The sequence below is a fragment of the Pygocentrus nattereri genome, chromosome 3 (genome assembly GCF_015220715.1).
Source record: "Pygocentrus nattereri isolate fPygNat1 chromosome 3, fPygNat1.pri, whole genome shotgun sequence".
NCBI classification, from domain to species: domain Eukaryota; kingdom Metazoa; phylum Chordata; class Actinopteri; order Characiformes; family Serrasalmidae; genus Pygocentrus; species Pygocentrus nattereri.
In genome coordinates, this window is record NC_051213.1 from 42,588,698 (window position 1) to 42,732,876 (window position 144,179).

A 144,179-nucleotide genomic window follows, 5' to 3' on the forward strand; every position below is an offset into this window, starting at 1 on the left:
TCATTGGCTACTTCATTATAAGAAACACCTACCTTGTCCCTCCACTTTCTGGCCACTTTATTAGAAATTCCTTGTACTTCCCACTCACTGGCCACTTCATTAGAAACCCCTTGCCTTCCCATTTACTAGAAACTTCGTTAAAAACTCTTCGCTCTTTCCACTCATTGGCCACGTTATGAGCTTCAACCAACCACTGTGCATCAGTGTGCGCTACGAGTGTATCCGGCACAATGGTGTTTTTGGGGTTTTACACACATCAATGTCACTGCTAGGTTGCAAGTGGTCAGTCATCCAAAAATATCCAGAAACTGACCACACAGGAATGGCTAACAAAATGTTCATCTGCACATGGGATAAGTTTATGCCAACAGGGTGGAACTGCAAGGTAGGAGTTTCCAATGAAGTGGCCAAAGTGCATAAACATGCATATTTTACATAATATATTTGAAGTAGCTGCGATAAGGATTCATTTCACCTTTGTTGCTCTGCCAACTTCCAATAACCTACTTGCGGCAGTACTTTTTGCTTGCTTAATTTGTAGGTGGTTCTATTTGCCCTCCATTCTTGAGAATATGTGGATTATTATAATACTCTCTGGTCCTACATGCAGACACACCTAGCTTTACTGTGTGCATAAGTCTTAGTTGCTTTACAAAACCTGGCTAAACTTGCTCGTCCAGTGACTTGTGGGGTTGGTATTAACAGTAGGTCACAGGTTACACCTCCAGGCTGTCAACAGAAGATTCAGTTGGCTGTGGTTTGATTGTACCACCCTGGCCTCAGGAAAACTGAACTTTGCTATCTTAGAAGATTACAAAAAGCAAGCGAGATTACACCACAACTAATGCAAGAAACAAACAGAGTTTCTATGGTAGTTTGAAGGTGAAATTCAATGCTGCATCCTAGGCAGGACAAAAGGCTGGAGATGTTTTAGCATCTTCTGGTGGTAATTATAGTGCTATTGTAACCCTCCAACACTCACGGAGGCATAAAAGGCCATGGTGAGAGAAAGAAGAAGAGGCGGAGGGAGTTAACCATAAGCTAAGAGAGGCAGAACGGATATAGCCAGAGGGCGTGGCAGCTAGTGCATATAACAGCAGGTCCATCCCTCTTCCATCACTCCCTCCTTCTCTCTCCTTCTCGTTGCTTGTTGAGGTCTCTGTACAAACCTAAGGTGAGTGGGGAAAAAAGTTTGTCAGGCTTGTTGTTGGTGTGCTACAAGGAGCGGGTGCCAGCACTACAAAGCTTAGCAAAACTATTTTAAGTGTTGCTGCTGGGTCTTGAGCTGGTGGTGCTGACTTTGGGAGGATTTCTGGGGACCTACTTGACTGTTACTGCAGCAAACTGCTGGTGTTTTCTTGAGCGCATTCCTCTCCAGAATCATATGGTTATTCTCTCTGGCTCTACACCTTCTTTTAGTGCTTGTTCCATTCACTCTGCACGGTGAGCCAAGAAGCTACGTAGGTCTTGTAAACTCTCCCTCTCGCAAGCACACTCCTCCTTGTTTTTTTCCATTCTGCTGCTTCCTCATTTCCTCTCACCCTCACAGCTATGAGACCAGTGTTTGCCTCTGATATGTCTTTTCAAGAATGTAAGAAATTCATTGATCATTGATAACTGAAGTGCAGCTACATCCATCTTATCTGAATAAAAGCAATGCACTGACTTGTCTTTAACAGTTTAACAGTTATTAACAGTTTTGTCCACTTTTGGCCATAATCGTCTTGATGGAATGTATTTTGTTTATGTGTAAAAGCGTGTACACATATTTAGCTCTCCATCTAGGAGATCGTTCAGGTCAAACCTGGGGGTCTGCGAAGGTCAGCGAATGTGAGAAACGGGAGGTTTTGTCTACAAATGTGTTCTTCATTCGTTAACCCAATGACTTAATTACAGAGCAGAGCAAAGGGCGTTGGCCATAATCTGCTTGTGTGTAAACTGGTCATTTACTTCACCACTCCCCCCCTCAACTTTCTTCTCCTTCTCTCCTCCCCTCTCTTTCTTTCGCTCTCTCTCTCTTCCTTCCTTTTGTGTGATTCCTTCTATCACAGCACTCAGGGAAGAATGCTCTTAACTTCCTTTAGGCTAGAGCAGGGTGTGGCACACTATTAGTTAGTGTGGGGCGTCTAGGTTCATTTCCAAATTAAACGTGAGCTATGCAGAATGACCTCTCTCTATTAATGGATGCATTAATAGTTATGATCGATGAAGTTATTCTACGCACTCTGGTGTGCATTTACCACAAAGTGTTCAATAATCTTGCCTTGCACTGTGAAAATATTGTAAAATTTGCAATATCTAAAGCAAATGCATGCATAAAAGTGAAATGAACGTTTTTTTGACCTACAATGAAATGAAATGTACCGTTTCCTTTCTACTCCAGAAGCCACCATGTCCCAGCCGTCCCAGGTGCAGAGTGCCATGGCACTTCTGATTTCTGCCTTCCATAAGTACTCCGGAAAGGAGGGAGACAAGTACACCCTGAGCAAGGGGGAGCTGAAGGACCTGCTCAGCAATGAGCTTGGAGACATATTCGGGGTGAGAGTCACTCGACAATCCATATAAGCTGTATAGTAGCTACGTTTCACATCCAGAAAGCCAAACGTAGCATAGAATCAACATTTAATGTGTAGTTCAAAATCAAGTTTACCCCAAATGCTAATGATTGGTCAATTAACATATTAGGGCAATATAGCATACAAAGTACAGGGGAAAAAGAGCTATTGCCACTGTTTTTAGGGAAAACACACTTCTTTTTTCCATTTTTACAGACAACATATAGATAAGCAAGAAGGACTCAGTTTGCACAGTGCTAACTGGTGCTCATAAACTTCCGACATTCGTCTCTTTAGCCTCTTAGCTCAAGTGCAGAAGCTAACGCTGGGCATCAAACATGTTTTGACTACTATACTGAAGGCCTTAGAGACTGTACTGTTAAGCAGCACTTACATGAAGGAAGGTGGAATAAACTGGCGCTGCCTTTGGCTTGTGTTTTACCTGACAGAAAACCACAGACCAGAAAGCACTGGATAAGATCTTTAAGGACCTGGATGCCAATGCTGACGGAAGCGTGGACTTCCAGGAGTACGTCACACTGGTGGCCTGCCTCACCATGCTCTGCAACGACTTCTTCAAAGACGCAAAGAAAAAGTAGAAAGGACATATGTAAAATGTAAAAAGCATTTTTGCTTGATTGTAAACAAAAATGTTTTATCATTCTGTACAATGGAAAGGTTTGAAATAAACTATTTTAATATGTGTTAACAGAACCATTGTTTTCTGGTAATTCCGTGTGTGTGTGTGTGTGTGTATGTGGATCTGGGGGTGTGGGGGGTGTGGAGGGGGGGGTGACTGAATGCACCAATTATACACTGGCAGTCAAGATTAATCTTAACGGCAAACTTCAAAACATGAAAATAACACCAAATTTAAGGAGTTACAATTTGTAACGGTATAATTTTATGTAGTAAAAATGTAACAGATTCCACTAGTCTCCAAAATGTACTAAATTTCTGCATAATTGAATGGTTGCGACGTAAATGTAGCCATTTTATTTACTATCCAAAGCCACCAGTGAACCTACATGTATCTTTTCACCATTAATGGATTTTAAAAACGAATTTTGGGCCAAAATCCTTTTTCAAGACTTGTAAAACAATGTCTCAGGCATGGAGGAAGGTATTTGTTTACTTAAAAGAACTCCCACTTAAACAGGGCTTTACTGACAGATGTCATTTGGCAACTGAGAATGGACAAATATGGTTATATCGCTCATTTCAGTTATTTTACAGATGAATCAGTTAACTCGGCATCAGAGGTTTTTAATGGTTAAATGATATTAGTTGAGTTCTATATTTTATAGCTCTTTTCTTTATTCAACTAAATAGTTTCAACTGGACCTTGCGAACAAGACAGCATTTTGCCATTAGAGTATTACATGCTGTGTGTGTGTGTGAGAGAGAGAGAGAGAGAGAGAGAGAGAGAGAGAGAGAGAGAGAGAGAGAGAGAGAGAGAGGGAGAGAGAGAGAGAGAGAATGAGAATAAAGAAGGTTCTGTACTCAGGAGAACGCAATAAAAACCGTAGCTGTTTCGCAAAGTCAGGAGATTAACTTGTGTCGAAAAAGAAAGGCTGCCGGAAGTATTACACATGTGCGAGTTGATAGAAGCGTAGAAGAGACGTTAGCTTGGTTTATGAGGTGTCATGCTAGACTTTTTCAAATGATACTCTTACTTTTGATCAATTACTCTACTTTTTAATCTGTTCCCTTTTAGCCATTCATGTTGAGTCTGAGTTCCTTTTTTTAGGTTTAGGTTTTCAGTTCTGTGTTTTCAGGACCTGTTTTGCTTTCCAGCTGCTTACACCTCTCATTTTGGAGCTTTAGCATGTATTTTAAAACAGAAAAGAGAAGAAAATAGTCTAGCAAACTTCATTTCATATGCTGAGATATGCTGGATGTGTATTATATGGCCAAAGTGTCGGGACATCCAATTCCAAAACCATGGACTTTAACATGGAGTTGGCCCTCCTTTGCAGCTATAACACCCTCAACACTTCTAGGAAGGCTTTCCATAAGATTTTGTCGTGTATCTGTGGAAATTTGTGCCCATTCAGTCAAAAAAGTATTACGGAGGTCAGGCACTGATGTTGGATGAAAGGCCCTGGCTCGCAATAAATGGTGTTCAACAGCGTTGAAGGCAGGGTCCTGAGCAGGCCACTGGAGATTCTCCACTAAACTCACCAATATATTGAGCTTGCTTTGGCTCAGTCATCCTGTAGCAGGAAAGGGTCTTCCACAAACTGCTGCCAAAAAGTTGGGAGCAAATAATTGTCTTAAATGTGTTTGTATACTGTATCATTAACGTTAACCTTCTTTGGAAGAGCCTGTGCCCAAATCCTGGAACAGCCCCAGACTACTATCCCTCCTCCACTTAACTTTACTGTTGGCACCACTCATTCCGGTAGGTAGCATTTTCCTGGCATCCGGCCAACCCAGATAGTGAAGCGTCAATAGAGAGTCATTACTCCGGAGAACATGTTCTCACTGCTCCAGACTCCAGTGATGATATACCTTACACCATTCCATCCAATGATTGGCATTGCACATAGTTGTCTTAGGCTTGTGTGCAGCTGCTCAGCCATGAAAACCCATTTAAGCTCCAGAGGCACAGCTTTTGTGATGATGCTACTTCCAAGTAGTGAGTAAGGTAACAGAATGCAACAATAGATGGGTGTTTTTTATGCACTATGCACGTAAGCACTCAGCAGCCCTCCTGTGAGTTTAGGTGATCTACTGCTTCATGGCTAAGCTGCTGCTCCTAAATGTTTCCATATCACAATAATAGCACTTACAGTTGAATGGGGCAGATCTAGCAGAGCAGAATTTCATTAACTGACTTGTGTTGCATCCTCTGACAGTTCCACAATTGTATTCACTGACTTTTTTAGTATGACCCCATTCTACTACTCCATTCATCTATGGAGATGGCATGGCTATTTGCTTGCTTTTATGCATGAGTGGCAGAAACAGTGGAAGTCAATTAAGAGAGGTATCCACATAAATGCAAATCTATTCCGTGACAGATACCACTGAAATGTTTTATAAGCCCTTCACATCAACTTATGCTTTGTACCGTCCTTAACTTTATTCTGCTAACTTGTTATACTACTTAAGCGTTGTCTTCTACGCTATTAAAAAGGCAGTTTCCTGCATAAGTTGTTGTATTTCATTAAAGGCTTAAGTTGGCACCAGCCAGACCACAAAGGGGGTTTTTGTCCAACAGTTCGCTCTAGACCTACCTACGTTTTGCCTACACAGCCGCCAACTGACACACATACTTCCTGAACTAAGCAAAAAACACAGCCAAAGAAGGCTAGTTCCATCTTCATTATAAGATTCCTTGTTACCATAAACCAATGAATAAATGCTAGAGAACCACATGCGAAATCATTTTCAGAACACGCCTACAATATTTTCTGTTTTGGTTATTGGTATGCTGTTCAATCAGCATGAGGATGCTGAGTGACCAGCTAAACCAGCACCAAACCAGCACAAAACCAGTTTTTTCAGCAGAGTTTTAGTTAATAAGCTAAGGGCTACATAACCAACAACAACAAAAAGAAGTGTACCACGCTTAAAACAGTCAGTGGTGGACGAAGTACACAAATCATGTGCTTGAGTTAAAGTAGATATTACTCCAGTAAAAGTAGAAGTTCCTCCCTTTAGACCTCCACTTGAGTAAAAGTACAAAAGTATTCGGCTTCAAATGTACCTAAGTATCAAAACTAAAAGTACTACAAGATTATTTAACTTAATTTAACTTAGTTACAAGTTTAAATTTCATAAAACTTGCTTTAAGGTTCACAAATGAGCTTTCCTTTACTGTATTGCATCTGTATGTCTCTGTTCATAAACAAACTATCAGAAAAAAATTTCCTATAAAATGAAAGTGTTTGTATAAATTCAGAAAAAAGACACGTCAGTCACGACTGCATGTGTGTCCATATTTCTATGTTGTGGTCTATTTACACAAAGTTAGGTTAGTTCCATCATTTATGTTGAATAGACCATCCCAATATTTTACACTAATGCCGGTGCATTAGTGTAAAATATTGGGATGGTCTATTCAACAACGTTGAACTGTGTGCATGCATTGGGTCAGTATGTCCAACAGGTCAAAACAAGCTCAAAACAAAGTGCGCACTGTGCCCTGATTGGTGATCTAGCTTTGCGCTTCTTTCGTTTAGACATGTTACATTTTTATACACACATAAGCAAAAAGGAACGACAGATTTCACAAAATGTAGTTTAGTAAAAAGTAAGATATTGACTTTGAAATGTAGTGAGTGAAAGTAAAAAGTCCCCCAAAATGGAAAAACTTCAGTAAAGTACTTAAGTACAGCAACTAATTACATTTACTTTGGTACTGTCCACAACTTTAAACAGATATAGCAATTATTTTAAAAACTCTATATATTCTACAATGCAACTTCGCAAATAAGAGTTTAAATTACAAAGTTTGCTTAGCTAGCCTCACACTGTATTGCTATAGAAAAATCAGTTCCTTGTTGTTTCCTGTATGACCTTTTATGGTCAATAAAAGACATAACCTTATCAGCAAGTTACCTTATCAGCAAACTGCTGTGGTGCTTCATGTGTCTCAGAGGAAGCACATGCTATCCTTCACCCTCCCAGCTTGGTAGCATCGTGTGACAGGAGGACAGCTAGCTAATGGGAGAAACTGCACAATGACAAAACTAAATTTGAGGAAATTTTTGATTTCAGCCAGCTTTAATGCTTCTCTGGAGTTGTTATTCCCATTAGTAACTGTTAAATGCCTCATGTCCTACATTTTTTCTGCATTTCATTTTCCCTGAGGTACACTTATATTTGTATCATTTCATGTAAAAAAAAAAGCAGTCTTAAGTTATATTATTTAAGTTTTGGGAATTTGGAGACAGAAATATGTTACTGCCACAATTTGCAAAAGAATATTTTGTAACCTGGACCCCTTCCACCAAGTGGATGAATCTGATGATTGCGTATGAATTGAAAAATTCAAAGAGAACTCAGTCAAAACTTGGTGAAGGATTTGTCTTCCAAGGATGTGAGTGAATTATCTACTATTGTAATCTTCATCAGTACAGGTTCATTTTGTTTTTGAGACCTAAACATTGAGCTGGATCTTCTTTTTGAGCCTGTGCGTGAGGGTTAATATGAACATATGTACAACGTGGGCTGAAACACTCCTTAAAACTTTAGCAGCTATAGATCAGTTATAGCCACTTTTCTCACATCTCCAGCAGGAAATTTTTCAGCAAAACAGGAATAGTTTCTTGTAAAATGTCTCAGCATTTGACTGCTTAAGAGGCTTAAGTCAGCTTTTCGTTGCCAGCTTCTTGGTCAAATTTTCCCTTTTTACATTACATTACGCCTGAGCCACCAGAATGTAAATGCTGCACCATTTAATGTGGCTCTGGGAGATTCAAATAAGAAGCTGGTCAATGAGAAGCTGACTCCAGCTTCACATTTTAGCGTTTGACAGTTTCTCGCTGCAGATTAAACGTATCATGAAACCAGCTGGAGTGATTATAAACACAAATAAGTCCATTTGTCTTCAAATTATCGATGCTGATCTTAAATTTTTCCTTTGTCTTTTTGTTAGCTAGGTAAGATTGCAGTCTGTGTTGCTATGGAGACCAGCAGTCTGTGCGCCACTCTTTAGGTTTAAAGGGTGAATTAGCAGTTATAGACTACATTAACTCCAGCGTTTAAGAGCATTTGTTGTTAAAACTGTGTTAGAACGACTAGCAGAGCTTTATTTTACTGCAAAGGAGGATTATTTCATTTTGACATAAAATCTCATTTTGCTGTGTGACCAAACAGTGCAGTAAAAGAGCCCCATGTTGTCGACCCCTGCCATATATGGGTAGTATAGCCTGGGAAGTGAATGGTATGTTTTGTAACTTTAACATTGTTTCCATACAACATATCTGGCTACATCCCATACATTTTCTTCATAAAATGAATCTCTAGATTTGCCAAGACATAATATCAAGCACACTAACAGGACACACTGATTAAATCAGGCAGCCAGTGTCCAGGTCTCTCTCTTTCTCTCTCTCTGTTTCTGTAATTGAAGTAGGATGACCTTAGCCTGACGCCAGGCCATTTCCAGCACAATTCATTCAAGAGTAAAATGTACTGGCAGCCTTCTGGTACGTGGATGCGGATTCCTGTGCAAAACACGTGCACACTCAATTGTTTATTATGCTCAGCTCAGTGAATGCAGCATTCTGAACATTCATTAGTTTGTTAGCTCTAAACTGGGTCTTAAAGGAGGCTGTTTATGACTCTTTCATTGACTTAGGGCTTTTATTTTATGTACTACATGCTCAATTCGAGACCAGGCATCAATTTCCCAGAACATCTCGTTAAGATCATCTTACTGGTAGTGTTCATTGTAATGCCTGCGCTACCCTTTAAATACTAATCTGTTGACTAAGATGCTTTTAGGAAACATAGCCCAGACTTTTTTGTGTAAGCTATTTAGGTCAATGACTCCATCTTGTGGTTGTCTAAAGCGTTTCTGCGCAGTACACTGCATGGGAGACCAAATGATAGTATCTGTTTCTTTTCATCAGAACAAGGAATGTCCATTTTAACCATTTTTACAACTCAAATGACTGCATTTCTAAAAGAATTGGGAACGTTTCGGCATGTCTCAATGGGAAATCACTGAATTCTGTAAATCAAAAACTAAAACACTGACTGTTTAACCCCTTAAAATCCCAGCCTTATTACATACTAAGACTTGCCATTCAGTAACTACATAGAATTCACTGCAAATTAGTTGAGTTTTTTTAGGTTTTGGAAGTGTCTAAAATTCTGGCTTGTTAAGTGGTTAAAGCAGGGCTGCCCAATCCTGGTCTTGGAGATCAACCACCCTGTAGAGCTTGGCTCCAACCCTAATCTAATACCTGATCTGAACTCTTCAGTGTGATTAATCTCCAGGACCAGGAAAGGGCACCCCTAGTTTAAAGTGTTGGAAACTGGGAATTCCTTTTTCGCACTTGCAAATTGCCCTCAAACAGCCACAAAACATTGTGTTTACAACCAGTAAACTTGAGATTTTAGATGACACCTTAAACAGGAGTTGCAACGAGCCAGAGGATATCCGTGAATAAGTGCTTATCGAATGGGTGTGTATGGAGCTAAACAGCAAGAACAAAACGTTACAATATCTGCTAATCACTCACCCAGAACTTTTCTTCAGTTTTAGAAGTAGAAGGATGTATTTCAAAACTTACCTGTATATTTCCTTTTTTTCAACAGCAAACGATTTTTGGGCAGCAGGACGCTGGTCCTGCTACTGAGTGCTGATTGGCTGGTGAGTGGAGCAGCTCTTTAGCTGTTCACACTGACTGACATTATGGACATAGATAAAGATTAAGTGACCCTTATTAGTCCCACAATGGGGAAATTTCACTGCAGTCTAATCCACCTGTGCAGTGAGACACCACACACACACAAGTGAACACACACACTAGGGGGCAGTGAGCATTCTTGCCCGGAGCCATGGGCAGCCCTATCTGCATATATGCCCGGGAAGCCTCAAGTCACATACTGTTGGCTCAGGGGATCTAACCAGCAACATTCAAGGGTCCCTAACCTCCAACCCATAATGAGGCACTCTTATAACTGGACTTCAAAGCCGTTTAAAAGTATCACAGCAGTGTTAAAATATTTTATGTCGTTGTGTGTTCAAGAGTTAAAAATGTTTAAGAATTTATAAACTATGATTTTGCACAGATGCTCCATATCAACCCATTCATTTTGCTTGCTCAGAGGTGCCCTCTAGGGTTTCAGAAACCTGGAAGACATTACAGATGTGGGAATTCTCCTCTCTACAAGTTCTCTGATGTCAATCAACCCGATCCGGACTACGCATGTGCAGGAACATTGTTAAACGATATCAGGAATGACATACCTTTGCTGCGCAAGCGTAATCCAAATCAGGTTTCCGGTTCAAATCAAGTAGAGAGAAGCAGGATTGTATTCTCCGGATCTCCATGCTTCCTTTTCCAAGCGCAGCATAACTTCACTGCTTACGAGACTTCACTCCAATGTTATGATTCAGAGCTGTTTGTTAATGTTTGCTCACTTCAGCATTAAAATATGTCTACATTTAGAACTAGTCAAACAGCCGAATCTCACAGAGAAACAGAAAAGAGTAGATTAGCCTGCTGTAGAATCTGGCGGTGTGGCAGAGTTAAAAAGCTGGTTCAGATATCTTCAGGATAACGCTGCAGATCTCTGACAATAAACAAAATGAGTACTAAAAGTTCTGTTGACTTGCCATCATATTAGCCCACCTCCTCATCTAAAACTAATCCTTTAGACAACATAATGATACAGTAATAACCCAGAAGTTGTTAGGGGGTCCAGCGGTGGCTGTGGGGCAGCTGCTTATGTTGTTTATTAGTTACAGCCAGCACTGTTCACACAGGTTTGTTTTTGTTGTAGCTCCATTTTAAAAACTGCCTGCTTCTATGCAGCATGCTAAAACGATGGTCTGTGGTTGGTTATTCATTTTGCAAACGGCTTTTGACTTCCTCTCAAAGTAGGGGGCCTCTGGCCATGTTAAGCAACAAAATGCACTGTACCCTCTGGCGATAGGCAGAAGTCTGGCTTATGTGATCAGACAGAAACAGAAAAAATCAACAGGTAAAACATTGCATGTGCATCTCTGTGATTGTGTTGCACAGAAACCTGTTTATAGATACGTCCATCACATGGAAAAATCCCTGCTGTATTAAATAGTACACAGATCTTACAGAAGAGGATCAGTTGTATATTTTTCACCTTCACAACAAATTTAGCATTTCTCATTCCTGTAAATCATTACTAGAGGTTCATGGATAGGGGGACTAAGCCTGTACTAGGGGGTCTGGGGGTACAGTCCCCAATGAGAATTTTTTAATGGCCCCAAAATATTTATAATGCACTTTTAGAGTAGCAACAGCCAGAAAATGCCAAGTACAGTCAGTCGTGTTAAGTATATTAAAAACGGTTATTTGGTCAAATTGACACTCAGGAGATTTGTATCTTTACAGTTTGTATTGAGCACAGAGCTGGTATAATAAACACGATACTCATCCACTTACAACAGGCACAACTCAAAGGTACTAAAGTCAAGCAATGCTGTTTCTTCTCCCTTAGACAAGCTGCAAGGGTCTAAATATATTATTCAAACACACAGATTACAGATCCGTTCAGTCTTGGTTCAATCAGAAATAGTGCGATTTTGCTCTGCAGGCATGTTAATAAGCTAGGTAACAGAATTTTCATGGTCATGGTGACAAATATTACATTTTCTCCCATAAATTAAACCAAATTCAGTTTTAATTTAAACAGAAGCTTGAACAACTCTCCCTGGCTTTCTTCATCATCACTAACCTCCTTCAAAGCTGCTCCTTCAGTCCTGTCAGTCTCCTTCAGCTTCTCTCCCTCTCCTCCTGTGTTTAGTAATACGGTTTTTATTAACCTCAAATTTACAAGAACTCACAGACATAATGATCAATCGATGACGGGTTTTTTTGTTGTTGTTCTTGTTTTAACTGGTAAAAATCTCACCTGACTGGATTCAACTGAGCTGCTGCCTCTGAATTTCCATCTACAGGTTGAGGAATTGAGGGGCATAAAACAGGGTTATGATGACCTTTTAATAAAAAGCTGAACCCGCTTATTGTTTGAATTTTCCACCTTAAACGCCGCAGCAGCTTCATTCTGGCGCCTCGCAGCGAGAAAACTCGGAACAACAGCCTGACGAACAGGCAGCGACTCCAGCCTCGTCCTTCCCACCGACATGACCTAACTGTAAACAATATACGGTGAATAATGGTGTCACTGTTTCCAAATACTGAAGAGAAATTTAAAAACCAAGAATATAAAGAGCTCTCAATAACGCTGTTCCTGTCCTTGTTCCTTCACGCTCTCACACTCACTATAAAGTGAGGTTAAACTAGTTAACTTAGCTAATGTTAGCGTTAGCCTAGCCTCTTTTTACCTCACTTAACCCCTGAAGTTAGCTGCCCAAACAACCGAGTAAAAAAACAGAAAACCAGCTACACTGACCCTAATTCGCCACAAATCCATACTGTACGTGGATATATTCAGTCCGTTTAACACTGTTTCACTGTGTTTATTATAGGTTTTGAATGAACTGTAGTTTAATGTTTATTTTAGTGAGCTTTTCTCCAAAACGCTGTCTTCAGCTTGGTTGCCGTTTACCTTGCAGTGCATGAGCAGAGCCCCTCCCCCAGGGCTGATGTGATTGGCTTACAACGTGTGCGGTCTGATGTGATTGGCCGAACGCTACGTCAGTCAATCTCTAGTAGTACGGCCAGAGAACTGAACAGCTCTGGTACAGCAGAGGCAGCGCTGCATTACAGCAGCAGCGCCTCCTCCAGATCGCACCCTGCTATTACAGTACATTGCGAAGGAAAGTAAACTACAGAGGATTTGTACTGGAAATGGACATTTACTTACGAACTTTAAATGTATTAAAACTAGGGGAAATGTATTTCAGGGACAATCAGGGAGGGGTTTAGTTAAAGGTGCGCTATGATTGGTTAGCTTCATTTTGAAGGTGCATCATATTTTTCCTGATCTCCAGTTTTCTCCCAATTCAGAATAACGAGGATCGACACAGCTGTGCAGAATGTAATGGAGTGAAAGTAAAAGTTTACACATTATTATTAAATACAATTATTATAGAAGTCATTTTCTCACCATTAAAATTCGACATCATGCGCAAATTTAATTTAAAAACGACTATATTGGACCATTCTACCCAATTTATTCAGAGTGGAAAACACTTCTGTAGTCTTCAGACTTAAATCATTTCACCTTAATGTGTTTATTTTGTTAAAACAAACGATCATACATTACATTTTATCAATAATAAAACAATAATAACACCTCTGAAACTGTTTTGATGGTGTCAATTTTAGATCATTTTGAGAATTCAAAAATGCTAGCCAGACTAGCAAACACAGCTTTGAACAGCTGTACACACATAAAATCATAATATTTCTTATTAAAACTCAAGGACGTGTACTTAACTGCACAACATCTGTGTTTTGGTAGCAACAATTGATTTGCAACACTGATTTGCAGACTTTGGGACACATTCTGCTTCAAAACAATGACATCTAACTCCTCACCATGTGGCCATGAGGGACAGGGATGCAGTCATACTTACTACTCTAAAATGCAGGGGCGTGGCTAAAACAAGGCTCCGCCTGGGGGCTAAAAATCTGTGTAGTGGTAGTGAAATGAAAACATGGGACATAATATAAATTATTATTTTGTATATATTTAGCTTATTACTTTCTCAATTAATGCCTTGGGCATTAGTTCACTAGTTCATCTAGTTCACTGGTGAGGATTTTGAGGCTAAAGTGTTGCTGAAGTTTAATAAAGACTCTGAATGTCCTGTCTGTCCACACACCAATCAGACACAACATTATGACCACCTCCTTGTTTCTATGCTCATTGTCCATTTTATCAGCTCCACTTACTGTATAACTGCACTTTGTAGTTCTACATTTACAGACTGTAGTCCATCTGTTTCTCTGATACTTCGTTACCCTTTTACCCTGTTCTTCAGTGGTCAGGATCCACGTGGACCCTCACAGAGCAGGTACTATTTGGGTGGTGGATCATTCTCAGCACTGCAGTAAAACTGATGTGGTGGTGGTGTGTTAGTGTTGCGCTGGTATGAGTAGATCAGCTCTGAGTAGATCAGGTCTGAGTGTCCACTCACTGTCCACTCTAATAGACGCACCTGGGTTGTCAGTTCACCCTGTAGATGTAAAGTCAGAAATGACAGCTCATCTCATGCTGTACAGTATGAACAGCCTCTCATCCTTCATCAGTGGTCAAAGGACGCTGCCCACAGAACGACTATTCTCAGTCCAGCAGTGACACTGAGGTGTTTAAAAACTCCAGCAGGATATAACAAGTCATAATGTGATGCCTGATTGGTGTATCTTGCTGAAATGTTTAAATTTGAGCAGTTTTATTTCAACAGTTGACACTACATTACACAAAACTCTCTTTTTGTACTCTGTTTTGTATTCAGTTATTTTTGTTGATTTTTGTTAGGAAAAACCTGGAATGATTGACTTTGCATTTAGTCTCAGTTTCTGTTGGTTATCACGCTTCTGGGTGTGTAAGTTTTATTGCTGGTTACGCTTTTTGGTGATCTTTATTTATATTTGCAGCTTTTCAATTGTTTCTTTCTGACACATCATTAAATGCAGTGTCTTGTTCACACCATCAGTTGGGCTTGTTTGGTGTGTCAGGTGGAGATTCACAAACATTCTGACATTTGCGCTTTGAAAGTATCTAAAAAATAGCCACTACTCTTTCTGGAAAAAATAGGTAAAAAGTAGCCTCTGCTCTTTCTGGAAGAGTAGCTAAAAATAGCCACTACTCTTCCTGGAAAAGTAGCTAAAAATAGCCAATACTCTTTCTGGAAGAGTAGCTAAAAAGTAGCCTCTGCTCTTTCTGGAAAAGGAGCTAAAAAGTAGCCAATACTCTTTCTGGAAGAGTAGCTAAAAAGTAGCCTCTGCTCTTTCTGGAAAAGGAGCTAAAAAGTAGCCAATACACTTTCTGGAAGAGTAGCTAAAAAGTAGCCTCTGCTCTTTCTGGAAAAGGAGCTAAAAAGTAGCCACTACTCTTTCTGGAAAAGTAGCTAAAAAATAGCCAATTCTCTTTCTGGAAAAGGAGCTGAAAAGTAGCCTCTACTCTTTCTGGAAGAGTAGCTAAAAAGTAGCCTCTGCTCTTTCTGAAAAAGGAGCTAAAAAGTAGCCTCTGTTCTTTCTGGAAACGGAGCTAAAAAGTAGCCACTACTCTTTCTGGAAGAGTAGCTAAAAAGTAGCCTCTGCTCTTTCTGGAAAAGGAGCTAAAAAGTAGCCAATACTCTTTCTGGAAGAGTAGCTAAAAAGTAGCCTCTGCTCTTTCTGGAAAAGGAGCTAAAAAGTAGCCACTACTCTTTCTGGAAAAGGAGCTAACGAGTAGCCTCTGCTCTTTCTGGAAAAGTAGCTAAAATGTAGCCACTACTCTTTCTGGAAAAGGAGCTAAAAAGTAGCCTCTGTTCTTTCTGGAAACGGAGCTAAAAAGTAGCCACTACTCTTTCTGGAAAAGGAGCTAAAAAGTAGCCACTACTCTTTCTGGGAAAGGAGCTAAAAAGTAACCACTACTCTTTCTGGAAAAGGAGCTAACGAGTAGCCTCTGCTCTTTCTGGAAAAGTAGCTAAAATGTAGCCACTACTCTTTCTGGAAAAGGAGCTAAAAGTAGCCTCTGTTCTTTCTGGAAAAGGAGCTAAAAAGTAGCCACTGATCTTTCTGGAAAAGGAGCTAAAAAGAAGCCTCTGCTCTTATTGGAAAAGGAGCTTAAAAAGTAGCCACTACTCTTTCTGGAAGAGGAGCTAAAAAATAGCCTCTGCTCTTTCTGGAAAAGGAGCTAAAAATAGCCACTACTCTTTCTGGAAGAGGAGCTAAAAATAGCCTCTGCTCTTTCTGGAAAAGGAGCTAAAAAGAAGCCTCTGCTCTTATTGGAAAAGGAGCTTAAAAATTAGCCACTACTCTTTCTGGAAGAGGAGCTAAAAATAGCCTCTGTTCTTTCTGGAAAAGGAGCTAAAAATAGCCACTACTCTTTCTGGAAGAGGAGCTAAAAATAGCCTCTGTTCTTTCTGGAAAAGGAGCTAAAAATAGCCACTACTCTTTCTGGAAGAGGAGCTAAAAATAGCCTCTGCTCTTTCTGGAAAAGGAGCTTAAAAAGTAGCCACTACTCTTTCTGGAAGAGGAGCTAAAAAATAGCCTCTGCTCTTTCTGGAAAAGGAGCTAAAAATAGCCACTACTCTTTCTGGAAGAGGAGCTAAAAATAGCCTCTGCTCTTTCTGGAAAAGGAGCTAAAAAGAAGCCTCTGCTCTTATTGGAAAAGGAGCTTAAAAATTAGCCACTACTCTTTCTGGAAGAGGAGCTAAAAATAGCCTCTGTTCTTTCTGGAAAAGGAGCTAAAAATAGCCACTACTCTTTCTGGAAGAGGAGCTAAAAATAGCCTCTGTTCTTTCTGGAAAAGGAGCTAAAAATAGCCACTACTCTTTCTGGAAGAGGAGCTAAAAATAGCCTCTGCTCTTTCTGGAAAAGGAGCTTAAAAAGTAGCCACTACTCTTTCTGGAAAAGGAGCTAACGAGTAGCCTCTGCTCTTTCTGGAAAAGTAGCTGAACTGTAACTAGCTACAAATTTGGGAAAGTAGCTGCAAGGTAGCTAACTACTAATCTTTCAGTAGCTATCCCAGCCCTGGGTATAATTAAGACACATGCGCTGTTTTCCGTTGTGGTTTCGATTTTATTTAGCTTTAGGCTAAATCGCAGCGCCAGCTTGGACTACAAGTCCCGTCATGCAACTTTTATTTTGTTGTCGTTACGCAGGGAGGAAACGCTCTCAGGGCGAAAACAGAGCGAGCCGCTGCCTCGTGATGGGGGCGGTTTGGTTTCGTGCCGTCGGTTTCTCCCGTCTCAGACCTGGCGCTGGCGGACAGCCGATGTGTCACCACGGCGCTTAAAAAACGGAGGCGAACGGAGATACATCATTTTTTAAGTTATAACCTTTAAAATAAAATGGCAGATGTTGTGGATGGAGACGACATTCGTTCCGCCGCCCCGTCGGTGATCCACTCGTCCTCTCGCGGCGGCTGTGGCGGCTCCGGTTCCTCCTGTAACGACGCTCCTGTCACCGGCGGCCACGCACCGCCGCTGCCGGTCGCCACCGTCGCCTCTGGCCCGCGGCTCGTCCGCATCGTCAAGTCGGACTCCGGCTACGGCTTCAACGTTCGCGGGCAAGTGAGCGAAGGCGGGCAGCTGCGCAGCATCAACGGGGAGCTGTACGCGCCGCTGCAGCACGTCAGCGCCGTACTACCGGGCGGCGCGGCGGACAGAGCCGGGATCTCCAAGGGAGACAGGATCCTGGAAGTGTGAGTTAACGCTAGTTATCCTAGCGCGCTAACGGCTAATGCGCCGCTTCACACAGCACCGCTCTCATGTAGCGTTAATTAACCTAGCGTTAGCTGTGGATCCGAAGTCAGCTTCTTAGTCCAGTTTTCCCATCCCACCTTAAATCTTCCTGGCGACAGAATGTAAATGCTGAACCATTTAAGGTGGAACGGGGAAATTTTAACAAGAAGCGGGCGAATTGGAAGCTTATTTCAGCCTCGTAACCTAGCTAACTGCTCCCCTCACATACAACTGGGAAGAAACCGTCGAAATGAATTCTTACAACATAGAAATAAAGAAAACACTTTTAAAGTTTGTTTTAAACCGACTCACGCTGACCAGGTAGCTTCGGGGACAAATTAGCTTTGACCTGCAAACGAGAGTAGCTAATTAGCCTAGCTGGCTAGTAAGCTAACCTAACAGCCTTCATAACTACAGGGGCGACTGCGCTTGTTTTTTCTGGGTGGCTTCTCAGTAACTTTATTAGAAACATATGAGATTTATTTTACACACTTGTCAGTCTTTAATCTTTCATTTACAACCAAAGGGGAGAGCTAATTATATCATTTGACTCGCCGTCTAGTCACCTGTGCCGTAAGCAGGTCCCTCTGATATTTGTCGCCTATGGCTATTTGATTTTGAGCTGTGGTTGCGGTTGTGGTGGCCTGTCAGTGTTGGAAGCTCTTTGAGACGTTGAGGCTGTTATTGTGCCCGTTTTTAGTCACGAATTCCAGCAAATTTGTTGTCATTTCTCCTTCGCATTAGCTAGCCAGTCATATTCACTACCCTCTTAAAAAGAGGCATTCCTCAAGGGTTCCTCGGTAAAGGGAATTGCTCTGTGTTGAACCATTAGCTCTGTACACAACCATTTCATGCTTAAATAGTTCTTCAGATTGATGGAGAATGTGTTGCATATGGTATTTTTTTTGCTAACCACTTTATTGATTTTTGTTATAGACATGTAAAATAAGCATGGAGAAAAATCATTAGGGCCAGGTTTAGGAACAAGATTTAAGCTCCATTTCACTCTATAGGGAACCATTTAAGCTTTAAATGGTTCTATATAGCACTCATTCTGAATAGAACCATTGCTTTTATTAAAGAGTCCTTGACAAACTCTTTATTTATTATTTTTTTTTAAAGAGTGATGATAAATCCTTCTGAGCCTGGAAGTCGTGTAGTACAACATATTTCACTCTTTGGAGGCAGATTTCTCATTTGAAGTTCACTTATAAGGCTTTAAATGCAGAGTGCATTATACCAGAATGCTTAACATGCAAGAGTTTTCATTTGTATTGCTGGATAAATGCTGAAATTAGCTCATCTTTTCTAGTTTAGAGGAAAACTTGTTGTAGATGTCAGTTAATGCAACAGTACTTCATTCCAAGTCACCTTATCTTTTGGTCTGTTGTTCATGAAATTTGGACACACGATAAAAATCAACTGACATTTGATTTTTGGAGCTTTTGCTCTGATAGTGACAATGTGTTGTCACAAAATCCTTTCAGAAAGTTCTGCGTTATTTATAGGTCTATACCATTTTGACGGACCCATATCACAGAAAACCCCGTTTTCCTTGCTGTCTTGAAAATGTAACGTGTAAATATAAAATTTTTCAACATATTGTTTACTTGCAAGTCTATACACGCGAAAACAGCCCAATTCGAATTCATTGTTTTTGTGTTGTTGCAAAAGCCCATGCTTTTCTGTCTGTCCACCTGTTTAGCCTACAGCAGTTTAGCTCCGCCCACTTGCGTTGATGTTATAAGGAGTGTTTTTACCTGGACTCCTTTTTCAAGGAGGCATGATTCAGAGCAGCCAGTTAGAATGGAGCTCATTTACAAACATCAGTGTTAAAGGTGCAGGAACAAAAAGAGGCCTGTTTAATTCTAAGGGATAAAGAGAGGTCATGTCATGATATTTTTGGAGCGTAAGATTGCATAAACATCACAAGTGGATCCCAGGGGGGGGAAATAAAATGCAAGAAAAATGAAGGATCTGGACTCTTGTGTTGTCAAAGGAGGCTGAATATAACAACTAAGATATTAGACTTAGGTTTGCATTCCCTGCATAATACGAGCTATGTTTGCAAGTCAGAGACAGCTGTTTGAATAGTTGCCTCCTTTCGATGAAAAGGAGGTTTGTGCTCGAACGCCTGAGTTCATTGCAAATTCCGGTCACATACAGCAGCGCCGTAAGCAGACAACCTCTCTCTTTTTTATCATCTTTACTAGCTCATGCAGCTCTTGGCCTCTCATTTGAGGATGAGCTACAGGAATAAGTATTTTAGGAATGGTTACCAGAAATGTTGTGTTCAGACAGGTCTTGTAGCATCTATGAGAAGGTTAAGTCATGATTTATTGTTTTTACATCACACACATGGAGAAATGCACCATTAAAAACAGGTTTGCTGGAGATTTCGTAAGCCGAGACTTTCCGGTCCTTTAGTAATTGGCATTGCTGTGCATGTGATCACTGTGCATACCTGTTAATATTCACAGGGGCACCTCAGTGATGCTGGAGTTGGTTGCCATGGTGAGGGATGTGTTTCTGTGGCGTTGGAGGCAGTATGGCTCAGCATCAGCACCAGCTCAGGGCATACTGGAAGGAAAGGCAGAGAGAAGCCATGCAATGTCGTTAAGACTCTGTCTCTCTCTCTCTCTCTCTCTGTCTCTCTCTCTCTCTCTCTCTCTCTCTCTCTCTCTCTCTCTCTCTCTCTCTCTCTCTCTCTCTCTCTCCCTCTCCTCTGTTCATTATTTGAAAACCCTGAGCTTGCCATAGGATGTTTCAGAGGAGGCTTTGAATATAACTGAGCTAGCGTCAGCTTTTGCATTTGCCGAGCAGAAATCTTGTTTACATACATGCCACATCACAAGTACTAGATGCCTGTGTCCAGTGACACACCATGGAATTAACTAAGCACGTCTCTGTCACTCTGTTTTTTTCCAGAATGGAGCCTTTTTTGCGCCTCTGAGTGAAATATTTGTGCAAATAGCACCAGTGCTGGTTAGAAGGGAATATGCTGAAGTTGTCAGTTTTAGGGTGTTACATCAGCACTGTTGGTGTGAAGTTTTCCACATAGTGGAACTTATTTTCTGTTGAATAATTTCATTTTGGAATGACTGAATTCATAACTGTGCCTTATGAAAGCGAAAGGCTAGTGTGACCAGCCTGGTAGTGTCGGGGGAATAATAACTGTAGGCCCAGTTTTCTCAAACATGCAGGTTTCAGTGTAGGAACTGGACTCCTTGGCCTAGCATGATGTAGTACAGCTGCAAAGGCAGCATTTACACAGGCGGTTTCATAGCCTGTTTCATTATCCTGTACATAGCTGATCTGTTTCACAAGGAATTCCATCAGATTTTCAAACTTTCTGCATAATTCAGTCATTGTAATGTAAACAGTCATTCAGAGTGGTTTGATGTGAAGTGATTCGTTTTACTGACTCTTTACAGTGGCTAATAGAACCAGGGTCTATAACACAAATATTGCTATTATATTTATTAACCAAAATGACCAGTGACCCTGCACCTCAGTGATAAGAGAGGTAACATAGTGGTAAGTCTTCTTTAGGGTCTATTTTGACTCTCTCCCATGAATGGATCTTAAATAATATGCTTCGGATCAAAGCGTTCTCTCAGAACTATTGTACAACAGTTTGTCAAGCATCAGACAGCATGTTAATTGTTTTGTGGAATAACTTTGTGTAAGGGAGCTTTTAGATTCGTTAAACTCTCCAGATGTCTGGTTCCTTTCACAGCCACTCTGAGCAGATCTGGCTCAGTGAATGTTCATAGAACTGAGCTTTTCATCAAACCACTCTGGATGACTTTGTTTACATTTTAATCTTTTAACTTCATCACATGATTGATTATAGAGATAAAATGATAATGTTCTTTTCCAGAATTACACTGATACCATGAGCAATTTGTAATAATTTGAAATTTCTTTCCTTTAAAAGGTTTAAGCTGTATTAATTGAAGTATTTAACATTTATATATGTCTAAAACTATGCTAGAAGTACTCAAACACTTACTGTCATGTGGCATTACCTTGTGGTTTCTGATGTTATAGCATGACTTACTTTGCAGTTCTGTGCTATTTCTGTCTAGATTTTGTGACGCATCAGAGTAGATTCATTGTGTTTTATGTCCTCTAATATCCAATACCAGCCTGTTAGCAATATCCAATATCAGATCGGTGCCATCTCTGATCGATCGCTATCTACAATCATTTCGAGTCCTTGTGCTTTCAAAAGAGGAGCGAACCTGTTGAATCAGAACGCATGTATAATATAAGTCACTGAACACTTGTGTTGGCTTCAAAATGCTGGCATATTCCTTTAAATGAGGTGTAAACAGAGTAGTCAGAGATGGTCAGTTCTGATTTGTGTTGTCGTTTTGATTTAGTCCTGAATGTGATAATTCGGTCCCTGCTTATCCAACCTGTGCCTATACCAGTGGTTTCCAGTCCCAATTCTGTGTAGAACTGTCTTGTAGCACCCTTGATGTGGCTCACTTGTTAATTACTACGTATTTCCTGAGCAGAGTCAGGTTAGTTAGAGTAGGAATAACCTAAAAATATGCAGGGCCTGTAGGGTCCCCCTGAACTGGAATTGGGGAATTTGTTTAACTGAATACACAGGATTTTAATTAATGTTGATAAAGGAGTGAGGGTTGTCTATCCAAAATCCTAAATTGATTAGAGACTCTTGAGTTGGAGTTTCTGAACAAAAATAGGGCAACAGTTTAACCCAGGGGAACACTGGCAGTACAGTACTAAGTTAATGTGTTGTTTAATTTGAAATGTCTGCAGAACCCAAATGAGCCAGCAGGTTAACCCAGAGGAACACCGACAGTATAGTACAAAGTGAAGCTGGGGTTTCACTCTAAACAAATATGCTCTATAATGCTTTACACTGCTTTTGTATGATACTTGCTGCCATACTGGCAGATTGTAAAACAGAAAGTGTAGGGAGCGATATGATTTTGTTGTATTGTTGCACCATAAAAGAATACATTGCTTGTCATACCAAAGAAATTTTGGGTAAAGTGAGGGGAAACAGCAGCAGGAATTTGTTTTAATTAGTTGATTAGTCAAATAATAGTTGACAGATTAATGGATTATAGAAGTAACCAATGTTGTTGACTGTCATTGATAGTACATTTTGTATGTGCACAGAAGCAGTCTTTTAGCATTGGGTGACTTTTTTTTTTAAACCCGAGAAATATTGATTCTTTTTTTTTTTTTTTTTTTAATGTTTTTGCCCCGTATAAATGCAGTCATTCAGATGGGCCTGAATATGTGAGAGTGAGTCTGTGACCGAGTTTGGGACAGTGTAAAAGAAAGAGACTGTGCTTCACATGATTCTTTATCTGTGTTACTGTATTAAATAACATTGGTTAATGTTTTACACAGAGACAGTCTATAATGAACGCTAAATGAGGAGAGAGAGGGCATCTTGCTGTTTCAGCTTTTCTCAAACTGTGTGTGTGTGTGTGTGTGTGTGAGTGTGAGAGAGAGAGACTGGTGGCTGCTGATTGCTGTTGAGTAACTCCTAAGGACTCTGCTCTGATGATCTGGCTGCTGATGTTTGCGTATTATCTCATATCTTTTCACTTAGGAGAGTATGGCTCTTTGCCATGCCTTTACATCTGCCTGGAGGTGGCGGAGGCCAGTCTCCTGATATGTAAAGATATTTTCATAATACAAATAACAGTTTTTTGGTTATTCTGTCTTGCAAGTTTGCAGTCACAGTATAGAAGTTCTGCATTTAAAAATGCTGTTAAAAGTTATGAGTGTAATAATTTTTTGCTTAACATTTCATATTATATCCAGTTAAGCAGTTGTACCTGTTATGCTCTCTCAGACTACAGAACCAAAGCTAAATCCTAGAGGTGGTTTCACAACTCCAGTGATTTATTGGCAGTTAGATCTAATAGTATATACCATATCAGTATCAGATAGTGCTTAGGTACCATATCAGCACAAGTCTAGGCCGGTGAAAAAGTGGGTAGGCCAGCTTGGTAGATAACATTTCCAATCACGCTACTGTACGTGTACTCTGACATCCATGCAGTCATCACTCTGTTTAATCCAGCCTATGCTGATAAAAAAAACAATAGCAGTCAACTGGAACACTGGATTCACATAAACACCCTCAACCACAGGCATGGAGGCAATATAAATAAGTTAAAATCAGACAGCTGAGACGTATGTAGACAAGAAAAAACACAGCAAACTTAAAAACCTAAACCTGATCACCCAAGGCTAAAGCATACTGCCACGGCATGCAAACTGAAAGGAGACACAACAGAGATAAAATCAAACAGCTGAGATGTGCAAAGACAAGGGAAAACAACTTGAAAAAAACTGATTGCCCTAGGCTAAAGCATACTGCACACAGTGAGCATGTAAAATCTATATGGTCCTTTTATGTTTGTTGTTAATGACTGCATTGCAGGAACATTACATGTTTGCTTTGATATTTTCATAAAGCCCATTTCTGAGTGTTATAATTTTCCAAATTTGAAGAAAAGAAAAATTTTTCTTTGGATGGGTAGAAATGTCATGCTCTGCTGAATTCCACTTTTAAACGTCCCCAGTTACATATATGTTAAATGCAGCTGACATTTCAAATTCAGGCGCAGACACACAGATAGCAAATTGAAGGCTTGAGGCAATGGCAGATAGCAGCGGTTTCAAGCGGTCGTTTGAGGGCTGAGAAAATAGAAAAGAAAGTGTGGTGCTTTGTTTAAACCTGTTCATAATCAGTCTTTTCAAATCTGATTCTGAACCTTTTATTATTGGTATTTTGATGTCATGCCAGTTTTTAGGCTTGCTAGTTAACTGCAGACTAATGATGGTCAGTTATTGGTCAGGATAGTTTGCCAAAATTTGCACCCCTACTACGCACACTAATGCTGCACACTCTTTTGTTTGTGTTAATAAACATAATGCTGTTCATTATCTCCAGGAAATTGTTTGTTTTTAGGATGTTAGTGTTGCTTTATTTATATCTCTCTCTTCCTGTGTTTCTCCTCCTCCGCTGTAGGAATGGAGTGAATGTGGAGGGGGCCACTCATAAGCAGGTGGTGGATCTGATCCGAGCGGGGGAAAGGGAGCTGGTACTGGCTGTCCTGTCAGTGCCTCAGCCGGAGACAGATAGTCTCGACCCCGGAGATGACGGCTCTGCCCAGTCCTGCTACGACTATAGCGACAAACAGGCCGTGCCCATCTCTGTGCCCACCTACAAACATGTGGAGCAGAATGGCGAGAAATTTGTGGTAAACCTGGGCATCAGCATTAGAGATTTTAGCAATTTAAACCTTCTGTTCTCTTGTTCTCTTTCTCTCTCTCTCTCTCTCTCTCTCTATCTTTATATATATATATATATATATATATATATATATATATATATATATATATATATATATATATATATAACAAATAACATAGTCTGTTCAAATCTGTTTTGTTTTTATTTTCATATTGTCACTGTAGGGAGAAAACCTTGTATCTTTCATTTTGATTTCATATAATTTTGCATGATATGAACTCACCAGCCACCCTACACATTGTATTAAAATTTCATGGTAAATGGACCGATAGAAATGGTCCAACGTCCTAGATATAATTATTTATTATAGCTTCGTTCCAGACGTTAGCTTCTATTACAGTTTCGTTCTGGAAAATTATTCTGGGAATAATATGTAAAATCACAATATGTTGGATTTTGATTTTATTAATAGGCAAATCTTAGCATTTCTTCCTAACCTTGTATCTTTCATTTTTTGACATGGGATGAATTTACCAGCTGCCCTATACATTGTGTGGGCATTTCATGGTAAATGGACCTATAAAAATGGTCCAAAATGAATAATAATCGTAATAATAAAAATCATTTATTCATTAATTTCTTTGCTTCATGTTAAGAACAATTTTTATCTTTCTATTAAGTAGCTTATTTTTTTGGAGATATGTGTATTTGTTTTGGCAGTGAAAGTATACAGCTTTGCTTGTGTGGTGGCATTTTGCTCAATGAGTGGAATTAACCAAAGGTTAGGTTGCAAAAAAAAGGTGGTATAAGTTTGTTAAGTTATATTGAAACTTTTGTTATAAGATCATTGAAGCCAATCACAAACAAGCCTAGTCATAATTTAGCAAACTCTCTGGCATTCGAAAAACAGGATAAGTAAAAACAGTTCGTGTCTATTTTAATTTTATTCATCAAGACAAGACACCCTTGTACTCATCTACACTGCCATTCAAAAGTATGTAATCACTGTTTTCAGTGATATAAAACCTGTGATGCAGATTCATTTATGAATCGTACAATTCTAACATGATGGCTGTAACTTCACATCTTTCAAATAATTACTAAGAAGCTGTGAAGAAATGCTGGTGTTTGTGTACTAATAAAATAAAATCCAATATACAATCACCGGCCACTTTATTTAGGTACTTGCTAGTAAAAGGTTGGACCCCCTTTTGTCTTCAGAACTGCCTTAATTCTTCGTGGCATTCTTTCAACAAGGTGTTGGAAACGTTCCTCAGAGATTTTGGTTGGTTATTTGAGTTACTGTTGTCTTTCTATCATCTGGAACCAGTCTGCCCATTCTCCTCTGACCTCTCACATCAACCAGGCATTTTCGTCCACACAACTGACCGCTCACTGGATATTTTCTCTTTTTCTGACCGTTCTCTGTAAACCCTACAGATGGTTGTGCGTGAAAATCCCAGTAGATCAGCAGTTTCTGAAATACTCAGACCAGCCCGTCTGGCACCAACAACCACGCCACGTTCAAAGTCCCTTAAATCCCCTTTCTTCCCCGTTCTGATGCTCGGTCTGCACTGCAGCAAGTTGTCTTGACCACCTCTACATGCCTAAATGCATTGGGTTGCGGCCATGTGATTGGCTGATTAGCTGTTTGTGTTAACAAGCAATTGAACACCTAATAAAGTGGCCAGTAAGTGTATAGTGATATTATATGTAATCTCCAGAATTACATTCTGATAAAATTACAGTACAGAACAAAAAAAAAACAGAGCTAACGCCTTGAATGAAGCTAAAAATAAATATCAATATCTAGAGTTTCCACAATTCATTTATAAAAAATTAATCTAGAACTTCTGGATATTAATATTGAGAATGCTTCTAATTTGGTGGTCAAATCATGAGGCAAGAATAATTGCAAGGACATAGTGAGAGTGTATATTTTTTATAGAAAATACTAAATATACAATTAAAAGTAAATTAGATGTCTTAACAATAATCTTCATATTAAGTTTATAATATAAAATCTAAATTATGTCTGTTTTTGTTGTATAGAAAGTAAAAACATTTGTTCCAGGCTTTTGACCAGTGGTGTATTTGTTTTATTTTTATCTTGCTTGCACCCCCTCAGGCTCTGCATGTCTGTGCTTGTTCTAGGTGTATAATGTGTACATGGCTGGCAGGCAGCTGTGCTCCAAGCGCTATCGAGAGTTTGCCATCCTGCATCAAAACCTGAAAAGAGAGTTTGCCACCTTTACGTTCCCCAAGCTGCCAGGAAAATGGCCCTTCTCACTGTCTGAACAGCAGCTGGACGCTCGCAGGAGAGGCCTGGAGGAATACTTGGAGAGAGGTGAAACACACACACACACACACACACACAGAAATTATTGAAGTGTCTCTGACTCATTTTTTGAGCAGTTAATTTATTTCCTTATTGTATGAACGCACAAAGCTTTTTATTAGTTTATTGCACAGTTTAATGACTAACTAACAATATTTCGTACTGTGGGAAAGCAAATAAGGAAGACGAATCGGTATGTCAAATTTAAAATTTTGCACATAAACTTGCAGAAAAGTGTCTTCTGTGCACTCTCAGAAAGAAAAGTACAAAACTGTCCTTTTATTTATAAATTATAATAATACAAAGTTGTACTGACTCCATACACCTCGTCTCGTCTCCAGGCTTTTTATTTTATTATTCTGTTTTAAAACATTAGGTTATGAAAAGGTTCAAATATGTACTTTTCACCTGGAAAAATTCATATAAGGTGCACAATTGGAACTTAAAACCGCTGTTGAGGGAACATTTATGTTGTTTGAAAAAAGCACCTTTATTTGTAACTTTGTAGATAATTTGTCAACATGTTTTTGCTTAGAAAATCAACAAAATGTGCATTTTGGCTAGGGGTGTTCAAACTTTTGCATGCAACAGTTTTGCGTCATTCATTTCATTGTGCATCCCTAATTTTTAGATGACGGAAAGGAGAAATGAAATGCAGCAGTAAAAATCCATTGATAATCCTATACATCCACAGCCAGTCATACATCGTCAATGTTTTAAATGGGCTGATCACATTGCAGTTTGACATTGACATCTAATCCACCTGACCTCACCATCAGAGGTCACTTTCATCGCAGCTGCTTCTGCCAGATAGTGAGTGCTTTATATCAGATGCACTAAGACAAAAGGGAGACAGGGGTGTTTCTCTAAGGCATAAGCAAAGCATACAAATCCATGCTCCATTATAATTTGACTGTTGTCATGTGATGTGCCCTGTATGCAATGCTGTGCAAATCTCAGTGAGGGGGCCACCCTTGATTTATTTATTTTTCAGTCAAAATAACCTTTAAGTTATTCACTTTTCAGGAAAGATTTCTCAGAAGTCCTAACAACCACCTGTACGACTTTGTCCCTAAAATTAAATCTTTGAGCTATAGAGGAAATGAAGCCTCCACTCTTGCTTCATATCTGAAACAAGTCTTTGTTTCTGTTCATCCTTCCACTGTGCAAAGACAACTCAATACTAAGGCTCTCTGTAAAGACAAACAGTGCAATTTTAGGCTATTTTCACATTACAGGCCTCATTGCTGAAATTAGAATTTTGCCCGAATCTGATCTCTCTGACACGATGGTTCACACTCGTTTAGGTATGTGCTTTAAATCTCTCATTGTGAACAAACCGGTGTCCTGGAATGACCCGTCTGTGCACATCCTACTCAGTACCGTCACATGAATGAATCACGTACATCATCAGCACAAACTAACGAGTAGAACGAGCTTTGCTGAGAAAATAACTCTGATCAGCTCTCAGCTTCATTGTTAGAGTCAGACGAGGGCAGAAAAGGTGAGATGTGTTGCTTTTCCACTGTTTACAGGCTTTAACTTCTGCTGCCATGGTAACACTGAATGATGGCGCACGTGCAGGGGGGAATAAAAGCTCATGAATTCCGATGCAAGCATCACATTAAGGTCTCATGACCACAGATCGGATACGTATCCGATCTAAGACCACATATGAAAATGTCTTAGGTCAGATTTGGAAAGATCAGATTTGTGTCCACACAGCCCTGAAAACATCAGATCTGAGTCACATTAGGGCAAAAATCGGATTTGTGCCACTTTAACCTTGTAGTGTGAACGTAGCCCTAGAAATCTTGTTCTTGTTTCTGTTCAGTATGTTTTTTTGGTGGGTGGTTTCTGGTTTTTGCACAGTATTGTATATATTCATGTTCCACTTTTGATGTTATTTTTTGAAGTCCTGCTGGATAAGTGGGAGATATGATGCACCCTAGGTTCAGTGTTAAAAGGATCGGGATGATAAACGGGTGGTAAACTAATTTGATCTTTTTCATTCTTTCTCTCATCTCTCATTCTTTTGCAGTTTGTTCAGTGCGGGTGATTGGGGAGAGTGACATCATGCAGGAATTTTTGTCTGAATCAGATGAGGTAAGCTGTGAAAAGCAGGACACTGCGAAAAAAAAATCCATTTACAGTGAACAGGAAACCATAGCACATTTTTTCTTCCATACTGTGACATTGGGTACACGATATGGACAAACATGAAGAGAGCATGATGCTTAAAAATGTTCTCATGATACACAAGATGTATCTCAATATTTTTAGAGACCAAATGTGCTAGTGTCACGTTTAAACAAAAACTCTACATTCAACAATTTATTCAACATTTGTTATTGTATTATTGATAATATCCATGATATACTCGGAAAAGTGTACTGTACATCATGTTGGCAAAAAAGGTCACTGTAATGGTGACGTATCATGTTGACAACCTCTACTGTGACGTATTTGTGAATGAAACGCACTATGAGGGAGGGTCTCTCTGCTAGCTGAGCATTTTCCCTCGATTATAGGTGATGATGGTGTAGCATGGTATTATTGGTTAATATTATTTTTCTCACTCAGTGGTGGACAATTAAAAATTAGATTGTGTTTTTTAATAGAGGCAGCAAATGTCATGACATTTTGAAGGAAGGTTTAGAAAGGGACATGAACTATCAAGCTAAGAAAGGCTTTGAGTTCAGGATACATTTGATTCAAAGAGCTCCAAGTTCCACTTCATTTGAATAGTCTGTATAGATTATCTAAAGAGGTTCAATTTATGAAGAAAGTCAGCTAATTCTCAATGGTGTTAGAGTTTAGGACCAGCTTAGGACCAGGGAAAAGTTAAATTTAGGTTTTTCATAAGGTTTGAGATAAATGTTATATGTAATTCGTTGAAGTTAAATGCAAGTTTAAACATATATGAAGCATTTCCAAGAGTTATCCAAATAAAATGTTACAGAGCATATTCTCTTCAGTGGACTAGCATTTTGATTGTGTTTTAAGCCCAGCCAGCATGCTTTCTAATTAAGATGTAACACCATATCACATCAGCCGGATGGTGCTACAGCTTTAATTCACTGTTTTATTCTGGGTGTTAGTGTTCTTTTAGAAGCAGTAAGTGTCAAAGAGGCAAAGAGTTCTTGCTTCTGACTGAGAAATGTGATTGCTACTGCAGGGAATCTGTCCATTTTAAAAATGGAGCTGAGCACTAATCAGATCAGCATGTTTTTTTTTGTATCAGCAATGCTAGTAGTTTTATAGCAGTACTGGTAATGGGGCCAAACAATATGAGCCATGTTACAGTAAATAACTGTTACATTTTCTGAGACATAAAAGAAGGCAATAGTTAGATTTTCTTAATAATGTGACACTTTATTAATCCCAGAGTGCACGTAGTATTCCAGCTACATGCATACAAGACAAACATAGAATATAAATCAGGTAAAAAAGAATAAAATAAAAGTAAATAAAAATATAGAGTGAAACACAGTACTTTTAACTTAACTATATATACACAGATCAGGCATTACGTTATGACCACCTCCTTGTTTCTACACTCATTGTACGTTTTATCAGCTCCACTTACTATATAGGTGCACTGTGTAGTTCTACAGTTACAGACTGTAGTCCATCTGTTTCTCTGCGTACTTTGTGAGCCCCCTTTTACCCTGTTCTTCAGTGATCAGGCCCCCATGGTCCCTTACAGAGCAGGTACTGTTTGGGTGGTGGATCATTCTCGGAACTCCAGTAACACTGACGTGGTGGTGGTGGTGTGTTAGTGTGTGTTGCGCTGGTCTGAGTGGATCAGCCACCACAGTGCCCATTCACTGTCCACTCTATTAGACACTCCTACCTTGTAGATGTAAAGTCAGAGACGATAGCTGTGTTGGTCATCCTCTAGTCCTTCATCATTGGTCAGAGGACGCTACCCACAGGACACTCTTGGCTGGATATTTTTGGTTGGTGGACTATTCTCAGTTTTAAAAAATCCAGCAGCGCTGCTGTGTCTGATCCACTCAGACCAGAGCAACAAACACTAACACACCACCAATGACTTTGTGCCACGGGCCACAGAACAATGCTATTCAGCCTGAAATGATTTGAATTTTTTATTATTAGCCAGTTGCACCCAGAACTGCACTACAGTCCCCAGCATGCACTGCAATATAATGTTTCTCCATCCCTCCCTCCAACTTCAGTCTCTGGGTAGCAGTTCTACAAGAAGAAAAGATGTCTGGTGTCTAGTCAAAGCATCTAGGCAGTTTAAAAATCCTACCTCCTGGGGTTTAACAGTTATCTGTAGCTAATGTAGGCTATTGGTTTATATTTTGCTGCTGCGGTTTTGGCATATTTTGAATAAACAGTGGCCATTTCGGGTCTTGCCAGGATGTTACGTAACAATACAATTTTTAAAAAAAAAAGAAAAAAAAACAGCTGGCACACGGATTTGTGGGGATTTTTTAAAATAGCCCTTTTAGTGGTTGAGTTTGACACCCCTGCTTTAAGATGAGTTGGACTAGTGTTTATGATCCAGAACTAATAAGCCAGCATCCTGCCTAATGCTGTTGTGGCTGAATATAATCAATTCCTTGCAGCAGTGTTCCAGCCTCTGTTGTAAAGCCTTGTTAACAGAGTAGAGGCTGTTACTGCAGCAAACTCCCTGTTTACACCATTCATTTCAAAAGAAAGGCTGGGTGTGCAGGTGTCTATAAACACGCTAATGTAAGTATTACATTTGTTTAATATGGTGTGTGAAGTGTATATAATTACAAGAAGCAGTACTAGTATTAAGTAAGCAGAGCTCATCCTAACAATTTGAATACTCTGTTCAGTAGCCTAAACACATTTTGTGTGCTGAGGAGCTCTGAGCCACAAACCTGTTTGTTGTGGCGAGTTCTGGCAGTGGATAAGGAGACGAACACTGGCACTGTTGCAGCGTGTCCTCTGAGCTTAGTACCAGGCCCTGCAGCTACTAGGGTGGTCCTCCTTGTGTTCTGACGAGCCTGTAGCTTCAAAAGCTTCTCAGTCCTCTGCTCCACTCTCTGCAGCTCGACTATGAACTCATCTTAACCTCTGTGTTGCCCTCGCTGCTGCAGTGCATGATAAAATAGGGCAAACTAGCAGAATAAAATAACTCAGTATGATAAATAAAAGCATGTAACTAAAATTAATTAAACCTACAGCGATGTTGGTGATAAATAAAACAGTGATTCTAATTTATGTGGCTAAGCTGTATTGGAAGGGCTACACTCATGGCCTGTATAGCAACATACAGCACATGAGCAGCTGGGCTTCAGTCAGGCTGTTAGTACATTGTTTGTTTTTGTCTGCTCAATCTACTTTGAACTGCGAAAACCCTGATCTGGAACTCTGATTGGTCAAGATGATTACAGCGCACAGTAAACAGCACTGTGATTTGTCATAGGATTTATTTGCATATTGGACTACACTGCCATCCAAAAGTATGTAATCACTGTTTTCAGTGATATAAAACCTGTGATGCAGATTCATTTATGAATCGTACAATTCTAACATGATGGCTGTAACTTCACATCTTTCAAATAATTACTAAGAAGCTGTGAAGAAATGCTGGTGTTTGTGTACTAATAAAATAAAATCCAATATACACTTTATTGGGTACACCTTGCTAGTAAAAGGTTGGACCCCCTTTTGCCTTCAGAACTAACTTCATTCTTCGTGGCGTACTTTCAACAAGGTGTTGGAAACGTTCCTCAGAGATTTTGGTTGGTTATTTGAGTTACTGTTGTCTTTCTATCACCTCAAACCAGTCTGCCCATTCTCCTCTGACCTCTCACATCAACCAGGCATTTTCGTCCACACAACTGCCGCTCACTGGATATTTTCTCTTTTTCTGACCGTTCTCTGTGAACCCTAGAGATGGTTGTGCGTGAAAATCCCAGTAGATCAGCAGTTTCTGAAATACTCAGACCAGCCCGTCTGGCACCAACAACCACGCCACGTTCAAAGTCACTTAAATCACCTTTCTTCCCCGTTCTGATGCTCAGTTTGCACTTCAGGAAGTTGTCTTGACCACCTCTACATGCCTAAATGCAGTGAGTTGCGGCCATGTGATTGGCTGATAAGCTATTTGTGTTAACAAGCAATTGAACACCTAAAGTGGCCGGTGAGTGTATATATGTTGCAGATTAAATATCCAGATGTAAACCTTTTTTCTTTTCACTATTGAAAGTACAGAAAGAAGTTATGATAATAAAATACTGTTGTTTTTTTTAAATAATACTCTTTCATTGGTCATAATGTTTTCTTGTCACAAAATTAGTATGAATAGCTTTTTGATCTGCTAGATTTTCATCACTTTTTGAATGTGAAGTGTACTGAATTAATTTTGTTAAGTTTATTGTTGATGCTACATATCTTTATGTATTAAGCTCCATCTAAAGTTCCAGTGCAGTTCTGTCAAAATGAGTGATCTTAGCTCTTTTTTTATTTTGCTGGGATTTGTGCTGCTGCATTTTTGTTAGGTGTAGAGGATGAATTGTGTTCTTAGAAAGAATAATGCGGTAATTAACGTCTGGTTACAAATGATCACGTTTCTCTATCACTGTAGGATAGCAATAGCTGAACTTTAGCAATTTTTCTCAAAAGATAAACAGCAACATTAGTGACTCTACCTGAGAGATTACAGAGTTCTGAATCCCAGGTTTTGTGCTTCATATATGGAATGTAAAGCAAGTTTCTAGTTTCTCACAAAGCAGCTTTCTCTGAATTTTGGTGCCAAGAACCAGCAATTCAGTTTTTTATTGATTGTTATAGAAAATTTTGACATCCATGTCTGACACAATGCTGAACCGGTCAACAAAGCCTTGATTTTTAGAATAAATGTAAATGTAATTGTGTCAGCACAGCTGGGAAATCCAATATCCAGAACTCATTAAATGGTGATAACATGTACAAAGAGAAAAGGCTAAAATTGAACCTTGAGGGACTCATGTTACTTTTTTTTTTTTTTTTGATAAGTGATTTTTCTCACTAAAACCAAGGGCTGTCTTTTCATTAAATAGGATTTAAAACCGTGCCTGAGAGGCCCACCCACTTTCAGGATGGTGTATCAGAGTCTTTTAATTTAGCCTAATTTAGTCCTAAGCTCCAAAAAGATGAAAAGGATTGGGTGCATCAGCCTTACTCTGTACTATGGTTGAAACAAAAATCTGACTGAAATTTCTCAAATAATTGATTTGCTATTAGATACTGGATGCATTCATTGTTTGAAAATAACCATTCTCTCTAAAGCTTACTTTAAAAAATGAAAGGTTTGAAATGGGTCTAAAACTGAACACATCAGCATCCATGCTAATCTTTTTGAAAAACCTATATTCGCTCCCTCTGTGAAGGCGTTTGTTTTTTGTTTTTTGTTCCTTTCTCCCGAACTCTCTGATCATTCTCTCTCTCTATCTCTCTCTCTCATGCTCGCTCTCTCTCTCTCTCATGCTCGCTCTCTCTCTCTCTCTCTCTCTCTCTCTCATGCTTGCTCTCTCTTGCGCTCTATCTCTCTCAGAACTATAATGGAGTCTCTGATGTGGAATTGAGGATAGCCATGCCAGACAAAACCACAGTAACCGTCCGAGTGCGGAAGAATTGCACTACAGACCAGGTCTATCAGGTACTGTATAGATCAGCACAACACTGCACAAACCATTTTCACCCGTTGCTGTTACCATACATTGAGTTCCCATTTTATTTATTATCTGATGCCTGTTCTTGTTGGCCTTTTAATCAGGTGCACCTATGTAGTATATATATTATATATAATTTAGCTGCTCTATTACAGACCTTGTCTGTTAATGTTTGTAGAAGTGTGTCAGGTACATAGATGTTGCTGAGGTTTGTAGTTGGTTTGGTGGTTGGTTAGTGTAGTGGTTAACACCTCTGCCTTCTACGCTGTAGACTGGGGTTCAATCCCCACCTGGGTAAGCTCCCTACACTAAACCAATAAGAGTCCTTGGGCAAGACTCCTAACACCACCTTCGCCTACCTGTGTATAAATGATCAAACTGTAAGTCGCTCTGGATAAGAGCGTCTGCCAAATGCCGTAAATGTAAATGTACACACTGTTAAGTCTCACTGCCCAGTTCATTAGAAACCCACTCCCTTGTAGCTCCATCTTGCTTGTGATCAGCTAGAGACTAAACCCATTTGTTGATGCATAATTTGCTATAGCCATTCTCTAGCCAGTGGTATAAGCCAAACTGGCTTACCAGTCAGCTTCCTACATCATTTACAATGTATCATTTAAATCCAGCCTATAAATCAGTTCATTTGTCTCTGGCTAAATATTTATATCTAATGGCTAGATTCGCTTTAGCCAACAGATACTATGGCTGGTTGCTCAAAATAAGCTGAATATGAAATACTACAGCTTCGATATATATATACATAGTTACATAATCCTACTGCCAATGTAATCTTACTTGATTTAATTGAGAACAAAATTATGTATAAAGCAGTTTTTGTATTTATACCTACTGCAAATACTGCTGTTTTTATTTTCATTTATTATTATTAGTGTTATTATTAGTAGTAATAGTAGTTGTAGGAGTGGCTGCAGTTTGTGTTTACATAAGAATTTTTACATAAGAATGGGAAATAAACGTTGATTACACCAAGTAGAGTAGCACATAAAAATGAGCATGTTATGCAGTTAAAATTCAAGTTTGGTCAGTTTCCATTAAACCAGCAACAGATGGGCTGCAGTCTGTACAGTCCCTAAAGCCGGGGTCACACTACATGACTTTTACTCTGATTTTAGATTCAGATTCAGATTCCTTTATTGATGCCAGGGGGAAATTGCAGTTGTTACAGTTGCAGCCATTTATATAAAAGAATAACACTTTAATAATTTAAAACAATATAGAGAAATTTGCAGTATGTACACAAGATTTAAGTACTTATGAATACAGTAAAGTGGCGGTGATTGTGATAATAAATATGAAACATCTGGTATAAAGCAGTTCAACTATTTAAATGATTTAAATTAAAATAGTGTCCCTCTGAGTTATTGCACACACAATTGTTGTTATTGCACATATGAACAGTTTGGTATTGAGTTTTGTGAATCACACACCAAGGGAAGAGTTATAGAGTTTGATGGCCACAGGTAAGAATGACCTCCCCTGGTGCTCTGTGGTGCATTTTTGGTACGATGAGTCTTGCACTGAATGAGCTCCTGTGTCCATAATGGCCTGCAGCTTAGACAGCGTCCTCCTCTCCGACACGGCCGTCAGCGAGTCCAGCTCCAGACCCACAACATCACCGGCCTTGAGGATCAATTTGTTGAGTCTGTTGGCGTCTGCCACCCTCAGCCTGCTTCCCCAGCATGCAACAGCATAGAGGATAGCACTCGCCACCACAGACTCATAGAAGATCCTGAGCATAGTCCGGCAGATGTTGAAGGACCTCAGGCGCCTCAGAAAATAGAGACGACTTTGGCCCTTCCTGTAGAGGGCGTCAGTGTTCTTAGCCCAGCCCAGTTTATTGTCAATATACACACCCAGAAATCTGTAATCCTCCACAGTGACCCCCCTGATGGACACAGGGGTCACCGGTGCCTTGTGGCCCAGTGTTGCTGACCACTCTGTCCGACACACAGTGCTGCAGGCGTACATACTGTGGTCTGCCAGTCAAGTAGTCAACAATCCAGGACACAAGGGGGGCATCTACTTGCATCACTGTTAGCTTATCACCCAGAGGAGCAGGCCAGACGGTGTTAAATGCACTGGAGAAGTCAAAAAACATGACCCTCACATAGCTGGCTTGAGCACATAGCACGGTTGAGCAGGTAGATGATGGCATCTTCAACTCCCAGGTGGGGCTGATAGGCAAACTGGAGGGGATCTAGAAAAGGCTGGACTATGGGTCAGAGCTGATCCAAGACGAGCCTCTCCATGGTCTTCACGACATGAGACGTCAGTGCCACTGGCTGTAGTCCTTGGCGTCACTGGGTCGTGGCGTCTTTGGAACAGGAACAATGCAGGATGTCTTCCACATCATGGGGACCCTCTGGAGACTCAGGCTCATGTTGAAGACATGTTGAAGTACTCCACAAAGCTGGGCGGCACAGGCTTTAAGCACCCTGGGTGGAACCCCATCAGGGCCTGCAGCCTTGTTTGTGTGGAGTCTCTTCAGTTGTCTTCTCACCTGGTCAGCAGTGAGCCTCACTGTAGAGGTGATGGGTGGGGGAGGGATGGAGGTGTGAGAGAGGCTGTCACGAAAGGGGGGCAAGGAGTCAGGCTGGGGGGGACAGAGCCTGCCGTGTCAAATCTGTTAAAGAACAGATTTAGCTTGTTGGTCCCGTCCACACTGACCTCTACTCCTCCGTTGTTGCTGGACCTGAAGCTGGTGATGGTCCTCTTCCATTCCAGACCTCCCTCATGTTGTTCTGCTGGAGTTTCCACTCCAGCTTCCTCCTATATTTGTCCTTCGCTTCCTTGATAGCTGTCTTCAGTTCCCTCTGGATCGTTCTCACCTCCACTCTTTCTCCAGCTCTGAAGGCCCTCTTCTTCTTGTTGAGGAGAGCCTTAATGTCCTTTGTTACCCACGGCTTGTTGTTTGCGTAACATTTAACAGTCCTGGTTGGGACAGTGGAGTGCACACAGAAGTTAATGTAGTCCGTGATGCACTCTGTGAGCCCGTCGATGTCCTCTCCGTGCGGCTCACAGAGTGCTGACCAATCAATAGCCTCGAAGCAATCCTGCAGTGCCTCGTATGTCTCCTCAGACCACCTACTCACTGTCCGCGTGGTCACAGGCTGACATCTTTACCAGCAGCACATAACAGGAGCTGAGGTGTACCAAGTTGTGGTCTGACCTACCCAGAGGGGGGAGGGGGGGAGCAGCTGTATGCGTCCTTAACATTAGCATACAGCAGGTCCAGTCTTCTTTCCTCTCTGGTGGGACAGTCCACATATTGAATGAAGTGTGGTAGTGCCTTGGCCATTGCGACATGGTTAAAGTCACCTGATATGGCGATAAAGGCAATCGGGTGTTGCGTTTGGAGACGTGCTGTAGTTGAGTAAATGATGTCACTTGCCGACGTCGGGTTGGCAGAGGGGGGAATGTAGACAGGGGAATTTAGCCCCAATTCTCAGTCTGGCTGAGTCTGTGCTAGTTGGCTCTAGTCTGCAGATTTTTGGGTCAGTCTGAGTCAACAGTTGGAGAAAGAACGAGTCATGTGTGAGGGGCTCAGACTCAGATCTTTGGCCTCTCGATCGTGTTTCAGATCAGTCGAAGTATATCGAACATGTTTGATTTTTTTTTTTTGACCCGACTCTGAGCTTAATCTAGTGTAAACTGGTCAATGACTCAACCTGAACAGACTCCTGCAACGGCCCATGAAAACTGAGAGCGTGAAAGAAAAAAATACAGCAAGTAAACAAAAAAAAAATGGTGAAAAGTCACTCAGGTGTGGAGCAGAAATAAAGTCTGCAGAAACCAGTCAAGTAGTGTGAGATGCCCAGTCTTTTTATAATCTATTAAGACCCTAGGCTTAAATATTTCTTGGGTTATTTGCTATTGCTTAGCTTATCAGGGTGTTTTTGCATCAGTTTCCAGTTGATTTCACATTCATTTTGGCATTATCTGAAGCAACTGAGCTTTATCAACAAAGTGATTTTCTCGGTTTCTCTGTTCTTTGTGTCACAGGCTGTGGTGATGAAGGTCGGGATGGACAGTATTACTGCCAGTTACTTTGCTCTCTTTGAAGTCATTAACCACTCCTTTGGTAAGTGCGTTTCATCTCTGCAGTTCCGAACATAACTATAGTTATTTGATAGTGGATGTCACACAAAAACTGCTTTTTCGGGTTTACACAGGATCTATATTTATAGCTCTGTTATCAGATTTTTAGCTCTCTAGCCCTTAGTGACATTTTTCAGACTGGCCCTGAACAGTAAACAGCTCTGGCAGTCCTCAGTTCAAACAAGCACAGTTCCAACTGTAACTAGTGTTGTTTTTATTGCTGAGCGCTGAAGGCCATGCTTACAGACAATGAGCGTTAACAAGGTCATTGGCAGCAGAGCAACTGCATAATTGTAAACAGTGCAGGAAATTTTAGGCAGTAATGTCAAATCCCAAAGACAGTCACTGTCCTAGTAAAGGATACCGACACTGGATTTGAGTCAAAATGTCCTATGATATATTTAATCTTGTGAGGTAACAATGTAAGTTAAATATAATAATAAGTAGTTTTTCTTTGCTGTGTGGAGATGTTTAACCCCTTATCCCAAATGTAGTTAGTGAAAGAAGACATTTTTGGCTTATGAGGCTAATGTAGCTTGTAATAGAAGCCTACACATAACAGTTAGCATCATGCAAACTACATGCCTAGTTGCCTCAAGTTATTATGGGTTGGTGAAGGGCATTGAAGGGCCTAATATTAGAGTATAATGCTATTTGTCATGTTATACGGTGTTCTTTAACACAGCATTGTATCCCTCAGCCATATCAGTTTGACAGAATTTATCATTGTGTTGTTTACATGGTTTTGTTTATCACAGATCTCTCACTACAGTACCCAGTATGCATTGCGCAAATACAGCATACAGCCATTGGTGGTGTCAAGAATAGCCTCAAATGAATGATTATTCATTAGAGACTATTTACTTCTTCAGCTAGAGAAAATAATTTATTTATTTCTAAGTCATTTTTCTGAGTCATCCCACTGTACAATTTATTAAACCCCCCCTGGTGGTGTTTTGCAGCATGACTGCTTATCACTTTGTCTAGTTCAGTGATTGGAGACACTGTTCCTGGAAAGGTCAGACAAGCAGTGACTTTGTTTCTGTCTTTGTTCTCTCTCTCTCAGTGCGAAAGCTGGCTCCGAACGAGTTCCCTCATAAACTGTATGTGCAGAATTACACATCAGCCATCCCAGGAACCTGCCTAACACTCCGCAAATGGCTCTTCACCACAGAGGAAGAGATACTGCTCAACGACAATGAACTGGCCATCAACTACTGCTTCCACCAGGTGTGTGTGTGGGTGTTGTATGAGGGTTTTTCTTTTTCTCTTCAGATTGTATGTGTAACTCTCTCTCTCTCTCTCTCTCTCTCTCTCTCTCTCTCTCTCTCTCTCTCTCTCTCTCTCTCTCTCTCTCTCAGGCTCTGGACGATGTGAAGAAGGGATTTATTAAAGCAGAAGAAAAATCATACCAGCTCCAGAAACTGGCTGAACAGAGGAAGATTTCTATGGTAAGTCTCAGCGTCTGTGTTAAGATGCAGTCACACAGTAAACGAGTCACATTTGGCAATTAATTCAGTTGTTTCAACTGATAGAGGAAATTCGCTCCCAGTTAGGGGTTGCATAGACTGCTCAACTAGTTAACTGATAAATCCACTAATCGGGACTGTGGGCAGCAGTCAACTTCTTGGGGATAGCATCTTTATTAGTGTAGAAATACTTCACAAATTTAAACCAGTGCTGTTGCAAGCTGTGTAAGACTGCTCTGAAAGACAAGATTGTAAGCCAGACTAGGAAGGTATTGAGAAGCGCAATAGGAAAAGGACATGCAAAACATCCGGTCACAGGCTGTTTAGCGCAACATGCGCAGGTAAAACAAACAAACTGGGATCTCATAAATGTTTTCTGGTTAACTGACTTGGCCTTTATTGTGGCTTATTGGTGAATAGACATATGACGTCTTGCTGCTAGTATTTAGCTGGCTAAACAATCACTTGTTTCCTGTCAAGCAGTGCACAGACCAGAGCTGGTATAGGTTAGATTCTGAATTGTGTGATTTTTAGCATGCAGTTTATATCAGACAGTCTGGGCTTGAGGCTGAAACTTGCTGAAATACAACAAAATACAAACCACAGTATCTCACCGTGGCCAGGGGTCGCAACCCAAATGCTAAGAAGAGCCATTTTGTCCTTTCAACAAAATTCAAACCACCTTGGGAGCCACAACATCTTTACATCTTTGCTGTAAACATGTTTCAGTGTGTGCTATTGTAGTAGTATAGGCTAGAAACATAATGTAAACAAAAATTCTCTGCTTTATCTTTTAGCTGAGCTTTTGGTACTTTTCTCACATTTTGGGGTGGAAACATTTCTGCAAAAGTGGAAGTTTTGTGTAAAATGTCTCTCAACAAGGCTGAGGACAGCTTCTTATTCGAATTTTCCAGTTCCACCTTAAATGGTGCCTGAGGTGCCAGAATGTAACTGCTGCACCGTTTAAGGTGTTTGATGGTTCTCGTTGCAGATTAAACATATTAAGAAACCAGCTGGAGTGATTTATAAATGTAAATGAGCCTCCAAATTATTGATGTTCGTCTTAAATCTTTCTCTTTGCCTTTTCGTTAACTGCTAGCTAGACAAGATTGTTATCCACAGTCCAGCAGTCTTCACACCGACCTTCAAGGTTATTTATCTGTTTATTTTCATCTAAAAATCTAATTCTGCTGTGGAGCCGCAAAACGAAGTAAGAGGCACATGTTGCCAACCCTTGAACTAGGTAAGGAAAATGGTGGGAGGACAGTCTGGTGCGACCGTGGCTTCACTCAGCTACTTGGGTATTAAATTTGGTATTGAATGATACAACTTCTCAACACTCTCTCTTTCTCTCTACCCCTGTAGTATCTGAGCATGGTGAGGTCATGCGAGGGCTATAATGAAATCATCTTTCCGCACTGCGCTTGCGACTCTCGCCGCAAAGGCCACGTTGTCACGGCGATAAGCATCCACCACTTCAAGCTGCATGCCTGCACCGAAGAGGGCACTCTAGAGGTGAGAGAGGGGGAGTGTGTAGTCCTTACAGTTATACTGTGTGTATGTGAGTGCATTAGCAGTATAACGATACACCAAAATTCAGAATTCCAGTGGTGTCTGAATTTGAAACTACGAAAATAAGGAGTAGCTGAAAATCTCGAAGAAAGTTTTAGTTTGTTAGAACATTCGGGAATATAAAAGTATGATGTTTGAATCAAAAGCTGTGCTTTAAAGTGTCTCAGTCTAACACTCTTTCCACAGGCAACATGCTAGTTATGATACAACAATGCAGGGAAAAACAGATTATGCAAAGCAAATAAATAATAATAATAATAATAAAGAGAGAACCAAATCTGTTAAATCATTAAAATGGGGCAGTCTTGGGCTGGAGGTTAGGGAACTGGCCCTGTGACCGGAAGGTTGCTGGTTCAATTCCCAGCACCGGCAGTCCATGACTGAGGTGTCCTTGAGCAAGACACCTAATCCCCAGTTGCTCCCCAGGTGCCGTGGATAGGGCTGCCCACCGCTCCGGGCAAGTGTGCTCACTGCCCCCTAGTGTGTGTGTGTTCACTAGCGTGTATGTGGTGTTTCACTTCACAGATGGGTTAAATGCATTTGTGGGATTAAAAAAGTATAACAAATAGCAATATCTTGAGCTTACAGAATTAGAGAATATTTGATAAGATGTTTGTAAAATGAAATGTTTTGGGGGTAGAAATCCTGAATAGGGTTGGGCAATATGAATATATTCATTGTGGTAACTTACGCCGCAGTAAGTTACACTATACTTTTCTAAACTTATCGTGGATGTCAGGAGCTTCCCAACTACATTTTGTACACTGCATGTCTAAATCGTCACACTGACTAGTAGACTAGATAGACTTGCTTATGTGGTTTCTGACATTGTGTGGTGTACGGTTATATGCATCGTGTTATAAACATCAACCAAAGTAGCCTCGTAGCTCCAGTGTTAAACTAAACACACATTTTAGACACCAAACATGGCTTGGCTGATCAGCACGTTTGAACTACAGGGGAAAATTGTGTATATGTGATTGAGTGAAACAACAGCTTAAACCCACCTAATGACCCACTGCTGGTTCTAGACTTCCATTCCTTGCCCCCACAGAAGTATTTAGACACTTCAAACTTTGCTTAGATAGACTTAAAGTTCTTAGGCTTTTAGCACCCAGTCAGAGTGATGATAGTGGAGAAAGCCTGGAAAAGACTTCCAACCAGACTGCATTAAGTGCACTGTGAGGCACAGAGGTGGAACCATCAAAGTCTGGCTCTGTTTTTATTCCAATGGTGTTGATGAGCTTATTGATGGCTTTGTGAAGTGTATAATGCAAACTTACAGAAGTCTGCAAAGAAACTGAAACTGAAATAATCTGTTTGAAATACGTGCCACTTGGTTTGACATTTTCTTCCCTAATGCTTCCATTTTTGGGTCCACTGTATACATTTCAGTTTCATTATAGTTACTGGCTAAAAACCTTATAACAGAATAAGAAGAATGCAGGTTCAGGGTTAACCACTTTGTGTTTTCTTCACACACAGAATCAAGTGATTGCGTTCGAGTGGGGAGAAATGCAGAGGTGGGACACTGACGAGGAGGGTATGGCTTTCTGTTTTGAGTACGCACGAGGCGAGAAGAAACCACGCTGGGTCAAAATCTTTACTCCATATGTAAGTCTCTCACACCGTCTGGCGCTCAGTCTCGCAAACACGCTCATGTACATGTTGCTCTTTTAACGTTAATAACTTTTCTCATCTCTAGTTTAACTACATGCACGAGTGCTTCGAGAGGGTCTTCTGTGAGCTCAAATGGAGAAAAGAGGTATGTGGCTTTCTTCAAAGGGAAGTGTCACTCTGATATCTGCATAAGCCCTGCTGAAAAAAGCACCCATATTTATGTGAAGCTTGGTGTACATTGTAATGAATAGATATTTCTTATATGGGGAGTGTCACTCATTTCTGAGCATTTTGACCATTTCAGGTGGGGGTTGTGTGCCGATATCTGATGTAGAAACTGGGACTAGATTCACCTAGACCGTGGTCGGCAACCCAAATGTTAAGAAAAGCCATTTTGTCAAGGTTCAACAAAAATTTGGGAGCCACAACATTTCATGCCCATTTTATTAGAGTAATGTTTTTACCGTCTTGACTGTAAATATGTCTGTGTACTAGTATAAGCTAAAAAATATGATATAAACGAAAAAGCACACTGAATTTGCTCTGCTTTAAGCTTTAGTTCAGCTATAGCTGCTTTTCTCACGTCTCTGGCAGAAGATTTTTTTTCTCAGAAGTAGTTTTTTTTTTTGTAAAATTTCTCTCAACATTGGACTTTTTATGAAGCTTTTCATTCACTAGCTGCTTGCTTTAATTTTCCTGTTCCACCTTAAATGTAGATAACTATGTAGCTAACTGTTGCATCATTTAAGGTGGAAAGGGAAAATGCAAACAAGAAGCAGGCGAGCGAGAAGCTGACTTTACATTTGCAAATTTTTGGTGTAGAGTTTCTCAGTGCAGATTAAGCGTATCAGGAAACCAGCCGGAGTCATTATAAATGCAAATAAGTCCATTTGTCTTTAAATTACCAATGTTCGTCTTACACCTCTCCCTTTGATGTTTCGTTAGCTATTAGCTAGGCGAGACTGTTGTCTGTGTTGCTGTGGTGACCAGAAATCTGCGTACCAGTCCTCAAGGTTAAAGGGTGAATTAGCAGTCCAGTGTTTAAGACCTTTTAGTGTTAAAACTGTGTTGGAGCTTAATTTTACTGCAGATTTACCTAAAAATCTAGTTCTGCTGTGGAGCCACAACAGGACAGTAAAAGAGCTACGTGCTGTTGACTCCTGATCTAGACTGTCATTACAGAGAAATATAATATTTATTTGAATTCATAGTATATATGATTCCCGTGTCATCTAGTCTTGTAACCTTGAACACAAACCATCATCATCAAAATGACAACAGTATCATGAACATCACCTTCACCGTGAGGATAACCTGTTATTAAAAAAAAATTATATTAAGAGAACTGATGGGAAAAAAGGAACAGTCAGAGGTTAAAGAGCCTAAAGGAACTTGGCATGTATTATTTAAGACTTTGTGAGCTTTTGCTGTTTGAGTTTAAGGAACGTGACAAAGAACTGACAGTCGTATTTGACAGTTCGCCATTGACAACTAACAATCATATCGGCTAGTAAAGTGTTTTTTAAATGGTGTTCAGTTTTTGACCAGAGTAGAATATATTAGCTGATATTATGTTGTGTATCTTTTGCTCCTTATTATTGGTGTTGGTGACTGTTTTTAAAACAATATAGAGATATGCATTAATTTAGAGCTTTGTGTTTTCAGGTTGAAGAGGAGGCAACAGATAAAGACAATAAGAACTGTAGTAAAGATGGTATGTGTAGTAAGGTAAGGCTCAGCCTTTCTCTTATTTTCATAGTGATCCTCTCTTATAGTTATGAAACTGGCCTTGTTGATAACAATCAGTACAATAGAAATAAAACATTTTGTGTATAATAATCATATTGACAAATTGATTCAGTAAATTCATTTAATTAAGTTGTGCCTGTGAAACACTAGGTGGCAATGCACGTTTGCTCAAGTCTCACCATTCCCTCACAGCACCACAAATCAGCATCAGGGCACCGAGTCTAGCTAACATTTGATAGCACTAGCTATTTTCAGTGTTAAATTATAGAGATAAGTACATAAATGTTTCACAATAGAAAACCTGCCAGAAATTTGCTCTGAATTTAGGTTTTATTTCTACAACCCCAATTCCAATGAAGTTGGGATGTTGTGTAAAACATAAATAAAACAGAATATGATGATTTGCGAATCATTTTCAACCTATATTCAATTGAATACACTACAAAGACAAGATATTTAATGTTCAAACAGAAACTTTTTTGTTTTTTGCCAATATTCACTCATTTTGAATTTGATGCCTGCAACACATTCCAAAGAAGTTGGGACAGGGACAACAAAAGACTGGGAAAGTTGAGGAATGCTCAAAAAACACCTGTTTGGAACATTCCACAGGTGAACAGGTTAATTGGAAACAGGTGAGTGTCATGATTGGGTATAAAGGGAGCATCCCTGAAAGGCTCAGTTGTTCACAAGCAAGGATGGGGTGAGGTTCAAGACTTTGTGAACAACTGTGTGAGCAAATAGTCCAACAGTTTAAGAAAATGTTTCTCAATGTGCAATTGCAAGGAATTTAGGGATTTCATCATCTACAGTCCATAATATCATCAAAAGATTCAGAGAATCTGGAGAAATCTCTGCAAGTAAGCGGCAAGGCAGAAAACCAACACTGAATGCCCGTGACCTTTGATCCCTCAGACGGCGCTGCATTAAAAACCGACATCATTCTGTAATGGATATTACTACATGGGCTCAGGAACACTTCAGAAAACCACTGTCAGTGAACTCAGTTCGTCGCTCCAGCTACATGTGCAAGTTAAAACTCTGCCATGCAAAGCGAAAGCCACATATCAACAACACCCAGAAACGCCGCCGGCTTCTCTGGGCCCGAGCTCATCTGAGATGGACTGACGCAAAGTTGAAAAGTGTCCTGTGGTCTGATGAGTCCACATTTCAAATTGTTTTTGGAAATCATGGATGTCGTGTCCTCTGGGCCAAAGAGGAAAAGGACTGTCTGGATTGTTATCAGCGCAGAGTTCAAAAGCCAGCATCTCTGATGGTGTGGGGGTGTGTTAGTGCCCATGGCATGGGTAACTTGCACATCTGTGAAGGCACCATTAATGCTGAAAGGTACACACAGGTTTTGGAGCAACATCTGCTGCCATCCAAGCAACGTCTTTTTCAGAGACGTCCTGCTTATTTCAGCAAGACAATGCTAAGCCACATTCTGCACGTGTTACAACAGCGTGGCTTCGTAGTAAAAGAGTGCGGGTACTAGACTGGCCTGCCTGCAGTCCAGACCTGTCTCCCATTGAAAATGTAGGAAAGGAAGGAAAGGTGATGTAACACAGTGGTAAACATGCCCCTGTCCCAACTTCTTTGGAATGTGTTGCAGACATCAAATTCAAAATGAGTGAATATTGGCAAAAAACAATAAAGTTTATCCGTTTGAACATTAAATATCTTGTCTTTGTAGTGTATTCAATTGAATATATGTTGAAAAGGATTTGCAAATCATCGTATTCTGTTTATATTTGTTTTACACAACGTCCCAACTTCATTGGAATTGGGTTTGTAGTTAAAATTTCAGTGAAACATGTTTACATCTCATCAAAGTGTTCAAAATGTGTTTTTGTTGTATGTTATCATTTGTGTGGAGTCATATGCAAAATTATAAATACCCCTGGTCAAAATGCATGCTACAGCTTGTAGTAAATAATATATAATTGTGTGTGTGTGTGTGTGTAAAGCTTAGAGAAAAATAAGTTGTGATACCATTTTGTGCCCAGCCCTTTTTAAAGTGTTTGCTTCTCTTCTGTTGCAGAATATCTTCCAACTGTTGAGACACAGAAGGGATGGAGGCACCTGAGACATGAACTCATCGCCCCCTGAAAACACACAATACACACGTACACAAGCACATACACTGACATACACATGCACACCTGAACAGACTCAAAAGAAGACTGGATCAAACCACGTCACGTATGGGTTGACGATTCCAAGAAAGTCTGCCCACTAACACGCAGCACATATTCAAAAGACAACCGAAATAAAAGGAAACAAAAAGAAACCTTTTCAGAACCACAGTACAAACATTGAAACAAGCAAATTGAAGTACTTTTTTCCAGATTTCATCCATTCATCATCTCTAAGTCAAGGCTGGACTGACTTGAATTTTTCTTTCAATGGCAAAAAGCATCGACATGATCGAAAAGAAGACACTGACAAGACTGTACCATAGCCTGGCTGGATTCCGTAAGGATATGTGCGTTGTAATTGGTCGGTGAAACAAGCACTCAAAACTTGATGGCCTCATGACATCAGCCTCTGCGCTGTGAAAGTGACACTCCTAAGAAAGTGACACTCCTAACTCTGCCTCTGAAATCTGATTGGTCCTGGTGACTAATGCATGCAGCCAGCCTCACAAAGAGAGCCAGTCATTCTGGCTGCTTTGGCCTGTGAACATTTCAGCCTCGACTTACGAAGCCTGGAGCCATGTCATGGGAATAAAGTAGCAGAGAGAAAGAAGATGGAGGTGAGCTTAGATATAGCCAGAACCCTCAGTAGTGAGATTAACTACTTCATTCTGACACTAACACACGCATAAACCATGTGGCATCGAATATGAAGAGCCCCCTTAGAATGTTTTAATGTGTTGGCATAAAGTACCGGGACAACGTCAGGAAGGAAGAGTGGCATTCATTCATAAATGTAGATATAACGACACTCCACAGTTTACAAGGACAAGCAGAGCAGATGATAGTGGAAGAGAAATTTGAAAAATTGACAAATGACACGTTACAGGCAGCAAGAATATTTACACTCAAGGTTTTTTCTTTCTTTTTTCTGCTTTGTTTCTCCTATTTAAAGGGGCACTCAGGCCACAAAAAAGATGACCTTTACTTACACCTGTTGTAGACATGCCTACTCAATGCCTACAGTATAGTTTAAAACAAGAGCGCCCCCTCCTGATGATGCGTTGTGAAGGTGGCAAGAAATGAAAAAACTACAGTATCTTTAAAGCTGTTACTTGAGGGCTGTTTGGAATGTGTTTTTCCGTTAGCTGACTAGTTCAGAAAGAAACCAGATAGCTAGAATAACTTCTAAGAAGCCTGTAATTTTTTAGCCTCTGAGATAGCAGGGTTTCTTTATCACCTTGGATGTATGATGCATGCTGGGTATTGTAGTGAGAGAACATTGGCTGAAATGGATAAACACAATACCAAATTGTGAATTCTGTGAAACCAGTGAGGCTGAGGGAAGCAAAGAATACTACATGACGACAGATAAATGCCAGCTGTAGGCTGGAATGCCCCTTTAAGTTTTCTAGGCTATACTCTTCAAGATGGTTCTTCAAGGGTTCTTTAGTAAACAGAATTGTTCTATATAGAACTATGAACAATCAAAGAACCCTCTGCAGGGTTGCATCGTAAAAGAGTTCCTCAGACTGATGGAGAGCGTGCTATAGATGGTTCTATATCAGACCCCCAAGAGTGTTCTTCTATTGTTTCAAGCTTATCAATAGAAGAACCCTTTTGGGTGCAACATAGAACCCTTTTTTAAAAGGTTCTATGTAGAACCATCTATAGCACATTCAGGGAGATTTTTCAGTTTGAAGAATCTTTTCATGATGCAAAGAACTCTTTAATCAAGCAGAGGGTTGTTTGACTGTTCATATTCCTAGACAGAACCATTTCCTTTACTAAAGAACCCTTGAAGCACCGTCCTTTTTAAGAGTTGTATTTTATTTATTTATTTTTCTTATCATGGGCTTCAGTGTGCATTTTTCTGTTTTGTTCTGCTTTTTGTTTTTAAAAAAATTGGACAAATGAGCTGTTAACAGTATTATGAACATGGTCTAAACCTAAAATAGAGTTTTTATTTTTAGAGCGCGGCTGTACAATATTTTTTTTTAAAACTGGCCTAATGCTGCTTTAAAGTTGTCTTGGTTGTATTAGAAAAAGGTGTTTTCCCACCAGGCGACACCACATGACACAGTGCACAATAATTATTTCTTTTTAATTTTGAAGATATTTTACATCAAACAGAATGCGCTGTAATGTGGTGAGATACAACAATATACACTCGTAACCGACACATCAAACCTGCTGATGCACATCTTGCTCACTCTACTCTCTCAGTCTGGACAAATATTATGCAAAAGAGCTGAGTGACAACTAATCAGATTGTTTTTATGTGATAACTGATTGGGTCACACCTGTGGTCAAGCTCCACTTTGAGATTTAAGACTCAAACTGATGATACGATGAAATGATACGATCTTTAAAACCACTGGAACATCATTTTTTTATGTTAATATGTGGCTTCGGGGCTCAGAAGCAGCCTACAACACCTCGATTTAGGGGTCCAACGTGAAAGCGTGTGTTTTAGCAGTGCATCTGCAAGTTGCCAAAAGTTAGCGAAGAAAGTGATGCTGCTCGCTGCAAAAAAAGCAGCGTTAATCTAAACAATGGATGTCTACAGCTGATTTTCTGAAACTAATATCAGTAAGATTTAAAAATTCTAACTTGACAGTATATCAGTCACACAGGTTTTAACTATGCTCAAACTATTTTACAGTTCAGTTCTTTTATTTTTATTTTGAAATCTGGGACTGCCCCCTCCCCCACCCACCCCCATTTCACTTGTCGACTGCCTTCTGGAGTCGGTTGATGTACTGAAGAATTGGCAAAGTTGTGAGGCATTTTCATCATGGCCTGTTAAATAGGCAAGGAGTCCAACAATGGAAAACAATCAGATAACTCTATATAAATATAAATGGTAAACGTACATTTAAAACATGTACAAGTATCCCACATTTTATTTCTGCTACAATTTAGTTCAGAAACGGCAAAAAAACCAAAACCAGTAGATGCCCTCTAGTTAATAAACAATAGCAACCATTTCGTGACCTTCATGCAAATTGGGTGAACAACTGATTTGCACTTGAAAGCAGCATTAGCCAAGCCTCAAAATCAGGGGTCTCAAACTAAAATGACCTGCCAGATGAGAGGCCTCAAAAAAAATGCAGGGAGGGAAAAAAAAAGGAAAAATGGTTCCTCTTAGTATGATTTTTGATCATATAAAGGTCTTTGTGATGTTGTAAAATAATATATGGTATGAATTTTATCTACGTAACATGCGCATCGCACCCAAGCAATTCTGTCAGAACAAACAGCTACTACAAAAAAGTAATATAAAAGTATTGTAGCTGTTATTATAATACTGATTATTAGTCATAATAATATACAATAAATAATATAAACGAATAGTGTTTAATACATATTTTGGTGTTTTTAGTTAAATAATGCACTGAATTTAACAGTAGCATTATACATGACTCTTATTTTGATAGCAGAATGCAAGTGAAGTAATTGTAAGATGTTGCCAAAACAAGCGGTTAAATAAATCCATTCATTTCATAATTCTGATGCGCTGTGTCTACACATTTGTTATGAATCCACGATGGCAGATTAAACTAACCATCAGTCCAAATTAGATTAATAGCCAAGTTATTTAGAGCTTATTTGTAACCATTCCTGCAGAGTTCATGCTTCAAAAGCGTCCTCTTTAATGCAGCACTCTGTTTTTGCTTTTACCAGTGTGAGTATCCTAAGCTGATATTATATAGCTTATGATGGGTAACCAGTCACTGTTTGTGGTTTAAGAAGCAGATCTATAAATATTTAACCACAGAATATTAAATGAATTGGGCCAGATTTTAAGCTACACCAAGTACATTTGGGGAATTTGGAGTCCTCTTTGATGGAAATGTGTAGTTGCATACAACATGCGGAAGAGCATTTTTGAGCAAAGTTGGCTGTGCTTCAGACCCGTTCGCCGAGCGGATGACTCTGATCAGTGTGTTAAAAGAACGTTCAAAGAGAACTCAGTCAAAACTTGGTGGAGAACGTGTCTTCTGAGGCTGTAAATATGTGACGAGCCGTATGAGGCGGTCTCGCAGGCTGGTAGTTTGAGACCCCTGCTCGAGATGGATTAAAAAGGTGGAACAAGTAGCAGTTTTTTATTGTTTTTGGATGATTGTGTGTCTTTTAATGTTCTGTTGTTTTAAGCACTGCCAATGCTGTAAAGCCTGAAGTCTCACACTGGATATATCCAGTGCAGTTATACAACACTAACTTGAGGCATCTTCTGCAATGGGACGTCTTTATATGAGCGTTTGTTTGTCCAGTGTGTGTCCGTCTCTGTTTTGAAGCCATCTTTATTTAAAAATTCATTATTTTGAAGGGGATGCTTTTTATTTTTAGTTCCACAGATGCGTTAAACAAGTGTTTTTCATTGCTTTGTGTGCTTTTTGTTTTGTTTGTCGTAAGTGTGGAATTTTGGGGTTCATTTTCTCAGTGTGAGCCTTAGCTACAGTAGCTAGTTTAACTCACAGAGGTTCCATTGCCTTTCCCCATTACTGCCATTTGTCCTCATTGTATACTTTTTTTTTGTTTGTTTCCTTTAGCGCAGGCGCATAAGAACTGGGTACGACAGCCCAGTGAGGTTTTGCACTTAATAGTATTATCTGTGTGTTTGTGAAACGGAGCGATTGTGGCATCTGCAGTTCTGTTTTCGCTTTTATTTCCACTCAGTCTGAGCTTTTGTGAATCACCTGGTTCATTAACTCAAAAAGAGCAATCTGATTTAACATCTTTTCTTTCTGTTTCAGACAGTGTTTCAGATGCTGCATATCATGTGTTGCCAATCTTTTTTTTTTTTTTTGTCATGTCCTCTAGTTCTCTGGTTTATACAGAGTGATTCAAAGATTCATCCGAATGTAATGTAAAGATAATCCGATATGTAATTATAAAAGTGCTCAAACTGACCACCTCCAGCTGTACGAACAACATCACTCCCTTAGTCAGATTCATCCCATACTCGACTGAGCATGTCGGCTGTTGCTGTACTCACGGCTCTTTCAGTGTGATTTCGGGGATCCTCCAGCAACGTTGAGAGTGGCACATAAACAGAATCCTTAACGTATCCCCACAAAAAAAGTCACACGCCGTGAGATCTGGTGATGCTGGTGACCTTTTTCTTGGAACTGTTGGTAGAAATGACGAATGCTCTAAGCTGTTGGAGGTTCACTTCCTATACTGACAGTCAGAAACTCTATGACCTCCTCTTGCAATTGGTATGTGATTGGTTCCTAGATGGCTCTTGGTTGTAAAAAAATATGGTGCTTTGAATCGGATTAATCTTTTTGAATCACCCTGTATATTGAATATCTCTCCAAAATATCACATTAAAAGATCATTCTACTGACATGTCTTTAGTGTAGTGTTGAAGACCATGGACTGATCATTTTGACACATTTTCCTGCACTGAAGAATCCAAGGAAGTGCTATAAAAATACATCATTTTTATTAACATTTACTGACAGAATTACGCAAAGACTTTTACTGTTATAAGGGCATGTTTACACTTAGCAGGTTCGGTTGCATTGAAATGAACCTGGGTGCAATTGCTCTGTCAGTGCTGTTTATTAGAATCATGGCTTGCGTATCTCAGTACAGGTGAATGCATTGTTATTGTAGTCCATGGTAATCAACCATCTGATATGCAGAAGGAGATTTTTCTTTAAAGAAATCTGGTGCTTGCTAACGTGCAATATCGAAATACACTATATGGCCAACAGTATGTGGATGCCTGTAAATATTGAGTTTTAAGTGGTGTAAAAAATCAAGCACATGCCATGCGGTCTCTATAGGCAAACACATACTGATAAGCTCAGTGACTTTAAATGTGCCACTTAATAGAATGTCCTCTTTGCCACAGGTCAGTTTGTGAAATTTCTACTATGCTAAATCTGCCCCAGTCAACTGTAAGTGCTATGAATATGACATGGAAGCAGGGGGTTAAGTATGGGATGTCCAAGTTCATATAGGTGCGATGATCACCTACTTTTGGCCATATAGTGAATATTGACCGAGTCTGTGTAAAGCATTTGTGGGTCTGTTTCCAATAACAGGAGTCTGTCTATGTCTCAGGCTCTGTCACATGGCAATATCTGTCTTTGTATCATCCTCTTCCTCCTAACCAGCAACATCTTGCTTTCTCTCTCATTCGCACATCAATGCTGTTTCTTGCGTGCGCCCTGCTTGCCCTGGCCGTCAGCTTCTCTCTCCGACTGAAAAAAGCTCTAATTTATTTGAATAAGATATCAGGCAGGATCTTTCCATGTACAGTATTTTCAGTAGCACATGTTTTCAGCTAATCTTCTCAGATGAAGTGCATAGAGCATTAGCAGAGTTGCTCTCACTGACAGAATGCTATTGAACCGAACTAAAATCATGTGCGATACCTTCAGCAAAGCAGAAAGTATCACAGCAATGTTTGAAGAAATGAAATGAATAAACTTTAAAAAAATAAATTTGGTAAAGTTTGGTCACATAGCATTATAATAAATTGTAACATATTCTTTTAAATAAAGCGATTTAACAAGGCCTTGTGTGTTGACTTTCTTTTTTTTTTTAAAGGATGATGTATAGAATGTATACTGCATTTTGGCCCAGTTCTGTTAGTGCTGCTTGCAATGAAATAAAAGAGAACTTTTGGGGTGGTTTTTTGATGTGAAATGCTCCATTTTAGAGTCTGAATTGGTGGTGAACCAGGCGTCAGAAAAGTTTAATGCCTCCCTCGCAGAGAGTTATCGATTGAAATAGTTATAAGCACATTCTGATGCCTGAGACAATGAGGGCGTTAGCGTTAATGATCGGATTATAATCAGATTTCTGCAGTTACCTGATTATTCATATGGTCATGTAAACAGCATTGTTCGATTTCTTAGATCGGGGTAAGGCCTAGATATAAGAGAAAGAGAGCTGGACTTTAGCTATGTAATTGAGTTTGTGTGAATTCTTACTCTGATTTCTTTCACCGTACCAGAAATAAGCAAACGGGTTTTAACACAGCACCCACAAGATGGCAACAAAACACTTTTGGAACGACACTGAAATCAACTACATGCTTGAAAAAACAAATTGCCTGCAAAGCAAAAATCAGATTACTCATATAGATCCGGAGTTTCTAGTTATCTAAATAATCAAGTGCAAGTGAAAGTGTTGATCGGTTTACTGACAAAATCTGAATTTCTGCAATTATCAGATTATTAAGCGCATGTTACCGCCCTGACTGTTTTGAACGTCGTTCAGAAGTAAAATTTTGGCCTAAAATGTCATTTGTCCTTTAATCCATTCAAGGTGGAGAGATATGTGCTGGGCAAAATAGTCCTATAGTCGACGTTTACATACACTATTTCCAAAAGTATTCACTCACCCATCCAAATCATTAAATTCAGGTGTTCCAATCACACAGAGGTATAAAAAAGCACTGCCACTGCACTCTAGAGCAGTGGACACATGTTCTCTAGAGTGACGAATCACGCTTCTCCGTCTGTCAATCCGATGGACAAGTCAGGGTTTGGTGGTTGCCAGGAGAACGGTACTTGTCTGACTGCATTGTGCCAAGTGTAAAGTTTGGTGGAGGGGGGATTATGGTGTGGGGTTGTTTTTCAGGAGTTGGGCTCGGCCCCATAGTTCCAGTGAAAGGAACTCTTAATGCTTCAGCAGACCAAGAGATTTTGGACAACTTCATGCTCCCTTTGTGGGGGCAGTTTGGGGACGACCCCTTCCTGTTCCAACACGACTGCACACCAGTGCACAAAGCAAGGTCCATAAAGACATGGATGAGCGAATTTGATGCAGAAGAACTTGACTGGCCTGCACAGAGTCCTCAACACGATAGAACACCTTTGGGATGAACTAGAGCAGAGACTGCGAGCCAGGCCTTCTTGTAAAACATTAGTGTCTGACCAAATGCACTTCTGGTCAAAAAAACACGCTCCTAAACCTTGTGGAATACCTTCCCAGAAGAGCTGAAGCTGTTATAGCTGCAAAGGGTGGGCCGACATCATATTAAACCCTATGGATTAAGAATGGGATCTCAATTTCAGATGCGTGTATAGGCAGACGAGCGAATACTTTTGGTAATATAAAAGAAGTGTAGGTTTGCTGGTTGTTTTGGATAGTAAATAAAATGGCTATATTTGTGTTGTAGACATTGCAATTCCTGGTTCCATTCAACACCACTGTAAAGAAATCAGAGTCTGCAAGTTTCTCTACAATAAACCATTTCATATCAAACTGCTCTGAATGACTGTTTACATCTCAACGATTGAATTATGCAGAAATCTTTTAAAATCTCAATATATCACTTATATCAATATTTTCTCTATTTTTTTTTATATAGCCTTTTTAATGGCCTGCTGCTATGTTCTTGGTCATTTTATGCCTGTAGAAATATAAACAGTGTCCTGCCATTAGAGCCCTAATGAGAGATATAATGTCAAGATAAGTAAGACTGAGGCCAGAAACAGCCCTTCTCTATTGCTAATTTTTGTTAGCTCCCCTTTGGTAGTTCTAGTGCTATGTGATCACTAAAGCAATTCACATTGACATTTCCTGGCCTGTCTAGATTTGAGACTTTTACATTGAAAACTTGTAAAAACTTTACATGTTTTATTTAAAGCCAATGGATCATGCTGTCGTGCAAAAACCTTGCATCTCCATTTTTGTCATTTACTTTTTTGCATAATTTTAAAAAATCCAGTTACCCTTTGCATTGTGTTAAACTTTCACAATAAGTGTACCAACAGAAAAGGTCCAAGATTACTTGGAGGAATAAAATCATGTTAACTTTCATTAAAACTTAAAAATGTGCGATATATTTTACCTTGTAGCAGTTACGTTGTTGTGACACTTAGAACTGCTGCTGTTTTCCATTTCTAACAACTGACTAAAACCTGGTGAGTCTATGGCTCGTATTCACAGTCAGTGACGTATCTAGAGCTTCCTGAAGGCCTAGAGAAGTGGTCTTTAAGTTTAATAGGTCAAGTTAGAGATAAGCAAATTCCTCAAGCGAAGGTCCGGAACATCATAATGTCTGACTTGCATTACGATTCAGTGTCATATACTGTAAACTGAAGTAGCCTAGTAGGTATATCAACATCTTATACAGTCAACGACTGAATGTCAAATCAAATAAAGTACAACTCCATAATATGTCAACAATATTTGTCAGTTTACTCTTTTTAGAGCATGTCATGTGAAATAACTTCCCTCTGACTCACTTTCTTCTCCAACTGCTGTTTCTCATCCCTCCCCTGTGTGTGCGTCACTCACTCGAGTCTCAGTGCTCATCGTCATGCACAGATCTGATTGGCTGAGTAAGAATGATGATTATATTAAATAAAAAATACTAAAAACAACAGTCTTTTTTATTTTGCAGAAATTGTTAAGCTGCTTCTGATGGCCCAAGAGGCCCTGAGGGTTCCCCACTGGAAAATAACAACAAGTACTGTCCATAGATGCTCTATATTGGCTAGCGTGGCATAGCTGCACACCAAAGAGAGAAAGGAACAACCAGAAAGAAAGACATGTCAAGTACAACCCTAATTCCGTTGAAGTTGGGACGTTGTGTAAAACATAAATAAAAACAGAATACAATGATTTGCAAATCCTTTTCAACCTATATTCAATTGAATACACTACAAAGACAAGATATTTAATGTTCAAACGGATAAACTTTATTGTTTTTTGCAAATATTCACTCATTTTGAATTTGATGCCTGCAACACGTTCCAAAGTTGGGACAGGGGCGTGTTTACCTCTGTGTTACATCACCTTTCCTTTTAACAACACTCAATAAGCATTTGGGAACTGAGGACACTAATTGTTGAAGCTTTGTAGGTGGAATTCTTTCCCATTCTTGCTTGAAGTAGAACTTTTCAGTTGCTCAACAGTCCGGGGTCTCCGTTGTCGTATTTTGCGCTTCATAATGCGCCACACATTTTCAATGGGAGACAGGTCTGGACTGCAGGCAGGCCAGTCTAGTACCCGCACTCTTTTACTAAGAAGCCACGCTGTTGTAACACGTGCAGAATGTGGCTTGGCATTGTCTTGCTGAAATAAGCAGGACGTCCCTGAAAAAGACGTTGCTTGGATGGCAGCATATGTTGCTCCAAAACCTGTATGTACCTTTCAGCAGTAATGGCGCCTTCACAGATGTGCAAGTTACCCATGCCATGGGCACTAACACACCCCCACACCATCAGAGATGCTGGCTTTTGAACTTTGCGCTAATAACAATCCGGACAGTCCTTTTCCTCTTTGGCCCAGAGGACACGACATCCATGATTTCCAAAAACAATTTGAAATGTGGACTCGTCAGACCACAGGACACTTTTCCACTTTGCATCAGTCCATCTCAGATGAGCTCGGGCCCAGAGAAGCTGGCGGCGTTTCTGGGTGTTGTTGATATATGGCTTTCGCTTTGCATGGCAGAGTTTTAACTTGCACTTGTAGATGGAGCGACGAACTGTGTTCACTGACAGTGGTTTTCTGTAGTGTTCCTGAGCCCATGTGGTAATATCCATTACAGAATGATGTCGGTTTTTAATGCAGTGCCGCCTGAGGGATCAAAGGTCACAGGCATTCAATGTTGGTTTTCTGCCTTGCTGTTTACTTGCAGAGATTTCTCCAGATTCTCTGAATCTTTTGATCATATTATGGACTGTAGATGATGAAATCCCTAAATTCCTTGCAATTGCACATTGAGAAACATTTTCTTAAACTGTTGGACTATTTGCTCACACAGTTGTTCACATCCTTGATTGTGAATGACTGAGCCTTTCAGGGACTCTCCCTTTATACCCAGTCATGACACTCACCTGTTTCCAATTAACCTGTTCACCTGTGGAATGTTCCAAACAGGTGTTTTTTGAGTATTCCTCAACTTTCCCAGTCTTTTGTTGCCCCTGTCCCAACTTCTTTGGAACATGTTGCAGGCATCAAATTCAAAATGAGTGAATATTGGCAAAAAACAATAAAGTTTATCCGTTTGAACATTAAATATCTTGTCTTTGTAGTGTATTCAATTGAATATAGGTTGAAAAGGATTTGCAAGTCATTGTATTCTGTTTTTATTTATGTTTTACACAACGTCCCAACTTCACTGGAATTGGCGTTGTACTCCAACTAAGGAGACAGAGGGGAGGCGTCAGCTCAGAAAAAGGGAGCAATGTTCTATCAGGCAGCCTTATAAATAGTGAAAGGGATTAGTTACACCGGTATTGCTTTCTTCGGGTCACTATGTCACTGACATTAACCTCAACGATTGTATCAGGCTGTTAACAATTAAAGAACAAATAGGACCTGAAACTCAAGAACTACACAGTGATATGCACTCAGTCCTAATCTGTGGTAATATTGACTTTTTTGTCTATGAAATTTGATAGTTTCATACTTAGATATGGGTAGATATTCTGTCCTGTTTAAAAGAATGAACAGAGTTTAACAGTGTAAGGATGTGCAATCTTATATCGTACATGTTTTATGCCACTCTGAATTTTTTTATGTTTCTATGTATACTACATAGGGCATGAAGTAATGGCTTCTATACCCTAATAGTATGATATAAGTCCAATAGGAGAACCTGTAAATATTAATCCAGATTATTCTAGATTATTGTCTGAGCCTAGGATCTTTGGCGCAAATCCAGGGGTGGGTGGAGGGGAGGGATGTTTGGGGGGGTTGCAGCCTGATGGTTGTTAAAAAAGTACATAGCTTATATTATCGATTATTTATTGTTTATTATCGACCAGCCATATTGTCACCGCAAGCTACAACAGTCTGTGAGTGTGCAGCAACTCTTAGTGAAGCAGGTAGTCTAACAGCCAACTTCACTTTCTTAAAACGATGATTATCTTTCTACCTTTAAACAATTTCAAATGTTATTCCTATTAATAATAATAATAATAATAATAATAATAATAATTAGTTCATCAACATCGTCCAAAGTTTTTTTTCTTAAATTTGCTCTTGAGAAAGGTCCTAAGAAAACGTCAACGTTAGATTCCTGATGTGTCCTTAAACCTCAGAAAACATTGGTCAGTATCAGAATCTTTGTAATCTTTGTTTTTTAAGTAAAAAAATTATTTTTAAGAATGGTCAGTGAATGAGGCCCATTGTTTGTTTTTGTTTTAATGTTGACATATAAAGCATTAGAATATGGTAACTCAGCATCCCTAGTTTCATGTGTGAAAACTGCAACCTTTACATGGTACTACCGTTGTATGTAGACTATATCCTATGAATGTTGACCCCCCTCGCCCAACCATGAATGTTCATCCAGTAATACTACACGAACACGTGGGCTTCAGCTCACTTCCACAAATCAGACTAAAATCTAAACCTGCATGTGTACATGAATTGTGTTTCATATACAATGAAAGAGATTCTTTATTTGTCTACTTATTTGTATTGTTTACTATGGTTGCTTTGGAACTGCCCTTTCATGAAACCATCCGTTCATGTCATCACATGAATTTTGCATTGAAGGAAATGAGCTCCTAAAGCAAAGACTGCTGAAGTCTTCATCCTAAGCAGAATCCATTCATTATGCATTTTCATCTTTACGACTTAGATGAATGGCAATTTTGGACAGCCCTGCAGCTCCCTGCACATTAAGTCGGTAAGTCCAGAGAAGATGGCGATTTATATTGGGCAGTGGCTTTCGTTTTAAACAGAAAGTCCTGCCTTCCAATAAAAAGAGCTTGCCGGTAAAGCCTCAAGCAGGTACAGCCCTCCATCACAGTGTACAGTAGCCAGGACAACTTGAAAATACATGTTATTTATGCCAAACGCTACAAACTAAATAAGCTGTTTTTTTCTCCGATTTTACCCGTGGTTTCTAATATGTTTTTGAAACATTAACCTGACTTTTAGCTTGGGGTTTATGGATTTCTCTCCATTCAAAGCGGAAGGAACCTCATCTGGTAGGAATGGAGATGAAGACGTGGGTAGTGTGTGTTTTGAAGTGTACTCATCAGCTAAGTTAGCCTCAGAGTTGAGCTAATGAGCAAGCAAACCTAGTATGAGATATTTGACCATTATATACATTTAGTCTGCTTAGTCTGGCTGTCAACTGTGGTTTAAAACCATTGCCCATTGTTTTGTTGTTACTAGCTTTATGGTGCCCAAGTTCTTGTAGGCCAGTCTGTCAAGTTGGTGGCCATCTTGGTATTTCCTGAATTCTCTCTTTGGGGTAGAAAACTAAAACCTTAAAACTGAAGGTCAAATTACTGTGACAAAAACATTTGGGATTGATGCTAAAATTGGACAAATTGTGTTCACTCAGTAGCCCTCCTCTCTGAAAGCTCATCTAATTAACCTCACTTGAGGTGAGGCCCTAAAAGGGCTTCTTGAATTCCCATGCAGAAAAAAATGATGGCAAGTAGACGAGGATGTTATACACTGTCCCTGTCACATTTAACTCGTTCTTAACTTTCAATAAACGTTTATTTTGGCACAATGTAAATGAAAGCTATCATTATTCAATTATTTTGAGCAAGAAATGATAAAAATGGAGATACGATGTTTTGTTCTGTCAGTGATCATTTGTAAATAATATGTTTGGTCTTTTGAAACACTTTATTGAACAACGTTATGTATACCTGTAAAGGGGTTGACCAAAAAAGAGTTACAGAGAGCATATTACACCAAATGATGTATAGTATAATGTACAAGCATATATTTCTTTTAGTGATTTAGGATGTTTAAGTGCTTTTCAAGGTCTGTTTTGGAAACCAAAGAAAAAATCACGGGGGTTTCAGAGCTGGTTTAATGGGAGCCTGGCCACTTCTTATTTCTCCTGTTATTTCAGAACTGTAAAATGTCAGAGGGCACCCACGAGCGAGTCCTCAATCAATGGGCTGAATGGAACTAAATGGTTAAAAACAGAAAGTCAAAACAGTTTCCAATCATTTGTCCAGGAGTTTCCTTTGATTTTGGAAAGAAGAAGAATGTTGGCGTTACTGCTACTGAGTGCTGATTGGCTGGCAAGGTGATCAGCTCATTAGCTGAAGCAAGTCATGCTCAATGATGTCATGAACGTACATGAGGCGCTATTGTAAAGTTCTATAACTGGAGTTTAAAAGCGCTCAAGAATATAACAGCGGCGTTTAAACGTTTTGTGCTGTTCTGTGTTCAGGATATGAATAAATTCTTCTATATTAAAATGGCTAAGCATTTTATGAGCTATGATTTTGCTTAAATGCTCCTTATTAACCCATTCATTTTGGACCCAGGAGCGCCCTCTAGCGTCAGATAAACCCGAAGACGTTCAATTGTGGTTCTTTTTTCTAAATATATGCGTGTATAGAGTGTTGCAAAAGTTAAATTCAAAATAAAAGTCCTCTCTTTTTTTGGTGAGTGAGGCTGAAGTTCCGAGATACTTATACCGAGATACTTACAACCCATAGGGGAAAAAAGGACGTGTATTTCTTTTATGAGTCCGATATATTTCAAACACATGGTTCCCATCGAAAATGTATTCAGAAAATTACATTGTGCAAAACGCTTAGTTGGCCATTTCGTGTATTTTTATAAATACATTTTACATTTTCTGTATGGGACCTAAAAAAAATGCAATAAAAACTTTACAGTACAGTCCCAAAAGTTAACAACCATTTTAGTCCTTTCTAAATGCTCTAACTTTCTCCCAATATGTGTTTAATGTGTATAGATAGATGTAGATGTGTGTGTGTGTGTGTGTGTGTGTGTGTGTGTGTGTGTGTGTGTGTGTGTGAGTGTGTGCGTGCGCGTGAATTGTATTCCTTTTTGTGAAATATTGTTATTTTGTTATTAATATTGTCGTATACTTATGTTCCACAGTCTAAATCACTGTATCAGATAAATATGGATCAATACAAAAAAAAAATCGAAAAACAAACAAAAAAAAACCTTCGGAGACGCGCTGACGTCATCTTCAAACGGCGTCCGGGGCATCTGTCGCTAAAGTATGACGCGCCCAGCCGCGCAGCAGTGGCGTGTTTCTCGCGGAGAGTCGGACAGTCAGTCGGTCAGGATCGCCAGCTTTTTAACCCTCTGCAGCGCCGGTAAGTGGACCAAACCCGCAGCATGCGGCGCTCGTTTGCAGCCCTCTGTGTTCCCTTTAGCGTGCTGGGGTGAAAGAAGCGGCAGAAAAGGCTCCGTTAGGTGAAAATAACTGAGAGCGCGGCAGAAGGACGCAGCAGCGCCGCGCCGCAGCGAACACACACAAACACGCCGCAGAGCGCCCAGCTCAACAACACGGGAGCGGACGCTCAGTCAGAAACGCCTCCGGAGACCGTCCTGCGGGCTGGGCTGCGTGCATTCAGCTGTAAATGCCGGTCGGTCAGGTGGATGGATTAACGTTAGCTGAGATCCGCTCGCGAGCAGCGCAGCTGCCTTATCGAGGATGAAGGCTCTTATTGTGCGATTTGGGCACCGTGGGCACACACTCTGTCCCCAGTGACTTTAAAGGGGAATCCCACCCGTTTTTCCAAATGTCTGCACGTTTCTGGGGTTGAGATGTAAACAAAGCCACCCGGAGTGGTTTGGTGTGAAAGGGTTCGTTGCAGACTCTGATTTCTTTAGGTTACAGTGGTGGTGAATGGAACCGGGGGTCACAATGACCACAACACACACAGCCGTTTTATTTACTATCCAAAACAACCAGTGAGCCTCCACGTGTCTTCTGAGTTTATGTGTGTGATGGCGGTGATGGTGAAATGGTCACAAATCTGAGAGTAATACGTTTTTCTTTGGGGACTATTTTGCCTCCCAGCACCCTGCACGTGTCCCTTAGTGTTACATGTCTTAACTTTCCTTAAAGGGACATTTCAGAGATGGACTTCTGGTTCCTGTCACCAGCACTGTGAACAATTCTGCTTTTGAGAGTTCCCCTGGAATAGAGCATATCGCACTCAACTACTCTGGATGGCTTTGTTTACCTCTCAACCATTAAATGATGCAGAATTTAGATTTATTTTAAATTTGGTGGATTTCCCCTTTAACAGCATTACATTGACCTCATGGCTTATTGTAGGACTGTGGGCTACCTGCATACAAAGGGAACTCGAAAACAAAGTGGTTTGTAAAGCCAAGGCTCACATGGGTGCGTCTGTGTGGCAGGAACATCATATCAGTGAACGCCAACAGCTATCGGCACCTACTGTAAACACATTGCAGTGTTTATTTTTTGTTATTTCAGCACAGGTAGCTTGTTAAGATGTAAAGATGTTCTGAATGGGTGGTTCAGAGTGGTGGTGATGGGAACCAGACGTCGGAACAGTTTAATGCCTCTTAAAGTCCCTTACAGAAAGTTATTAAATGAAATGGTTATTGAATACGCTGTGTGGTGCCTGAGACGTTGTTAGAGGTCTTAGCCCTTATTTATTTATTTATTTATTTATAAATCAGTTTATGGCACAGATATACATATAGGGCCGTACGTGGAACAGTAGTCTCCATAGAAGACTTATTTTTCAGATTTAACATTATTTTACATATAGAAATGGATTTGAATGGCTGTATTTGTGGTGGAATCCCTGGTTCTCATCACTGTACAGCGATCGGTCACTAAGCTTCCCTACAGTGAACCGTTGTGTACATCTCACCGGCCGAATTATACATTAGTATTGGAACGGGGTGGAATTTGTTTAGATGTGGCTGCTGTGGATGATGATTGGGGGTAGAATTGGAAATAATAGGGAACAACAATATAAACGTAGCTGTAGACTAACAAAACTGTTATAGTGAGGCTAATTTTGTGTGTCTGGGTGAGCAAAAGGTTTAAAAAGTGGCAAATTTGGTGGCCCTATATGGTGCAATAGCGATTAGTTATAAATATATATGTAAGTACAGTAATAATCATACAAACATCGTACAGCAGCTGTTTCAGTGGGAGTAAATTAGTCATAATTTTGTCATAATAATCCCAGACGCTTTTAGTTCATTTGGACACCTGCACGATTACAAAACAGCTCAATTCGTCGTGACTTAGTGCTACTCGGCAACTTGGATAACTTTATCGAGAGGATTTGCAGTCATTGATGAATTATTGCAGCAATTGAACAACAATTTATTGACCAGAATGACTGAAAACCTGAAAATGATATGTCTTGTGTAAGTCCTGTGAGACGTTTGACGGTCGTGCAGCAGTTTTGTAGAACTTTGTGACGTGATACTTTTTCAATTTTCCATTTTTTTTGTTGATTTCTGGTAACTGTTTCTACTTCTTAGTCTTTATTTATATCACAGTTTTTTATTCTTTCGTTTCTTTATGTTGATAATCAGCCAGGAATCGAGACGGGCCACTTTTGTAGCACTCAAGCTGCAGAGCTTTCACAGCGCCTACCAGCAAAACCGCAGTATAAGGCCTTTAAATAAGCTTGTTCATTGTAAGTCCACTTGCTGCTGGTTCTGTATCAGCTGCGTGACACTTTCAGCTACTTCTAATAACATGAAATCGGTGTGCTGAGGACATGCTTTGGCACATCTGTGGTCCGCAGCAAAATACAGCCCCTCATAGCTCCTGCAGCTTCATGTATTATGCATCTCGGAGGTGGTTTGGTTTCAGCCTCTTGGCTGGAGACACTCCCAGGAAATATGACACGAAGCTGATGACCGAAAAAGAAAAAGTCAGGGAATTTGTGCTTGTTGTGCCACGTTTTTCAGATATTAAGAGTTTGTAAACAGGCTTTATTGTGGAGCTTCTCCTTCGGTGCACTGACAGGAGGTGGGTAGTTAGTTGTGCCCTATATCGCTGCTGTCAGAACAAAACCTCATATCTCCATTTTTGTCGTTTTTCAGTTTTTGACATATTTTGAAAATACATGTTGGCCTTTATATTGCCTGTAAATTTCGTGGCGGATGGACCAAAATAAACGGCCAAAAATGACTCGGAAAGAAAGTCTGGTTCCATAGACTTACATTGAAATTAAAGTATGTTTTTTCTTTCTCCTGTAAAGTTACCTTTTTGGAGATGTAGATTTTGTTCTGACAGCAGTGATGGCAAGTACAAATTTAATGGATTGTGAAAGAGATGAATAGGTCCTAAATATGTGGTAAAGTAGCTAAAAAGCCAAAGTCATATAGTAAGTTAAGTAGTAAGTAAATCATATGTGGGAATATAAATGTATCAGATAAAAACTCTGCTGTACAAAGAAACATAAAACTCTGGTGGAACTTCTTAGTACGTAGTAGCTCTTGGTAATAGTAGCTTTTATTTGAAACTACAGAAACTGTAGTTCATTTTATTTTTTTGTCCAGCAATGTTCTCCTCTACAGTTCCCAACACGCTTTATGCAAATGTGTCATAACCCTTGGGAATCCCCTCAATGAGATACCAAATTCTTGGCTGCTAGCATAGCTGCTGATGTAGGGGCCAATACGCAGAGACATGATATTCAGCTTCCCTTCTACATTAGTCAACTAGCAGAAAAACAATTAAAACCAGGCCGCCCCAAAATCCACCCCAAAGCAGTTGTAGTCTTGCTACAACTTGTAAAGCTCCTCTCACCTTCAATATACATCATCAGAAGGTCCTTTTCCTAGGCTTGATACCCATGAACCTCTCTGAAGAGACTATTGTAACTGAGTAAATAGAGCTAGTAAGTTGAACTGCATGGTTTTTGTCAAAATATCTGCATAATTAAATGGCTAAGATGTAAAAACATTACAAAGTCATCCAGAATGGTTTGGAGTGAAAAACTCTGTTCTAGAGAAACTTGTTGAGTCAGAAATGTTCCCAGTGGTGGTGATAGGAACCAGACGTCCACCCCTAAAAGCTCCCTTGCAGAAAGTTATTACATGAAATGGTTATGAACGGTTGGCCTGATGTCTGAGACACTGTTTTCTGACTTTTTGAGAGTTTTGGCTTAAAACATATTGTAATGTAGTTTATCTGTTTGTGGAGGTGGAGGGATACATGAAGGGTGCTCTAAGGTAAAATAGTGCCCACATAACATTTTTTCAGCTTTTATAAATTTTTTTTCATTTGCAGATCATCACCATTCACATATAACAACTAAGAAGACGTAGATTGACTGGGGGGTTGGATAATAAATGTAATAAATGTAATAAATGAAATGGCTGCATTTGTGTTCATTGGGACTCCTGGTTCCATTCATCACCACTGTAAAAAAAAGTCTGCAAACTCTGTAAAGAGTCTGTAAGGTTCTCCAGAAATGACACATTTGACATCACTCTGAATGACTTTAATATCTAAATTACCACTAAATTATGCAGGCAATTTGAAAAACCGGTGGTCTTCCCCTTTAAGAAATGCCTCCAAATTGTACACATTTGGAGCCTGCTGTGCCTTGTTAGCGGCCTCTGCTGGCCGTCCTGTGCTATGAACCTGATAAATGCTTGTTTGAAACTTAGTGCAGCGGCTTGGTGAAGAATGAAAAGCGAAACTTTGCGTGACAGAGCCTCGCAGTGCTGTTTGCTTCCACATTTCACCACTTACACACTTTCGTTGCTTAGAAATCGCTCGCTCTGTTTTAGGTGCACTTTCTAGACGTCATTTAATCGCAGCACCCAGGAGGCTGTAGCTATATAAATTAGCTGAGCTGTAGTTGTGCTGGAGGGAAGTTACTCGTGCTGTGAAATTAAAGCCTGTTTTCTCTTTTCCTCTCGTTTTCTTCGACGGTCGTTTTTTGCTAAATGTTCCCGGTTTTGTTTTAGCCTGTAGGTGAGCAATATAGCCCTGCAGTTCACCCGTTTAGGCGCTTTTTACTGTCTTCAGGCGCTTTTGTCCCGTTTCGTACCACACCTGAGGAGAAACCCAGCTCTTGGCAAGTCCGGCTGCTTTGGTATGTATGCTCACTGTAGGGCTCCGGGTGTGGGTCGGCTGTGGTGCTTTAAAATGAAATATATCTGACTTAAATTAAGTCTAAAGGTGGCTTCTTGTTCGAATTTTCCGTTCCACCTTAAACGGTGCGGCGGTTACGTTCTGGCGCTCTGACGCTGCTATGTAAACTACTGGATTATTTAAGGTGGAACGGAGAATTCGGACACAGGCGATATAAATTAGTCGTGAATGACCAGTAGTAATTGATGAGTACGCTCTGCTTATTACTCTTTTATTACATGTAAAACAAACGAAATTGGTTAGACGGGTCAGTTTAAGCACGGAGACTTTTCTCCTTGTTGGGGTTAATTGTAAAAGGCTGAGGTGCAAGTTGTAACTCGTGCAGGAAAAGTCTGGCAGGGTTGTGCAAATACTTGATTCATTCTGTATTTCGCTGCTGCCAGAAGAAAACGTCGTATCTCCATTTTTGACACAATTTGAAAATGCCTGTTGTCCTTTACATTGTGTGTAAAGTTTATAAAGAATGAACCAAAACAGCTTGGACAAAATTCTGGTTCCATTGACTTCCATTCAAAATGAAGGTTTTTTCCCTTTCCTGTAATGTTATCACTCTGGAGAGCTTTTCTTCTGACAACAGTGATTTACTTGACGTTATGGCCCAAATTAGCTTTTCAGCCAGAATACATAAACCTGAAACATGTATGCATCAAAGTAAATGTAATTAGTTGTCATGCAGGGAAATTTTGGCCACCAAAATTGGCACTGCTGAAAGAGAAAAACAATATTGGAACGCCGGTAAATTATTAGTGAGTCTCAAATACTAATTAATAATGATAATTTAACTGCTTTGACTACTTGAACTTATTTAAAGGGGAATTCTAAATCAAATTCATCCGTTTTTCAGGGGTTGAGATGTGGGGAGGATTTGATTGGACAGGGATTAATTGTCTAGAAACTTACCTACTCAGCCTTCTTTACAGTGGTGATGATGGTAACCAAGGGTAAAAGTGTCTATAGCGCAAATATAGCCATTTTATATACTACCCAAAATGACCAGTGAGCGTATACACGTCGTCTAAGTTTTCAGTGCAATTGCAATTCTGTGCAAATCTGTAGCCTTGAGTTTTCTTTTGATACTATTTTGCCTTATAACGCCCTGCTGGTACCTGTCCGCCATGCCTAAACTTTACATTTAAACTTAAATGAAACCGTGTCTCAGAAATAAAGCCGCCTGTTTCATGTAATAACCTTTCATGGGGGGGCTTTTAGTGGCTTTTCTCACCACTGTGAGCAATTCTGATTCTGTAAGCTTCTCTAGAATAGTGTTTCACGCCGAGCTGCTCTGAATGACTTTTACATTATGCCCATTTGTCAAGATTAAAAAAAAAAAATCTGTGGATTTTCTGCTGGAACTACTCAAAAGCTATTGTTTTTAACCCTTGCTCTCCCAGCTGTTAAGCCGTTTTTTGGAATGATACTGATGTTTCCAAAACTTTCAGCCTTTACTTTATTCCCAACTGCGGCTCGACGCCTTAGCTTCCAAAGTGTAGCGGGTCACTCCAGCCCCTCTTCACGAATAATGCGCCAGAGGCAGTGAGAACAAAAGCGACTGAAATAGCCTCCTTATCTGTCTCTTTGGTGTTCGCCAACAAAGCACCTGTAGGCAAAGTATGGAGGTTCTCAGGTTTAATCCAGTGGTGGTGTTTTTTTTTTTTTTTTTTTTCCTCCTCTTTGAGGTTGAGTTGTTCTTTCAGCAGTCAAGTGTTCCTCTGTATTAGGGTTCATGTGAGTCACGGATGACCAGAGTCTCTCAGGGCACTGCTCTTCTGTCGCTTCCCATGAAGTCAGCATTAGTAGGGAAGGAGAATGTACGTGAGCTCCCACCAATGAAGTGTAATCAGGTGTGCGCAGGGATAGTTGATGTGGACGCAACTCCATATCTGGGAAATGGGGGGGTGGTTCTGAGATTTTTTTTGCTCATAACCTGAAGGTTCACGGTCGTTACTTACCACCCGTAAAATTAGAGGGGCTGCTTTTACCCATAAAGGGGTGGGGGCACTACACAAGGGCAAAGTACCTGGATTTGTTGCCCTCATCTGTGAACAAACTCGTCTTAAAATGAACCACACACACACATCCCGATTAATAACGTCACATGAATGATCCACATGCTTCCTGAACAAAAAAGCACGAGCAGAATGAGCCGTTATTGCAAAGATATTTAGCTCTGAACCTCTCTCAGCTGTTTGTTATTAAGGCAATGGTAAAGAAGTGTCAGCTGCACCATTTACTGGCACCAACTGCAGGTTAGATGATGCTTCCATGTTAACGCTGAATGATGAGAAAAGAATTCTGATGCGACTGTTCTCTTTAATCGCGGTGTAACCTGGTGTCGTCGATGATGGACGAGTAAAAAAAAACCTAAGAGAGACCTAAATTAGCATTAAATGGCTTGAAAAACACATCAGGAAACTGGGGTTCATGTTTAAAAAGTGTGCGGCTAGCACAGCCGGTTTTTGAGAGAGGAGAAGTTTAAGAAATTGTCTTATTTCTTACTGCTATGCACTGTAAAGTTACTTAAGTACTTAATTAATATTAAGTAATAGAATTTAAATAATTTTTAATATCACCCAAGTGATCACTACACAGCTCTAAAAACGCCAGATCGGTCATGTTATGGCAAAAAATCAGATTTGGACCACCGTAGCCTGGTAATGTGAACATAGTAATTTTATGTGGTTACTTTCCAAGAATTTGCAAATGGTAACTTTATAGGAGAAAACATTTTTAATGTAATTCTTATTATTTATTTTGGACCATTCATCCTTAATTTGATAAAATGCTACACGTCAGTTTTTTACATAGCCATACGTTTAAATGTTTCCGCTGCTTTCGTACTGTCATGTCAATTGTTTTATTGTTTGTAACTGAAATAAAATGTAAAAAGTAGAATTACGGAATCCGGGAAAAACCCCCACTAAAATAAGGTTTGCGTGTGCTGCTGAGAGTTGCCATGCAAAGCCGGAAGCAGAAAATGTAAAACTCATGGATGTCAGCTCAGATTTTGCACGACGTTTTTCTGACCATGTCATGCGTCTTTATGGACAACTGCAATCACTGTTGCAAAAAATTGCAGGTCATAATAGCTTAATGTTCAGGTCTCAAACGTAAAATCAACATTACATTGATGAAGATGTGGTGACAGTACTACATCATTTATTTACGTTTTTGGTAGACATGTCCTGACTCGGGTCTCTTTCAGCGCACTCTCAATCATCAAATGTATCCCTTTTTGGTTTCCAGAACACAGTGGATGTTGCTAAATTTATTCACATTTTGTGTGGAATTACATATTTCCACCCAAAAAGTGGACAAAACTTTAAAAATACAAAGAAGGAAATTTCTGCTCAAGTTTATCACCGGTTTTATTCTTTCTGCTATTCATAATCTTTTGTTCACTGAAGTTGTAGTCCTAATTTTAGAACTTTTTTTTGATCTCACATTTACAATCTCAGTAGGCCCGTTGAGAAGCCCCTGCCATTTGTCGGTGTCAGAAACAAATAACAAATATAAGGCCACAACAGCTGGAATGAAAATATGATGGTTGTGCTTTTTTTTTTTTTTTTTTTTTTTTTTTTTTGTTACAACTGTTACCTCATTTTTGTTACAATGGGACAGTGTCATTGAGTGTGCCCTCATCTCTCCAATGCCCTGTTTTTCTTTTTTTTCTTAATGTACGGTCTCACTTTTCCCCTCCCCATGAGGATCTGCATATTACTTGCTAAGCCAGGAATAAATCGTCTGTGTCACAGCAAACATGAATAATTAATCCAGGAGCCTTTTACCAAGTTATTTAGTTACAGTAGTCTAGTCTGAGAGCTAGAAATATGCACTTGGGTTGCTCTCATCAAGCACATTTGTTTTTTTTCCCCTGTTTGTATGTGTATGATTTTTCAAACATTATATATATATATAATTTTTTTTCTCACTTTCACTTCTCACGTTCGCTTGTTTTCATTTCTACCAGGTGAACCTGAGCCTCACATTTGGCCCTCCACCAGCATAACTACATAAAACAATAAGTTGTTGATCGCCGCATTGGTCCTCGTTTTCACATCCTTCCTCTCGCTCTACACCGGTGAGCAGTAAGACAGTGCCCTGGACCCTCCTTGCCCTCCACCCCTGCGCTATGAGCAGAGGTAGAGGAGGGCCTTCCAAAGAGCACCAGCGATTCTCCCTCCCACCCAATCAAGGACAGTCCAGATTAGGGTTATCCTCCCAATCGTTCCAGACTCACTCCAGGACCTCTTGTATCCCAAGCCCCAACTCTGTCTTTGGTAGGTTTCAGCATCCTCCCATTTATTCATATCCAAGTTCTCCTGGAGCCTCTCCCCGTGGCCCTATCCTTCCTACTCCACCTTTGCCTGGAATTTCCCCAGATAACCCTCAGAGCTCTGCTCCAAATGGAGTAGGACGTAGTGACGAAGCAAAAGACTTTCACCAGCAGCAGATTCTGTTCCTTAGGGGCCAGATTGCTCAGGCACCCAGGTTTAGGGCGTCCCAACGGGGAGAGGCCCCAAACTCTAGTGGGAATCACCAGCATCAAACAGGACATTACTGTTCCAGCTTCACAAAAAGTGGGGGCTATAGCCGAGACTGGGAAAAGGGGCCGCAAATTGGGTACCCTCCTGGTCCCAAGAAATCATCTGGGTGGGAGTACTCAAAAGGCCAGTATTATCAGAATCAGTACATTAAAGGTCACTGGGACAGCAATACCTCTTCTCTGTCTGCAGACTTCCATACCTTGTCACTAGAGGAGAACCGCTCTTCAAAGCCACATAACTTTGAGACTGTTTCATCCTGTAGTAGTTCTGGAAGTAGGTCTTCCAGTTCACTCTCCACAGTTAGATATTCCCTTCGATGCACCCCTGAAATCCAGAAAGAGGTCCTCAGTGTTTTGTCGTCACTTGGGCCCGGTGAGACAATCCAGGCCAAGGTCTTGGCCAGGAAGCTTCACCTGCCTAAAAAGATTGTTAACCAAGCCCTGTACACATTATACAGCTCACACCAAGCAGTTAAGCAAGGGGAGACGCCCCCTCTTTGGAGACTTTGGAGAGAAGGTGACGCTCACCCCTTGAAAGGGTCAGACAGACCACAGTACGCGGTCAAATCTGATAAAGGAATTGCTCAGGAAACATCAATAAAGCAAGAGGAAGACGTCAGCAAGGTAAGAAAACCGAACCACGAAGCTGACCCTGAGGCCGCAGCTGCTGTAGAGGCCAGTTGTGGTTCGAGCGAGGAATCTGAAGACTTTGAAAAAGAGACCTCTTTGGAAGTGTTAGGCTCTGACCAGGTTCAAGAGACATTTTCATCCTCTGTGCAGGCAGCAAATTTTGTCACTGCTATGGAATCAAAGGATAATAAAGAGCTGATCGTACAGTACCTCTATGAGGCTGGCAAGGCTCATGCATTGTTGATCGCCAAAAACCTGGGCTTGCGAAATGCCAAGCAGGTCAATCCTACATTGTATGCCATGGAGAAACAGGGAGAACTAAGCCGCGACACAAGCCATACACCACCATTTTGGGAGCTGACTGCTCACCGACGTGAAAAGATGGACCGGCAGCGGAAAGCCACTGCTACGGTAAAGCAGGGGGAGTTGGGCCTGGCTGATCCGACACCCCTGATTACTTCAGACATGGGTGAACTCACTGAGACCATGGAGGAGAAAAAAAAGGCCGTTTTGGGGAATGGAACTGTTGTACAGCAGTCGCAAGTAGACATGGATACCATACCTGGCCTTGAGCAAATTTCCCCAGACCCCAGTGATCTCTCGTCCCGTAGCTGTGTTTCCTATCCTCATGCTGCTGATCGCCCATCATACTACCAGGCAGACGACAGAAATGGTAGAGGGCAGTCGCAATGGGCATCGGACGACATCCCAGAATACTTGAACACCATCCGTTCGGAGGTCGCCGTGTCGCTGGCTGCACCACTGCCTCCTGCCCAGAGTTCTGAGGCCAGCAAGCTGCAGAAGCTGCGAGAGGCCCGCAGCAAAAACCCAGTCAGCGGTCTGATGGAGTACGCACAGTACCTTGGCCTCAACTGTGAATTCCTCCTGCTGGACCAGTCAGGACCCTCTCATGACCCCAGGTTAGCTACATTTGTGATGTGGGTGGATCAGGGGTTCGAATTCCATGATCTCAGTTTGATAATGATGCATCAGGAATCTCAGACTTTCCATAAGGCATGAGTTCATGAAATCTAGTTGCTGTAATCGGCTGCATGTTTGTCATTCATCACTGTACTGCCCTTAGGTTCCGAATGCAGGTGATGCTCGATGGGCGCAGATTCCCGGCGGCTGAAGCCTCAAACAAGAAAGTGGCGAAGAAGGATGCGGCTGCACTGACCCTGCGGATTCTCTCCAGAGAGCTGGAGGGAACTGAGGGAGAGGAGGCAGAAGAAGAGCAACCTGCCACGACAACAGCAGAATCATATGATTTTGCAGAGGATACTTTTGTGAGCCATTTGGTTTTTTCGGGGGGCATCTGTGATATATCTTAGGGATGGTGTAGAGTTTGTGATGGTTTGAAAGATTAAAACTTTCTCAGTTTTGTCCTGTTTCCAGATGTAGTTGATCAGCCCTATCCTTAATGTTCTTAATGTTTCAATTTTACTTCTTTCATTCTGTACTGTAGCTACAAGGCTAATGTAGCCTATGGAAGTTTAGATTATAGAAGCTTGTACTCCAGTGATTAGTATTATGAGCAAATGCATGCACAAATCACAGTTGTTAAAGTGAAACTGGCCTAAATCATTTTAGTGTCACTTTTTAAAAGCTGTAAACATGCTAACCTGCATCCTACACCAGTGCTGTAGTAATCTAAACAAAATAAGGTTTTCTGGTTTAAAAAGTAAGAAACTGGATGTTTCTTGAAGGTGGAATTTGTGGCATTTTGGCATTTTTGTTCTATGTGACTATCTAGATATCTTATCCCCATTAGCCTACTTTTTAGGTTTAATCTGTTTTGGGGGTGATTGAAAGATAGAATTGCTATTTTCTTTACATTTTTGATCAACAACTAAGGTAAGGCTTACACGAATACTAGTTTGGTTGTGTATATTAGCCTATAGATAGGTGGCTATGCTAACTAGCAGGGTTGGTTGGATTCAGATGGATATATGATGCTTTGGAATAATGCATGCTGGTTGTTGTAGTTAGTAGAAATGGGTCTGATCCGATCCTGTGATGGTATCAGGATTGATATTGACATTCACGTATGCCAGTCTGAAGCTTGCATTGGATCATGAACAAGTAACATGAAAAACCACTGATCAAGATTCCATTCCACATTTTACCATCAAATTCAGTCTGTAACTAAGTGAACAAATAACATTGTTGGTTTGACTAAAATGTCTTTTGTTTGGAGATATTTTAGTCCAGAGACATTGAAAAGTAAGACAGCTGCTTGTAATGTTAACCTTGTAATTTACAGCTGCGTCATAATGTACAACTTCCAGCAGACAACCCAAAGGCTAAAAGCCTTACAGAGAAGTTGCTCAACCTCATTGTACTCAATGACCAACCGCTATCTGTAGTGGAAAATGTGGGAATTCACAGCCTGTTGGAGCTCTTAGACCCAGGAATAATCTCGGAGGTGATTAAAGGTGCAGGTGGTCATACACCAGCAGCTCGGTTGCAGCCGCCATTACAGATATGCTAAGTGAACATGACTTTAAACACAAGACCAACAATTATAATGAGAATATTAAAGTAAAAATAGCTCTTGTATCTGAATCCGTATCGGTTTCGGCAGTTGTATGTTGGAATCGGATCGTGACTGAAAAAATGTGGATTGGCCCATCACTAGTAGCAGAACAGTAATGAGTGAAAACAATGTTAAATTTATGAGGCTAAGAAATATAGTGCTGTGCTACATAATGTTGCATCTCACACAAGAAGGTAATGTTAAACTAGTTTTGCGGCCCATTAAGTAATCAAGTAGATTTATTTGATTGTTAACAATATAGCATATTTTTATGAAAGTGAACAAGATTAAGGCTTCAGGGTGGCTGCTACTCGTGTCTTTAACTAGACATACACCCAATGCAAGACTAAGGCTGAGAGCAGAATTGCATAATGTAGGTTTCTGACTAAACCTTAAATGATTTGTGTCACAGGGTTTTTCTTTCTTTGTCTTATGTTCCCTCACTGGTTCTTTGTGTTGTTGTGGTAAAGGAAAGCTTGGAGGGGCCACCAAAAGCACTGGCTCGCTCACTTCCAGGTGGAAAGAACCCCGTTTCTGTTCTAATGGAGCACAGCCAACGCAGCGGCAATGCCATTGAGTTCATCAATACGGGACAGGAGGGTCCGCCACATGACCCACGGTAACACACACAGTATTATATTACTACACTTAGTTCATCTCAGTAGTACTGTACACCAGCCGTACTGTAACAAAATACACCTGAACCCAGTGCTGACCATCACCTTAACCACTCAGGTGGAACGCTACTCTAGCCCATCCTCCCCTCTCTCCTTACTCGCCGAACTTGTTATCCAATGTATTTTTTTGGTAGTGCTATTCTTGTCCCCAGTGTTCCTCCCTGTCTGTCTCTCTCTCTTTTGTTTGTCCTGTCCCTCGCCCTTCTCCCAATCCCCATCTCTCCAGGCACTAACTCCCTTCAGGATGATGTTCTAGAGCACAGTGAACCCTCTCCAGGGTTAGCGGGTGGCTTGTGTGCGCGTGTTACCAAAAATCATGTTTGATGATGTGGAAAAGCGTTTTTCAAGTCTCCTGTTATTACATAGAGAAGAACATGGACTCTCTCTTGCCAAGTCTTTTCTCTTGCTGCTGCTGAGCTGCTGTGAGCACATGAGCTTACTAAAGCAGGTTGTACAGACAACATATTGACTATGAACAGAATTGACCATTTATTTTAATAATTAAGGCCCATCACAGTAATGTGATGCACTGTGTTAAGCAGTTATTGTAAGTACTTGGAAAACTGCAATAAACGGAATTTTAAGCAGCACAAATGTCAGTTTATTAAATCTTAAAAGGCCTGTGTCCTGCATTTTTCTTGTGTTTTATTTATTTACTTGATGAGGTCCGCTTAGAAGGTCCACCTTTATTTATTTATTTATTTATTTAGAATTTAGTTGGCTGTTACATTTCTTTTAAGACTGGCATATGTAAATGAGCTCTGTTCTAATTGGTTTACCGTTATTGTATCTCATTCAATAAGCAGTTCAGTCTGGTATATGACTTTAGCCTGAATTGGTAGGTCTGAACTGCTGTACGCTGAATAGGTGTTGCATATATGCAAAAAGGGCTATTTTTGCAGCTTAGTGTCCATAAATGGACTTCAGCAGAGTGAATAGAACGTTTTGGAAATTTGAGGTTGAAATAACAAGTGGTATACAGTCATATGTGGAAGTTTGGGCATCCTGATGAAATTCCATGTTTTTAAATGATATGCTAAGTGAATGTAAGTTAACACATCCTCTACAGAGAACACACTTCTGCACATTTTAATACACATGTACTGCTTGTTTGCTGAATGTAACATAGTAAGGGGGGAAAAAAAGATGGCATGTGGAAAAGTTAAACTTTTATATTGTTACAATCTCTGTCTTGGGGAGAAAACAACTTATTTGGTCTAGGATCTTGGAGATTATCTGACCAATTGTTTCAAGATTGCTACTTATATTGATCAATGTATTAATCAACAAAGCGAGAGTAGTGAGCCTCAGGAATAGCCAAAGCACAAAAAGAACACAGACAGAACAATCAAGCTATAAGCCCTTTGGTAACCTGAAAAAAATAAAATAAAATACAAGCATCTTCTATAACTTACTGTTTGTAAAATAGGAGAAAAGATATCAACATACAGAAAACAGTACCCACCTCTACAAATCATTTAAGGCTCAATTACGATAAATACAAGTACAGGTCACAGAGCTCATCCTCCAAAGACGGTACTAAAAAAGTGAGTAGCGTGAAAGTAGATCAAGGCATCTTTTTGGTAGTTTGTAGTAGTTCAAAACAACAATATTTATGGTTGTTTTAAGCCTTCTGGTATCTGTCAACTGACAGGAGCTACCTGTACAGCTACAGTTCATTGGTCCAGGATTTTTTGGCTTCCTGTCAATTATGAACTGCACTTAAACAGACATCCCCCATAGCACACAGGCCATCATTAAGTTGGAAGGCATCAACCTGGTAGAAGGATACAAAATGGGATAAAAAGCAATGACAGACAATACCAGACAACAATCATGTTCAGGTATTTGTGCCATTGAAGGCCCCATCTTGGAACATAGTAATATTTTAATTTTTCAATATAATAAGTTACACTCAATACGTAAATAGAAATTGTGCGTTAAATTGACACTCAAGTGTGTGTCCTTGTAGAGGATTTTTGCATATGACTATTGCTGTAAACATTTAAATTGGCAACATCTCCTGAATTATATATTTTACGAGAATTCAAAGTGATCATTAACAGTATAGCTTCATTAGGCCTTTTTTTTAATACATTGCTTGTTGACTGTTATTAGGATATTGAACTGTGCAGTACTGCTGTCACAGAATGTAAATAAACCCTCTAACTAATCGATATTTTTACTGTGAGAATGTTGACCAGTCATAGTTCCTGATGACTTTCCGTGTGTATTTTGATGTATGTAATATTACATACATAACACTTTGAGATTTGCTTAAGATGTAAAGTGTGTTACAAATACAATTTATTATCATATCATCTTTATCATAATGAGTAGCAATATAATTGCAGCAGTAGTATTTTTTGTCATTATCGTGCAGCCAATCCATTCATGAGGAAGAAGGTTGTAAAGCTCTTTTGTCTGTTCTTGTCCTCCTTCCCTCTCCCTGCATTAGGTTCATGTTCCGAGTAAAGGTCGGGGACAATCTGTTCCCAGAAGCCTCAGCGCCCAGTAAGAAGGCAGCACGGCAGCTGGCAGCAGAGGAAGCAGTGAAGGCGCTGCTGGCGGACGGACGACTGCAACTCAACAAGGTACAGATAACAAGGCAAAAAGAGGAGTAGTGAGAGAAGGCAGTGAAGGGACTGGGGCTTAAGAGAGGAGACTGGGCCCAGAGGAACAGCAGAAAGGAGAATTCTGTGAATGAACTACAGTGGAACCTCAGAACATGATTTTAGGATCAGAAACCTGATCCTGAGGGACTTGACGGTATACTGTGTTTTGGAACAAGATGCTTCTTGACTCTTGCACAGAGGACACTCATACAGACATATCAGGCTGCAACTAGGCCTAATGATGGTTAACTGAATTAATAATTGATTTAATTCATTTGGCTGTTAAGCCGCGCTGGTTGAATGCAGTTGGTGTTGTCAGATGACGTACCTGAAAGATATGACAGGTTTCAAACATCAAGACACAACAACTTAAAATCTCAGAAAAAAGGTCTCTGCTCTCATTTGTCAGGCAAAATCACGCTAGTTCAAGCATGCTCAGGTAAAATGGCTCAAGAGAAGCAGGCCTCAGCCAAAGAAGCCAAAGTGCTCCAACCACCACCTTTACTGGTCAGTGAAAAGATTAAGCTTCAACTTTCACCCCATCACTGCTATAGCATTGTTATTATTATTATTACTGTAGTTCTTATTATCTTTGTTATTATGTTTATTGTTATTGTGACACATTCCTACGATGCTTTAAATCATTCTGACAGGATTGCAACACACCACAGGAAGCGCAGGAGACAATATGATAAATTGTTTCACTGTAAAACAAGAAGTCACTTTAATAGATTGATAGTTCTTTCTTCCGCTTCAGCACTTTGACCTGATTCAATTTCATATTCAAACCTGAAAACAAGTCAAAGCGGTTTACGAAGTATGCACACCAGAGAGTTACTGAAATGCTTGGTTTCAAAACTATAAACTTGACTGTATGCAGCAAACTCTGTGCATATGTGTGTTTGTGTGTGCGTGCATATATAAATAGGCCATGCACCATGCCTCTCCCTCATGTCTGTCCTTTGTCTGAGTCCCTGAAATTATATCTGTTGCAGCCCCAGCAGCCCTTCTGCCCTCTGAGTGACGGCGACTTGCCCCCGGCAATGCCCCCGTGCCCATCGCTGCCCCCGCTGACAGCAGCAGAGCTCCAGGCAGCACATGAGGCCGGAGTGGGCGACCTAATCAATCACCTAAACAACAATGCTGTGTCTGGCCTGCTGGAGTACGCCCGCTCACGAGGCTTCGCTGCAGAAATCCGCCTGGTGGGCCAGTCGGGACCCCCACATGAGCCCCGGTACACACGCATACTCACAGCTTCAGAGGAGAAGGCTTCTGCCTTCTACTCGTAGATCCTCTACTGTTCGAAGTCTGGAGACACGTCATATTAGTAATGATGGAAATAATAGAAAAAATAAGAAGAAAACTAAGGAAAGATAATATAATTATCAGTTTATAGTAAATGACTGTCATTAGTATTGAATTTAAAATACAAGACATTGAGGATATTCATATTATTATGTTGTAATTATGGGTATTTTTTACGGCTTCATGTATATTCTCATATACTAGCACTGACTTTTGACTCTCCTGCAACCTTTTTTTTAATGCGTACATTTAAAGACTCGCATAACAAACTGTTGTACCAATTTAAGGGTTCTTCCTAAATGCTGCATTGTATGTTCAGGGTTCACACATCCCCTTTAATTAAATGGTTGTTTAAATAGTTTTTTTTCCCCACCAGAAAGCAGAATTAGTTCTGTTTTTGGGACATTTATTTTTATAGGAAGTGCAGACTGTTAAGACAAGTAAGCCTCAATATGGTGTGTGTGTCCAATACTATGAAAATATGTGGTATAAATTAAGTAAAATACTTAATTTGCTATTAAAAATAGACAGAATCTCTTTCTGCAGGTAAGCGGTCATTTTAGTTGTCCTTCGTTTCTTTCTTTGGTCTGTTGAGTGAGGGACAGTTGGTCAAATATATAAATTAACTCCATATAAATTCCCAGCTCAGCCAGAGTTTGGCGTTACCCAAGAGAACAACCTTTTCAGTTGTCTTCATTTCTGTAGGACTGAGTCTAGTGCAACAATGGCAGTCTACTATTAGAGGGGTTTATCATATTTTTTGTAATCAACTAAACATTTTAATTTGGTTAGTATTGGACATGTTCACCATTTTAAGGCATATAAGTATCAACAGTCCCTTTAGAGTGGTGGAAGACCTAGGAGGGCTGGTGTTGCCTGCTGTATTGTTCTTATGGCACCCTCTTGTGTTCATAGACTCAACATACAGGTTGATCACCAGTGAACTAATGTAGATCACTCTTTCCACATCTCTCTCTCGCTCTCTCTCTCTCTCGCTCTCTCTCTCGCTCTCTCTCTCGCTCTCTCTCTCGCTCTCTCTCTCTCTCTCTCTCTCGCGCTCTCTCTCTCGCTCTCTCTCTCGCTCTCTCGCTCTCTCTCTCGCTCTCGCTCTCTCTCTCTTGCTCTCTCTCTCTCTCGCTCGCTCTCGCTCTCTCTCTCTTGCTCGCTCTCTCTCGCTCTCGCTCTCTCTCTCTTGCTCTCTCTCTCGCTCTCTCGCTTCCCATTTCTCTCAGCTTTACATACCAAGCTAAGCTGGGAGGCCGCTGGTTTCCAGCTGTTTGCGCCAGCAATAAGAAGCAGGGTAAGCAGGAGGCTGCTGATGCAGCGCTCAGAGTTCTGATAGGAGAGGCGGAAAAAGCAGCGCGCACGGGAGAGCTCACACCTGAGGTTTGTATCCCTCTCACGGACCCTAACTCCCACTGGGGTTAGCTGCGTCACCAACCATAAGTGCAGAGTTGGTTGATGTACCCCTGGATAATTTTAACTTAAACTTCTTACATTGCTGCACCAGTAAAAGTCAAGAAAGCTTTGAGTGAACAGAAAGCACATGGGGAAACACAATGATGGTAAAAGCCCTGATAAAGAGGCTCTACAACCCCCTAGAAATAACCTGATTATGTTGCGATTTAATAGAGTTAACCAAAAAGATCCAGAGGAAATGCTTCATTGCCTTAAATCATATTCGTTTGAAAGGGCTGAGCGAAGAGTGCATGCTCTTATTACAGATGGATGTTGTTTTCTCTTTGGCAAACCAGTATTGGTCGAATGTAAGTCTTCATGTACATGCCTGGTACTGTCTGCTGGGGATCTTAACAATACAAAATCATAGTTAGATAAGCCTTTGTGACTTTTAGGGTGACTCCATATATTAACCTCTTGAACTCTTTCTGTTCAATTATTAATTGTAACTTATTGTTCGGTAGCTATTTTGAATTATTCGAAATATTTCGAGCTCATTTGTAAGTTATGTAGTTATGTGCATAAGGAATCAAAGTATAGATCGATGTTATCTATGAAGCCTTAGTATAATTGATGAATACTGACTTACTGTTGTACTATAATGCAAAGTAACAGCACGAATATGATGTGTGTTTTGCAGTTGCCAGTGTCAGGCAGCACTCTGCATGATCAGATTGCCATGCTGAGTCATCAGCGTTTCAATGCACTGACCGCTCGTATACAGCACAGCCTTCTGGGTAGGAAAATCCTTGCCACCATCGTCATGAGGAGAGGAAGTGACAGCCTGGGCACAGTCGTCAGCCTCGGGACTGGTACGTGCTAGGACAATGTGTTGATTATTAATCAATATCACAATGTTGGTAAAGGTAAATCCTGGTGAAGTTCTCAGGGACATAATTAAACAACACTCGGGTGGAAAAAAGCTACAGAGCCATAGCAGAAACTCTTAATTCTTACTCAGTCTCAAATTCTAATTAAGCTCATGGAACCACTAATTGTGCAAAAGTCCTCTGCTTTTAGAAAAAGCTCAGAGAAATTTGCACATATGTAGACAAATCAGAGCTCCGTGAAACTCTGTACTCTGGGCAGACAAAAAAAATAGAGCTGGATTATCATCCCTAAATACCCATAGTGACGTGCAAATGTGGGAGCATCATCAGTGTGGGGTACGTATTGCTGAACAGGGAGATATTAGAGGAGAATTTTGATTTCATTAACCAACAAACTGAGAAATCTGGGAGAAGTTGGACATTTCAGCAAAGCAGCGACCTCAAATGTATGGGCAAAATAACTAGGTTGGCGGAAGTGCTTGCATGGCTTAACAACCTTCTGACTTCAGTCCCATTGGGCATTTGTGGGTGTTTTTGAAAAATGGATTGCCAATAGAAAATGAAACCACAATGTTGCAATAAGCTAAGTACTTCTTACAGTAGACATGGAGAAGCTGTACTTGCCAACATTTTGGCAGCAATGTGCTAACGTTATTAATTCCCAATCCTGCGTCCCAATAATTCTTTTTTTACGTCTTTATCTTTGTTAATGCTTGTGGAGAGCAATCTTTATTCATATTAATAAGTACAACATCAAAAGACATTATGTCTGATTTGAAGTGGATATATGCACTGGAAGTATAATAAATGGGAAAAACAATATTGTCTCAATACTCATTTTCCCCACAGAGTATATAATTGCAGTATGGCAATAGCTAACTGACAGGACACAGCCGGCCTCTAGGGTGAGGCATGCATGCACGTTCACACACACACACACACACACCCCAGCATCATAGACAGAAGAGCATGCAAGCGAGGCACAGTCATCTCCCTCTGTTAACTTCCGCTGAGCGAACGCTTCCAACTGTCACCCTTCCTTAATTGCTTAGTCAGTAAAGCCTAATTTTTTGTGTGCTGTCACACTTCAGCACTTCTGAGTTTGCACTGATGAGACAGCAGGGTGCGATTCATGCCAGTGGGGTTCTCGCTGTTTCAATATAAAACACCACAAGGCTGTATTATTATAGTTATTATGGAATTGTAATCCAATAGCTTCACATCACGTAATCGATGGGCTACAGTTCACATGTCTGTAGTACGAGTGTAATTTATTTCCTGCAGGGCCTTTCAGCCCCTTTAATTCTTGGTATGCTCTGTTCCCCACATTTATTGGTTTATTGTGAGTCATGACTTTCTTCAGGGCAAATATCAGAATAACTTGTTTTATTCTGTACAGTTAAGTTTTAGAATTCTAGTGGATGCATTTATTTTTGACTTGCATATTCATTTGTGTTTACATTTGTATAAAAACAAGACTAACGTACTTACCAGAGTTAATGTAACCTGTAGTGTAGTTCTCCATGTGGCGCCCTCTTGTGTTTATATAATTGAACTGCATGTTTACTTTTAACCACCAATTTTTCAAAATTTTGTTGTTAACCTCCTCATCCACAAAGTTTTATATGTGCAATACACGGTCAATATAGTTGTTTATCTTATGTGAAAATGACAAATGTCAGCCACTCTGAGAGATTCCGGATTAACATACGTGTTACGTCGCTGATAAATGAGTACATCTGTTATTTTTGGGAATCCCCAATATGGTCATACAACATGGTAATGAAAATGAATATAGACAAAGCAGTTAATTGTTTTGGATGTTCAGTTTTCATTTGAACAGTTCTGGAGCCCTGCAACAGGCTTATTTATGATTAGAGGAATTAGAGGATTAGCATTAATTGGTGAAACACTAAATGACCCTTCATTTGCACAGCATTGTGTTACATTAACCACGTAATGATTTAATGTTTTTCTCTAACTATAGGAAACCGCTGTGTGAAAGGAGAAGAGCTGAGCCTTAAAGGGGACACGGTTAACGACTGCCATGCAGAAATCATCTCTAGGAGAGGCTTCATCCGGTATCGCTTTACCCCGGCACTTTTTCAGGATGCATTTTCTCAGTCTCGTTCTCTGAAAAATTGGTGTCCTATTTCATTCTCATAAATATATTAAAGAGTGAAGTAAATTTATATTCTCTGCAGCCTCAGCTGTTAAGCCTTCATATTCTTGCCCGCCTTCATCTCTTCCTGTTATTCATTTGTTTTTCTCTCTCGCTCACTCTCTCAGATTTTTGTACAGTGAGTTGATGAAGCACTGGGATAGTCCTGCAGAGGACAGCATATTTGAGGTTGCTGAGGACAATAAGCTTAAGATCAAACCTGATATCACCTTCCATCTATACATCAGGTATGAAATGCACCAGCCCTCTAAGTCGCAGTTTCGCACATCTGTCTGTTACAAACAAATGTTTAGAGTATTTGTTTTATTTCTTCTTAGTTTTAATAAAGTTTGCTTTGTTAGTAATGAAAGTTTGAGTGTGTACATTCTTTACAGCAAGCCACGTTCTGCATGTGTTTCAACAAGCATGGCATTCTGAGAGTGCAGGTACTAAATTGACCTGCTTGCAGTATAGACTTGCTATCCATTGAGAATGTGTGCGACATATAGTGCAAAATCCAATAATGAAGGCCCCTTATGATTGTGCATTTAAAAACTCCTAAAAAGGGCGAATTGTAGTTATTAGTAGTGTTTCACATACTGTCCTCATTTTTTGGAATTGAGGTTTATAGAATGTGTTACTCATAATTAAACTCTGTTTTTGACTCTTTCTCTATCTCTCAGTACCGCTCCTTGTGGGGACGGCGCACTCTTTGATAAATCGTGCAGCGAGGCAGCGGAGGTCACAGGCTCAACTCACATGCCCCTGTTTGAGAATGCTAAACAGGGCAAGCTCAGGACCAAAGTGGAAAATGGTGAGACAGCCACTCATTCATTTATGTTCGCTTTTACACAGACTCGTTTATACAGACTCTATTAAGGAGCCCATAGTTGTTTGAAAGTAAGTGACACCACATCAACTCTAATCTGGTTACATATACAGACCCTAATCAATAACATCAGATGAGAGTAATGTGTAAGGCTTCTGCGTGTCTCTCAGTCTTGCTTAACAGTAAATGGAATTGCACTGAGGTCATAAATCTGACCCGGGTCTTCAGCGACAGCAGGACAGTTAATTACATCACGAACTCGCCCTATCAAACTAGCTCTGGAGTATTGAGCGGTGTTTTAAGAGAGAAAAATGACTTTTTATACTTTGTTGGCATTAAATAACTTTGAGGTTGTTATATAAGTTCTACAGGCCTTGCTTTACTCACAGTTTCTTGAAGATATTTTTTCCTTACTCCTCCTTTTTCTGCTTCTTCTGCTCCTTCTCCTTCTGCTTCATTTGCTCTCGCTGCTTCTTCTTCCTCCACTCCTTTCCTTGTGCAGCTTCTTCTCCTGCTCTTGTTTCTTTTTGAGCTGCTTCTTCTGGTCCTGCTTCTTCTTCTCCTTTTTCTCAAGCTTGTTCTTATCCTGTTTGTTCTTAGTCCTAATTTCTCGTTTTAACACTTTTTAAATAATTTGTTTTTCATTCTTCTTTTTTTGTCTTGTTCTTTTCCTTCTTTTTTCAGAACACATTTCTTTATTGCACATTGTTTATTTGCTGACTTAAACATACTGGAGAAATAAAACGTATCCTGTGTAAATGAAATGGCTCTTATGCTTTATTTTTTTCCAATTTATTATTCTCTACAAATAAATAGACAAAAAGCCTATATTTACTTTTTTTTTTTTTTATTTCTACGGAATGACCAGACTTTTGCATGTGACTGTGTGTATACACACACATTTACATGCATACACATGCACATTAAAAATATCATGTAAAAGTGCTGTAATCAAATATCTTGTCTGTGTATCTTGCTCCTAGGTGAGGGCACTATTCCAGTGGAGTCGAGCGCCATTGTGCCCACCTGGGACGGCATCCAGCATGGAGAGCGTTTGAGGACTATGAGCTGCAGTGACAAAATCCTGCGATGGAATATATTGGGCCTGCAGGGGGCACTGCTGAGCCACTTTGTCCACCCTGTCTACCTGAGTTCCATCACCTTGGGTAAAGTAATGGCTACAGGCCAAACCTTGAGTGTCCTCATGAGGTGTTAGGAGTCTTGAAAAACACAGTAAGGTGCAGATGTCTTGAACCATCTGAGAAAATGTTATTTAAAGCTGTTTATTTGTAAACAATTTGTAAATAAGAGTTTGAATACCCTGAGAATAAATACAGTAAAAAAGCTGCCACCAGTAGTTACCATCCAGTACCTGCTTGTGCTCACCCGTCTTTCTTTAAGTTAAATCAGGTGTGCTGCTTGTGGAACTGAACAAAGATTGGCTAAACATTTTGAAATGGTGGCATAACGGACATTTGATCTGTTTATTTTTGATTCCTGATATGCCCCCCCCCTTTCTGAAAAGATGCAAATTTCCACTAGTGGGATTGGCAGTGTTATGTTAGCACCAAGGCTAGTTATGGTGTATGGTCACTGGTTTACTGGGCTTCATACCACTTATTGTAAATTCTACCTTGGACACAAATATGACACATCTTGTAAGAGGCATTTAAATAACATCTGGCACTTTTTATTATGTAATTTTAGGCTGAATTTTTCAATGAAGCACAGTCTTATGTGGACCTTTTAATTAACAGTTAAATGAATGTTTTACTGGCACCCCCTTGTGGAGAATGTTCAGCATGTGGAGTGAAGAGTAAGCCAGTCAGTAAATCAGTGTGATTTGTTGAACTTCCTTGTATGAAAATTTTAATGTAGAGCAGTATTATATTACTGTTTTGTGATAAAATTAGCTGTGTAGGCTTTAGCATGCTAACTGACAAGCTAGCAGGTTAAAGAGATTTTGTATCAGCAGTTATGTACAACAGGTGGTGTAGTTTTCTGCCTAAAACCCTCTAATAGTGAATTGAATATGGTTTTGGAAAGTTAAGCATTTTAAGTCCTTTGCAGCTGTGGTTTATGAACAGCTTTGTTATTATGTTCAGGTTTTAAAAGAGAAATGTGTTTCTAAGCAAGGGGAATTTGGCCCCAGGTAAACTCTGTTTTATAGTCCGTCTCATATATCACAGTTATTTTGTGTTCCACCAGGTTACCTGTACAGCCATGGTCACCTGACCCGAGCAGTGTGCTGCCGATTGGCCAGGGATGGAGAATTTAGCAAAAGCCTACCTCCAAACTTCACTCTCAACCATCCAGAGGTACACAGCTGTACCTTGTCAGCACCAGTATTAGATCCCTCTTTGCGAAAAGGAAAATTTAAAGAATCTACAAATGAGTCTTTTTATCTTATCTTTTGCATCTGTGCAGGTGGGCCGGGTGAGCGTGTACGACTCCACACGTCACACAGGAAAAACCAAGGAGTCGAGCGTGAACTGGAGCCTGCCAGACAAGCTCAGTGTTGAAGTGCTGGACGGGACCAAAGGAACGGTGGACAGGTGAGAGACGAGCCAGTTCGACACCACAGACACTGCTACCTTATAAAGCCTATAAACGATGAAATCAAGTGGGAATTAGGCATATAACAACTATAGCCGGACAGAGGAACTGGTGTTCATCCTGAGTGCACTGTTAATTATCACGGAAAACAATTAAGTGAATGTCCCACTCCACCCCACCCCTCCCCCAATGACTCAGAAAAGAGCTTGTTTACATGTATTAGACAAAAAGGCACAGTCAAAAAACAGCTGGTTTGATTCTAGGGGATAAAGAGAAGCTGGAAAATGTTTGTGTAAAGATTAATTAAGAATGTTTTTGGTACATAAAATCACACAAAATGTATCTGAAGGGGAAAAAAATGTAAATACATGGAGCCCATATTCTTCAGGTTTTTTTTTTATCCTTCCTCCCCCAGGTATTAATTTTTTATTGTATGCATTTAGGTATGAAAACAATCAGAATTATTTCAAAATTTCCCTTTTCCTAGACTTTCTTAATCATTTAGACTTAAACATGCTGCTGTTTTTGCTGTGCCGTTAAAACTAATATATATAAATGATGTCTTCTGGTTGGCTGTCCTGTTATGTGTCTTATTTAAAAAGCAGTCCAGGCTGAAACACTCCATGAATGGGCTAAACTGTAGACTAAATAGGTAGATATATATGTAAATGTGTTGGTTTTAGACATAATTTAGGTGTTTATGGTGGCGCAAATGTAGTATAAATGATTTTATTGTCATGGAAATGACAATCTCTCTCTCTCTCTCTCTCTCTCTCTCTCTCTCTCTCTCTCTCTCTCTCCGTCTCTCTCTCTCTCTCTCTCTCTCTCTCTCTCTCTCTCTGTCTCTCTCTCTCTCTCTCTCTCCCTCTAGTTCACGCCTGGAGGTGTCCCGGGTCTCCAAGTCCAACCTTTACCGTCTGTTCCGGGAGGTGTGCCGCCGCTTCGGCCGGGCCGACCTCCTGGCCCTGCCCTCATACGCCCACGCCAAGATGGCAGCCACCTCCTTCCAGCAGACGAAGGCACAGTTCTTCCAGGGTCTGGGGCAGCAGGGTTATGGAGCCTGGATCGGAAAACCGCTGGAGGAGAAGAGCTTTGAGGCTGGAGAGAACGACACCGGCTTCAGCACCACGGACAGCAACTACACGGCTACTCAGGGTTCCCACGGGGACGCAGAGAGAATGAACGAGTGAGGGAGGGAGGGAGAAAGAGAGGAGGGAAAGCATAGCCAGCAGTTAGTCTTCCTGACAGGGGGGGGTGGGGGGAGTTAGGGAATGAGTGATGAGAGAGGACAGGAGAGTAACTCGGGACAGAGAGAGAGAAACAGGGTGAGCCTCAGGCTCAGGGTGTTGAACATCAGCACATCATGGTGAGTTGCTATGGAAACTGAGCCGTAAAGTCCTGGTCAGGGTGATTCATGTACTTTTTAAGAAGGCAGTTTATAACGTGTGCGATTCCTGAGTTCACTATGTGCAGACATGACATCAAGCACCCCACACTTGGCACAACAAGACCATCTGAAGGCATGACGCTCTCACTCTCTCTCTGTCTGTCTTTCTCTCTCTCTCTGTCTGTCCATCTGTCTCTGTTTCTGTCTCTCTCTCCCCTTCACACTTCAACAAAAAAATGCTTCTCTTTCAGGACGATGTCGAAACTTCTGGTACATTTAGGTCTTGTTCTTTTTTCTCTCTCTCTTTGTTCCTTCTCTCTCTTTTCATTCATCTTACTTCCTCTCACTCTTTTTCTCTTGTCATTCTTTTTTTTTCTCTTATTTTTTTTATACTTTATTTTTCTCTTTCCTCTCTTTTTATTTTCTTTTTAATTTTCTCTTTGTCTTCATCTTTTTCTTCTCTTTTTGTTTCATCTTCTGCTTCCTTTTCTGTTCTGTCATTTTAGCTCTTGTATCGCTGTCTCTCTTTTTCAGGATGACGCTGAAGCTCTGTTGGTAAATTTAGGTCAGAGGAGCTTCATTAGATTAGATAAACAGAGGTGAAAACGGTCTTCTGTGCAGTTCGTACACACCTACCGAAGCTCTTCTCTTTCTTCAGGCTATCTTCAGGTTTATTATTATGATAGTTATTATTATTCTAAAAACCCTGTCTTCAATGTTGGGTTTCTGGATTCTTTTTATCATTTAGCTCTACGCACTGAAGGCTGCTTGTGAACCCGCAAGCAGCATTCCGTGCAGCGTTCTTCTAAAGCTTTAGGAAAATCTCTCCTAAATTTTACATGATGTTGATGTTTGTGTGTGCACTCAGGTCGTGCACGTAAAGATTTGTTGAAATGTATACATAATGTACATACAGATACATACACGCACAAATGTATATATAAGTTCTCTTCACGGTGTAAGTTTATATGTACGTGTGTGAGTTTATGTATATGTATATATTGTATGTATATATTTTATAGAGATTCATAACCATTAGAGTGAATTTTATTTTCTATCGCTTATGTTGAGGTCTTTTATTTTCTTTTTCTTTTTTTTAAATAAGGTTTCGGCGCTAGTGTTTTTGTTATCATGTCGATAGGAAGGATCCCGCTGGAGGGTACGACATGCACATGCCCACCACTTTCCACATGGTTATTTTGTCGTTTTTGTGTGTGTGTGTGGGAGGAATGCATGTTAAAAATATCTTCAAAAAAACGTGACCTTTTTTGTATGTATTTGTGTTCTGTCTTATTATTTTTTACTTTTTTCCCCTTAGTATCAAAGTCTGGATCAAAGCCCCTGTGCTGTTGCTACTGTATCAGTCCTGTGACACAAGTCTTTTTAAATTAATTTTGGCTCACAGAGCACCAAACTTCAAACCTTTCTCCCACAAACACTTATTTTTAGCCTTTGGTTTTGTGTGTCGTTTGATAACTGTTTAGTACCGCTGATCTGAAACTGAACTTTGGTCCTCAATAAATTGTTTGTTCTCTCATTGTCGTCTCTTTCATTCCAGATTCCGTAGCTAACTTTCAATCCTCTCAGATCCAGAGTTCTTGCTACCATTTTGTGTTATCCTGTTTAACTGCAATTACATAGTCCTGATAGTGGTGGCTGTTATTGTCGATTGAAATGTCCAGCTAAACAAACTAATGTTAGCGTGATTGGCAACACTTATACGTAGAATTAATAGAGTTTGCGATGTTTGTCACATTTCTGATGAAAATAAACAGGCCCTCGATCACCTACCGCTGCCTGGTCTGTTGTATCTGAAGTCGTCCACTTTTGTTAACAAGAATAGGTGGTCTTTTGGGGTGAGGGTTAGCCTAACACCAGACCGATTTCCACGCTTTTTTGCACCTGACTCATTCAGCCATGTTATACCTCATCACTGTCTCTGAGGCCTTCTCAGCACAAAAAGCCATGAACCAGCTGGTACTGAACCATGAATAACTAATATTTTCCGAACTCCAGCTGTGTCTGATGGCTGGAGGCACAAGTATACAGAACTCATGAGACGAATGACTTGAGCAATTAAAAGAAGCTGAAGTTGGCTTATTCGAATTTCCTCTTCTACTTTAAATGGTGCAGTAGTTACATTCAGGCACCTGTACAGGTGCCAGAATGTAATTCCTGCTCCCTTTAAGGTGTGGGTGTGGGAGTGTGTATGTAAATATGTGTGTGTGAAATATATATATATATATATATATATATATATATATATATATATATATATACCCTCCCATCGACCCACCACCGATGGGAGGGGCAGTAGTAGGGGTGCGGTGCATTGTGGATCGGGCAGTGTCCGAAGGCGTGGGCCTTGGCGTTCTGATCCTCGGTTGCTGAAACTGGCTTTTGGAACTTGGAACGTTACCTCACTGGCGGGGAAGGAGCCCGAGTTGGTGCGCGAGGTCGAGAGATACCGACTAGATATAGTCGGGCTCACCTCAACACACAGCTTGGGCTCTGGGTCCAATCTCCTTGAGAGGGGCTGGACTTTTTTCTTTTCTGGAGTTGCCCATGGTGAGAGGCGGCGGGCAGGTGTGGGCTTTCTCATAGCCCCTCGACTCGGCGCCTGTATGTTGGGGTTTTCCCCGGTGGACGAGAGGGTAGCTTCCCTACGCCTTCGGGTTGGGGAACGGGTCCTGACTGTTGTCTGTGCTTATGCACCGAACAGCAGTTCAGAATACCCAGCCTTCATAGAGTCCTTGGAAGGGGTGCTTGAAAGTGCTCCTCCTGGAGACTCGATTGTCCTACTGGGGGACTTCAACGCTCATGTGGGCAATGACAGTAAGACCTGGAGGGGTGTGATTGGGAGGAATGGCCTCTCTGATCTGAACCCGAGTGGTGTTCAGTTTTTGGACTTCTGTGCAAACCACAGTTTGTCCATAACGAACACCATGTTTGAACACAAGGATGTCCATAAGTGCACATGGCACCAGGACACCCTAGGCCGCAGTTCAATGATTGACTTTGTAGTCGTGTCAGCGGACTTGCGGCCATGTGTACTGGACACTCGGGTAAAGAGAGGAGCTGAGCTGTCAACTGATCACCACCTGGTGGTGAGTTGGATCAGGTGGTGGGGGAAGATGCCAGTCAGACCAGGCAAACCCAAACGTATAGTGAGGGTTTGCTGGGAACGTCTGGCAGAAGAACCTGTCAGATTGATCTTCAACTCACACCTCCGTCAGAACTTTGACCAGATATCGGGGGAGGTGGGGGACATTGACTCAGAATGGGCCATGTTCCGCTCCTCCATTGTTGAAGCGGCTGACTGTAGCTGTGGTCGCAAGGTAGTTGGTGCCTGTCGGGGCGGTAATCCTCGAACCCGGTGGTGGACACCCCAGGTGAGAGATGCCGTCAAGCTGAAGAAGGAATCCTACCGGACATGGTTGGCCTGTAGGACACCAGAGGCAGCTGGCAGGTATCGACAGGCCAAGCGATCTGCGGCTTCAGTCGTTGCCAAGGCAAAAACCCGGGTGTGGGAAGAGTTCGGTGAGGCCTTGGAAAGTGACTTTAAGTCGGCTCCGAAAAGATTCTGGCAAACCGTCAGGCGACTCAGAAGGGGAAAGCAGTGTGCCACTAGCACTGTATATAGTGGAGATGGTGTGCTGCTGACTTCGACTGAAGACGTCATTGGGCGGTGGAAGGAATACTTTGAGGACCTTCTCAATCCCACCGACACGTTCTCCAGTGAGGAGGCAGAGTCTGGGGACACGGGAATAGGCTTGTCCATTACTGAGGCCGAAGTCGCTAAGGTAGTTAAAAAGCTCCTTGGCGGCAGGGCTGCAGGGGTGGATGAGATCCGTCCCGAGTTCCTCAAGGCTCTGGATGTTGTGGGGCTGTCTTGGCTGACACGCCTTTTCAACATTGCGTGGACATCGGGGGTGGTGCCACTTGATTGGCAGACTGGGGTGGTGGTGCCTCTTTTTAAAAAGGGGGACCGGAGGGTGTGTTCCAACTACAGGGGAATCACACTCCTCAGCCTCCCTGGTAAGGTCTATGCAAGGGTACTGGAGAAGAGAGTCCGGCTTATAGTCGAACCTCGGATCCAGGAGGAGCAGTGCGGGTTCCGCCCTGGTCGTGGAACACTGGACCAACTCTTTACCCTCTCCAGGATTCTCGAGGGTTCATGGGAGTTTGCCCAACCAGTCCACATGTGCTTTGTGGATTTGGAGAAGGCATTCGACTGTGTTCCCCGGGGTATTCTGTGGGAGGTGCTTCGGGAGTACGGGGTACATGGCTCTTTGCTACGAGCCATTCAGGCCCTGTACAAACAAAGCAGGAGCTTGGTTCGCATGGCCGGCAGTAAGTCAGACTTTTTCCCAGTGAGAGTTGGACTCCGTCAGGGCTGCCCTTTGTCACCGATTCTATTCATAATTTTTATGGATAGAATTTCTAGGTGCAGTCAGGGGATGGAGGGTGTCCGGTTTGGTGACCTCAGGGTCACATCGCTGCTGTTCGCAGATGATGTGGTCCTATTGGGGACATCAGGCCGTGAACTTCAGCTTTCACTGGATCGGTTTGCAGCCGAGTGTGAAGCGGCCGGGATGAGGATCAGTACCTCCAAATCCGAGGCCATGGTTCTCACGCGGGAAAGGGTGGAGAGCCCTCTCTGGGTCGGGGATGAGCTCTTGCCTCAAGTGGAGGAGTTTAAGTATCTCGGGGTCTTGTTCACGAGTGATGGTACAAGGGAGCGGGAGATTGACAGGCGGATTGGTGCTGGGTCAGCAGTGATGCGGGCTCTTTACCGGTCTGTTGTGGTAAAGAAAGAGCTGAGCCATAAGGCAAGGCTCTCGATTTACTGGTCGATCTATGTTCCCACCCTCACCTATGGTCATGAGCTTTGGGTAATGACCGAAAGAACGAGATCGCGAATACAAGCGGCTGAAATGAGTTTCCTCCGCAGGGTGGCTGGACTCTCCCTTAGAGATAGGGTGAGAAGTTCGGTCATCCGAGAGGGACTCGGAGTAGAGCCGCTGCTTCTTCACGTCGAGAGGAGCCAGTTGAGGTGGTTCGGGCATCTTGTTAGGATGCCTCCTGGACGCCTCCCTTGGGAGGTGTCACAGGCAAGTCCACCGGGGAGGAGACCCCGGGGAAGACCCAGGACACGCTGGCGTGACTATATCGCCCAGCTGGCCTGGGAGCGCCTCGGAATCCCTCCCAGGGAGCTAGTGGAAGTGGCTGGGGAAAGGGAGGTCTGGGCTTCATTGCTCAGGATGCTGCCCCCGCGACCCGAACCCCGGAGAAGCGGAAGATGATGGATGGATGGATGGATGGATATATATATATATATATATATATATATATATATATATACACACACACACACACACACACACACACACACACACACTCTGCAATTGGTTCTAATCACTGTCGTTTGTTTTCAGAACTCCCCTTCACTACAGTTGGCCTTCATCAGTGCAGTGTCGGTTCTGAGACCTCCCCCTGGCTGCGGTTGGGTCTTCCCCAAAATGTTGTTTGTTCTGAGACCTCCCCGTGGCTGTGGTTGGTCTTTACCACCACATTGTTTGTTCTGAGACCTCCCCCTGGCTGTGGTTGGTCTTTACCACCACATTGTTTGTTCTGAGACCTCCCCCTGGCTGCGGTTGGGTCTTCACCACCATGTTGTTTGTTCTGAGACCTCCCCCTGGCTGCGGTTGGGTCTTCACCACCATGTTGTTTGTTCTGAGACCTCCCCCTGGCTGTGGTTGGTCTTTACCACCACATTGTTTGTTCTGAGACCTCCCCCTGGCTGCAGTTGGGTCTTCACCACCACGTTGTTTGTTCTGAGACCTCCCCCTGGCTTCAGTTGGTTTATATCACCACGTTGTTTGTTTTGAGACCACTTCCTGGCTGTGGTTGGGTCTTCACATTTGTTCTGAGACCCCCCTGGCTCTGGTTGGTCTTTACCACCACGTTGTTTGTTCTGAGACCTCCCCCTGTCTGCAGTTGGGTCTTCACCACCATGTTGTTTGTTCTGAGGCCTGTCCCTGGCTGCGGTTTGTCTTTATTACCATGTAATAAAATTTGAAGTATACTGCCAGATTTCTTAGTAGTTAAAAAAAAAAAGTACACTTACAGCTTACATTTACATTTAGCACTGACATGTGTGGGTCCATTTGTTTGAAATGAAGTGAAATGCCAAACATTGCAGTCATGTAAAGGTGTATATTTTTTGTGAAAATGTACACTATTCACAAAATTTTAATCTTAAATGAATCCTAAAATATTATCTACCTTTATCTGCTTGTTTTGATGAGCTACGAGTGAAGTCATTAAACAGTGGCGTGACATAAAATAAGGTAAAAATGTTCCATTTTGACTTCAGGTAGACTTCAATAAGGTTAATCCATCCTTGGTCTGTGTGCTACATCTGAGATAGTGTAACAGGGCTGCGTCATGGCCTACATTTCAGCGTTCTTGGTCTGCCCATGATGAGTCTTTTGCATTTTTTCCATCACTAGATGGCATCCCTACCTTGAAACAGCAGGGAGACCAGTGCCTGGCAGCCAGAACACAATCCTTATGCAGCTGCGTGTAGTTAGCAGTTGAATTTGGTGTGAAGGCAGTGGCCTTGGTCCTCAATAAAAAAAGACTTTGACTCAAATTACAGCGTGTGCACACAATTCAGGCAGCAGGGCTTTTGAAAAGGTCAGGCTGGCTTAGCTTTAAAGTGATAGGTTTGTAAAGCTTTCCCTTAGAGCAGATGTAGTCCATCCAACATGTTAGGTGTCCCACCAGTTAGGCATGCACTTTGCTCCATGTTATGTATATTGAGTAACCTCAAATAGATCAGATTCAGATGTCAACATGGCTGCTATTATTGAATAATAATAACTATGAAACAAAAATATCTCAAGAAAAACAAAACGAGATAGAATGGAGAGCAAGGCCAAAGACCACCAGAGCGATGTACATGATCAAAAATGGTTATGCTTTAATAAGAGCCACAGGACATACACTTTATGGCCAAAAATATGTGAATACCCCTTTTGCTAACAGGTGCATGAAATCAAGCGCATAGTCTTGCATAGTTTGTCTCTAAAGACAAACGCTGGCAGTAGAATTTGTACTGAAGAGCTCAGTGACTTTAAACCCTCTGTGAAATTTGTGTCCTGCTAGATCTGCTCCAGTCAACTGTAAGTGCTTTTATTGTGATATGGAAGCACATAGCAGCAACAGCAGTTCAGCTACAAAGAGTAGGCCATGCAAACTCACGGAGTGGGGCTGCCGAGCCCATAAAAATCACGTGTCCTCTGTTATTACAGAATTACAAACTACTTCAACATCAGCGCAATAACTGTGTGTAAGGAGCTTCATGAAATGAGTTTCCATGGCCAAGCAGCTGCAGACAGGTCTAAAATCACAACGTGTAATGGCAGTTGTCAGCTGGAGTGGTCAACTCCATATTAATGCCCATGATTTAGGGGTGGGATGTTTGCCAAGCTCATTTATAAGCTTGAATTTCAGGTGTCCACCCGTTTGTTCATGGATCTGAGACACAATTGTACAGAACCATGCTGGTGACTTCCCAACTGAATAAAAATAATGTGTGGCCACAACTTAGTAAGGTGTGGAAACGAGATCCTAATGCATGGCCACAACTTTGAAAGGCGTGAGAATGGGATAGTTAAGCCTTGACCACAGCATGATCTGGTCCCTAAACCTTACTAAGTCATGACCGCGACTTAATTTTCTCTTTTCCTTGCCTTACTAATGCATGACTATGCATTAGGAGCTTGTTCCCATGTTTTTGTGGGATCAACCAGCAGGCCTCCGTAAGACTAAATGCTTATGTAGGTCTGCAGTTTGCATAAAGCAAATTGGTGAAGTCTAAATTCCTCTGCATAATTCGTGTCAAGACAATTTTTACCTGGCTTCAGCAAACAATATGATGTAATTGTGGAGAAAATGAACAACCGCAGATGTCGAGGTTTCGTTCGCCGTGTCGCGCACTTGATAATCACAAGAGGGCGCCCACTGTGGCAGACGTCTTTGTGTGTTCCTCCTGCAACCAACGCTATTTATTATTTTAACTAATATTTATTTTAAATGTGCAGTATAGCTACGGAACAGTTAGTTACAGTTGAGAGGCACTCCTGGAGATTGATCAATTTCGCCATGAACTTACCTTTAGCCTTTCTTTTATGCTCGTTCAGCATCAGCCGGCATGGCCCAGCAGCACTGGTCATGGGTGAGCAGCGCAGCCGATGAACAGAGCAGCCAAAGTGGAAGCAGGGCAAGAGAGGTGAGCTACATGCTAGGCTAAAGTCTAGGGCTACACGGTCACCACTACCTAGCCTGTTGCTAGCTAATGTTCGCTTCCTCGAAAAACAAGCTGAGGACCAGAATAACAACATGGCGTGATATCAGATTCTCTTATCCTCACGGAAACCTGGCTCTCGGACAGCAAAGATCCAGTTAGAAATGCACCCCATCCACCACGGGGATTGCATGACAGCGTCAGGGAAGAACAAAGGTGCCAGTGTCTGCATGTTTGTGAACAACAGGTGGTGTTCTGATGTAAAACTGTTGAAAAACGTTGTTCAGCTGACTTAGAGCTGCAAATGGTGAAGTGCTGGTGGTGAAGATCCTTCTATCTGCAGAGAGAGTTCAGCACTGTGTTTATTCTGGCTGTTTACATCCTGCCACACATGAACTTGGCCACGGCGCAAGGGCTGCTGCATGATGCCATTAGAAAACGAGACCACGCACCCGGACGCCGCATTCATTATTGCCAGCGACTTCAACCACTACAACCTGAGGACTGTCCTCCCCAAGTATCATCAGCATGTGAGCTTTCTGATGAGGGAGAGTAACATACTTGGCTAAGTCTACAGCAACGCTAGGGGGCCTGCAGGGCTGTGCCTCAGCCACACTTCAGACAGTCCAACTACATCTCTGTCTTCTTCCACCCAGCATGCAGACAACTCCTCAAGCAAGCACTTCCAGTGAGTAAAACTATCAAAGTGTGGAATGAAGAAAGTTACCTAGTGCTTCAGGACTGTTTTGACAATACAAACTGGGATGTGTTCAGAACTGCTGCTATGAAAGAGGACTGTACTGTTGATCTAGATGACTATGCTTCTGGGGTAACGGGCTACATCAGCAGCTGCGTTGAAAGCATTGTTCCTAAAAGCGCTGCGGAAAATACCCCAACCAGAAACCCTGGATAAATGGTGAAGTTCGGTCCATGCTACGTGCTCGCCATGTTGCATTTCTGTTGCACTCAACCCAACCGTGAAAAGTGCTTAGAGAGAACAGTCATTATTCATATCCAGGAGACCATTCCGAACACCAGTGATTGGGTTGATCACTGGTGGGGTCGAGAGCGTACAGGAAGGAGGTGGCTGAGCTGGTGGCCTGGTGTCATGATAACAATCTTTCCTTGATGGCAGACAAGACCAAGGAAATGATTGTTGATCCAAGAAGGAAGCGAGAGCTGCACACACCCCTCTACATAGGTGAGACAGAGGTGGAGAGGGTAAAAAACCTTCAAATTCCTTGGCATCCACATCAGTGAGGATCTCACCTGGTCTCACAACACACACCTCATCATTAGGAAGCCCCAGCAGCAACTGTACTTTCTGAGAAGGCTGAGGAAATTTGGCATGCCACCTTCTACAGGAGTACGATCGAGTGTGTTCTTACCAACTCCATCATGGTCTAGTATGGAAACCACACTGCTCAGGCTCTCCAGCATGTGATCAAAACTGCACAGTCCATCTCAGGAGCAGCCTTCCCCTCACTACAGGACATTTATTATGCCAGGGTCATCAGGAGGGCCCACAACATAATCAGGGACAGTACACACCCCCAGCACAGACTCTTCACACTCCTACCTTCAGGCAGACGCTACAGGATGTGAAGTCCAGGACTAAAAGACTGATGAACAGTTTCTATTCACAGGCCATCAGGCTGGTGAATACCTCACTCCTTACCTCTTCCCCCCCTCCTATTCTGAACCGGTTTGGCTTTGGCCAACCTTGCACTCAATAACTGCATCTTACATACTGTGTATGACTTGGGTCAAACATTTTGGATATCCATCCACAAGCTTTTCACAATAGTTGGCAGGAATTTTGGCCCATTCCTCCTGACAGAACTGGTGTAACTGAGCCATCTTTGTAGGCCGGCTTGCTCGTACATGCCTTTTCAGCTTTGCCATTAATTTTTCAATAGAATTGAGATCAGGGCTTTGTGGTGGCCACTCCAAAACATTGACTTTGTTATCTTTAAGCTACTTTGCAACCAGTTTGGCAGTATGCTTCGGGTCATTGTCCATTTGGAAGACCCATTTGTGCCCAAGCTTTAACTTGGTCATTATGGCCAAACAGTTCAATTTTAGTTTCGTCAGACCACAGGACATGTCTCCAAAAATTAAGGTCTTTGTCCCTGTGTGCATTTGCAAACATTAATCTGGCTTTTTTATGCTTTTTTGGAGTAATGGCTTCTTCCTGGCAGTACTCGTTTCACTGTGGATAATGACACACTCTTACCAGCTTCAGCCAGCATCTTCACAAGGTCTTTTGCTTTTGTTCTTGGGTTGATATGCACATTTCACACCAAAGCATGTTCATCTCTGGGATATAGAACCTGTCTCCTTCCTGAGCAGTGTGATGGCTGGACATTCCCATCTTGTTTGTACTTGCGTATAATTGTTTGTACAGATGAACGAGGCACTTTCAGGCATCTGGAATTGCAGCCAAGGATGAACCAGACTTGTGCAAGTCTACAATTCTCTTCCTGATATCTTTGCTGATTTCTTTCGGCATTCCCATGATGTTACACAAAGAAGCAGTGTGTTTCAAGTGTGCCACTTAACACTTAACATGATAAATGCAGAGAAACCAGTATTTCACTGTTAAACAAACAACGAGTAATTCCTAAATATAAGATGTTAAGTCTATTGCTTGGTAGCACTAACCAGCACTGAGCACCAAAACATAAAGGTTATATTTCAGTTCACAAGAGGACGAGGCTGAAGTTGAAGTTCCAGTTTTGTCGTGCCACCTTAAATAGTGGCAGTGTTCTAGATTTGCATGTCACCATTGTTAGAACCGTGATAGAATGGTTTTCCAGTAGTCATCAAACTTTAAATTGTTAAATGTCATAACGCCACCTGCATTAGTGCAGCATGCATGACGGACAAAATGAGACCGCAGAAAGTATGCAAGCTTGCAAGATCCTGAAGGCAGTTTCAGCCTCACCAACCATCAAGAATTTTGTTTTGCAAGAAGTATGCTGAGGCCTTACGCTTCGTTTTCTTGTTAGCTTTGTAACTAGCACAGTTTTTTATTTGTCAGAGTAGGAAGAGAAGCCAACAGCTTCACACAACACAAAATTCCTGCTAGCTGATTCTCCACTAACAAACGTTTAGAAGATAAAAGCTTGTGACTGGTGTTGGACTGACACACAGAGTCATACCTTTCGTATGTGAAGCTGGGTTTACGATATAAAATCCATGTGGATGCCACCTAATTCTACTCCAGTGCAGAACTACAGGAGAAAACCAAAGTCTTGGCTGTTGTTATTTGGGGAAATTTGGTTTGCTGCAAGTCCAGGCAGTGTAGCCCAGGAGCACTCAAAAACCTAATGTCAGTTGGCCCTGCGTGTGCCTGACCAACCACAAAGGAAGTTGACTGCCCTTCAGTGAATATTCACAGGGTTTCCCCTACATGTTGCCCTGTTTTGCACTTCAGCTGGTGCCAGAGCTGATATTTCTAAGAACACATCATTGTGAAACAGATGTCCAGGATGGAGTCCAAGATGGACAAAGCCTAGCAGGGTGCGAAATGTATTATCATGTCTGCTGTCTCAGGGCTTTTATGAGGCAGAGTGGGAGTGGTGAAAATGAGTCGATCAATGCTGAGAGATGAGGATGAATGAACTCTTTTGTATATTCCCTTGTTCCCTTTGCCCATTCCTTCTGGAATGTGGCCAGAGGAGAGCTCTTAAAAGGAAGGCTGGAAAGAGAATCAAGCATTAGGGATGTTACAAAAGAGTTTAACTGTGTATCTGTGGTGGTTCGACCAGAGATCCTTCGCTTAAGATTTGTTTTAGATGGACTTATTCTCAGGAGCGGTTTATTGGTATTTAAATTATTTCTATGTTTTAAATAAGTGTTTTAAATAAAAGCTTGAACATTACCCCTCACAATACTTGCGCTACGCCCAATTGATATATTGGTTGGCCAATAATATCGGCTGCCAGGTTATTTCTCTGACAATTAGGGGATTTTTTTGTTTGTTTTTTTTTTTGGATCTCATTGCTTGGTCTTAAACTCTCAATCTCCTTACTCTTGAGTCTTACATCAGAGGGTGCTTAATCCTAGTCCTGGAGATCTTCCACCATGAAGAGTTCAAATCCAGCTCAATGGCTGGATGGAGATGGTCCTGAAGGCCTTTATGACCTGGACCAAATGTTAGATTACTATTAGAGCTAAACTCTGCAGGGTGGTTGATCTCCAGGACCAGGAATGGGCACTTGGGGAAATTTATTGTAATGTTAACAAAGTCATGCAGAGTGATTCGAAATGGCTCATTATCAAGGAACTTATCAACAGGCACCACAGTGCATAAACATTTTATTTACTATCCAAAACCAGCAGTGAACCTACACGTGCCTTCTGAGTTTTTATATTTAATGTTAACGATGATAGAACAGAGGTAAATCTAAAAAAAAACTCGGGACTATTTTTCCATTTTTCCTTACAACAGACGTTTATTTATACAGCACTTTTTACAACAGTTGTTGTCACAAAGCAACTTTACAGAACAGTCAGTATTACAGAAAGAAAAAGAAAAGAAAATCCAGGTCCAAGCCCCCATGAGTAAGCCAGTAGCAACAGTGGCAAGGAAAAACTCCCTAAGAGCAGGAGGAAGAAACCTTGAGATGAACCAAGACTCAGAAGGGGAACCCATCCTCCTCTGGTCGACGCCAGATAGCAAACAGTGTTAGTATAAAGTATTATAGTAGAAAGTGGGAAAAACAGGTGGGCAGTGGTTAATTTGATTAGTTTATGATTATGCAGAAGCTGCATCTGAGGGTGAGGATTGCACAGTGTTGTACAGCAAGAAGCTCAATGGTGGTCAAGCCTTTCCAGAAGGCTGGCGAGCAGTGGCACCCGATCAAGGCAGAAGAGGCACCAGACGCACAGAATGGGCAGCTGCTCAACTCAGCAAAGAAAGGAAAATGCACAGAGAGTCAGTTCTGTAAAGAGTGGCTGATCACAGATTACAGTATTAACAGAGCAGCAGAGACTCCGGCAGGTCTAGATCTGACGGGGAAAACTAATTACCAAAGGCTCGACTATACAAGTAAGTTTTTAGCCTAGACTTAAAGACTGAGGCTGTGTGTGAGTCCCAAACATTAACAATAAGATTATTCCAAAGCTGGGGGGCTTTGTATGAGAAGGCTCTCCCCACTAATGTACCTTTATAAATTCTAAGTACTAAGTAAGCCGGCACCTTGTGATCTAAGTAGGCGTGATGGTTCATAGTAGGAAAGAAGTTCACTCAGGTACTGAGGGGCGAGTCCGTTTAGAGCTTTATATGTCAGTAATAGATTTTATAATCAATGTGAAATTTAACTGGTAACCAGTGCAGGGTTGATAAAACTGGGCTAATATGGTCAAACTTTCTGGTTCTTGTGAGGACTCTGGCTGCAGCGCTCTGGACTAGCTGAAGCTTGTTGAGGCTTTTGCTGGGACAGCCAGACAGCAGGGCATTACAGTGATCTAGCCTTGAAGTAATAAATGCATGAACTAACTTTCCTGCTTCCTGTAGATATAATGCATTTCTTAAAGAAAGGCTGTTCTAGTAATATGTTATATGTGTGTCGAAGAACAGATCAGGGTCTATCATGACACCAAGATTTTTTTACAGATCAACTTGATGCAACTGAGAAATCGTTAAGTTTAAGTGTAAAATTAAACTCTTTCTAGCTGCTTTTGGACCAAGAAGCAGGTCCCCTGTTTTATCCGAGTTAAGTAAGAGAAAGTTACTCGACATCCAGTCTTTTATGCCTTTTATACAGTCTTCGATCTTGCTAACAGCCTGCATGTACTTTGCCACCATGCACAGATTCTCTAAAATCCATTTTAGGAACTTAAAAAGGCCAAATCTTTGTCTCAAAACTATCAGAAAACAATGAGTCAGACTTCAGATAGCATTTTCATAACAATTTCATGTAATAGCCTTTGGCATTTAACTCTTCAGATGTCTGGTTCCTGTCACCACCACTGTGAACTGAACATTTCAGATCTAACCACTCTGAATAACTATATTTTCGCTGCATTAGCAAAACATTTAAGGAACTACCTTTTTTATTAAGGTAATGAAAAATAAGTAATTAACAAAAACCCAACCTTCTAAGAATTCTTGCCCAACCCTCAGTGCTACAGTATTTATATAACTTAAGACTAGAGTTTTTGTCATATATTTGATTTGAAAAGAGACGTAAACAAAAATTTAGTTTCTTTGCCCTTTCACATGTACACTATGTTGTCACTGTATCTACCATCAAAAACACTAAAATATAAAGTGAACCCTCAGGGCCCTGAAATGTCTGTAATTTTTAGTTAATTTTTATTCAATAGAATCCTGCTTCTATTTAATCTCTGCAAGCATCACAGGAACACTTTTTCTTCATTGAGCAGCAGAAAATTGGCCAATCGGGAACGTTTTTCTTTGTGGTATCTAGGTAGATACAGCTAAGTGAGCTGTCCTATTGGTTAGGACTTCAGGAGCTGAAGAGAAGGCCTAACACATAATTACAAAATAACAGAGGGACCAATTTCATGAGAAAATGTTACTCTAGGCCTTCTGAACGTTACTGAATGAATACAGAATAAGCGGCAGCCTAATCAGTGGGCTGTTAGGAGCGGAAAGCAGCAGCAGCAGCTCTACACCAGAGTTCACTGCTGAGTCACTATGAAACTACTCCAAGGCAAAATATCAGAGTTTCCATCCCAGCTTAAACGATGCAATTATTATAGTTGGATGCCCAAAAGCACCAGAATGTAACTGCTGCATCATTGAAGGTGGAACGGAAACTCATAGAAGAAGCTTCAGCCTCGTCAGAAAGTGTTTAGCTGAAATGCTGTTAAGTTAACGCTAACAAACTACTAGGATCCTATAGGGATGCTAGCAGAATTTAGCGTTATTATTGAGTTGGGTTTTTCCTCTTGTTTTGGCCTTCACGGATCAAATTGAAGGCCTAGCTCTTATAGTCACAGTTCCCCACTGTTCTGTTGCTTCTGCCTTTTACAGAAGCTCAGCGCTTTTAACATTAAAATAATGGAAAACTGAGAAACGGCATTGATTTGCATTGAAGATAATCCTTTGCTGCTCAGAAAAGGGCTTTTGCTACCTAGATCTGTAGTAAAGATAGAGCTATTGTATGTTTTGGTGTATTATTACAGTACAGCTACAGTAAAATTACAGTAGTTATGCAATAAGGTGTTTGATACAGTGTAATCTGCCACTGTATAAAGCTGTACCACACATTTAAAGTATAATACTGTGAACAGAGCATTGTTAATGTAGAAACTACAGTTCAATACCGTGCAGCCATCCCAGTTCATGTGTCTGGGAGTCCTTTTTTTCCCTCTCCACTCATGGACCAAAGGCGCACTTGTCTGTGTTTTCTGGAACGCAACACTGAAACCAGAGGACAGGCAGGCATGCAGTATCAGCTCCCCTTCCATTTGACTCAGTTTACTGCTGCTGCTCTCTGCAGGCATCCCTGGATTTGAAGAAATTCAAGCCAAGACTGACAAATGCAGTAATATGATGTGAAGTGTAAGTGTGTGTGAGAGAAAGAGACAGACACACACATACTGACCTCTATGGGCTTTCCCCTCAAAACCTCCACCTACACACCAACTGTCATAGCACAAGTGTTATGCTGTATTTATAATTGGGTGCATAGCCAATGCCTTATGTAACCACATTAAAAGGTGCGTCTATTCAAAGCATGGTATATTTAGGTAGCGGATCATTCCAGAAATTTCACATTTAAACGTTCTGTGTAGCAAGTTCAGATGAGATGAGGTCAATTTCAGATACTACTCTCATCATCATCATGAGGGATCCAGTCTTGAAGGCCTGTTTAATTCCAATAATTAAAGTTTTATCTCTTGCCTTTTACCAGAAGTCAGAAAGATTAGTTCTTTCAGTTTAGCCACCTCGATGGTGCCAATTCTTGTTAGTAACATTAAGACCCAACTAGGGTTATGTTTATGTAAGTACACTAGAAGGCCAAAAGTATGTGGACACCACTCTCAATTACATGCATTTCAGTCACACTCATTGCTAGCAGATGTATAAATTAAAGCATATAGTCATGCAGTCTCCATAGACAAACATTGGCAGTTGAATGAGTCATATTGAAGAAAGTGATTAAACGTGGCACTGTCATAGGACTCCATCTTTGTCACAAGTCACTTTGTGTAATTTCTGCCCTGCTAGGTCTGCCCCAGACAACTGTAAGTGCTGTTATTATGGAAGCGTCTAGAAGCAACAACAGCCTAGCCACGACGTGGTAGACCACACAGATTCACAGAGCAGGACCTCTGAGTGCTGAATTGCACAGCCAAGGTATGAAATACAGGGGTTCTGAGGGGTCCAGGATTCCAAATTAATCTACTTGATGTCTCAAATGAAAATTCTGGGAGGCCACTGAAAATAAACTTAATATGATGATATGCTTTATGATAGGGAAAAATAGACACTCAAATAGAGTTTGGTGGAAAGAGTGAATTGTTACTCATTTCGTTAAACCAAAGATACTGTGTAAGAGCTCAGTTAATGTGTGGAAGAGCACATTACCAAACCATTTTGGTGCCATTAAAGTTTTTTTCATGGCTGCAGCAGCTACACTAGCATAAGAATACAGAGTGTCAGCTGTAGGGGTATAAAATATACCATCGTAGGACTCTGAAGCAGTTGCAATGTGTTTTCTGGAGTGCTGAATTGTGCTTCACTTTCCAGCAGTCTGATAGACAAATCAATGTTTGGCAGATACCAGGAGAACTCTACCTAATGGAATGCATAGTGCCTACTATAAAGTTTGGTGGAGGAGGGATAATGAGCTGGGGCTGTTTTTCAGGGTTTGGGCTCAGTCCCTCAGTTCCAGTGAAGCGCAATGTTAATGCCACACCATACAAATACATTTTAGACAATAACGTGCTTCCAACTTTGTGGCAGCAGTTTGGGGAACGCCTGGGTCTGTGCCCATGTGCACAAATGAGGTCCAAAAAGACATGATTTGATGAGTTTGGTGTGGAGGAACTCCAGTGGCCTGCTTAGAGATCAATTGCATAAGCACAAATGTGCATAGGCACAAATTCCCACAGGCAGACGATTATAATCTTGTGGCGCACCTTCCTAGAAGAGTGGACACTGTTATAGCTGCAAAAGGGGCAACTCCATACTAATGCTCATGGTATTTGAATGGAATCAGGGTTGGGATAGCTACTGAAAAATTAGTGGTTAGCTACTTTGTAGAAACTTTCCCAAAATGTGTAGCTAGCTACAATTTAGCTACTTTTCCAGAAAGAGTAGTGGCTATTTTTTAGGTACTTTCAAAGCACTATTGTCAGAACATTTGTAAATCTCTACCTGACACACCAAACAAGCCCAACTGATGGTGTGAACAAGACAATGCATTTAATGATCTGCCAGAAAGAAACAATTGAAAAGCTGCAAATATAAAAAAGATCACCAAAAAGCGTAACCAGCAATCAAACTTACACACCCAGAAGCGTGATAACCAACAGAAACTGAGACTAAATGCAAAGTCAATCATTCCAGGTTTTTCCTAACAAAAATCAACAAAAATAACTGAATACAAAACAGAGAATTTTGTGAAAAACATTGTCAACTGTTGAAATAAAACTGCTTAAATTTAAACATTTCAGCAAGATACACCAATCAGGCAGAACATTATGAGCACCTCCTTGTTTCAACACTCATTGTCCATTTTATCAGCTCCACTTACTGTATAGGTGCACTTCTACAATTACAGACTGTAGTCCATCTGTTTCTCTGATACTTTGTTAGCCCCCTTTTCCCCTGCTGTTCAGTGGTCAGGACCCCCATGGACCCTCATAGAGCAGGTATTATTTGGGTGGTGGATCATTCTCAGCACTGCAGTAACACTGACGTGCTGGTCTGAGTGGATCTGACACAGCAGTGCTGCTGGAGTTTTTAAACACCTCAGTGTCACTGCTGGACTGAGAATAGTCCACCAACCGAAAATATTCAGCCAACAGCGTCCTGTGACCACTGATGAAGGATGAGAGGATGATTAGTTCATACTGTACAGCAAGAGATGAGCTGTCGTCTCTGGCTTTACATCTACTGGGTGAACCGACAACGCATGTGCGTCTATTAGAGTGGACAGTGACTCAGACACAGCAGTGCTGCTGGATCCACTCAGACCAGCACAACACACACTAACACACCACCACCACATCAGTGTTACTGTAGTGCTGAGAATGACCAACCACCTAAATAGTACCTGCTCTGTGAGGGTCCATGGGGGTCCTGACCACTGAAGAACAGGGTAAAAGGGGGCTAACAAAGTATCAGAGAAACAGATGGACTACAGTCTGTAACTGTAGAACTACAAAGTGCAGCTATACAGTAAGTGGAGCTGATAAAATGGACAATGAGCATAGAAACAAGGAGGTGCTCATAATGTTATGTCTGATTGGTGTGTGGACAGACAGGACATTCAGAGTCTTTATTGAACTTCAGCAACACTTTAGCCTCAAAATCCTCACCAGTGACTATGACTCTTTTTGGGGTGAGAATCAGGCCTGAATTGTCTCTCCTCTGTTGCTGTTGAGGCTCCAAACCAGAACTAGATATTTAGCTAAAATAACAGAATCCTCCTTTACTGAAAAATCGTTATAACACACAGTTCTAACAGTTTTCACAATAAACGGTCGCTGGATTTTACACATGACTGCTAATACTCCAACCTTTAAAGCTGAAGACGGACGTGCAGACTGCTGGACAAATCAGAAATTTAAGATGAACATCCATAATTTGTTGATGAATGGACTTATTTGCATTTATAAATCACTCTGGTTTGCTGATACATTTAATCTCGTGAAACCGAAGTCAGCTTCTCGTTCTCCTGCTTCTCGTTCAAATTCTGCCGTTCCACCTTAAAAGGCGCAGCAGTACAATCGGGTGTCTCAGGCACCATTTAAGGTGGAGCGGGACAATTTGAACGAGAAGCTGGAGGATGAGAAGCGACTTCAGCCTCATACGTCAAACATTGAGAGACATTTTACAAGAAAATCGCAGAGAAGTTTGCTGAGATGCAAGAAAAGTGGCTACAGCTGAGCTAAAGGTTAAAGCAGAGCAGCAAGTCTGGGTTTGTGTTTATATTTTCAGCCTGAGCTGGTACATCAGCACATACTGAGACAAACTTACAGCCATGTTTTACACAAATGTTGTGGCTCCCAAGGTGGTTTGATTTTTGCTGAAAGGACAAAAACGGATCTTCTTAACATTTCGGTTGCAACCCCTGAGTTAAGTCTACTAGTTAGGGGTGATCAGCGTGTGGGGAGAGCGCATGCCCGTTTGCTCACGCTGTCCACGGCTCAGTCATTACTGCATTGTCGCCACCAGCCCAGTGAATGACCACGCTCTGTGGTTCATTTTGTGCAGATTGTCTGAAGCCTGTAGTAAAAAATTGTAGCGAAAATTTTTGGTTTAGCTACACAAAAATCTGTAGGCACTACAGCCACTAGCTACATATCATAAAACTGTAGTGGCTACAGCTACTAGCTACAGAAATCTGTAGTTAACTACAAAAAGTAGCGTGCTACGTAGCTACTCCCCCATCCCTGAATGGAATGTTCTACAAGTTTGTGTAGGTGAGATAGTCAGGTGTCCACATTTGGTCGCATAGTGTAGTTGTGTAGTGTTTACTGAATAATAGGACTGAATAAGCCAAGGATTCAACCACTTAATATTATATTACTTTTGTTAATAATGTTATTATTACATTATTCCTGTTGGACCTACATTAGACCTGAAGCTTACGATATTCATAAATGTGTATAAAAAGCTTGGCTGAATGAGATTTCTGGAGATTGATGTTGAATATTGCCCACTATGCCATTTGGGCAATTTCCACATTGCATATAATTTCCATAAAACGTCCCATCACTTTCTAAACATTCATTAACTTACATCATGTTATGCATGATGAAAGTTCATACTTTGTCTAATGCAATAATTACACTTCCATTAGGCTTAATGGAACACTATAGGAAGTGTTTTGCCTTATTTAGCGTTTACCATTCAATAAATTATTCAACATCAGCATGATTCATCATTCTTACACTTGAATTTAAATGGCTCTCTGGGATGAAGGTTTACCTGCCATCCTGTTGTAATTGAATCAGCTATGGAAGCCGCATAAAGCTGAGTTTCCAATGTCAGTGGTTTATTCCCACTAGGCCTCACTGTTACACAGGTCCTCACCATGGTTGCACTCATCGAAGGATGAGTAGAATTTTCATGCAGGGTGGCTGTTCTTCTTTGCACGTGTCCAACAATTCAGTTTACGTTGCTTTCCAAGAGCCGAATTCATGGTCTCCACCGTTTTCCTTTATGAAGATTCACTCCGTCAGTTCACAACTGCGTGTGCTAAACCAGTTGATGGTCATCATGGTCTACTGCCTTGTTTTTCCACAGCAAAACCTTTGAGGAAAATATCTCATCAACATCATCTTCATCTTTAACCACTTTAACCACAACCATCCAGATAAGGTTGCGGTTGCAGTTGGGAGAGCACAGAATCCCAGACGACCCTGATACCTCACAACTTCCTACACCTCCAGGGGAGCCTAAGCTGCTCCCAGGTCAACTTGGAGATATAATCCCTCCAATGGGTCCCAGGACGACCTCGGGGTCTAGTCCCTGTGGGCTGTGCCTGGTAAATCCCCACTAGAAGGCATCCAGGGGACATCATGATCAGATGCCTGAACCCATCACCTGGCTCCTCTCATTGTGGAGGAGTACTCTACTCTGAGCTCCTCCCTGATGACCAAGCTCCTCACCCTGTCAGTAGAGTGTAGCGCACCACCTTGCAAAGAAAACTTATTACCACCTCTAGTATTTGTGATCTCATTCTTTCGGTCATTACCCAAAACTCATGACCACAGGTGAGGGTCAGGATGTAGACCGACTGGTAAACAGATGCCTTATGGCTCAGCTCCCTCTTCACCACTACAGTTCGGTACAGTGACCACATTACTGCTGCTGCCTGTTGCAGTTGCATTTTAAATGCAATTATTATTAACAATTTCATTTCTAGGTTTTTTGGCCAACAAGACTGACATATCCACTTTTTTGTACCAAGCTCAGAGTGTGTCAGAGTAACAGTTATTTGTGATGGTTGTGATGTCACATATACAGAAACGTGGCTGTTTGATGCTTCTGATGCTTGTTGCTTGGTCCTTGCATTCACACTAGAGTTCACACTCAAGTCGCCCCAAGCTTGTCTCTTGTGAGTATATTAGAGGTCACTTGTGTTGTCACATGTGAGCATGTACATGGTCCAGCTTCCAACTAGAAAATGTAACAGCCAACACAAATACTGTATATGCGTCACTATTTTTTCTAAAAATAGTTATTAAATATGGACCTTTAGTAATTAAACATTTTTTGTCATTTTAAAACAAATTAATTTAAATTAGATATGGTTAATAGTCTAAATGATAGGTTTTACAGTTTATTAACACTGACCATCCAATCACTTCTATTCCTGCCTGAGGTGTAAATTTTTCGAGGCGCATAAATTGAAAGTATAGCATTTTATGCAGCTTGTTAGACTCTTGGCAATTGCTGGTAATTATCTGCTTTGGAAATCAGTCCGAAGGATTACATTTAGAATGTAACATAAGTAATTTCCATAAAGTTCCAAAAATTTCAACTCTCTCACTCGCCGCTGTGCCGCCATATCGTTTACTGCTTGTTGCCAAATCGCGGCTACAAGTCATTGACTTGCAAAAGTACTGGCTGGTCGCTCTGTTGCCTGCTAGCGTGAACAAATACTCATCTACAGGCAGTTCACAACCAATGTGTTCTAAGGCTAATCCATTTAAAAGTTGTTGATACAAGATTATTGGTAATGTATTTCATAATAGAAGTTTGGGCAGTCGTGGGCTGGAGGTTAGGGATCTGGCCCTGTGACCGGAAGGTTGCCGGTTCAATCCCCAGGGCCGACAGTCCTTGAGCAAGACACCTAACCCCCAACTGCTCCCCGGGCGCTGTGGATAGGGCTGCCCACCGCTCCAGGCAAGTGTGCTCACTGCCCCCTAGTGTGTGTGTTCACTAGTGTGTATGTGGTGTTTCACTTCACGGATGGGTTAAATGCGGAGGTGGAATTTCCCCGGTTGTGGGATCAAAAAAGTATCACTTAACGCTCTTGCAATTTGAGAATTATGCGACTTGAATTTGTGATTTTAATATAAAAACTATTAATTGTTTAGCTCTTGGATTATGGGCTTTTGACTGTGTGTAGAAGTGGGAAATGTTTAGGTTTATCAGGCTTAAAAATGCTAGCTAGCCAAGCAATGTTAGCTATAAACAACATTAGGTACCCCATATATATTTCTCTTGGATCATTTCATCTTCCAGCTGATTTGCTGGAATCTGAAGGAAATAGTTAAAGATTGATTGATCCAATCAAAATGTAGAGCTTGAATCAAACATTTTAAGCGCTACTAAGTGTGTTTCTGCTTTGTGTTGTTGGTGATCAGTTAGTAAAATTGTGTTTTTTTTTTCAGAATTAAAAAACAATCTGACTCATTGAAGTATTGATCTGAATGATGACGATCTGAACCATCCAGTTACGCAGAAATTTTGAATAACTGGTGGAAGTTACTCCTAAGACCACATTTCTGAATGGGTGAAGAGAAATGCTGACCTACCAATTTAACGCAAGCCATGGTTTAAAATAAGTCAGCCCTGTTTCTCATAAGAAGGTTAGGTTGTGAGAACCACCACTGCTTTACATAACTGGCTAACCATCTAGCCAACTGCCCACTCGTTCCTCACCCCTACAGATTCGCCCACTTGCGCGCCACTTTCCTTCTTCCCATATGCTTTAACCCCCCAGTGACCCTGTCTTCACACATTAGCGGTAAATACTGCTGACGTTACCAGCAAAGCACTTGCAGGCCACATTTGATCTTCTTATGTGCTCTAATCTGTGAAACGAAGGGAATGTTCAATTTGTACTGCTTCAACGGCCGGAGAGCATAGTGGAAAGTGGCATTTTGTGCGGGTCTCCCTGAGTTCACCGCTAATGTAGCGTAATCAATAACCATGGATGCATAGAAGATGGGTGTAGGCCTCAAAAGATTGAAAACAATACTCTGAGATGCCAATGCAGCTGATAGAAACTGTCTTCCAAGCAGAAATGAATATGCAAGCTGATGACTTGTAGATAAGATACTTTAAGGAGATGGTTTGGTAGCACATTCACTATTGCAGGGCGCCCCAAACATCAGACTTGTCTGAAATATTTTTCTGTAATTGTAAAGGTAGTTTAGACTAAATTAATTGCTTACCAGTATTAATCGGCATTGGACAAATGTTTAGAATTGGCCTATTTATTGTACTCTGAGTTACTGTCCTGGGTTTGATTCCCTGGCCGGGTGACCATCAAATGCTCGCTGTGGTTCCTGCTGCCATTTGAAATGTGGTGTGCAGCAAATCAAGCAGACCGAGAAGTAAATAGACCACAATATAGAAATATGTACACATATGCAGTCGGGACTGACGTGTCTTTTTTCTGAATTTATACAAACACAATTTCATTTTGTAGTAAATTTGTTTTTGCTAGTTTATGTTGGTGAACAAAGACCTACAGATGCAGTATAGTAAAAGAAAACCTCATATGTGAACCTTTGAAGCAAGTTTTTATTAAGCTTGTAACTAAGTTGAATGAAGTTAGTTACTTTTACTTTTGATACTTAAGTACATTTGAAGGCAAATACTTTTGTACTTTACCTCAAGTGGAGGTCTAAAGGGAGGAACTTCTACTTTTACTGGAGTAAATATTTTACCTTGAGTATCTCTACTTTAACTTAAGTACATGATTGGGGTATTTCATCCACCACTGCACCACACACATCAGTCTTATATAATGTGTCAACTTTTTCATTTAGTTTAAAAACACAGTAACATGCGCATTCGAATGTTCTACCAGTATGCAACCAAAATATTAACAGCTAAATTCCAATCACGACAAATGTTGGATTTTTTTTACATACTCCCAACGTAATTCGGAGATTCATACCCTAGTCTGGAAACCACTGCTCTAGAATATCATGAATACCTTTACAAACAACTGGCCACTTATTCTTTAGCAGTTTAGCGCTTCCCATTCACATTGAAGTTATAAGCAGTGTTGTTCCTGCAGACGGTCCTCAGAAGAGTTACTGGAGTGGAAGATGTGATAAAATGATGAAACGTTGTGCTGCCCAGGGCTGTCAGGAAGCAGCACATGATTGTAAGTGACTATGATCGTATCACCCAAGATGCAAGGTGTAGATGAGGCCATTGTGATATGCATAATGCACATTTTAATTTTAATGCCATATTATTTACATTAGTATGAAGAATAAAATGAATTAGCCTGATTTTTTGGAAAAATAATTCCTTGAGCTGGAGGCTAATTTTCCGCAATATCTGCAGGAGGTACTTTGAGTGTGTCCTTGGTAGTGACATTAACCAAGGCACAAAGAGTAGCTTGAGTTGCTGTAGTAACCAGATTTGTGAGTTTATGGTCAAATAAAAGTATTTCAATCTGTACTATCTAACTGAAGTCAAGCACACGATTTACAGGCACAGCTGGGGCAGCCGATCCACAGATCTGCTCAAATTAACCAGCCGGTCGTGTCCTTAATAAAAATAGAGCAAGTAATGAGTCTGAGAGTCTATAAAACATTTTTGTGAAGTTGGAATATGACTTTTGTACAGCTTCGTCAATTTTTCTCAAGAGAGCTCCCGCTATCCCTTTTACTGAAACGCAATTAAAACCAGCAGTGACCTCGCCGGACTATTAGGCCGAGAGAGGACGTGCCTCTGAGGGGATGAAACAGATGGGAAGAAAAGGGAAAGATGGCAAGAAAGAAAGAGAGCATGATAATAGGGTCCGAAATGGAGCCGAGCCGTCAGAAGTATAAGAACAAAGACAGAAGGAGAACGAGTTTGGGTGATGCATGACGTCCAGACGTAATGGCTGGGAAAAGAAAGGAGGGAAACATGGAGGTGGAGAGAAAGTGAGAATTACAGTGGAGAAGTGGAGAGACCAAAACAGAGGGGAGAGGAGAGGGGAGGTGGACTTGGATCTGGCCTGTAATCTCTATATAGCAGGCCGGCCCTGACCTCTGTATCTTCTCGTTTAGAGAATTTCCCAGAAGCTGCAGGTGCCGGCTGAGTAATGAGGGGTCATAAATGCCTCCAGCTTTCGGAGAGGTCAGAGAGAGAACGCTGTAGAGCTACTGGCTCTCTCACACACATACAAGCCAGATCAGAGAGACCACAGAGGAACATGACTAACTGCTGATTTTAAAGCTACGGATTGGCTGAAAGTTACGCAAGGCCGTAACAAGGATCAAACTAAAGGGCTTGAATCGTAGAACGTTATATAAATAAAATAAAATTTGATATACATATTCTTTAAGTTCCCCACGACCCTGAGGGAGAAGCGGCTTAGAAAATGTGTGTGTGTATTCTTTAAGTTGCAAAATGTGTTCACTCCTCAGTCCATATTTTATGCAGAAAAACGCCCTATTTTGAATTCACTGTTTTTGTGATGTCACTGACACCGCCCACAAGTTGGTAAAGACTGCTTTTGAAAAAAGTGCAATACGAAACAGCCAGTCAGAATACGTCATTAGCATATATCTGTCTTAAAAGTGCTCACAAATATTTACACTACACTAAGTGCTAATTTCAAATTTCTTCAATGTTTTTCACAACAGACTGTTTAACTTTTGTTAATTAAGTATTTAATATACATTACTGTGCAAAAAGTCTTAGGCACCCAAGACACATTTTCAAAAACTATTTATTTGTGTAGTTTGCTGAGAAAAGTGTTAATATTTGAATAAACAAAATGTATAGAATATAAATGAATAATTTTATTTAGAAATTATTGTTACATTTTATTGTTTTTATGTTTATTTGAATTATGAATATGACTTGATTCTAATGTATATTGTGATAAACTCACTGCTGAGGTGAATTGTTGAAAAATGTACTTAGATGCCTAAAACTTTCAAACAGTTCTGTATTTGTAGCATAAGTTTATATACCAAACTGATCGTTTCACTTTGGTTTTCATATGGTTCTTTTTGTAAATGTATTGCTATTAATAACAATTAGTATTGTAAATTGAAACTTGTGTATTGTTCAAGTAAACCCTATATAAAGATATATATTTTAGTACACATTTTAGTAAGAAGTATAAACAGAATCTGGAAATTGATCCAGATATGATCTGGACACTAATGTTAATGCATGGTGTAAACAGGTTCATTATTTTATAGAAGTTGCGAGTTAAGCTTTTGGCCTACATACTTTTTAAAAACACATTCATGACAGAGATATACTGTACATGCAGGGCATTGTAAGGCAAAATAGCCCAAGCGACATTACGTAAAAAACTCAGAAGATGTGTAAGTTCCCTGGGGTTTTGGATAATAAATAAAATTGCTATATTTGCATTGCAGGCATTGTAAGCCCTGGCTCCAGAGTTGGGAAACCGACTAGAAGAACCAGCATAGATGAGCATGGCTCTTGGTCAGCAGCAAAACCTTATGCTAATTTTGGTTGCTAGTATATTCCTTGTATATACCACCAAAACTAGCATAAGTTGTGTTTTCAATGCTGGTATACTGGTCAACCAGCATGACCATGCTGAGTGAACAGCTAAACCAGCACCAGACCAGCATAAACCAGCTTATAGATGGAATTTGTGCTGTTCTGTGCTGTTTTTGTCAGCAGGTAAGTTTGTGTACAATCCACCATTTCACCTCGAACCACTCTGAATAGCTTTTTATGTCTTAACAACATAATTATGGAGAGAATATGAAAAACATCTCCTTAACTTGATATGGTTTGAGGCAAGTGTACAGTTTATGCTAAGCTGTTTTAGCACACTTCTTAGCTACATTAGCTTAGCAGCTCCAGTATTAAAAAGGCAAACCTCAGACACTAAACATGTTTTGGCTGATCAACTACATTTGGCATATGGAAAAATGGTAAGATTTTAAGAGAGAGACCACCACCTTCTGACCACCACAAAACAGGATCAATCCCATAAACTACACAGTTTCTGGATCAGCAAATTAGCTTCTCGCTTAGTAACTGCCCATTTAATGGTGACTCTGACTGCCCTAACTAACTGGCTAACACTTTGGTAACCGTAGAGACCAGATGGTCTCGTGGGAAGGCTGGCCACTGACTTTAATGCTCCAAAGCACTCCCGGCTTTATTACCCTATTATAACTCTCCTTACTATGTTATGTTAGCGTTCCCCAGCAGCTAGCAAAGACTGCTTTGGTTGCTGTGAAGCAGCCTTGTGTTTGTAGGCCACACTTCATGAATCTTAATGTGCTGTCAGAGAGCTGGAAGGATGGGCAAGGTGGTGTGGGGTGCTGAATTAGCAGAGAGTGAGTGGGCAGTGGGGAAGCCCATTAGAGGCTGTGTGTGTAATATAAGGAGTTGAGGGAGGGCTGCTGTGATTGTGTACATGTGTGTGGATGGAGTGTGGCTGCGACGCTTGCTTTAGTACAGATTAAGAAGTGTGTGTGTGCGCTATTAGTGTCATTTCATCAAAGGTTATAGTTGTTTGCAGCCGAGAGGTTTTTGTTCTGCGTCACTGGCTTTTCAATTTAATGGAATCTGTGGGAAAGCTTTACCTGCTGTTGGACTTTGCTGAGTCTCTTGCTCTCTCTCTTTCGCTCTGTCCCTCTTAAAGGGCCCATATCCTACATTTCCCCTCCTGAAGTCCACTTACAGTGCTGTGCAAAATGCAGAGACATTCATGTCTACATGCACATATAGATACACAAAGATGTTGAGGTTGAGGTGGACTGGCTTTCTTCATTCTTTAGACTTAGGCCCTTAAGATTTAGCCCTACCCTTCCATTTGGTGTGTTTACACCTAAGGGTAGGGTGTCCCATTTCCTGTTGGGATAGAGGGGTAGGTTGCACTGTTAGGGCTACATGGCTCTCCAAATGGTAGGTTTTCAGAGACAAACTCCAAGTGTTATGAGAAATCAGCCCACAAATCAATAAACATGTTACGTTTGTATCACAAACAGTTCTATTAAACACAAACAGAATCCAAAGTCACTAATGTCACACACTAGCTAGCATCTGGTGTAGTGAGGCTAACTATGACAAAACTTGTTTGCAGTCTGTCCAACATACCACAAACAAATCCTCCAGCATTCCCAGATGTTGAAAACATTTTTTTTCCAACATTTCTCATATTTGCTTCAACCACAAAATGATACCTAATGAAATGTTGGAAATGTCTGTCAAAACTCATTTCAACTTTTTTTTACATAAAAGCCATCAGTGATTACTGTTGATGTGCTGAGTTCCTTTTATTATTATTAAGCAAGACTTATTAGTCCCAAAACAGGAAAATGTTTACCTCCGCATTTAACCCATCCGTGCAGTGAAACACCACATACACACTCGTGAACACACACACTAAGGGGCAGTGAGCACACTTGCCCAGAGCAGTGGGCAGCCCTGTGGAGCAGTTGGAGGTTAGGTGCCTTGCTCAAGGGCACTTCAGTCATGTAATGTTGACTCTGGGGTGAAACTGGTTCCCTAACCTCCAGCCCATGACCACCTGGTAGGGTTGTCCCATTTTGTATGGGAGGATTTCAACCACTATCCCTTTTAACTCACTTCCAAGCAGCAAGGTAACACTCAAAAACAAAGGATGGGGATAAAAATAAGAAATGGAATTGGGCCTTAAAGAGGTTGTTTCTGCACCTTAAAGGCTGATATATTTGCTGTTTTAGGCAACTAAAATATAGCCTGAACTGAAATTCATAGGGAATTTAGACAAAAAATGAACTTCAGCTTCCTGACAGACAGGAAGAGCACAAAATAACAAAAATAACCTCCACTTCAATAACTCTGCTACAGCCTGTCTGCAGTAACAACACTTCTTATAACTTGTGAATTAGAAATAAACTGTTAGGACGAACCGGCAATCATTTTGTAACTGTGTGCATCCTACCTTGTGCTTCCACTCATTGAGAATAGCTAGCGCAAATATTGGTCGATAGTTGAGCCACAGTCTCTAACTGTACACCGGCAAAGTGAAGCTATGGGCCAGGAGTTTATTCAGCAAAATAATGTAATAATCTGCGTAGGGAGAGTGTAGATATAAGATATAAGATTGGTGTGATGTACTGGTGGTGCAGGACAGTCATCAACAAAAACGAACCTGAAAATGGACACAGAGTGAGGCATTACTGTATAGATCTTCAGGTGTCAGGAGTCTACTTGGGCCTGGAATAGATGATGAAGAAGAACTGGGAAGGAGCAGTATGATAAATCACTGACAGACTGAAAAGATTGTGGCTGTTGTCCAATGGCTTCACAGTGGAACATTACTGACCATCATACAGCTGGTAGTGTCCAGTCTGTGCAATGTCTATACTGTTAAAGGTCATTGTAAAAGAAAATTCCATTCTCTTAGGAAAATATACAGTATTTTAATGTAACTACTATGAAAATAGTAAAGCCACACACTATGTAACTCTCTGGTGGAAATGTGTAATTGCATGCAATGTGCAGATGACCATTCACTCTCCATGTGTTGAAGTTAAGCTTCAAAGACAGATTTCTTTGTGGTTGTGACATCACAAGCATGATGTGATTTATGTCCGCCCGTTCCTGTTGATGTGTGCTGTAAGAGGAGGAGCTATTTGTGGGAAACCTTTAAACATTGTACTGTTCTTGACTATTTGGTAGCAAATGTGTAGCTTTCCAAGTTTCAGCATTCAAAACTAAAAATCTATAAAAAAAACACTACTCAGTGCCTTAAGTGGACCTCAGGGAATAAGCTGAAGGCACTGGTCCTGTTTTTGACCATTTGTGATGGCAGATCAGGCCTAATAACCATGCAGAGGAGGGCAGCAGCTTTTAGCCTGGTTACTTTGCTGGTATGAGCTGTATAAGCTGATGAAGAGCATCGGAGACTTTCAGTGGATGGTAAATACATATACCATGTTTGTGTTGGTAAGAGGAAGAGATATGATTTAAATTGGATAAAAAGCGTGGGTTAGAGAGTGAGCTGTTCAGAGAGTTAAACAGCGAGTTAGAGAGTGAGCTGCTCAGTGAGTTAAACAGCGAGTTAGAGAGTGAGCTGTTCAGTGAGTTAAACAGCGAGTTAGAGAGTGAGCTGTTCAGTGAGTTAAACAGCGAGTTAGAGAGTGAGCTGTTCAGTGAGTTAAACAGCGAGTTAGAGAGTGAGCTGCTCAGTGAGTTAAACAGCGAGTTAGAGAGTGAGCTGCTCAGTGAGTTAAACAGCGAGTTAGAGAGTGAGCTGTTCAGTGAGTTATCAGTGAGTTAGAGAGTGAGCTGCTCAGTGAGTTAAACAGCGAGTTAGAGAGTGAGCTGCTCAGTGAGTTAAACAGCGAGTTAGAGAGTGAGCTGTTCAGTGAGTTAAACAACGAGTTAGAGAGTGAGCTGTTCAGAGAGTTAAACAGCGAGTTAGAGAGTGAGCTGCTCAGGGAGTTAAACAGCGAGTTAGAGAGTGAGCTGTTCAGTGAGTTAAACAGCGAGTTAGAGAGTGAGCTGTTCAGTGAGTTAAACAGCGAGTTAGAGAGTGAGCTGTTCAGTGAGTTAAACAACGAGTTAGAGAGTGAGCTGTTCAGAGAGTTAAACAGCGAGTTAGAGAGTGAGCTGCTCAGGGAGTTAAACAGCGAGTTAGAGAGTGAGCTGTTCAGTGAGTTAAACAGCGAGTTAGAGAGTGAGCTGTTCAGTGAGTTAAACAGCGAGTTAGAGAGTGAGCTGTTCAGTGAGTTAAACAGCGAGTTAGAGAGTGAGCTGTTCAGTGAGTTAAACAGCGAGTTAGAGAGTGAGCTGTTCAGTGAGTTAAACAACGAGTTAGAGAGTGAGCTGTTCAGAGAGTTAAACAGCGAGTTAGAGAGTGAGCTGCTCAGGGAGTTAAACAGCGAGTTAGAGAGTGAGCTGTTCAGTGAGTTAAACAGCGAGTTAGAGAGTGAGCTGTTCAGTGAGTTAAACAGCGAGTTAGAGAGTGAGCTGTTCAGTGAGTTAAACAGCGAGTTAGAGAGTGAGCTGCTCAGTGAGTTAAACAGCGAGTTAGAGAGTGAGCTGCTCAGTGAGTTAAACAGCGAGTTAGAGAGTGAGCTGTTCAGTGAGTTAAACAGCGAGTTAGAGAGTGAGCTGCTCAGTGAGTTAAACAGCGAGTTAGAGAGTGAGCTGCTCAGTGAGTTAAACAGCGAGTTAGAGAGTGAGCTGTTCAGTGAGTTAAAGAGTGAGATAGAGGGTGAGCTGTTCAGTGAGTTAAAGAGTGAGTTAGAGGGTGAACTGTACAGTGAGTTAAAGAGTGAGTTAGAGGGTGAGCTGTACAGTGAGTTAAAAAGTGAGTTAGAGGGTGAGCTATACAGTGAGTTAAAGATGGAGTTTAGAGAGTGAGCTGTACAGTCATTTAAGGAGAGTTATAGAATGAGCTGTATAGTGAGTTAAAGAGTGAGTTAGAGGGTGAACTGTACAGTGAGTTAAAGAGTGAGTTAGATGGTGAGCTGTACAGTGAGTTAAACAGTGAGTTAGAGAGTGAGCTGCATAGTGAGTGAAAGAGTGAGTTTAGAGAGTGAGCTGTACAGTCATTTAAAAGAGAGTTAGAGAATGAGCTGTATAGAGAGTTAAAGAGTGGGTTAGAGAGTGAGCTGTACATTGAGTTTAAGAGTGAGTTAAAGAGTGAGTTAGAGGGTGAACTGTACAGTGAGTTAAAGAGTGAGTTAAAATGAGCTGTACAGTGATTTAAAGAGGGAGTTAGAGAGTGAGCTGTACAGTGAGTTAAAGAGTGAGTTAGAGGGTGAGCTGTACAGTGAGTTAAAGAGTGAGTTAAAGGGTGAGCTGTACAGTGAGTTAAAGAGGGAGTTTAGAGAGTGAGCTGTACAGTCATTTAAAGAGAGTTAGAGAATGAGCTGTATAGAGAGTTAAAGAGTGGGTTAGAGAGTGAGCGGTACAGTGAGTTAAAGAGTGAGTTAAAGAGTGAGTTAGAGGGTGAGCTGTACAGTGAGTTAAAGAGGGAGTTAGAGAGTGAGCTGAGCAGTGAGTTAAAGAGTGAGTTAGAGGGTGAGCTGTACAGTGAGTTAAAGAGTGAGTTAGAGGGTGAGCTGTACAGTGAGTTAAAGAGTGAGTTAGAGAGTGAGCTCTACCAGTGATTTAAAGATGGAGTTTAGAGAGTGAGCTGTACAGTCATTTAAGAGAGTTAGAGAATGAGCTGTATAGTGAGTTAAACAGTGGGTTAGAGGGTGAGCTGTACACTGAGTTAAAGAGTGAGTTAGAGAGTGAGCTGTACAGTGATTTAAAGAGGGACTTAGTGAGCTATACAGTGAGTTAAAGAGTGAATTAGAGAGTGAGTTAGAGAATGAGCTGTATAGTGAGTTAGAGAGTGAGCTGTACAGTGATTTAAAGAGGGAGTTAGAGAGTGAGCTGTATAGTGAGTTAAAGAGTGGGTGAGAGGGTGAGCTGTACAGTGAGTTAAAGAGTGAGTTAGAGAGTGAGCTGTACAGTGATTTAAAGAGGGACTTAGTGAGCTATACAGTGAGTTAAAGAGTGAATTAGAGAGTGAGTTAGAGAATGAGCTGTATAGTGAGTTAAAGAGTGAGTTATAGAGTGAGCTGTAAGTGATTTAAAGAGGGAGTTAGAGAGTGAGCTGTATAGTGAGTTAAAGAGTGGGTGAGAGGGTGAGCTGTACAGTGAGTTAAAGAGTGAGTTAGAGAGTGAGCTGTATAGTGAGTTAAAGAGTGAGTTAGAGAGTGAGCTGTACAGTGATTTAAAGAGGGACTTAGTGAGCTATACAGTGAGTTAAAGAGTGAATTAGAGAGTGAGTTAGAGAATGAGCTGTATAGTGAGTTAAAGAGTGAGTTATAGAGTGAGCTGTAAGTGATTTAAAGAGGGAGTTAGAGAGTGAGCTGTATAGTGAGTTAAAGAGTGGGTGAGAGGGTGAGCTGTACAGTGAGTTAAAGAGTGAGTTAGAGAGTGAGCTGTATAGTGAGTTAAAGAGTGAGTTAGAGAGTGAGCTGTACAGTGAGTTAAACAATGAGTTAGAGGGTGAGCTGTACAGTGTGTTAAAAAGTGAGTTAGAGTGAGCTGTACAGTCATTTAAAGAGGGGGTTAGAGAGTGAGCTGTACAGTTAGTTAAAGAGTGAGTTAGATGGTGAGCTGTACAGAGTTAAAGAGTGAGTTACAGAGTGAGCTGTACAGTGATTTACAGAGGGAGTTAGTGAGTGAGGGAGTGGGGAAGAGAGTTTGTAAATGATTGAACAGAGGCTGAAATTACGCCGTGAGTGTCCAGCAGTCGTCGAGGCGCTTATTCCAGCCCTTTAATGGAGCATAATGGACCGGCGGCGGTGAACAGGAGATTTCAGCCCACATCACCAAGCGTTCAGCAGCACACAGCTCACAGTGAACCAGTCTGGCACCCCCACTGAATCATACAGGTCACTGAGTTTGACCACACTCTCCTAATGATTTACAGCTTGAAGGCACGAAAAGCAAATTTACACACTTTTCCCCAAATATAGTCAACCAGACACGACAAGTTTGTTCATTTAGTTTTGCGCTGATTTATAATGCTCATGCAGCTAGGGTCATATGCAAAAGTTTGGGCACCCGGTAAAATTACATGTTGAGGGAGCACACCACAGCACATTTTAATGCACAAATATTGTTTATTTGACACATTGGAAACAAATATGAACATGAATGTGGCCTGTGCAAAACTTATGGCACATTTTATATTTTATGGGTTTTATTTCCCCCAATGTGTCAATTTTGGCAAATAAACAGTATTTGTGTATTAAAATCTGCAAAAATGCAAAACAAAACGTGCCTTTTTAAAATAAGGGGCATCCAAACTTTTGCATCTGACTGCAACAAGTAAGCTTACTGCCAACTGCGTTTAAATAAAATTTCACTTTTTCATGATTTTTCAAAATTTGTGCATAATTTAATGGTTAAGATGTAAGAAGAGGTTCATGCAGGGCATCATAAGTCAAAATAGCACCCAAATATTTACCGCTATTTTACCATTATGAACACTACATTTCATTGCTGTCCAAATAAAAACAAGTATCTCCAAAATTGTAACTTTACAGTAGAAGGCAAAAACTCTCTCATCTTTCAATGTAAGTCAGTGTAAAGAGATTTTATTCCAAGGGATTTTAAAGCATTTCTATTGGTCCATTCATCATGAAATTTGCACACAATGGGACGGACGTTTGTTGAAATGACGTAGAAAAATTTAAATGGACAAAAACAGAGATACATGGTTTTCTTTGGACAGTGATGATACAGTCCTGCAAACTGTCCAGCAGGTGTTCCCTGCCTTTTGCCCAGTAAGCGCTGGGATAGGCTCCAGCACAAGTGATGAGTGATGAGTGAGTGATTGAACATTACCATGTTACCATGTTAGTGATTGAACATTACCACATGGTTATATTTGTGTTGTAGACATTGTGACTCCTGGTTCCTGTAAAGAAATCAGAGTCTGTAAGTTTCTCGTTAATAGTGAACCATTTTACACCAAACTCTGAATGACACTGTTTACAACTGCTAAATTAGACAGAAAATGTGAACAGTGTACTTGCCCCTTATATGGTTTCGGACAATATACTGTGTAACACACCATGTATAAAAATGGAAAAATACTGTTTTTATCTACATAGCATATTTTGTCAGTTTTTATAGATGACAGTATGTCACATGGTGACGGACACCACATGAGTGTCATCACCAAACTGACATATGTGATAAACACAAGCTGATAAGCTGATAATAATGCATTATAAACACACATAGAAACACAAGTGTACAGAGCAGAAGGGAAAGTTGGAAAACTGTTTTAATCAACAAGTTTTCATTACATTTTTTTTGTTTCAAGCCATTTTCATTTCATTTTCATTTAATTTAATTTTGGGGCAGTCGTGGGCTGGAGGTTAGGGAGCTGGCCCTGTGACCGGAAGGTTGCTGGTTCGATCCCCAGGGCTGACAGTCCATGACTGAGGTGTCCTTGAGCAAGACACCTAACCCCCAACTGCTCCCCGGGCGCCATGGATAGGGCTGCCCACCGCTCCGGGCAAGTGTGCTCACTGCCCCCTAGTGTGTGTGTGTTCACTAGTGTGTATGTGGTGTTTCACTTCACGGATGGGTTAAATGCGGAGGTGGAATTTCCCCAGTTGTGGGATCAAAAAAGTATCACTTAACAGGGTTGCAAAATTAGCCTATGATAAGCATTCAGGAGAGGTTAGCTTGACACGGTGCACATTTTGCATGCTAACTACCAATAACCGTATAGTTTACATACATTAAAAAAATTTAAACATTCTGTTTTCCAACAATAACTTTGGTAAGAGGGTTGAATGGTCAAGTTTCACCCATGCAGCCAAATCAGTTTGTTGTGTGTAAATCTGATCATCTTAAGGTACTTCTGCAGAAAACAACAACTTCTTGCAAATATAATAATAAACGGAATGTTCCCTTTTTTTACAGGTTAAACAGATTTGGCTAAAATGACTGGTTTTTCTACATCCAATTGCTTGGAAATGAACCCAATAACCTTGTAATTATAGTGTCACTTGAAGCTATTAAGGAATATACACTATAGGGTCAAGTATTGGGACACTTACACGTTACACCTACAGGAGATTTGATGATATCCTATTCTAAATCCATAGACATTAATATGGATTTGGCCCCCCTTGGCAGCTATAACAGCCTCCACTCTATTGGGAAGCTTCCTACAAGAATTTGGAGAGTGTGTGAATTTTTGCCAATTCATCCAGAAGAGCATTAGTGCAGTCAGACACTGATGTTGGGCAAGAGCGCCTGGCTCACAATCTCTGTTCTAGTTCATCCCAAAGGTGTTTGGTGGGGTTGAGGTCAGGGCTTTGTGAGAGCCAGTCAAGTTCTTTCACACCATACTCACCCAGCCATGCCTTTATGGACCTTGCTTTGTGTCCTGGGTCACCGTCAGGCTGGAACAGAAAAGGTTCTTCCCAGACTCGTCCATCAGATGGCCAGATAGAGAAGCGTGATATGTCACTCCACAGAAAGTGATTCTTCCAGGGACGGTGTGTTTTATACCAGTTACAATGTGCCCAAGTTTCATAATGAGAGAAATTGTAATTCGTTACTTTCTCTGGCTACATTAGCCTCGCAGCTCCAGTGCAAAAGTAAAGAACTTCAGACACCCAACAAGTCATGGCTAATCAGCTACAGGTCGAGGAGGAAGGAGAAAGTGTGTAAATTAGATTTGTAACTGAAACACTGCTTTAAGAGAGGTGTGTGTGTGTGTGTGTGTGTGTGTGTGTGTGTGTGTGTGTGTGTGTGTGTGTGTTTGAGAGCATCATGAACAGATGAACAGATGAATGAATGGTGAGTAGAGCTGCATTAGTATTGCTGAGCTCACATTTGTGGTAAATAAAGTGGGTTTTTTTTCTCATTCCTGCCCACTGAGTGATGTCAGACCACTATTGATCAGCACTAGTGTGTGTGTGTGTGTGTGTGTGTGTGTGTGTGTGTGTGTGTGTGTGTGAGTGTGAGTGAGTGAGTGTGTAGGAGAAGGTGCTTTACGAGCTGCTGGATGTGTGGCTATGGAGCATCCGTCTCACACAGCCATGAATCAAAAGTTCTGGGCCTACTGCCTGAAAACTAGAGAGAGAGAGAGAGAGAGAGATAGAAAGGAAAATGAGGGGGATAGAGAGAGAGCAGGAGGGAGGGAGAGTAGAGAGGGAAAGAAAGAGAGTGGAGAAAGAGAGAGTGGAGAGAGAGAGAGAGAGAGGGAGAGAGTGGAGAGAGAGAGAGATCGAGAGAGAGACAGAGACAGAGAGAGAGAGAGAGAGAGAGAGAGAAAGAGAGACAGAGACAGAGAGAGAGAGAGACAGAGAGAGAGAGAGAGAGGGAGAGAGAGGGAGAGAGAGAGAGAGAGAGAGAGATCGAGAGAGAGACAGAGAGAGAGAGAGAGAGAGAGAGACAGAGAGAGAGGGAGAGAGAGAGAGAGAGAGAGAGAGAAAGAGAGATCGAGAGAGAGATCGAGAGAGAGACAGAGACAGAGAGAGAGAGAGAGAGAGAGAGAGACAGAGAGAGAGAGAGAGAGAGAGAGAGGGAGGGAAAGAGAGAGAGAGAGACAGAGAGAGAGAGAGAGAGAGAGAGAGAGAGCAGTAAGTACAGAGGGTTTGATGGATGTCTTTTACACCTCTCTCCCACTCAGAGTGCTGGACATGCGCTGTGTGTGCCACTCACAGAAAATGGTTCCATCCAGAGGAGAAAAACTGTCTGTATACTCTGCGGTTGTCATGGTAACTGCTGTGTCTCTGCTTCCTCTGTCATACGTCTGTAAATATATATAAATTCACTGTTATTGCAGCATCTCTCTCTCTCTCTCTCTCTCTCTCTCTCTTGTCCTCTCTCCCTTTCTCTGTTATCTCTCTTTCTCTCTTCCTCCCTGTCCCCCTTTCCTTCCTCTCTTTCTATCTCTTCCCCTTTGGTTTTTTACTCTCTTCTTCTCTTCACCCTTTTCCTCTCTCTGTCTTCCTCTTTATTTGTCCCTTTCTCTCCTCTCCCTTTCTCTTCTCTCTCTCTCTCTCTTCCTCTCTCTGTGCCCTTTCTCTCTCTCTCTCTCTTCCTTTCTGTTTGTCCCTCTTTATCTGTTTCCTCTCTCTCTTTCTTTCTCACTTCCTTTCTCTCTTCCACACTGTTTATCCCTTTCTCCTTTGACGCCCAGCCCCAAACTTGTCCTTTAGGGATGTTTCTAACCTTTTCCCTTCACAAAAGGAACAAAAGCACTTGTCCGCGCTCTATCCCTCCATTCTCTTCAAGCTTTCTTGACATCCTGAGAGAGATAGCATTGACACGTCTCCCTTCTGTTTACTCTCATTATTCTCACCCAGGCTATTTTTTCCTAAGTGCCTTTTCCCCTTCATGTCTCATGATGTCTGGCTCAGTTAGCGTCATGCTAACTGCCTGTATAAACCACAACACATTTGCCCCAAACTGTGCTGAGTTGTTCAGTAGTCTCAGATAGACTGTCTGCGAGCAACATATGCTACCTAACATCTTAAAGTGTCACAATTATTGAGTTTACATAATATCAAAGTTCTCAGGAAGCATGTTACTGTATTATTTGGTCAGTGATGTTTCAGACAGCTAAATATTATAACATTGGTAGTCTAATATGAACATTTCAGTTAGCGTTAGACGCTAGTGGGATAGCGTTTAAAGAAATTCCCCTTATATATTAACTCAAAATAATGTTTAGATGAGGTTGTATAACAGTATTAAGACATACCAAGAACTTTAAAAATGCTAACGATGTAAAAACAAAATGACATTCCAACTTTTTATTTTTAATTTTTAAAACTTAATTTGTAAGGAAGGAAATTCAGATAAATACGTTTCCATTTATATTTCAGAGTGGCTCACTGATTGGTAGTGTGGGAGTTCACCAATAGGTACTGCTGACAGAAAGAGGGTGCCAAGTTAAACCCAGGAAAAACCACAGAAAAACTGAGTACGATAGCAACGGCTAAGAGCTAAATTCACCACAAAACACTTTCCATTTCAGCTTTTACTGTAACAAGTCACTCAGCTTTGTGCTCTCAGATATCCTCTAAACAGGTGTCATTTAGCATTAGTTAGCTGGAACCCAGCCTGTGCTGTGTGGCACATTTGGCCTGCTAACTGAAATCTCATTAGCTTAGCCAAAACGCTACAGTTTTACCACAGAAGAGATTCGAGTTCAGCTTTCCAACACTCCAACACCAGTCGCTCTGCCTTTCTCTCTCAGATATTTATGTTAATCATCTACACTGGTTTAAGCAGAATTTTCAGCCAGAATTAGACCTGCAGCAAGGGTTGGATGCTATCCTGCTCACAAAGCTAACAGTAAGTTAGTCGATCTGAATACACATCATCCAAACAGCAGGGAACAGGTTTAGTTTTGCATTTCTTTACCTTCAATGGCGGGAGCTCCACTTCCCTCAGACTTGAATCATTATTGTCCTTATTAACATTATCATCGTGTTCTGTGGTGAGCAAAGCTAAGCTAATGCTAACTAGTTCCTCTTTCCTAGTTAGCAGCACTGTTTTTATTGAGCGATGGTTTGAAAATCATGCCCTGAGTTCATATGGTGACCCCTATCCCCAGTTATGCTGTATGCTGACCTCATATTTTCACTGCTGCCCATAAGGTCCTAGTTACTGACAGCTACATTAGCCTTGTAGGTCCAGTGCAAAACTAAAGGAACAAATGGCTGATTGATTACATCTGGGGTAAAGAGGAAACCGGGTAAAGTTTACTTTGGTCAGACTATCACTTTAAGTCCTCCAGCTTTGTCTGAACAGCTGCGTCTGATTATGTCACTGTCACCTAACCTTTGACCAGACCGAGGGCCTTCGACTTTTTTCTTCAGCCACTGCTGGCCGGCTGTGTCTCTGAGCTTTAATATTCTCTCTCTCTCTTTCTGTCTCTTTTTGTCCATCAAGCTCTCTTCCCCTCCCATTCCTTTTTCATGGCTTTGTTCTTTATGCCCTGGGTCCTGTCTCTTATAGCTTTAATAACCTGCCCCCTGTGTGTCTGCCAGTGTATGTGGACTCGCCCCCTGGAAACATGACCATCATCATCATCATCACCAGCATGACTATGATGCTGGACCATGGGTGCTGGCAACGTCACTCGGGTGACATATGGCAGGTGCAGTAATAGCCCTTAAATCCCAGAAAATCATCTCTAGACGACATGGTGATTTAATTTTTTTCCCCTCATGCCTGCCCAATAACATAATCCCCCCCACCATGAGGCACGGGGGATATTCTATAACCTCTACAACTACCTACGACCAATAGTGGAGTAATTTTATCAGTTATTCCTTTTAGTTTTGCCTGAGAGTCAGCAGTTGTTTAACCCTGGTAAGCTGACTTCCTGCAGAGTTCAGGTCCAACCGACCCATCAAATACATCTGCTTCACCTGATCAAGGCCATCTAAACAAACTGACCGGCTGGAGAGTAAGAGTACGGCTACTGCTACTGCTACTTAGTGTAGTGTAGTGCATACAAGTAACAGTATTAATAAATAAATTCCTCAAGTAAATGTGTTCTTGCCCTGACTGAACAGTTATGTTAAGTTGCTTTAAATGAGCATTCCAGCTAAGTTTCATTAGTTATTCCTGGGTTTTATGCACTATTCGTTAGCACAGCATTATATTCTGCCTTATTACTTTGACAGAATTTGAAAAATTTCCATAATTTTCATGATTTGTCAACATTCTCTTACTATAAGACCCAGTATTTATTGTGTAAATACCTCATACAACCTTTGGGAACACCTGTGGTGCCACCGATTATGATTCCTAGCCAGGCCGCTAAGCTATAGGCTAATCAATTTCAATCAAGCTGGCATGTAAGTCTTACCTCAGTTAGTTACAGAGAAACAACAATTTTTTCTTTATTTAGCACAAAAATGCATGCCATAGACAGTTTTTTTACCCTTTCAGTGAGAAATAAGATGCCAAACTGAGGTGCAGTATCTAGATAATCAAGTAGCTGCTGCTCTAACTTTAGCATTTAACTCGTCCTCATCTGACCGTTTTTTCAATTGTAATGATAATTTGAAGACAATTATTATAGTTAAATAGCTTTAATAAGATTTTCGACTTAGTAGCAGTAACAGTCACCATTTGCCTCCCTTTTGTATTAACCAGCTATTGAATACGACCCCAATTCCAGTGAAGTTGGGATGTTGTCCATCCATCCAAAACAGAATACAATGATTTGCAAATCCCTTTCAACCTATATTCAATTGAATACACTACAAATACAAGATATTTAATGCTCAAACGGATAAACTTTATTGTTTTTTGCAAATATTCACTCATTTTGAATTTGATACCTGCAACATGTTCCAAAGAAGTTGGGACAGGGGCAACAAAAGACTGGGAAATTTGAGGAATGCTCAAAAAACACCTGTTTGGAACATTCCACAGGTGAACAGGTTAATTGGAAACAGGTGAGTGTCATGATTGGGTATAAAGGGAGCATCCCTGAAAGGCTCAGCCGTTCACAAGCAAGGATGGAGTTCACCACTTTGTGAACAACTGCGTGAGCAAATAGTCCAACAGTTTAAGAACGTTTCTCAATGTGCAATTGCAAGGAATTTAGGGATTTCATCATCTACAGTCCAGAATATCATCAAAAGATTCAGACAATCTGGAGAAATCTCTGCAAGTAAGCAGCAAGGCAGAAAACCAATACTGAATGCCTGTGACCTTTGATCCCTCAGAGGTCACTGCATTAAAAACCGACATCATTCTGTAATGGATATTACCACATGGGCTCAGGAACACTTCAGAAACCATTGTCAGTGAACACAGTTCGTCGCTCCATCTACAAGTGCAAGTTAAAACTCTGCCATGCAAAGCGAAAGCCACATATCAACACCACCCAGAAATGCCACCGGCTTCTCTGGGCCCGAGCTCATCTGAGATGGACTGACGCAGAAGTGGAAAAGTGTCCTGTGGTCTGACGAGTCCACATTTCAAATTGTTTTTGGAAATCATGGACGTTGTGGCCTCCGGGCCAAAGAGGAAAAGGACTGTCCAGATTGTTATTAGCGCAAAGTTCAAAAGCCAGCATCTCTGATGGTGTGGGGGTGTGTTAGTGCCCATAGCATGGGTAACTTGCACATCTGTGAAGGCCCCATTAATGCTGAAAGGTACATACAGGTTTTAGAGCAACATCTGCTGCCATCCAAGCAACGTCTTTTTCAGGGACGTCCCTGCTTATTTCAGCAAGACAATGCCAAGCCACATTCTGCACGTGTTACAACAGCGTGGCTTCGTAGTAAAAGAATGCGGGTACTAGGCTGGCCTGCCTGCAGTTCAGACCTGTCTCCCATTGAAAATGTGTGGTGCATTATGAAGCGCAAAATACAATAGCGGAGACTCCGGACTGTTGAGCAACTGAAGTTGTACATCAAGCAAGAATGGGAAAGAATTCCACCTACAAAGCTTCAACAATTAGTGTCCTCAGTTCCCAAACGCTTATTGAGTGTTGTTAAAAGGAAAGGTGATGTAACACAGTGGTAAACATGCCCCTGTACCAACTTCTTTGGAATGTGTTGGAGGCATCAAATTCAAAATGAGTGAATATTTGCAAAAAACAATAAAGTTTATCCATTTGAACATTACATAAATTGTCTTTGTAGTGTATTCAATTGAATATAGGTTGGAAAGGATTTGCAAATCATCGTATTCTGTTTTTATTTATGTTTTACACAACGTCCCAACTTCATTGGAATTGGGGGTGTATAAAGAAACCCAAAACATGTCAAAACAGCCTGCTGGCTTTTGCTAATTTGAGCTAACACATTAGCTTTCCTGCTTTGCTAGCTTACATAAGCTAATTAGCCAAAATAACAAAGGAAATAGTAAATGAACACCGTAATAAGATTAGTTGGCCACCTAGCAATTGATTCCTTCTGAATGAAAAGACTGGATGTTCCAACAAAACAAGATGCTATATCATGAAATGAAGTGAGGGAGTTGTTTAAGGAAGAAATTGTTGATGAACTTATTGAGTTATTTGAGTTCAACTTCAACCTCAACATGTCCTAACTGACCAACCTTCTAAAGAAATTGGACAAGGTAAGTAAGAGTACTGCTACTGTACTGATAATCCACTTGAATACAAATAAAAGAACGAAGTCTGATGCCCATAAAGAAAATTACTCAAGTAAGAGTTAATGAGGTCTTGACCTGAGAAACTACTTGAGCACTCACTGGTGTTGTGAAAACAGGGGGCAGTCATGGGCTGGAGGTTATGGAACTGGCCCTGTGACCAGAAGGTTGGCAGTTCAATCCCCAACACTGACAGTCCAAGACTGAGGTGTCCTTGAGCAAGACACCTAACCCCCAATTGCTCCCCAGGTGCCATGGATAGGGCTGCCCACCGCTCTGGGCAAGTGTGTGTGCTCACTAGTGTGTATGTGGTGTTTAACTTCATAGACGGGTTAAATGCAAAGGTGAAATTTCCCTATTTTGTGAGATGAAAAAGAGTCTCTTAAAAGTTATTATTTTCCTGACAGAAAGAATATTCAATGCTCATTGTTTTATAAAGTTTTAGTAGCTAAAGTAGTTAGCTACTACTAGCAGCTACTAGCTAGCTAGCAATCACTCACAATGACAACAAAATAAAAAACACTAAATGAACTGATTAGCTGTTTAGCTACATTAGCCACCTAGCTAATACCTAGCTAACTTCTTCTTCAGTTTGGAAGTTGTGAAACGTATTTTTTAATTTGTAAAAATGACTAAAATATGTGTTGGTATCCGGCCGACATTAGCAGAAAATGCAGGACCGGATATCAGAGGGGGAAAAAAATCGAATTCAGAAGAGGAGAGGGTAAGCAAGAGTACTGCTACTGTACTGATGATTCACTTGACTTCAAATAAAAGACTTAATGAAGGAAAAGATATCAGGGAAAAGATAACATTAGGGCTTCTTGAAAATTTCAAACTATCTCCAGTTTTTACCATAGTACAGTGTTACCTGCCATCGAAAGGACAGTAAAGCAAAATGAAACCTGTTCTACAGTGTTTAGATCCGTAGCCCACTCACTAAGCTAACCCAACTGTGCCACATGCCACAGTGCAGGGTTTAATTCTGACTAACTGGTGATCTGCTAAAACAAGTGTAAATATATATGAGTAAAACATATTTAATAATATATGATTAACAATATTCATTCCTATATATATATATATATACATATATATATATATATATATATATATATATATTACTTATAAGTTAGCTGCATATTATGTTATACATTTTTTTATTGCATGTATGTTTTATTTAGATTTTTTGCTTTACTGTTTGTATCAGACAGTATACATGGGACTGACAGTATGGATCCCATATATTGTATGTATGTGTTCCCCCACCTATCAGACACATACAGTGTATTTGATATATATCTACATACACTATATTGCCAAAAGTATTCGCTTGTCTGCCTTCACACGCATATGAATTTGAGTGACATCCCATTATTAATCCATAGGTTTTAATATGATGTTGCATATGCCCTTTGCTATTACAGCTTTATCTCTTCCAGGAAGGCTTTCCACAAGGTTTAGGAGTGTGTTTATGGGAATTTTTGACCATTCTTCCAGAAGCGTATTTGTGAGGTCAGACGCTGACGTTGGACGAGAAGGCCTGGCTCGCAGTCTTCACTCTAATTCATCCCGAAAGTGTTCTATCAGATTGAGGTCAGGACTCTGTGCAGGCCAGTCTTCTTCCACACCAAACTTGATCATCCATGTCTTTATGGACCATACTTTGTTCACTGGTGCACAGTCATGTTGGAGTAGGAAGGGGCTGTCCCCAAACTGTTCCCACAAAGTTGGGAGCATGATATTGCCCAAAATCTCTTGGTCTGCTGAAGCATTAAGAGTTCCTTTCACTGGAACTAAGGGGCTGAGCCCAACTTCTGAAAAACAACCCCACACCATAATCCACCCTCCACCAAACTTTACACTTCGAACAATGCAGTCAGACAAGTACCGTTCTCCTGGCAACCACCAAACCCAGACTCGTCCATTGGATTGCCAGACAGAGAAGCTCCAGAATTCATTGCTCCAGAGAACACATCTCCACTGCTCTATAGTCCAGTGGTGGCGCTTTACATCACTGCATTTGATGCTTTGCATTACGCTTGGCGATGTAAGGCTTAGATGCAGCTGCTCCCTACGCTGTTCTTGAGCTAATCTGAAGGTCACATGAAGTCTGGAGGTCTACAGTGATTGACTCTGCAGAAAATTGGTGACCTCTGCACACTATGCACCTCAGCATCCGCTGACCCCGCTATGTCATCTTATGTGGCCTACAACTTTGTGGCTGAGTTGCTGTCATTCCCAATCGCTTCCACTTTGTTATAATACCACTGACAGTTGACTGTGGAATGTTTAGTAGGGAGGAACTGTCATGACTGGACTTGTTGCACAGGTAGCATCCTATCATGGTACCACGCGGGAATTCAGCTCATTCTTTCTCTAATGTTTTTAGAAGCAGTCTGCAGGCCTAGATGCTTGGTTTTATACACTTGTCGCCATGGAAGTGAATGGAACACCTGAATTCAATTATTTGAATGGGTGAGTGAATACTTTTGGCAATATAGTGTATATTTTGAAATACATGCCTGACTCTTTATGATATAGGTGCATATATGGCCATATTTCAGGTTTCCATATGGAAGTGGTTTGTGGAAGAAATTCAAATTCATCTAAGAACCCATTTGCTCCAGATGATTTAGCTCTTCTGAACTCTAAGGGGGGTAGAGCCCAAAAGATTGCTAATGAGCTACACTGGCATGGCACAGAAACCTCAAGCCCATACCTTGGCTAAACTATTAGGCCTGGATAGGCTAGACCCTGCAGGGCTTTTATCTCAACATTTGAGGTTCATTATGGACCAGAGAGATCAGTCTGCATGCAATCAGTGACCACACCAGCCACTGGAGCCGCACCGGCTGGACGGTTGACTTCATTAGCGTGCACTTCTCCGATTCTCTCCCACTCTCACTTTTGCACTGTCAGAGCTTTTCTTCTGCTTTCCGGGATGTGTAGTGTTGAGATTGAGTTTTCCTGGCCGAATGGGTGCACTGATGCTTTTGTGTTTGTGAATTGTCAGTGACTGACTGTTGGTCAGCAACTGGCTGACTAGCTAAATGTTCTGGCTAACCAATACTTGATCATATGAACTGAAGGCATGTCCCGAGTGAATTACTTTTTAGGGAACGAAAGTTTACGTAAGTTTGATAACATACAGGGTATTTATTAGCTAACTGACTATCAAAAACTGATAATCAAAACATGTACGATGCTAACTTAAATGCAAATATTGATGTATGAATGTTGAATAGTGTGCATTGCAGTGCATTCTGAGATTCAGCAGATTAGGTCACACATTTCTTCCCTACATTTTGAGAAGCATTGTTGGATACATTAAGGGACTTACTAAGGTGATATCTACATTGGCACGCCCTAGAAAACGGCCGAATCCCCAGCAGGCACTATATAGAGAATAAGGGGGCAATTTGAGACACAAATAACCATTCACAAACTGGTCCCTCCTTTTCCACCAAGCATCACTAATTCTTATGAATTGTAAGGTTATTTGACTGAAGTTTGGGGGTAAGAACATGCCGGAAACCCATCCTTCTTCCAATCTAATACCTTATAAATTCACATCCTCTTCTTCCGTTTCCATGACAAAGTGTTCACAATCCCCCAGTTCTTCAGTCCTACACCAGTCCTGCTACAGTTATGAGAGGGGTGCGGCCTTCTAGCTACAGGAAGAAGCTGCCCAGAACCAGAACTCCTGCCCAAGTTCTCAGAGTTCTCCCTCTTCGCTCAATCAGTCTTCTCTCATACTACCACCACCATGCTAACGGTGTTGTCTAAACTAAATTCTAATTAGGAGCATGACCTCTAGATAGAACCATTTGCATGCTTAAAGGGTTCTTCACATTGTGGAATGGTTCTTCAGATTGATGGAGAATGTGTATTTTTCTGTGTAGAACCTTTTTTGACAATGGTTTTATATATATAGCATCAAAAGGGGTTCTTCTATTATTACAAGCCTGACATCATAACAATAGCAGAATCCTTTTTGGTGTTATATAGAACATACACCGATCAGGTATAAAATTATTATCCTTGTTTCTACGCTCATTGTCCATTTTATCAGCTCCACTTACTCTGTAGGTGCACTTTGTAGTTCTACAATTACAGACTGTAGTCCATCTGTTTCTCTGCATACATTGTTAGCTCCCTTTTACCCTGTTCTTCATTGGTCAGGACCCCCATGGACCCTAGCAGTGTACTATTTGGGTGGTGGATCATTCTCAGTACTGCAGTAACACTGACGTGGTGGTGGTGTGTTAGTGTGTGTTGCACTGGTCTGAGTGGATCAGACACACCAATACTGCTGGAGTTTTTAAACACAGTGTCCACTCACTGTCCACTCTATTAGACACTCCTACCTTGTCGGTCCACTTTGTAGATGTAAAGTCAGAGACGATAGCTCAACTGCTGCTGCACAGTTTGTGTTGGTCATCCTCTAGTCCTTCATCAGTGGTCACAGGACACTGTTGGCTGGATATTTTTGGTTGATGGACTGTTCTCAGTCCAGCAGTGACACTGAGGTGTTTAAAAACTCCAGCAGCATTGCTGTATCTGATCTACTCAGACCAGCGCAACACACACTTATACACCACCAGTGTTAGTGTCAGTGCTGAGAGTGATCCACCACCCAAATAGTGCCTGCTCTGTGAGGGTCCATGGGGGTCCTGACCACTAAAGAACAGGTTAACAAAGAGAAGCAGATCGCCTACAGTCTGTGTTTGTAGAACTACAAAGTGCACCTATAGAGTAAGTGGAGCTGATAAAATGGACAATGGATCGATATACACAACACATTCTCCATCAATCTGAAGAACATCTGAGCAAGCAAATGGTTCTATAGAGAACTCCCACTGCCTTTGCCAAAGAATCATCTTTTTAAGTGTAGAGTAAAGCAGAAAGGCTCCAGGCAAATCACCCCCACTATCCTACAGGTTACCTGACGTCTGTGGAGAGTCATTCAATTTTTATTATTATTATTATTTTTTTTTATTATTATTTATTTATTTTTAAACTAGGAACGTGCTCGTAGGACTGCGTGGGCAAAAGCGGAGGTGGCAGGGAGGAAATTCGCTAAATCAAATTTTCTTTCTATTTTGTTTCCCTTATTTTGTTTACGCTTAGCGAGATTCGACCAATCGGAAGCGAGAGGGGCGGAGCCCAGGGGCGGAGAGAGTGACAGAAGTTAGAGAGGGAGAGAGAGAGCTTGAATGAGAGAGAGAGAGAGAGAAAGAGAGGGAGCGCGCGCGAGTGGGAGCCTGAGCCTGAGGAAAGGAGGAAAGACTGATAAAAAATGGTGACATTATTTTTGTTTTCACTGTTTATTCACACCCAGTAGGTTTGAGTTTGAACCCAGCAGCGAAGGGTGAGGCGCCTCCCTCAAAACATTCGTGTTATGTAGTCTTCAGAACCTCTCCTGCTTCGTTTGTGTGGGTTTTCGTTTTCTATTTTACCTGTTTGGAGTTGAAAAGAAAGAGAAAAAAAAAAGAAATAAACGTGAAGGAAGGCCACTAAACGGAACGAGGGCTTTCGGGGGGAAAAAAGCAGGGATTATATCGCCTTTTTCAGATAAACACTGAGGAACATATAAGAGGCTCCCTTAAAAATAGCGCTCCGCAGCCGAAGGAGAACGGACGAGCAGAACGATGGACTGATCGTGACAACATGAAAAAGAAAAAGTGTGGCGGAATAAGGTGTCCCTGCCGTCGAGTGCACGCCTGAGAGCATCCAGACTGAGGAGAGAAGGTAAGGAGAGCTAGCAAAGAGTGAAGGATGGGGAGAGAGGAGAGAGACAGGTGTCTGGAGAGAGATGCAGAAGTGAAAAAAAGAGATGCTTGAGCTAAAATTGGGATGCTGTTCGTTTTAGGCACAGTTGCAAGATTCCTCTGTTTTGAAGTCAGCGTTAGTCATCTGGCCGCTCGTCACAGGTCCACGTCCAACCCAGTGCTTATGATTTGGCCACTTGCACAAGTTAGTGAATAATACAGAGATTTCGGGGTTGCATTTGTGTGACAGAGATTGCTGGAAGGAGGAAGAGGGAGGGAGGGGGATTAAGTGACCAGTAGATCCTTGAGGGATTCAGACGTTCATCATTCTCCTCCTGATGCTGCTGACTGTGTAGATGAATATGACATAGTACAGGTACTCCTGTGGTACAGGCCATAGTCAAGCCTTATCCGTTCAATCTGTTCAGTCATCAATGATGACCCATAACCTTTAGCATAACAAATGCTATGGCATCAAAATGCTTGCTTGAACTCCTTCTTTGGTTCCCTAACTCTCGAGCAACGTGCATTTCCATCCCATTCCATTCATTCTTTCAAAAGTAGATCCTTTACCCTGCACCCAGCATCTAGCACATCACATCAGGTTGCATCTGTTTTCTTCAGAGGAGGTTTAACCTGTCTCTCTTCCTCCAAACTGTCTGTCTGTCTGAGCAGAGTCGAGGAGGAGGTGGAGAACACACCCAAACCTGCTGGAGTTCCCTGGTTGCCATGGATCCCCCTCCCTCCTTGAGTTTGTCCCTTCTTGCCGGGAGCGAGGAAGAAGATCAGCGCCCTCCCCTCCCCTTGAGTGGCATTTCCCATGCCTCAGTAGCTGGCAACTACCCCGGCAACAGCCACTCCAACCACACAGGCGGGACTAGCAGCCTGGAGCGCCTCAACGGGACTCCGTCGCCCAGTGGCCCGAGCTTTCCCCCGGCATCCCTGCCCAAGCTGCCCTTGGCCACGACACCCCAGTTACCCACACCCATTCCTAACGCTTTGCACCCCACCAGCACCCCACTGTCCTCTTGCCTGGGAAGCCAGCACAGCCTGAGTGGGGAGGGCCCACCAATCTACAACGCCCTCTTCTACTCCTCACATTCCCCGTCATCTGATCGTGAGCGGGAACGGGACAGGGAGCGGGATAGGGGCTGCAAACACAGGCAGGCGAGTCCCCTGGTCCACCGGCGAGACAGCAACCCCTTCACGGAGATCGCCATGAGCTCGTGCAAGTACAGTGGCGGTGTGATGAAGCCGCTCAGCCGCCTCAGCGCCTCGCGACGGAATCTCATTGAGTCGGACAGTGGCAGTGACACCAAAGAGGGCGGAAGCGGGGCCGCCAGCGGGCAGGGGGCAGCCCCGGCCCCCTCATCTGCCTCCTCCCTGCAGCACCACGGACAGAACCCGCAGCAGCAGAACCCTCCCGAAATCGTCATTTCCTCCAAAGAGGACCCTCCCTACGGAAACGTGTACGAACTGGAGCCTTCAGCCAATCAGATGTCCATCTACCACCAGAACCACACCCTCTCTGAGAGCAGGGGCACTCTGGGGCAGTCCGGTAGCGGGAGCAACGGACGACGAGGGGGTGGAGCCGGCACTGGGAGGACGGCCCTGAAGGCTCCGAAGCGTAAGAACCAGAACATCGGCTACAAACTAGGTCATCGGAGGGCGCTGTTTGAGAAGAGAAAGAGACTCAGCGACTATGCGCTCATCTTTGGCATGTTTGGCATCGTTGTCATGGTGATTGAGACAGAGCTGTCCTGGGGCGTGTATAGTAAGGTGAGTCATTGGCTGAGCCTACCTTGACCAGGTGTTCTAATTGGATGGAAGAAAATCGCTGGGTGCCAAGGTGTCCCTATGGCTATGAATGGTCTTAGAAAGGTCATTTGACCTTCGCAGTAGAATGACAGAATGAACGAGAATGAGTTTCTATGCATGTATGAGTATTTATGATGTAAGAGATACATGTACGTCCATGACCCTGTATGTTAGGCATCTAAGGCAGGCACGGTTGCTGTGAATAGTGGTGGTATTTTAAAGATAGTGTCATTGATGGGTGGTATTGGGTGTCTGACAGCTGAAACAGAGTTGTTCTTGTTGTGCATATGTGGTGTTTAAGAAGGTCTCTTAAACTGCCTCAAGTGGTAAGCAGCCCTAAGCTGTCTTTAACCTTTCGCTGTGTAATAATGCATTAGTTTCAATAAGGAGGAAACTCTTTTAGATGTGCTGTCCAGTGTTAGCTCTTCTGTGAGAGAGAAAGACTGTGCCGTCTGCCAAGAGCATCCTATACATAAACATATGTTTTATGAAATATTAAACAGTGCTGAAACAAATCCAGTATTGCACAATAAGTAATACTCCAATATTACATTAATATATTAATAATGTCAGTAATCTTTCCATTATAATGCACATTAGCTGATGCGTACACTGCTCATGGTAGAGTAAAATTGAATGTGAGACAGAAAAATAGCAGTTGTTTTCATCAAATACCTGCTTGTCTTTAGCTTGATATCAGTATAGTGACCAGCTACGTGTATGTCAATACCTATGAATATGTGATATACTGTCGCTGAATGGACCACTTGAAATGGTCCAAGATTGCTTACAAAATCTATATATTGACTTACATTAAAGGTGAATTCCCCTGGTACGACAGTAATGATATGTTAGGGATCTACTGATATGGAAACTGATATTTTTCATTGCATATCTGCTGATACAGGTACATAAACATTTATTATGGGGAAATTGGTACTATATCCAAATGCTTCAGCATTTTGGAGAAATATAGCTTTTATTTCAATAGGCTAGCAAATAAGACTGTGCAATATGACAGTATTTGTCATTATTGTCATAAGTTATCTCACAGTATGTCACATTATGCACTTTGTAAGCATAACGTGGATATCACCAGTACCTAAAAATCACTGACCACTGGCATGTTTGATTACAAAGAGAGCTTTCCTTACGTGAATTTACTGCAGGGCAGTATGTGAGATGTTGAGTACAAATCAATGAATAGTTTTTGGAAGTGTTTTTAAAATATGGCACTACTTTGTCCTTTACAACTTACTATCAGGAAAAATATACAACGTGACATTGTGTGTGATTGAAACATCTTGAAGGATCGTAATGTTACACTTCTGGCTTTTGGCAGTCATGGGCTGGAGGTTAGGGAACCAGCCTCACGACTGAAAGGTCGCCAGTTCGATCCCCAGGGCCAACAGCACATGACTGAGGTGTCCTTAGGCAAGATGCCTAACCCCCAACTGCTCCCTGGGCATTGCGGATTGGGCTGCCCACCGCTCGGGGCAAGTGTGCTCACTGCCCCCTAGTCTGTGTGTGCTCGCTGGAGTGTATGTGGTGTTTCACTTCACGGATGGGTCAAATGTGGAGGTGAAATTTCCTAATAAGGGTCTCTTAATAATAATAATAATAATAATAATAATAATATCACTAATAATTTTTTAAATAATTGGTAAATATAGATCTAATCTAAATATAAATTAAAAAATCTGTCTGCTAAACAACTACTGGCCAATATCGATGTAAATCTGATTTCATCTGTTGTTTCATTAGTTTTGCATTGGAGTGATGAGGTGGATGTAGCTAAGCAACGAAGAAAAGTAGGCCGATGCTAAAAACAGCATTAGCAGCCAGGATTGGGTGGTATGATGATAATTAAAAAATGATGCTGGTATTTAAAAATTATGCCCATTTTATAAACGATGACACTATTTCAAATTATGATGTTTCAAAATTCTGTTTCAGTCTAGAATAGTCAAATAAACACATTTATATTGTTGAGAGGTCACTGTTTCAGCGGTGTGGCAACTCACCGGTAGGTGGTGATGGTAGAAAGTGTGGTAGCAGCTCTGCTACATCTAAAAGTTTCACAAATCTCAGAACATATTTCATTTCAGTTTGTACTCTAACGCCAGTCTATTGATCTTAGATATCCTTTAAACTGGTGTCATTTTAGCTTAAGTTAGCTGGAACCAAGCCTGTGCTGTCCTGTGTGGCATGTTTGCCTTCCTAAATAAGCTCTCATTAGCTTAGCCAAGCGCTACAGTCCCAAACACCACAGAACGGGTTTGATTTTCAGCTTTCTGGCAACTCCAACACTGGTCACTCCACTTTTCTCTCTCAGACATTAGTGTCTGTCATCTACACTTCTTCCAGCAGAGCAGCAGTTAGTCAGAATCAAGCCTGCACTGTGGTGTGTGGCACTCTTTGGGTCTGTAGCCTGTTAGCTACGCTAGCTAATCAGGCTACAGGCCCAAACACCGCAGAGCAGGTTTTATGTCACCTGTCTGTCCCCGTAGCAGTGGTTGCTTGACTTCACTCCCTCAGATTTGAATCACTATCATCTAAACCTGTGTCTACAGCAGTTTAGTCAACCAGAACCGAATGTGATCTGAGGTGAGCAGAGCTGTTATCATGCTAGCTAAGCTAATGCTAACCACCTGCTCTCTCCTAGTTAGCAGCTCTGTTTAACATTTAGCAATTGTTGGACAGACGGTTTAACGTTTATTGAGTGGTGGTTTGAAAAGTTTTTGATGGTTCATGACTTTGAAATCACGCAGGACGCAGGACGATTGTGTGCTGAATTAAAATCATTTGCCGAGCTAATTTAGAAAGGATGTCAAAAAGGAGAAATGAAAATGAAAGATAAGTCAGTTGGATTCTGAGTGGAAAATGCTCCATGAAAACTGGCAGGTTGTCTTTTATGATGCTTAACCACTGGTGGTCCACCTGTAAAACGCAGCGTGAAAAGCCAGCGGGCCACCAGCTTCGCCGTTAGCAGACCAACGGTGGCCCACTATCCTCTCGCCATCTAGGATATACAGGCCTGCAATGATGTAGTCATGCAGTTTGCATGATGCTAATTGACAGGGTATAAGCTTCCATTACTTGTTACCTACATTAGCCTTGTAGCTATAATCTTTCATACAGCAATGATAAATGATAATGCACAGTATCTTGCCACATTTTTATTGATATCATATCATAAACAAATGTAGAAGATAGCTGTTAGCACAGAAGTACTTCAAATAAAGCTCAGAGAAGTCTATATTTAGTATTAGAGCTGGGCAATATCACATTATCTATCATGATTGAGGTAAATTATTATAGGAGGCAAATCCGGCCAAAAAGAAAATGAAAATGAAAACAATAAAATGTAAATGCAAACCTCTTTTTGCCATTTCTTTTTCCAAACATCTGTGCAAATATCCTGCCAAAATTGAAAATGAAATGAAATACCTTCATTTGTCATTTCATGTCATTTCATTTTAGTTGTTATTCTGATTTTTCATGGACAAATGTAAAATGAAAAAGCTAACAGACAAAAGAAAACACAAACTTCACTTTGACTTTGGCTTTTCTTCATGAAACACAGAATATGTGTCAAAACTAAAATCAAAATGCAAAGTTTATTTTCTTATCTCTTCTTTCTGATAGGCTGCAAATCTGACAAAATTAAAATGAAAATGCAAAATGAATAAATCAACAGCGAAGTGACAGTCTGTGATTCCGTTTTCGACGCTGACGTGCTTTAACTGTCAGAATGAAAAGGAGAATGGAAACGAACATCAGCGCCACCTGCTGGAGATTCACTTTTCATTTTCCACTTTTCGATTTCTTTTTCTATCTGACCAACATGCAAATATATGTTAATTAGCACTAGGCGGGGCTACGGGGTACATTTTAGGACATCCTCAGCCGTCTGCGTCAGAATCGCCATCATTCCTCAAGATAAAAGACTTCGAGTCTCGAGAAAAACCACTGTCATGACTCAGATCTGGTGAAACTGAGCATCAGACCAGACGCCGTCAGACCAAACGGCCTCAGAGAAAAGGTATCAGACCAAACACAAGCCTGGTCAAGCACAGACTGGTTCGTATGACTTAGAAAACTATTGTGTATCTCGATATAAATGCCAGTGTAACATTTTCAGTTTTTCTCTGGGGCCGTTTGGTCACCAGATCTGAGACATGACGGTGTTTTTCCTTGGACGGCTGGGGCTGTCCTAAAATGTACCCTGTAGCCCCGCCTAGTGCTAATTAACATATATTTGCATGTTGGTCAGATAGAAAAAGAAATAGAAAATTTGAAAATGAAAAGTGAATCTCCAGCAGGTGGCGCTGATGTTCGTTTTCATTCTCCTTTCCATTCTGACAGTTAAAGAGCGTCAGCGCCGATAACTGAATCGCAGACTGTCAGTTTGCTGTTGATTTATTCATTTTGCATTTTCATTTTCATTTTATCAGATTGCAGCTGATCGCAATGAAAAAGAAATAAGAAATTAAACTTTGCATTTTGATTTTAGTTTTGACACGTATTCTGCTTTTCATGAAGAAAAGCCAAAGTGAAGTTTGTGTTTTCTTTTGTCTGTTAGCTTTTTCATTTTAGATTTGTCCATGAAAAACCAGAATAACGACTAAAATGAAATGATAAATAGCTGTTTT

At 41.1% G+C, this 144,179-nt stretch overlaps 5 protein-coding genes across 7 annotated transcripts in view; all 5 read left to right on the forward strand.

Moving 5' to 3' along the window:
* The first annotated feature begins 1,035 nt into the window (after window positions 1-1,035).
* On the forward strand, window positions 1,036-3,269 carry LOC108429938 (ictacalcin-like). The gene is made up of 3 exons (XM_017702021.2): window positions 1,036-1,174; window positions 2,384-2,538; window positions 3,005-3,269. Exons 2-3 carry the CDS (start codon window positions 2,392-2,394, stop codon window positions 3,152-3,154), a joined length of 297 nt encoding a protein of 98 aa, XP_017557510.1. The 5' UTR covers window positions 1,036-1,174; window positions 2,384-2,391; the 3' UTR covers window positions 3,155-3,269.
* Window positions 3,270-16,955: 13,686 nt separating this feature from the next.
* Window positions 16,956-54,038, forward strand: snx27b (sorting nexin 27b). 2 transcript variants are annotated; one of them, XM_017702022.2, is made up of 13 exons: window positions 16,956-17,543; window positions 24,617-24,848; window positions 26,996-27,188; window positions 29,221-29,285; window positions 34,720-34,824; window positions 38,861-38,939; window positions 40,023-40,186; window positions 40,318-40,407; window positions 41,791-41,940; window positions 43,483-43,611; window positions 43,703-43,762; window positions 45,283-45,331; window positions 47,408-54,038. In XM_017702022.2, exons 1-13 carry the CDS (start codon window positions 17,191-17,193, stop codon window positions 47,473-47,475), a joined length of 1,737 nt encoding a protein of 578 aa, XP_017557511.1. In that variant the 5' UTR covers window positions 16,956-17,190; the 3' UTR covers window positions 47,476-54,038. The 2 variants fall into 2 exon arrangements, with proteins under 2 accessions (XP_017557511.1, XP_017557512.1); XM_017702023.2 differs by having other exon boundaries at window positions 16,958-17,543; window positions 45,283-45,345.
* An 8,390-nt stretch (window positions 54,039-62,428) lies between these two features.
* Window positions 62,429-89,259, forward strand: adar (adenosine deaminase RNA specific). 2 transcript variants are annotated; one of them, XM_017702024.2, is made up of 15 exons: window positions 62,429-62,548; window positions 71,318-73,443; window positions 73,608-73,809; window positions 75,530-75,678; window positions 78,195-78,330; window positions 79,347-79,585; window positions 80,889-81,042; window positions 81,755-81,926; window positions 83,932-84,025; window positions 84,234-84,353; window positions 84,789-84,919; window positions 85,918-86,100; window positions 87,143-87,252; window positions 87,362-87,489; window positions 88,362-89,259. In XM_017702024.2, exons 2-15 carry the CDS (start codon window positions 71,480-71,482, stop codon window positions 88,678-88,680), a joined length of 4,101 nt encoding a protein of 1,366 aa, XP_017557513.1. In that variant the 5' UTR covers window positions 62,429-62,548; window positions 71,318-71,479; the 3' UTR covers window positions 88,681-89,259. The 2 variants fall into 2 exon arrangements, with proteins under 2 accessions (XP_017557513.1, XP_017557514.1); XM_017702025.2 differs by lacking the exon at window positions 62,429-62,548 and adding an exon at window positions 66,926-67,291.
* A 7,839-nt stretch (window positions 89,260-97,098) lies between these two features.
* On the forward strand, window positions 97,099-120,667 carry LOC119263093 (myosin type-2 heavy chain 1-like). The gene is made up of 3 exons (XM_037537180.1): window positions 97,099-97,176; window positions 119,283-119,570; window positions 119,618-120,667. The coding sequence occupies exons 1-3, from the start codon at window positions 97,099-97,101 to the stop codon at window positions 120,665-120,667; spliced, it is 1,416 nt and encodes a 471-aa protein (XP_037393077.1).
* Window positions 120,668-137,173: 16,506 nt separating this feature from the next.
* Window positions 137,174-144,179, forward strand: part of kcnn3 (potassium intermediate/small conductance calcium-activated channel, subfamily N, member 3) — a 130,330-nt gene continuing 123,324 nt past the window's right edge. The window contains exons 1-2 of the mRNA XM_017702026.2: window positions 137,174-137,686; window positions 138,382-139,485. Coding sequence (XP_017557515.1) covers window positions 138,436-139,485 — 1,050 coding nt within the window. The 5' untranslated portion in view covers window positions 137,174-137,686; window positions 138,382-138,435. The remainder of the gene's footprint in view (window positions 137,687-138,381; window positions 139,486-144,179) is intronic.

Bases quoted from the DNA above. Each gene is read 5' to 3' on its own strand.
- LOC108429938 (XM_017702021.2), top strand. From the start codon at position 2,392: ATGTCCCAGCCGTCCCAGGTGCAGAGTGCCATGGCACTTCTGATTTCT. The intron at 2,539-3,004 runs GTGAGAGTCACT...TTTACCTGACAG, and splicing joins AGCTTGGAGACATATTCGGG to AAAACCACAGACCAGAAAGC.
- snx27b (XM_017702022.2), top strand. From the start codon at position 17,191: ATGGCAGATGTTGTGGATGGAGACGACATTCGTTCCGCCGCCCCGTCG. The intron at 38,940-40,022 runs GTAAGTGCGTTT...TCTCTCTCTCAG, and splicing joins AGTCATTAACCACTCCTTTG to TGCGAAAGCTGGCTCCGAAC. The intron at 45,332-47,407 runs GTATGTGTAGTA...CTTCTGTTGCAG, and splicing joins TAAGAACTGTAGTAAAGATG to AATATCTTCCAACTGTTGAG.
- LOC119263093 (XM_037537180.1), top strand. From the start codon at position 97,099: ATGGCCCAGCAGCACTGGTCATGGGTGAGCAGCGCAGCCGATGAACAG. The intron at 97,177-119,282 runs GTGAGCTACATG...TTGGATAAAAAG, and splicing joins GTGGAAGCAGGGCAAGAGAG to CGTGGGTTAGAGAGTGAGCT. The intron at 119,571-119,617 runs GTGAGTTAGAGA...AGCGAGTTAGAG, and splicing joins AGCTGTTCAGTGAGTTATCA to AGTGAGCTGCTCAGTGAGTT.
- adar (XM_017702024.2), top strand. From the start codon at position 71,480: ATGAGCAGAGGTAGAGGAGGGCCTTCCAAAGAGCACCAGCGATTCTCC. The intron at 79,586-80,888 runs GTACACACGCAT...CATTTCTCTCAG, and splicing joins GGACCCCCACATGAGCCCCG to CTTTACATACCAAGCTAAGC. The intron at 86,101-87,142 runs GTAAAGTAATGG...GTGTTCCACCAG, and splicing joins CCTGAGTTCCATCACCTTGG to GTTACCTGTACAGCCATGGT.